The 143525-nt window shown below is 46.4% G+C and overlaps 2 protein-coding genes and 1 non-coding gene across 4 annotated transcripts; 2 read left to right on the top strand and 1 right to left on the bottom strand.

Moving 5' to 3' along the window:
- Positions 1 to 6912: 6912 nt before the first annotated feature.
- BATF (basic leucine zipper ATF-like transcription factor) lies at positions 6913 to 28914 on the top strand. The gene is made up of 3 exons (XM_061156587.1): positions 6913 to 7219; positions 9528 to 9632; positions 28334 to 28914. The coding sequence occupies exons 1-3, from the start codon at positions 7157 to 7159 to the stop codon at positions 28541 to 28543; spliced, it is 378 nt and encodes a 125-aa protein (XP_061012570.1). The 5' UTR covers positions 6913 to 7156; the 3' UTR covers positions 28544 to 28914.
- Positions 28915 to 58597: 29683 nt separating this feature from the next.
- Positions 58598 to 117598, top strand: FLVCR2 (FLVCR choline and putative heme transporter 2). Of its 2 annotated transcripts, XM_061156585.1 has the most exons (10): positions 58599 to 59751; positions 86828 to 86969; positions 89431 to 89571; positions 102542 to 102609; positions 103849 to 103952; positions 109590 to 109700; positions 110485 to 110590; positions 110745 to 110856; positions 111442 to 111497; positions 115567 to 117598. In XM_061156585.1, the coding sequence occupies exons 1-10, from the start codon at positions 59011 to 59013 to the stop codon at positions 115642 to 115644; spliced, it is 1659 nt and encodes a 552-aa protein (XP_061012568.1). In that variant the 5' UTR covers positions 58599 to 59010; the 3' UTR covers positions 115645 to 117598. The 2 variants fall into 2 exon arrangements, with proteins under 2 accessions (XP_061012569.1, XP_061012568.1); XM_061156586.1 differs by lacking the exon at positions 109590 to 109700 and having other exon boundaries at positions 58598 to 59751.
- Positions 85999 to 86104, bottom strand: LOC133067489 (U6 spliceosomal RNA). The gene has a single exon (XR_009695281.1). It is a non-coding gene; the product is annotated as a U6 spliceosomal RNA (small nuclear RNA).
- Positions 117599 to 143525: the final 25927 nt, after the last annotated feature.

Raw genomic sequence — 143525 nt, 5'->3', positions numbered from 1 at the left:
AGAAGATTCTTCTCTCCTCTTCCTGGGTTTCGTCTTTACTAAATAGACAGGGGGCTATCAGGGAATGTGAGGCAGAGAGCTCTAGGAACATGAAACTCCTCTAGAGGAAAAGGCACAGGGGCCTGAAAGTGCAGCCAGGTGCTCACTGATGGCCCTTGAGCGCCTGCAAGGGGAGGAAAGAAAGTGAAGTCGCTCAGTCATGTCCAACTCTCTGCGACCCCATGGACTGTAGCCTACCAGGCTCCTCCATCCATGGGATTTTCCAGGCAAGAGTATTGGAGTGGGTTGCCATTTCCTTCTCCAAGGGATCTTCCTGACCCAGGGGTCGAACCCAGGTCTCCTGCATTGTGGGTAGATGCTTTACCCTCTGAGCCATGAGGGGAGGGGAGCTCTCCTAACCATCCCTGACTCTCATCCCACTTCAGGGCCAACGACCCCCCCCCACCCCGAAACTCCTCAGCCTAGCCTGCTTCAGTGGACTGGATCCTGGGGTTCACACATACAGGCCCCGTGTCAGCTCAAATCAGGTGAGGAAAGTGGATTTGGAGCTGGTTAACCCCAGGGCATGGAGGCCTTTGTGTCCAGGGCAGGTGAGAGAGGATGAATAGAGATGAAAGAACTGGGAGAAGCTTAACTGGACTCTGAGGCCATGATGGAACCCCTCCTGGAGAAATGGGCTCCACAATTTCCTCTCCATTCAATGGCTTCATGTTAGAACCACCTGGGGAGCTTTTTAAAAAATACCCGAGCTCAGACCACTTATATCGGAATAACCGAGGGGGGTCCCAAACAAGTATTTCCTTCCTTTTTTTTGACTTTGGGAGATTTTGTACCTCCTCCCAGGTAGGGAAGCTTGATTTCTGAAATGACTATCCTGAAGGAAAAGTACCTAGTTCTTTCATCAGCCCCCGACTCCCACCCCCAACCCCTGGGGGGCACCCCACCGACAGGCAGGAAGCTTCTGCTTTGCTAGGTTCCACAGTTTCAACCCATTTTCTCAACAACTGGGTCAGAGCATCTCAGCTTTCGAAAAACAGGGGTTCTGGAAATGAACTGATTCAGTAGGAGTTGGACTGATGTCTATATTTGTGCTGGCACTGGAAACAGCAAGGGAATAGGAGAACTAGACTGGTGTGAATATAGCAAGCTTACGGCACTTAAAAAATATCTATTTTCAATTACCGTAAGAAGCCCATTTGCTTACAACATATCCTGCTAATTTTAAACAAGGCTGATCTGATAGGCACATGCGTTATGATTCTAATAATTTAAACACTGAAATAAATACATATTGGCAAATGGCTGCTGCCCTAAATTCTCAGAGTTGCCTCTCTTCCCACTTCTTCCATCCCCTCCCTCAGAACCACCCCCTCTCCTGCCTCTGTGATCCCACTACTCAAAAGTTATTTGCTTTCAAAAAGTACACTACTTTATAGTATGCCTCTCTCTCAGAAGTAACTGGAGAAGTGGCCAATCAACCTATCAACATAGGTTTAAAAAAGTAACAATGTTTCTCATACTGTGTTATAAATATAACTGTAATACAGTATGCCTTAAAAATTTTGTAACCATTCACTCACTCATTAGCATATAAGCTAGGCTATCATAAAACAGTCATATTGCTTGATTGTTCATTATCTGTGCATGAATCATTATACCTGTGATAAATATGAATTTCTTTTTCACATGGTCTTTCCATTTTTGATGTCTAGTGTTAGTTACATGTATAACATCTTTGTATCACATAAAGCGATACTGAGGTAGGTACTGACAGACGATTCATCTTATAAACAGATGATGTAAACTGACAGTATTGATAAATGAAATACAGTCCTGTAAATGAATTTTCTCTTCCTTATGATTTTCTTAATAACATTTTCTTTCTTCTAGCTTACTTTATTAGAAGAATACAGTATATAACACATATTGCATTCAAAAAATGTGTTAGTCATCTGTTTAGGTTATCAGTAAGTTTTCCAGTCAACAGTAGGCTATTAAGTCAAAGATTCGGGAGAGTCAAAAGTTATATGTGGATTTTTGACTATGCAGGGGTCAGCACCCCTGACCCCTGAGTTGTTCAAAGGTCAACTCGACTTAGCTTCTATGTCTGTTGTGAAGGTTAAATGAGTCATTTTATGTGCCTGACACATAGGAAGTGAGACATAGCAAGGGTACTGGACTGTTCACTGCTCTAGAGTCCTGACCGTAAGAGTCAAACAGGGTTTCACCAGTCCGTGCCTTTTGGCCTGGGATTGCCTACCAAGAGATGGCACTGTTCTCTAATTTGTTCCAGGACCTCGCAAGAGCCAACAACTGTTCTGACAGCTGTTAGTTGTCAGCATACGGGATTTAAGTGTCTAGCAAATGCTTTGTTGTTCAGTCACTAAATCATGTCCAAGTCTTCTGTGACCCCATGGACTGTAGCCTGCCAGGCCTCTCTGCCCACAGGATTTCCCAGGCAAAATACTGGAGTGGGTTGCCATTTCCTTCTTCAGCGGATCATCCCGACCCAGGGATTGAACCTGCGTCGCCTGCATTGCAGGCAGATTCTTTACCACTGAGCCAGCAGGAAAGCTACCTTTTAGCATTACCCTTAGGTTCTGGGCTGATGCTGACTGAACTGTTTTACATCAGTCACTTGGTGGCTTTGTAGCGTTCTCCAGAAAAACCTCAGTGGGAATGCCAGTATTCCAAGTCTTGCTGTGACCATTCAGATACTGTGTAATAAAAACTAGAAATTAAATGTAGAAATATTGACAATGTAAGAAGTTAAAAATAATGCTTGGCAGCACTATGTATTACTTAGGTATACAAACAGATATGGTTCAAATAAAGAGAAACATGTAAGAATGATAAGAACGATATTCTGGATAACCGTTACCTGGGTGGAGAGGGAACAGGACTAGGGAAGGATTTATAGGGGCCTTCAGTTCTATTCATCTTATTTATTACTAAGCTTAATGGTGGATATGCAAATGTTTATTATTCTTTCATCTTAAATATTTAAAAATAATTTATAATCATTACTATTGATGGAGACCATCTTTCTACATGAGAGCTAATTTTTCATTTCTGCCCTCATTAGCCTCTGTTGAATATTAAAGCAGTGTATTGATTTGGAACCACAGAATAAGCAGTCATTCATACAAGAAGTGTTTACTGTTGAATGGTAGAAAGTTCATAGAGTTAAGAGCTTCACCTGAACATTATTACAGTTATTACATTATTATTACACTTCTGATAGACTTTTTGGTTATTGGACTTCTTTCCCTTCTTACTATGGGGGTGGGGGTGTCTGCCTTACTCAGACTTACAATTTCTGTCCTATAATAGGCATTGTGTGTATGCTTAGTCACTCAGGCCTGTCTGACTCTTTGCGACCCCATGGACTGTAGTCCACCAGGCTGTTCTATCCATGGGGATTCTCCATGCAAGAATACTGGAGTGGGTTGCTGTACCTTCCTCCAGGGGATCTTCTAAACCCAGGGATAGAACCCTGTCTTCTGCATTGCAGGTGGATTCTTTACCATCTGAGTCACCAGGGAAGCCCCATAATTGGCATTAATCAGTGTTAAATTAAACTGAATGAAACACAAACATGACAGCTTTTATCCTTACAGAGCTTTCAGTACACTAAGGGTGAGAAAAGATACAGGACAAGGTGGCCATGACAAGAGCCATAAGTTATAGGCAAAGTTCTCTGGGAATTTATTCAGACATTAATTTCATTGACAGCTATTTCTTAGGCATCTACTACGCCCTGAGTATGGGCTTCCCAGTTGGCACAGTGGTGAAGAATCCATTGGCCAATGCAGGAGATGCGGGTTCAGTCCCTGAGTCGGGAAGATCCCCTGGAGAAGGAAATGGCAACCCACTCCTGTATTCTTGCTGGGAAATCCCATGGACAGAGGAGCCCGGTGGGCTACAGCCCATGGGGTCACGAAAGAGTTGGACAAGGCTGAGCGACACCCTGGGTATATAATTGTAAATAAGAGAGACACAGTCCTCGGTTATTACGTGGCCCACTTCTCACCACCTTCATCACTACTTCACTGGCACTGTCACCAATATTTTTTATTTGGATTCTTGCAATAATCCAATGCTGGAATCCTACCTGGCCTCCCTACTTCCCATTTGTTCCTCTACACTAAATCTCAACTGCTTCCAGAGAAATCCTGTTAAAACCCAAATTAGGGACTTCCCTGGTGGTTCAGTGGTTAAGAATCCACCTGCTAATGCAGGGGTCAAGGGTTCAATCCCTGGTCTGGGAAGATCCCACATGCCTCGGGGCAACTAATCCCATGTGCCACAAATACTGAGCCTGCATTCTACAGCCCATGAGCTACAACTAGAGGAAGCCTGTGCACAGCAACGAAGACCCAATGCAGCCAAAACTAAATAAATAAATTAAAAAAACTAAAAACCCTAAATTAGAGCTCATCACTCCTGCTCTAAAACCTCATCTGTGGGAGACCACAGACATGGCCACAATTCTTTAAATTCCTCCCATCAAGAGATGAAGTCTCTTTCTCAACCCAGAACATCTGACCTGGCCTTGTAACTGTCTTTGTCCAATAGCATGTGGCAGAAGGACCATGATGGGAAATCTGGGCCCCAGGAGGCTTTGAATGCTTCCAGCCTTCCTCTTGGAATCCAAACGGCTGTGTTAACAAGCCTGGGAAAGCCTGTTGAGGGATGAGAAGCCACGTGGAGCAGAACTATCCTTGACAAGGTTGTCCTGGACCAGCTGATGATCAGCCAACCTACTGGGTATATGAGGGCACAGGACGTGTAACTGTTCTGGGCAAGATTGTCCTAAAACAGTCGATGATCAGCCATCCTACAGGTATATGAGGACACATAATGAGGTCTGCTGAGAACCACCCCCAGCTCCCCAGGGGGAATATTCCAGATGATCCTCTCACTTGAAAGCTGACTAAATGGCTGTTGTTTTAAACCACTGAGATTTCTCTCTTTCTTCTTCTTCTTCTTCTTTTTTTTTTTTTTTTTTGTGTGGTTTGTCATGCAGCAAAACAAATGGATTCATCATCTCATTCAGAGAAACAGTCAAAATACTAACTGTATCCTTGGTACTTAGAACTGGGAGCAACGTAGGTGCTCAATAAACACTTGTTGAGTAAAACTCACAAATGGCGCTCACCTTCCACAGAGGGAACACCCGGAGAAAACAAAGTGTAATTACTAAGTTCGATGAGTGCTGGGGACAGACAGTGGCTGAGGTAGAGAATCACAGCATCCAAGTGGGAGGGCAGGTCCTCTGGGAGCTCCCCATCTCCTTCAGAACAAAAGCCAAAATCCTTACAGTGGCCTCCAAGGCCAACATAAATGCCTGGTAGCTTGCTGACTTCATCTCCTACCACTCACAGCTTTTCACTCCAGCTCCACTGGCCTCCTTGCTGTTCCTCTGACAACCAAACATACTCTCACCTCAGGTCCTTGCTGGAATGTTCTTCCCCTAGACACCCACACCATTCACTCCCTCCTTCCCTTCAGATCTCTGCTCATTTGTCTTCCTTTCAGGAAGGCCTTTCCCAACCACCCTGCAGAAAGAGTAACCCACTGACCCCCAGAATTCCCTACCTCTTACCCGCTTTATTTTCTTCCATGCCCCTTGTCACCTTCTGCTGTGTTAAATATTAACTCCTTCGTTTACTGTCTGCTTCCCCCACTCAAATACAACTTCCACGGGGGAAGGGATTTTGTTTTTCTCAGTTTACCTCCAGGACAGTATTGTCTTGGGGCAGGAATTCGGCCAGTGGACACAACATCCCTCAGGGCCATACTTCTTTCAGTGAGGGCTAAGCAAGGCAAATATTTAGCTGGGAGCCATACGGGGAATAAGACAAGGCATTTTTTGAAAGCCCGAATGCCTAGGTGTGTGGGGGATTGCTTATTGAGAACTTATCAAACATGCATGTAACAGGACAAGTGGCACTACATCTAACAATTGTCTTTATGGCATAGTTTACAGTCTGCTGGGGCTTTGTAATCCACTTTTATTTGCTTCTCGAAACAGCCCTGAGAGGTAGGCAGAGAAGATTTTATCATCCTTCATTTACAGATAAATGAGTGAGCTATCCAAGGCCACAGACATACTAAGGGATAGAGGGAGATTTCAAATCCTGATTATTTCGACTCCCAAGTACAGCGCTCATTTCTGTGTCCGTGTGTGAGTTCAACTGTTCCTCCACTCTGGGCTCTGACCTTGGGACCTTCATGAATCATTAAGATTCCAGGCTGACCCTGATCCCCTGAAAGACCTTCAACACAGGAGGCATCTTTTCTCTAGAGAGAGCACCTGCCAAGAGGCATAGGCAATGAATAAATGCTTAGAACATCGATTCCAGGCTAGCCCCTGTGGCTTTCAGACCTACCATCGCCCCTTCGGTCTGTCTGGAAAGGTCTGAGCCCTTGGGTCCCTTCACCCCCGGCCCACCCCAAGGCAGGACAGAGAGAGAGAGAGCCCCCCACCCCCACCCCCGGACGCCACAACACAGGACAGGCAGCCACTTTGGAGAAAAACCAGAAAGAAATCCCAGCCCGTTGCTTTCCTTTCGGTTTAAAATTCAAGTCGGGTGACAGTGGAAACTCTTCCCTTGCTGTCCTCTCCTTTCTGCCCATGTTGACAGAAGACGGACTTGCTAATTCTGGCTGGGGTTTTTCCCTCTCTGGGCTGTTTTTCTCTTTTTATCTTCATCAATTGAAGTGAGCTGTTCTGCCTTTCAAACTGTCGGAAGGTATCTGGGGTTTTGTGTATCTTTTTTTTTTTTTTCTATCTTTTCTTTCTTTCACATAATTCAGTGGGTCTTTTCCCAGATATGTATTTTCTCTCAATTTAACTTCTAACTTAAGTTTCCGCCCATGTGACTTTCAGCGCGAGTTACCAGAAACCACAAGAGTGAGAGAGGGCGCGAGCCCCAAGGCAAGCGACATGTCCCTGTGGGGAGCAGAGCCTCTGCACCCCAGAGCGAGGAGGACGCCGGGGTCAGAGGCAGCGGCAAGGCGGGCAGAGGAGGGCCCTGCGGAGGGGGGTGGGCTGCTGGCCCGGGGGGAGCAGTCAGGAAGGGAGGCCGGCTGGTGACAGGAGAGCCCCGAGGCGCCTGGGGCTGCGTGGAGAGCCCGGAAGACCGCGGCCATGCCTCACAGCTCCGACAGCAGCGACTCCAGCTTCAGCCGCTCTCCACCCCCCAGCAAACAGGTAGGGTCCTGCCTTTCCCTCCTCTTCCCTCCTGATTCTCCGGGGCAGAGCGGAGAGGGCCAGGCTTCCTGGGCCTCTGCCCAGGGACGCTGAGGGGCCAGGAGATGGCTGGTGGCCGGGGCATCCTGTTAGACTCAAGGGCTGCGGGGAAGCTGTGCATCTCGGGCGGAGACCCTCATCCTCCCGCCCCTCCTGCCCGAGGATACTCTCCGCGTCCCCTGATGGTACCCATCGCCTTCACCTCACCTGGGGTCCCATCCCAGGAAGCTTTCTAGGAAGCCGAGAGGGGAATGGGCACCAAAGAACTCTGGTCTCTCAGAAGAGAGCGTCTACCTCTCTCCAAGGCGGTAGCAGAGTGAGTGGGGAGGAGCGTTGGTGCCGGCTGAGGGCACGCACACCCGGAAAGCTAGATGGTTGCCCAGGAGACAGCCGGCAGAAGAGGCTAGGAAAGGGATGGGGTCGGGGGAGGCAAGTTAGAAGGAGGAGGACCCCAGGCCAGCTCGGAAGGATCTATCTTACCTCCCAGCACGGAACCTGTTGCTGGCACAGGAGGGGGTTAGGAGAGCTGAAGGAGGAAGGAAATGAATCAGGAGATGGTTCTGGGCACTTGAAATTATTCCCTTGCAGCTCAGCTCTGGGGAAACTAGAGAAAGGAGGGTTGAGATTCTGGGTGTCTAAGATTGTGACTTCCAACTCAAAAGTTTTCAGCTTGAGGATTGCCAAAAGAAAAGAAAGAAAGAAGGAAAAAAACCAAAACACCACGAGCGTCCTGGCTGCTTCCCATCTCCCAGGGCTTTCTCCTCATCACATTCCTTGACAGCCCTCTCCACAGAAAGTCTCTCCCTGCTCATCCAGTACAACGGTGCAGGACAATGTCTTCTCCAAATCTAGGGTTTAAAAACTGCCTTCTTTCCTTGGTACGGATGTCTGAGAGGGCCTTCAAAATGCTGCAGCCCGAATAAAAGTATACAAACATATGCTACAGCTTCTGTCATCAATACCTGACAGAAGAGAGGAAGGTAGGAAGGAGTCCTAGTGGAGACCTCTAGAGGACAAACAACCCAGTCCTCCGCTCGAGACCGTATCAGAGCCGTTCAGACCACCTGGAAGCCTGTGCTCTTCTTAGGAAGGAAATTACTCATGGCTTTCATGGTAACCCAGCTCCCCAATCCCCTGAGAGGAAGAGCACTTCCTTCCTATCTAACCCACTGCCCTCTGACTGCAGTGGCCTGGAAGTACCAGGCCATTGGTGAGACGTATGCTTGGGCAGGCAGACTCTTGTCCTGGGAACCGTGTCCCTCTAGCCTGCAGGGATATGAGATGGGGCAGAGCTGGGGGTGCAGGAGGGTTTTGGTCAAACTTCTACACTTACCCTGTAGCGTCTGGGCAAAGCCAGAGCTAACCTCTCTGCTCAAGTGGAGCACACGCCCATCTGTGGGAGGCACTCAGATGACACCCAAGGTCCCCGGGTCCTCCTAAGGACCTGGCTCCGACCTGCCAGAGCCAGGTTACCTCCATCATTAAAACTGTTCCTGGTCTCCACTTTGAACTAGGCCTTGTGCTCAGGGCACCCTGGGGGATGTCAGGGTCACTGAGCATAAAGAAGGGAATGCAGGGGACAAAGAGGCAGATCTGGAATGGGGACCTCAGTCCGGGGCGGGGGCAACAGAAGCCCCAAGGGGTCACGCTAGGGAAGAAGTAGTTGGTAGTGGGTGAGGGAGTGGCTTGGAGAGGCATCAGACTCAGCACTGGAGGATGCAACTTTCCAGAGTACTGTGAGCTCCTGGGCAAGCTCTTTGAGCCTTCGTTCCCCCATGTAAGATGCAAATACTCATATCACTTCTTCAAATCAGGGGGTTCAACAAGAGCACCTCAGGGAAAAACACTTGCACAGAAGCAAGCACATAGTGAGTGCTCAACAACATTTTAGAAAAAAAAAAAAATGGCAAGAAGGTTCTAGGCCAGAAGTGGCAGGGTTAGGGTGGAACAGCCCTGAGCAAGAGAGGTGATGAAACACACTTCATCACCTTAACCATCTTTTTCCAAATACAGCTCTCCTGAGGCCTCAAGCTCTTTTGCCCTCTTCCTGTATCTTCTGGCCAAAGCTACAGAGACACAAGCAAGTGTAACAGAGTGTGGGGAAGAGTTCCCTTTGGGGTTCAGCCTTTTGGTCACTAGGGCGTGGACGGGCAAATAACGATGAAGAAATGGAAGAGTGGACATTTCTCATGACAAACGCCATGAGAGGAGGCTTTGGCTCAGAAGAGAGGAGTAGACTCCCTTAATTCTCCTCATCTCTGCTCCCCAGGACTCATCTGATGATGTGAGAAAGGTTCAGAGAAGGGAGAAAAACCGCATCGCCGCCCAGAAGAGCCGGCAGAGGCAGACACAGAAAGCCGACACCCTCCACCTGGTGAGTGTTGAGTCCTCTCTTCATCCTCTCGGACTGTAGGCTTTGCTCCCCACCAACCTGTGGACACCCAGACAGAGTTTTGAGTCTGCCTGTGTGGAGATGTGTATGTGGGGATGTCAGTGGAGGGGTGAGGGATACAGGTGGGGTGGGTGCGTGGAGAAGATTCTGTCGCAGGAAATGGGCCAGGAGGCTGAAAGAGAAATGAGCCCCAGGATGGCATGTGCAGGAAAGCTGAGTGTGGGCAGCCCAGAGGCTGGTGGAACGCAGATCCACCTGCTAAGAGATGGGATAACCTCAGAGAGCTCCATCCCACGTGAACCCAGAGAGCAGAAGTCACGACTGCCTTTGGGAGCAATTCAGAAGGCGTTATATGCTTTGGGGAAGCCTGTCATCTCACAGTGCTAGGAACACATATAGTCCCATCCCCTGGGAGGCCAGCAGAGTGGCCACTCTGGGCCCTGCATTTGGGACAACGAGGTCCACAGGGTGCTGCACCCCACAACTTCTTTTCTGGACATTATTAAGGTTTGATTTCAAAATTTCTATTTTGGTGATATGCCAAGAGGTCTGTGAATGATACAGTTGCAAGGGCACGTATCTGGCAGTCATCATCCTGGTTGAGTTGCCTCCAGCCTTGCACTTTCTAGGGAAGCCCTGACCCCTGGCTTGAGCAGGGGCTTTGGGTGATCAGAACTGCATTTCCTCCAGTAGCGCAAGATCCTGGTCAGTGCTTACAAATCGTGGCTGTGTGCTTCTTACAGAAAAGTCTTCTCCTCACCTCCCTCACCTTACCACCTCGCCTCTCTTCACCCTGCCCTTTAATTTGCTCCCTTTTCAATCAACTCTTATTTCACTAGCTCCTTTCTCTTCTATCCCTTCAGCCCTTCCTCTAGCAACACTGTCCTTTCTTATCCTACCCCGCCCTCCCCCTGACCCTGAACCATTCCCAGACCCCTAGCACCCCAGGAATTCACTCCAGTGATAAAAAGGGGAATTGGCACCAAAAGTGAATATGCTTATGTTTATTTGAAAGATTAGCCTGGTAACTGGCCAGTTAGAGAAAAGCTGTATTAATCCCATCAAGGAAAAGCAAGATGCAGTTTTAGGTAAAAAGATATCATTTTTAACTTTGTAAGGAAGCAGAGAGCAGGCAATGTGAAGACCTCTGACTGTTTGCTTGTGTTTTATTTGAAATGTATTCAACATGTTTTCCAATGCATACTAACGTAATTTTATACTCATGAATATCTGTTGACTCAAAAGAAAGAATGAATGAACATTAAGTCTGTTCTCTTTGGTAATTGTGATCAGTAGTCTAAATGTTAAGCTGGTGGTGGACCTGCTGCTTATATGTTCTCCGTGATTTTACCATGGCTTAGGGGCTCATGACCCTCAAATTTACTATTTTAGGCTTGAAAAATCTATGATTGCTAACTTTGCCTTCATCAGCATCTGATTCTTATTCAATATTCTTTAGAACAAGCAAATGAACAAATAAATAAAATTAGTAAGGATAAAGTCTACTTTTTGGTATAAGTAGACAATGTTCTGAAACTGGAAATCTGCTTAGTTGCAGTTCCCTTATCAGGAAAATGGGACAATGACTACCTCATAGATAAAGTGCATATAAACAGCTCAAGCTCAGTCCTCCTAGGCATATCATACATATTCAAAAATTTTAAGTATAATAAGAGTAATATTAATGATAGTTATCATTATAAGAAATAAGATGATTACAACTAAGGTTTTATGCACCTGAATTTATATTTATATATAAATCACAGGATCTCAGTCAGGGCTGAAAGATTTCTTAAAGGCTGGAAAGTTCGGACACACTTTTGATGCTCAAGACTCTCTCCAGCACCCTCTGGACATGGTCCCTAAAGTATGCCTGTCACTCCTAGCAATGGAGAGCCCCCTGCCTCCCAACAAGAGCAGAGGAGCCTTCCCTAACTCGAGCTGTGCCACTGTCTCCCTGGGAACTCAACCCCCTGGTCTTTCTTAAACTTGTTGGGGACATATCAGTGAGGGTGACACGCATGCTTCCTTGCTATGGCAAGATTTTCAACACTGACTCTGCTGTCTCTCTCTGCAAGAAGAGAGTTTGAGCCAGAAGATGTAGTCCATCTGATTATACTAGTCAAGACTATACTAGGATAATCTCTGGGGTTTGGGGGTCCATGGAGACCCAAGTCATGTAGTCACCACGTCCACACTCAAACCCTTGGCCTCAGTCTCTAGAATGTTCTCATCTTTGCCATACCTGGACACAGACTCCTCCCCACTCCTTTCTCTGAGCACCGTGGCACTCACCTTCACTTTTTGACCAGTGAGTAGGACTCCTGAGTGTTTATACAGTAAGCCTGAGTGTTGCAACCAATGTGACTTATATTTCTTGACTTTGGGTAGAAGCTTTTGGTAGCAACATATAAATCTGCCACCATCTCAAGCAGAGGGTTTGGCTGTGATCTGAAATTTGACAGCAACAAACAAACCTGCCACCATCAAACAGAGAGCTTGACTGTGATCTGAAATGTTCATTTCCTCTCAGACAATAATCACCCATCTTCTACATCCATTATCCTGTTAATCATGTTTGTGATTCAGGTAGAAAACCTTCTATTTACCACCAGCATTCTTAGGGTTGGGTGCTTGGTTTGCCCTTGATTCCTTTCCACGCTTGTCTCCACAAGCATTGAGGCTCTGGAACCATTCTCTGGCCCGAAGACACAGCCATAGGACTCACCTAACAAGATGTAAAAGACCAGGGTTTAGAAAGTACTGTGGTCCTAAATAAGGACTATATTTGTATTAGTATGCTAGCCTCTTATATGCTGGGATAACGATTGATTTCTTGGTTTCAACTTTGTCACTATTATTTCTCTTAAAATAGCAAAAAAATTATTCTGTTTCTCTAGTGAGAGCATGGAATACCTATTATGTAGCATTTTCAGTATCTATCCTATACCTGGTTTGCATCAACACCGTGTGTAGATTGCTTTTAAAATAGCAGAGTAGGGAAGCTGGTGCTTTCAACAAGTGGTTTAACCTCATGCCAATGTGATAACATCTCTGGCCTTGACTACCACTCACATAAACCAAATCAGGAGGGGCTCCTTTTCATAAACGTAATAGCAACACTGTCCACATGCTGTCTTTTTGTTTATTTTTGCCGCACCTCGTGGCATGAAGGATTCCGGTTCCCTGACCAAGGGTTGAACCTGTGCCCCCTGCAGTGGAAGCTCGGAGTTCTAACCCCTGGACCACCAAGGAATTCGCCCACATTCTGTTTTAATTCTCACTTGGTTGGTGTCTCACCCAGCACTCAGCATGCTGTTACTTTTCTCCCTCGGTCAAGTGTAGAGTCCGTTAGGCAGAGTGAAGGAATTGATTAAAAAGGAGAAAGTCAGATCTTGAGCCATTCATTTTCAAAAGGTATTAGTCACTAATAAGTGAATCCAAGATAATCAGCTAAAAACTATTAAAAATAATAAGAACCCAGTCAGCTTTCAAAGTTAACACAAAAAGTAATAACTTTTCTTACGCAAACTAAATTAAAAAATTTAATAGGAAGAAAGAGTCTGTTTATAATACCAAGAACAGCAAATGGAAAGAAGGAATAAATTTAACCAAAAAATACAGGGTTTAGTTGTTTTAAGCTTCAAAATTATTCTAGGTGATTTTTAAAATTTCAAATAATTGAAAAAATTATGTTTTATGTAAAGATAGCAATTCTCCTTAAGTTGATTTAGAAATTTATCTAATTTAATGTGATCTCAATAAAATAGGATTTTCTGGGTATTGGAGGAAATTAAATTAGATATTCTAAATACCTTGTGAAAAATAACCATATGAGAATTTCTAAGAAAATTCTAAAAAAGGAGGGTAATTATAGGAAATTAGCTTAATAAGATATTAAACTGAATTATAAATATAAAAATCAAAACAATGTGGAAAAGATAGAATATTGGACAGAATAGAACATAGAAGTAGACCTCCAAACAAACTCAAATTTGAGACCCAAATACAAATAGACCCGAATACAAATAGACTCAAATGTGTGTTAGTTCCTAAGACACAAGTAAAAATGCAAAATGTCTAAGATGGCATTTCAAACAAGAGAAAGATGAAGTACTCAATAAATTGTGTTGGGGAAACTGGTTAGTCGTTTGAAAAAAAAAAAAAAGCTAGAGTCTTCACTTCTTTTACAATGCATATAGATGAAATACAGAAAAAATTAAAGAAATTTTAAAAATTAGCATTAAAAATATTTATCTTGGAATGAAGTCTTCCAGATAAAATGAAAAACCCTGAAGCCATAAGGGAAAGATTGATACACATTTATCAATAAAAAGTGTATTTATACATAAGTGAAAATGTCTATACAGTTCAAAGAACCTAATAAGTAAAATCAAAAGCAAGTGAAGACTGGGAAAAATACCCGCAACGCATATGACCAAAAAAGGGCATATTTGCTTAATATATGAGAGCCCTTATGAATAAGAAAATGATCTACAAACAAAAGAAAAAATGAGTGATAATAAGAATAGGCAATTTATAGAAAGAGAAAAATAAATGGCAAATAAATACAGAAAAGCTGCTAGACCTCAGTTAGGAAAATGACAGTTAAAGCAACAGTTACATTCTCTGCCAGACTGACAAAGACAGAAAATGTTGCTAAAAGACCATGTTGCCAAGATGATGGTCAAGCAGGTACCACCACGTACTGCTGCTGGAAGTATAAGTCGGTGCAACTCCATTAGGGAGAAATTTGACCATGTCCAAAGTTACTAGTGTGCATACACGGTAACTTGGCGATTTTACACCTAGGAATCTGTTTACAAATGTATTCACAGATTACACAATTATGTACATGTAGATATAATCCTCGCTGCATTGCTTGTCATAGCAAAGACTGGAAACAAGCTAAATTGTCATCAGTAAGAGAATCATTCAATAAACTAGAGTTGGTTTATTCAGTGGAATACCACAAATGTATTAAAATAACAAGTTAAATCTGAATGTGCTACTCTGAAAAGATTATCAAGCTTCTATACTCTTAAGTGAATAAGTATGAGTCTGGAGTATAGTTTTCTTCCATGCATATTTTTAACAAAAATAAAAACATATATGTGCATATGCATATAAGCTTAAAAATTTTCAAGTAGGTTTTCCCCCAAAATTGCTAACGATATATATTTCTGAAAGTAGGACAAAAGGTCTAAAGCAGAAGAGAGATACTTTTTGTACCTTTTGATATAGTTTGGATGTTTTTATTATGTGCTTTTATTTATATAATATAGATATTAAATTCCAAATATAGATCATTATTACATGTGCATTAGAATGATTTCTTTTCTAATTTGATCTCAAACATTGAATAGTCTTCCACTGTGATGTTTTATCCCTTGAACATCGTGCATAAATATCTCAGTCCTTTGGGACAACAGTCAATTGGGATTTCTAATGAGTAATCTTATGGTCTCTAGCACTAAACAAGCCACTGTAAGGGACAGAGAATCAGTTTCATTTGTGTGATTATTTTGGTAATTGTAGGATACTCTGGTGCCCTGTAGCAGGAAGGATTTTGAGTCTGTGTCCCAGGTCAGTGGGAAAGAGAATTGAGATCAATTGAGAAGCTGTGTTCATGAAAAAGCTAAAAGTAGAGGAGGTGATGGAGAGGCAGTAATAGTAGCCCAGAGCTATGATGTTGACAAGTCAGATCTGGCCTTGGGGGTGGAACTGGAAGCGAAGCAGAGTTACAGGGTCAGATCTGGAAGCTGGAACTTCAGATACTTAGACTGGAGGAGGGATGTGTGTTTCCCTGCGACTGCCTCTAGTGTGAAAGATCTCATACTAGTTTAAAAAATAGAGAGAAAGATTTACAGGTTCAGGGTAGATCTTTAATGTCGTATATAGCAAATATCAGGAGGGTAAATTATGTCTGAAATTAAGCTGATGCTGTGAGAAATAAAGTTTTTATAACTGGAGGAAAATTGAGTAATGGAAGAATCAGAGCTCAGCAAAGGTGCTCGCTTCCCAGGCCTCCTTAGGAGAGTGTTCTTGGTCTTCTGGTAAGGCCTGGGCAAGAAGGCTGTATATGGTTCTTTTTCATTCTATAATTTTTTTTCTCCCTCTAGGAGATTATACCATAAGTTTTATTGGTATGGAGAAGTCATAGGTAAAAAAAAATAAAGTAAAATGAAAACCACAGAAAGAATGTTCTTGCTAGTTCCAGCCTAAAGAAGTTCAGTGTAAAATCAGTGAACTGCCCATGGAATAGACATTTCTCTTGTGCCTCTACTGCTCTGAACTTCTTTTTATTGAAAACGTATTAATTGAACACACAACTATATACCAGGCACTGTGCATTATGTTCTCTACCTGCAGTTATCTCATTTAATCTGCACAAAAACCTTATTTTGTCATTGCTGTATTAGGTTAAGTAACTTGTCCAAGGTCACACATTTTGTAACTAGGTCTGTCTGACTTCAGAACCCATCTTTTTAACCACTAGGCAACACAGCCTCTTCCTTTGGACTTTTGTGAAAACTGATCCTCTTTGAACCCCTTCCTGAATTTTTTCCTTTTGTTCTTTAAGCAGCATCCTCCAAAGTTGACACTTTTCCTCCTCCACCATTAGGCTTAGCTGAGAAAGTAAGCATTAGATCAAAGCCATTGAAACCATTTTTAAAGAAAGCTGAGTACCAATAAATATTAACATCCTGCTCTTTGGTGGAGCAATTCCACCTACAGGAGTTTGAAGAAACAATGATGCACAAAGATGACCAATTTGTCATTATTTGTGAATAGTATACACTTTATCAATACTCTAAAACTGGACATATGCCCAGCTATGGGGATAAGTATATTATGACACATTCATACACTAGAATTCTATGCTAGCACTAAAAATGACTAAGTGGATCCGTATTTATCAACACAGAAAGATGTTAATGACATGGCATTGAGTGACAAAGCAAGTGACAAAGAATATGCAGAGTATAATCCTCTTGATGTAAAATTTGTGGTTTGGGGGCATGTTTGCATGCATAAAGAGGTGTCTGGAAGAATAGTCTTCAAAATGCTAACCGTGGCTACTTCTATGTGGTTGAGATTTGAATAAGTCACCTTACTCCTAGTACTTTTCTGTAATTCTTTTTTATTATAATAAACATGTACCATTTTAAAAATCAGAATAAAAATTTGACAATTCTCATTTGGAAAGGAAAAATACACCGAGGAATTCACCACCCCTAACTGCTTGTCTTACTAATGAGGGGTCAGTGTGGTTTATGGTCAGCAGGCGTATTCAGCACTGTAAGGAATTTCTGTCTGAATGTGATTACTTGTCGAGGCCAGAAATTGGCGGCACCTACTCAGCTGAAGTCTTCATGAAGCTGTTTTCAGTGGCTACCAGCCTACTTTCTCTTGGAAAGGATGAGGGAGTCTCACCAAACCCCAAGCTGCTCTGGGGTTTTCTCAGTTTCCTCTGTAGGACTTGGTCAGGCCCCCCCGAGTCCTAGGGGGATTCCATAGATTGGTTCCACAGGACCAAGTCCCCTCCAGACTGCGGAGCACCTGTAGGGGACCCTGCCATGGGTCCATATGGGAGTTTGCAGAGGGAATAACCATAACTGGTCATGCCCCCTTCTTGATGGAATCGCAGAATTAAGAAGAAACTCAGAGATGCTCCAGGCCACCCTGCTGTATGTATTACTGGTGAGGACACTGCTGTCTTCCTCCAGGACACCCAAGAAACGAAACCTCTTACCTTCCCACCACTTGCTTTTGTTTCTGTGCCATTTTGCTGAGCAGGACTTTGCCCTGCAGATGGTGTTGCCCTCACACGCCCTTTGCAAAGGGTGAGTTAAGAAGTAGGCCATTAACCAGGACATGTGAACCGTCCAGACACTGTTCAGAAACAGAGCCCAAGCATATAGTAAGAGACCAGAAAGGCAGAGAGTCCCAGGTTGAAAGGGGCTAAATTTAGAAGTTCCTTTATTTTATTTATCTATTTGGCTGTGCTAGGTCTTAGGGATCTAGTTCCCAGACCAGGGAATGGACCCGGGTCTCCTGCATTGGGAGCTCAGAGTCTTAGCCACTCGACCACAAGGGAAGTCAAAGTTCCTTTATTTTAAAAAAGATCTTAAAGGTGTAATCCGAAATCAAAAGGACAATGACATATTAGGGGAAATATTTCTGTCAAATTAAATAAATTCAGGTTTAATACTTATAGTATAGAAAGAACAGCCTTTTTAAGAAAAACCTCAAGATGCCAATAGGTAAGTGGGCAAAGGCTATGAACAAAAAGCTTACGTAACATTTTTTCCTACTGAAATGAACATAACCCAATTTTCTATTCTGATTGTGAAAACAATACACACCATGGGTTTCCCAGCCTCGGCAATATTGACATTTTGAGTTGGACAATTCTTTGTTGTGTGTGTGGGAGGGGGTTGGTCTCCAGCATTGTAAAATCTAAAATCTACCCACTTAGATGCCAGTAGCACCACCTCATCCCTCTGGTTATGAAAATCAGAAATATTCCTGAATCTTCCCAAATGTTCCCTGGGAGATCAAAATTGTCCTTGGTTGAGAATGCTGTACTAGGAAATACATATATAGAAATGTATTTCTTCTTAGTAATCAATAACTTGTAACATTAAAATGAAATGAAGAAACTTCCCAAACGTTTGTTAGCAAAATAAATTATTTGAAATTACAACACCTGGGACTTTCTTGGCAGTCCAGTGGTTAGGATTCTGAGCTTTCACTGCAGGGGGCATGGGTTTGATCCCTGATTGGGGAGCTAAGATCCTCAGTGCCACGCAGCAAGGCCAAAAAAAAAAAAAGAAAAATCACCTAAAATTACAACACCTAAATCCCAACAAGGTTGTTGTAATAATTAATGTATACATTCATGGCTGGTGACTCTGTATATCTTACACAACCTTTTATAAAAATACTAACCAAGGACTGGAAGATGTTCACTACACCGTTATTTATAACAGCAACCAAAATGTCTAGTATTAGAAAGCCACATAAGGTAAACTGTGGATCATCTGTTTGTTGATGTAGCCATTAAAATAATAATTATGGTGATTTTGTAGGTGTACTCTAAGTATATATACAAATTTGTATTTTCTTTTCTGTCATAATTTTGTCACACTTACAAAAATCACCATAATTATTATTTTAATGGTTGCAACAACAAACAGATGATCAACTGTTTGCCTTACATGGCTTTCTAATGCTGGACATTTTGGCTGCTATTATTTGTTAAAAAGAACAAGATGGCAACACGTATAAATGAAAAGGGTTGTGTTTAGAGGACTAGAATCATGGGTGGGTATACTTTTTAAAAAATATTTTTAATGTATTTATATTGTATGTTTTTTATTAAAAAACATAAGAAAATGATCAAATTGACCCTGAGTGAATTCTGGTAGAAACTGAGGATGAGAACAGTTGAGGGCATCCCTGAGTTAGAATTTAGGAGAAAGGCTTTGGTAGAAGATCTTATCATTTATCCTCCAAACAGGGACATTTTTGAGAGTGAAAAGAGGCAATGGTAAAAAATTACACGAGGACAATACTATGAACTGGGAGTGTCCCAGTAAACATCTGGTCACACTAGATTGAGGGGAACCAAGGAGGATGACATAAGGCTCTTAGGAAATTCACGAGTAAATATTAAGTTCAGAGCCAACTAGAGGGGGCTAGATTCCTGGTGCTAGAAGGCAATTTCCTGCACGAGATGACCCTGTTACTAAAATATTTTCCAGTTACTCAGCTGGCGCAAAAGTATGCCTTTTGCTAAGAGGGTGTGGTAGTCCAGAAAATGACAAAAGCAAAGGCCATATTCCTAGTATTAGAGCTCATGTCAACAGAAATGATTCTTTCTGCCGTACAAGTATATATGAAATGCCTCCTGTGGGCTTTTTTCTTTTTTTTTTTTTAGGTGCTGAGAGTTCAGCAGGGACAAGACAGGCTAAGTCTCTGATTTCAGGGACCTTACATTCAATCAGAAGTCACACTGGAAAATCAACTGACCAATTGTTATTTACTATTTCACTAATTACACAAAGTGAGGAGGGCTTCAAAGGAAACCAAATGGTGCAATGTTAACAGTGACTTGAGGACAGGGCTGGGAATGGTGATCAAGGAAGGCCCTTCTGAGGCCCTGACATCTGAAATCAAAATGAGTCATGGGAAGGAGCCTGGGAAGATCCCAGGAGAGGGTGCTGTCTGCAGAGCCTTCAGGCCAAACTCTGTCAAGGGTCAGAAAGATGCCTTGTGGGGCCCAGGACTGTGAGCTCAAGAAGAGGAACTCAGGAAAAAAGGCCATTGTGCCCCAGGGAGCAGGAACCAGATGGGGTGGGGGTGGGGGCCGCAGTAAAATGAATTCAAATCCAGTGGGGACAGGGAGAGGGCAGATATATCTGAACCTAAATTCTGATCTACAAAATGTAAAGCAATTACACCTCACTGGGCTGTTTGTGAAATAATGCGAGAGCAAATGTCAAAAGAAACAATAGGGCATTTGTCAGTTTTGCATTGGAGAGATTTTATTTGTTTAATGCAGAGAGGCCAGCATTTTCCTATAAGTCAATCACATGAAGATATCAGAAGTATTATCATATATGAAAATGTATGCCCTTCTTTCCAGTTGTTCATACAAACTTTAAGAACACTGTTTCCCTGGCTGGGTTTTTCACTACAGCTGGTCAAGTCTCCTTTGCTTTGGTTGGTTGGGACAGGTCAAGTTGAGGCCAGGGAAATTGCATGCAGGGTTCTGACAGTGCTGTAATTCAGCTGCTTCCACTCCACAGCTTCAGTCTGGGGAACAAAAGTGGTCTGCTTTAAAAAAGCAGGTCTTTAAAAAAAAAAAAGAATCTCTTACACTCATTTGTGGGCTTCCCTGATGGCTCAGTTGGTAAAGAATCTGCTTGCAATGCAGGATACCCGAGTTCGATCCCTGGGTCGGAAAGATTCCCTGGAGAAGGACATGGCAACCCACTCCAGCATTCTTGCCTGGGAAATCCAATGGACAGAGGAGCCTGGTGGGCTACAGTCCATGGGGTCACAAGAGTCAGAAATAACTTAGCGACTAAACCACCACACTCATTTGTAACTCTTCTAGAGTTAAAAGTAGAAGCAATAAAAGTACTTAAATACTTGGTTAAACACTCCCTGAGAAATTTCATGGATATCACAAATTTAGCAGACTCTTCAAATGCAGGTCTCAGATTTTGGTAAATTATTACAGACTCCAAGTTGGCAGTCAAGAAACATGATTTTACTGGTCACTTCACTGTGTGCCAGGCACAGTCCCAGGACAAAACTCTGTCTTTCACTCCAGACAGTGTTTTGTCCTTCACTGAGGACGAAAACAGTGAAGACAAGGATAGCTCCTGTCCTCATAGAGCTTGACAATCCATAGGACAAATAATTTGATGAAGTTATCATTAATGAGATTCTGATAAGTCCTCTACCTCTTGCCTTTCTATGAGAGTGAACTATTCTGGGCCACTTGAAATTTTCACCAATTGTAAGACTCTTTGCCTTAAATAGCCATTTACTTTTAGAAAAAAGTTTTGATTTAGAAATGTCCTCTTCCTTCTTTAAAGTTCTTTATATTTATATTATTTATGCTATGTTACACAATAAATACATTTAATAAAGCAAAATATAAATAAATATATAAATATGATACCATAAATTTAACAAAGTCAAACTGTATATATTTATATTGTTTTATTATTTTCAAGAGGAATCTACTATGAACATACTTCTCAAGCTCATTGTTCATTAAGCTCACCTAGGAAGTACTTTTTTAATCTTCATGCCTGAACCCAGTCTGGAACAATTAAATTGGAACCTCTCAGTGGTAAAATCCAGGAATCAAAATTAAAAAAAAAAAAAAAACAACTCTCCAGGAAACTGCAGTGTGTAGCTAGGACTGAGAAGCGGGGAGTGATGACATTTAGAAGCCTGTCCGATGCATGTGGTAGAATGTGTGGAGTTAATCTGGGGCAATTTTGCAGGTATATACCAAGATACTCTGTCCCAAAGACCTGCAGCTTAAAACAAAACCAAAGAAAACAGTTCAGACCTTGTTGTTGACGGAAATTATTAGTTTGTTTTTCAAAACTGGGTGATATCCTTTATAACTTGAGGTATCAGTCAGGAGTTATAGAAAAACTATCCAACAGAGGCATCAACAAGTCACCATTTGTATTTTAGATTTTTCTCAAATAAGAAGTTCAGAAGTAGACAGACCAGAGATAGTACAAGAATGTCAACAAAGAACCAAGCTCCTTCTTCTCTTGGGCAGCCATTCTCAGGATGGGGTTTTAATCCTCAAGGCTGCAAGATGGCTACTGAATCTCCAGGCATCAATCTGTGTCCAGAGAGGGTAGCCTTTGTCTGGTGAGGCTTTCCTTTTTCCCCCCAGGGAAGCGAAGCTTCATTCTCTCCTTCCCTGTATTTCTGCTTATGTCTCATTGGTCAGAATCTGTTACATGGTCCTTATCTAGCTGCAGGGGAAGCTGGGTAATTGAGGAATTCTTTTCGTAGCTTCTCTAGAGGAAAGCAAGCGTAAGGAGTTTGGGATAGACGTTGAGTGAGCCATCTTATAGTGTTTCTCATATATGGGGCCAATGAAGTCATGGTCCTGAAAGCCAAGGAACAGAAGAAAGGGCCCCAGGCAGGGCCCTGAGGGGCGTGGCTGATGTGGTTAAATATCAGTGGATGACCAGCTGCTGATAGTCCTGGACCTTCAGCTTTAAGGCTCAAAAGTGTAGATTTCTCCAGAATTCAGTGCAAAGACCTGTGGTTTGGTGGTTCTTCTCTCCTCCTCAGGTGAGGAACAGGAGTGGGGGCGATTTTCCCAGGATTGGTGGGGGACATAGCACAGATCCCACGATGGCCTGGGACGTGCCCTACTCTCGGCTCGCAGACTTCTCGGGGAATGGTGGGCTCCACCCTAGTCCTGCCTGGGGAGGGCCGGGGAGGGAGTGGGTTGCAGACTGCTGGGGACTGAACCAAGAGCTGCGTGTGAGCTTCACACAGTACTCTCGTATTGAAGTGTGGGTGGGAGCTGAAAGGTCACCCTACCAATAACTGCAAGTTCTGTTGAGGAGAAAAACACAGGGACTATTTTCACCCTTCTGGAAAGTGTGATTAGAAAACTCAAGGAGAAGGTCAAGGCACTAAACTAGAACTGGCAGGAAGATGCTCCAAGCCCTGCTCAGAAGGCCTGGAGAGTCCCTGCTAGAGCCTTGGGTTAGAGTTTGTCCTCAGCCTTGGTCCCAACTGGCTTCCCTGTGGGGAAGGGACCTGCCTGGGGATTCCCCATCATTCAAGCGCTCTACAGTGACCCCCTGCTTGGCCCCTCCACTAGGGAATTTCCCAGAATGTTCCCACACCCCCGAGAAGCCTCCTGCTTAGCCACCCCCAAGCTGCTTGTGGTTCATGGTAAGGCTGGCATCAAGTAACCTCACAGGTAAGGGTGAATTGTGAACATTAGCATCTCAATTTGCATGAGGCGGGAAGAGAGGGAAGATGAAATAGGAAAGTCAGCCAGGTTGAGGCCTCACAGGAGATAATTACCAGATATTATAAGATTTAAACAGACTTCAAAGGCAAGAAAGGATGGTGGGCACGGGCTCTGAAGGCAGACAGTCTCAGTTCAAGGACTGGTGCTACAACTGACAAGCTATGTGACCTTGAGCAAGTTACTTAACTTCTCTCTACCTTAGATTTTCCTCTTCTGTACAAGGTGGCTAGTAATATTATCTACCACATAGGGTTGTTGCAAAGATTAAATGTAATGGTAACTGCAATGTACTTGACACATTGTATCGCCCAAGAAATGTTAGTCATTATTAATTTAAACGAGATTACTCTTTTAAATTTTTGGTTTCTACTATCTATCTCATATACATTGAGTCTACATACCTCTGCTTCCAACACACAACTACCCTTTCCAAACAGAGGTTCTAGTTGGCTAATACACACAGGTAGTCAATTTAAAATCTAAAATATTTTAGAGTTAGAGAGGGCTTGGACTTCTAATCCTGTGGTTTTCAACATTCACTGCACATTAGACTCCCCCTGGGGAGCCCTTAACAACTCAATGCCCAGGTGCACCCCAGCCTGATTAAATCAGAATCAGGCATCAGTAAAACTTTCCAGGGATCCCACTGATCCTAGTGTGTGATCAAGGTTGAGAATCACTGTGTTGGCCCAGTCTTCCTGGTTTAAAGTGAGGCAACGGCAGCTCAGAGAGGAAAAGGATGTCACCGAGGGTCACCCAGCCAGAGCCAAGACCAAGACCCCTGTCCACTGTTACCTGAGGGAGCCCCCCCACCCCCTACCCCTGGTGCCATGGATTCCAGACCATGCTGTGGTCTGGGGATGGTCTGGCCCCAAGTCAGCCCTCTCACAGAGTAGCTGCACATTAGACTCCATCCCAACTCAGGGCAGGAGGTGATGATTAGCTCTGTGTTTGGAAGAGTGTGACCGACTCAGGGTTCTTGTGTTGTCTTGAAGGATCACCAAACCAAGACCCAGTTTTCTCTTAGAAGGCTAGTGATCTTAGTGACTCCAGAGACCCTGAGTCGTCAAGTCTCTCAAGAGAAGCAGTGGGTGGGCTAAAAGGAGCTCAGGACTGAAGATGGAGAAGCCGAGAGCCCAGCCCTGCTCTGTATCTAACTGGTTCTGGGGCTTTGGATCAGTCACCCACTCCGAATTTCTGGGCCTCCGAGAAAATGTGTCCTTTTATTTTTTTTCACTTTTTATTTTGCACTGGATTAGAGCTGATAAATATTGTCTAGTTGATAGCTTCAGGTGGACAGCAGAGGGACTCAGACATAGGTATACATGGATCCATTCTCCCCCAGACTCTCCTCCCATCCAGACTGCCTCATCACACTGAGAGTTCCTTGTGCTATATGGTAGGGCCTTGTTGGTTATCCATTTTAAATACAGCAGTGTGTACATGTTGATGATATGAATGAACTTATTTACAAAACAGAAACAGATTCACAGAGAACGAATTTATGAATGTGGGGGGGTCGGGGATGGGGTGGGGGAAGGGATAGTTAGAAAATAAGTGTCTCTAGGTGAGTCTATAGCCCTTTGTTTCAGCAGCTGCCGCCGCCAGCCTGTAATCCTTTAGGGATGGGAGTGAGGGGTTTGCACAATAGGTTTGTCCCAGGGTCTCAGTTGGCCTCATCTGTAAAATGGAGACAATGATAAGGGCTGGCCTTACATAGCCACCTCAGAGGGTTATTGCAAGGAGCTTGAAGGATCTAAAGGAATTCCAAAAAGTAAAAAGCAGGTTACATGGAAGCCCAAGGGCAGGCGACCCCACCCCCACCTTAAGAGAAGACACACACGTTAGAAGCCAAAATTTACTTTCTAAATGTTACTTTCCTTTTCCCCTCCTGAGTTCTCAGTTTCCAGGCCCTATTGGGAATTCAGGGGGAAGTTAGGGGGGCTGTGATCATGGTACCTCTGGGTAGAGAGCGGCTCCCAGGTGGCCCTAAGCCAGGTGTCCCTGTGTGAACCCTTTGCAGGGCATGCCGGGCCCCAGGGAGGGTCAGAATGGACCTGGGCCGGGCAGGGGCAGGTGGGGATGAGAGCCCTAGATCGGCCGCTTCCTTCTGCGAGGGAAGTCAGGCTCTTCCTCTGCAAAATGTCTGGCCGGCTGCAGGGCCCCTGGGCTGGCAGTGCTGGTTTCTCTGGGGCCCTGGCAGGAAGCAGTCTTGCTTCCCAAGGTAAAGACAAGTTTCTTGTCGCAGCTGGTTGTTTTCTAGTTAGAGGCCATGGTGGTTTTGAACGCTGTTCTAGAGCTCTGGGATCTCCCAGCGGGCAGGCAGAGGGAGAGGACAAAGCCGGAGCTCAGCAGAGCTGGCTTAGGGAGGAAGAGCCTGCTGTCACTTCCTGAAAGCCGGCCGGTCTCCGGGCGGAGAGAAGGTCAGAGCGGTTGGTCCCTGCGGCCCGCCTACCCCGCCCCTCCCTTCTGCCTAGGGGTTTGCCCAGGCTCTTCGGAGCACAGAACTTACAGTAAATGTTGTCACCAGTGGAAACTCTCAGAGGGGGCGAGGAAAAGGGCTAGAGAAAGGGGCCAGGACTCCCGGCCCCCAGTTCCCGTCTTGCCAACACCCCCCAGTCTCATGTGTTGCTTTATCTTACCTTTTGGTAAAGAGAGGGGATGCCCTCTCTCTGGGATGTGCCCGGAAACAACCGAATGGTGAGATGAATGAGCTGGTCACACCTTGCAGAAGCAGCAGCCAGTGCCCCTGTCTCTACCATCGTGGCTCTTGGTATCCCAACTCCCCACCCTGTTTTAGAGATAGGGTTTTCCTTTGTATCGACCTGGACATATTTTCTAGCCCCCTGCCACACACAGGAAATGCCGGGCTGAGGTTGAGCACGCAAGCGTCTGTCCTGTACAAACCGACGGAAGCTGCCTTGTTGGATAAGGCCACGTTCTCCTTACCACTTCAAAAGAACTCCCATTTGCAGGGGTTAGGGCAGTCGGCAGTGTAACTAACTCTCTCATTAACCTGAAGCTGGTTTTCTAAAGCAAATTTTAAATGTCAAGTTATCACACATCTGCTCACTGCCTACTGTAATTCTGAGTCAACTTCTGATCCATCAGTCGATGTCATCAGGTGGCCAATCAACAAGCACTTGAGTTCATACTCCATGCCAGGCACTTAAGTGCTTGGATAGTTAGAACACATTTATTATCACATTTAACATTACTAGCTATTGTTTTCAAACTTGTCTGGTGATTAGAATAATCTGGGGCACTTGTTAAAAATTCAGATTCCCAGAATTCAAATCCCAAATCCCAAACTCACTGAGTTCAAACCTCTAGATTTCAGGAAGTGCCTGGAACTATATTTTTACCAGGCCCTCAGATTAGTTCTAATGTCACGGCAAGCTTGGAAAACACTAACCTAAGCGAAACAGAACAGGAAAAATAAGACCTGGAGTCCAAATATTAGGTCACTTTTTGAACAGAAATGTAATTTATTTGCATCTCCAGTGCCATTTTTCCTTCCTCTGTGGGTACCAATGATTAGCAAAGATGATCTATCTGAGTCAAGGAATGTGAACATTAAAATCACATTGGAAATGCATTTCCCTTGGTTTTCTGAAGGTGGGATTGTTTTCCAGTATATGCTAGCTGAAAGTGAAGTCAATCAGTCGTGTCCAACTCTTTGCGCCCCCATGGACTGTAGCCTACTAGGCTCCTCCATCCATGGGATTCTCCAGGCAAGAATACTGGAGTGGATTGCCATTTCCTTCTCCAGGGGATCTTCCCGACCCAGGGATCGAACCTGGGTCTCCCACATTGGAGGCAGACGCTTTAACCTCTGAGCCACCTGGGGAGCCAAATGCTAATTACCAGGGTGTAATTGTTGATTAATTAATGATGTGATTGGTAATCATCCCTGTTTACCCTGAGTCTTTCTTTCTTTTTAAAATTTCTTTGTCTGCACTGAGTCTTTATTTCAGCACATGTGGGCTTCTCTCTAGTTGCAGTGCACAGGCTTCTCTGGTTGTGGCATGCAGACTTAGCAATTCTGCAGCATCTTAGTTTTCCAACCAGGGATTGAATTGACATCCCCTGTATTGGAAGGCAGATTCTTAACCACTGGACCACCAGGGATGTCCTGAGTTTTTCTGATTAGCATGTATCTGATGGTTCCCTGAGGCAAGGGGTAAAGGTGTTTCTGAAAGAAAGCACAGGTGCTGGGCCACACCCAGAGTTCTACAGGACAAGCTGCTGGGAGACAGCATTCTGCTGGAATTTGACCATTTATCATTTAGAGGACCCTAAACGTTCTAGAATTTGGGTGAAGTAGACAGTTAACCAAGGACTCCATTCATAAGACTAAATGCAAATGCTGGGAACGTTAGGCGAACACACCAGTGTAACAGAGCAGAAAAGAGTGAAATTAGTATAAGTCAGTCTCACAAACTCTTTTCTATTTTTCCGGCTCTAGCTGGTCATGCACTGGCCTGGACATGCACTTGCCACTCTCAACTCTCATATACACTTATGGAGACCTATGCATGTACCTGCATGCAAAAGAGCACACTCATGCAATTCACACATGCCTTCACACACACGCATATCTGTTAGTTGGGACCGGATGCAACTGCCATTTTTCTAGGTCAAGATAAATATCAGCAATTTCATATGGTTTGATCTAAGAAGCTATGCATATACATGTACAAATATACATTTGTTTATGCAGATGCACGGGCTTCCCTGGTGGCCCAGATGGTAAAAAATCTGCCTGCAACGCGGGAGACCTGGGTTCGATGCCTGGGTTGGGAAGATCCCCTGGAGCAGGGCATGGTAACCCACTCCAGTATTCTCGCCTGGAGAATCTCCATGGACAGAGGAGCTTGGCAGGCTGCAGTCCAAGGGTCGCCAAGAGTCGGGCGCGACTGAGCACAGCACACAGCACCGCACCCATCCACACACATGACACGTACAAATACACACGCACGCGTGCACACACTCGAATATGCAGAAAAAGTCACCGATTCCCTGCTTGGCCATGCTAGTCGAAAACTAATGCGGAACTCCCACTGCCTCCTCCACGCCCCCCAGTCTTCCCCTGCGCCCTGAGAGTAACCTGAATGTCCATCCTTTCCGCTCACAGGAGAGTGAAGACTTGGAGAAGCAGAACGCGGCTCTGCGGAAGGAGATCAAGCAACTCACAGAAGAGATGAAGTACTTCACGTCGGTGCTGAGCAGCCACGAGCCCCTGTGCTCCGTGCTGGTCCCCAGCACCCCCTCGCCCCCCGAGGTGGTGTACAGCCCCCACCCCTTCCACCAGCCTCACGTCAGCTCCCCGCGCTTCCAGCCCTGAGCTCCCCCGAAGGAGGGCGAGCAGAGAATAGAGCCTCCATCTCCAGCTGCTCCCGGGGCCTCGGGAAGGGGCGCACAGACTGTAGCGGGGCAGCCCTCCTCCCTCAGCGCCCTCTCTCCACCCAGAAAGCCGGAGGCTGAGGCCGGACCCCAGGATCGAGAACCCGGGGACGGGAACGGGAGGCAGCTGGCAGTGTGTGCGGCCACCCGCAGCGTGGCTGCCCGCCGCCGGGGGCTGGGTGGCCTGGACCTTCAACTGGGTGGGATACCTGACCCAGAGCTAGGTTAAGCATGACGCCCAAGTCCGGTGACTCAGAGGGAGGAGGGTAGGGCAGGGCTATTTTTCTAAATAAACGTCTTAAGACAAACCAATCTGGCAAGGGCTTGAAACCTAAAGTTTTGTGGGGTTGGGGTCATTTTTTTGGTCCTTGGGCTTAGGAGCCCTTAAAGGTCTGGAGACTCTGCTCATAGGGCTCTTTCCCACGGCTTGTTCATCTACTTGGGAAGCTGGGTTTTCTCAAAGTATCTTCAATTTTCCCTCTAGGCATCTCCATCGTTTCCCTCCCCAAATCACCTTGCTGTGACCTCCCACTTTCCATGCCTCATTGCCTGATGCTTTCTAGGTTGTCAGCTCTAGACGGTTCTAGGGTCATTCTCTGCACGAGAGAAGGATTGGTGCCAGATGCGGTGGAGTGGGGTGGTCATTCAGGCTGGTACTCACCTCTCACAGGACTGCGCTGACTCAGCCCCATCCAGATGGCCAGCCCTGGGGGCTGCTGCATGCCTGGCCCCACGCCAGGAGCACTAGTAACTCAAGGAGCCCCTCACATGAAGGCAAGGCTTTCCTCTCTGAGGGGGGCAACCCGTGGTTCAGAGACACAGGCACTAGTATCCTGCTGAGGACTCCGCCTCCCCTGGGAAGCTGGGATAAAGCACACACAGCTTTGTCATCTCCGCAAGGCTCCACAGTCCGAGGGCTGCAGTGGCTCAGATCAGTTCAGTCGCTCAGTTGTGTCCAACTGTTTGCGGCCCCATGGACTGCAGCACGCCAGGCTTCCCTGTCCATCACCAACTCCCGGAGCTCACTCAAACTCATGTCCATTGAGTCAGTGATGCCATCCAACCATCTCATCCTCTGTCATCCCCTTCTCCTCCTGCCTTCAATCTTTCCCAGCATCAGGGTCTTTTCTAATGAGTTGGTTCTTTGCATCAGGTGGCCAAACTATTAGCTTCAGCATCAGTCCTGTTATGTGGCTCAGATAACATAGGATTAGCTTCAGGGCTTCCAACCCACAAGTCTGGGCAGAGCTGAAACCAGCGTGCTCTGGTTTCCCTGCTCGTATGTCCACCTGCTCCTCAGAAATCCCCATGCCAAGCGCCCCTCTGGCCTTACCCACACCACTGCCCAAGAGCCACGGCAGGGCCTGTCCCCTTGTCTCCACAGACACACACATGGCCCCTGATGAGCCAGCTGGGGCCTGAAGTGCCAGGGACTGGCATGGAAGGTGTCAGATGCAGCCCCTTGGCAGCCTCTGAAGCTCACCCTGGGGTCCTTCAGAGCCACTACCTGTGGCCCCCCTGCTGGTGGCCGTCTTGGGATGCGGCGAGCAAGGGGGAAAGGGAGGAACAAGCTTGTTCCCCTGTGCCAGCATCTCCTGGGCCTGCCCGCTGATGGCTCTGGTTGACTTAAGGCAAGGTTTCAAGGACCTCCCCTGCCCAAGTCTCTCCTACCCCCTGGGATTATGCCAGTGCTGGACTAGTGTAACTACTAAACTCTGCAGAGGCCTGCAAGTGCTGCCTCCTAGCATGTGGCCACCTGACCTCCTTGTGGCCTAACTATGGGAGATGTGCAGCCCAAGGGCCTCTGAAGGCGCATTGCCACCATCGAGCTCTCACCCCCGAAGTCGATTCCACACGGAAGCCCAGCATGTGGGAAGGGGGCTTGGAGCTTGTTGGAGACAGGCCGGAAGACCTCTCCCAAGGATCAGCATTGCTTGCAGAATCCTGCGTTTTAACCTTTGGTGTCCCAACAGAACTTGGTAAATGAGACTTCCCTTCCAGTGCACGAACTTGGTGTAGCCTGGGATGAGGGGCTATGGCAAGAAGGAGCTCTCCCTCCATTTCCTTCAGGGCCTGGTTTCTGGTAGCTGATGCTCTGGGTAGCTCCTTCCCACACCTGTGTTAACAGGCAAAGCAAAGTCGCTAATGGCCACTTGAGATATGGCCTGCGTTGACTAGAATTCAGTTTTTCTCTCTCAGTCTCAGGAAGCAGAACTTTCCAGCTAGCCCTTCCTGGACCAGACCTCTCTTGGGCTTCCCTCCAATCAGAGATGTTGTCCCCACCCCTGCTCTAGCTCTGTGATTTCCCCCCAGAAACCCCCTGCAGAAGGCACATGACCAGTGCCGGGCACCTTCCGAATGATACTCAGAGCCATAACCAGAAATGCAGGGCTCACGTGTGCCACTCCTGTCTCTCAGCAAGGACTTCTCTTCCCCTTTCATTCGCTACTTTCTAATGAGCCTGGGAAGTTCCACTTCTCCTTTCTGATCAGTCTGACAGAGATGGCAAAAGGCTAGGCTGAGTGCCAAAGCTGACTTCATTGCCACACAGGGAAATTGGAGGGGCAGCTACAGAGAGGTCTTAACTTCCAGTGCCTTCACTTCAGATGTCCCACCATCCAGACTCTGTCTCAGCCTCCTACCCATGACAGAGATAGTCCCTCAGGTGGGTGGACCAGTCACATAAATCCCTCCAGGGCCCAGGGAGGCACTGTAAATACCATGAACCTCACTGGACACTGGACAGTTGGGAATGGCTGGGAATGTGGCAAATTGAACAATGAGCACTTACCTGCTGAGAGCAAACCGCTGCCCCTTGGTTCTATTCCACGCTGCCCTGGAATTCAGGACCAGTGTGGCCAGGGCCTCCAGTTTTCCAAGAAAAGCCCCAAACCAGAATTTCTACATGAATTCCCCCAGTTTTTTTTTTTTTTTTTTTGAGATTGTCACAGTGAATTTATTTATTTATTTATTTTTTCAATTATTTTTATTAGTTGGAGGCTAATTACTTCGCAACATTGCAGTGGGTTTTGTCATACATTGACATGAATCAGCCATGGAGTTACATGTATTCCCCATCCCGATCCCCCCTCCCCCACCCGATTCCCCTGGGTCCTCCCAGTGCACCTGGCCCCAGTTTTTAAAACCCTCTGCAGACCAAACAAAATGTGTGTGTGGAGGAGGTTTGCCTCTCATATCTGCAGGGCTTGCAGCAAGCATACACACAGAGGCCACGCACCCTACGGCTAAATACCCATATCAAACATAAAATATGTTAACCATGTTAGACGAAATATGCTCTTTTCTCTTGCCTTGATAAATAGACCTTTCTCACAACCTGGGAGGTGGGGTTTGAATATAAAGTCCTTCGATGCTTCAGAAATTTGTATTAGCACAAGGCAGCACAGGGAGAAACAGCCCTCCGACTGCAACCTGTTCTCTTCTCGTCTCTCCTCCCGCTCCTCCACAGAGGCCTCATGTGGATGTCGGTGGATATAACCAGCCTACAAGACCGGTCCACCCACACCCCTCCTCCACAGAAGCCATCCCCGGGCCACTCCTTCAGGTCCAGGGGGGCACCTACCAGGGTCTGAGCTACTCTGGTGAAGAGTTATCAGGGGAAGAAGGTTTCAGCTGCTGGAAGACAGCTAGGGGCACTGACAGGGGATTCCAACGTGCTGGGAATATGGAGCATGGTCTAAAGGGACAGAGGGCTCTGGGTAGGCATGTCCCTTCTGTCCTCAGGACTCGGCCCCGTGAGAAGGGGTATAGCAGGCGGAGGGGAATTCCCATAATGTGGGGAGTCCAGAGCAGGGACCTCTTTTGCCCGGGTCTGAGGGTGGCCCTGCAGAGGCCTGCCAGAGTGTCTCTCTGATCTGGGTTAACCATGTCTCTGCAGAACGCCCAGCAAGGTGAATGTCCTATGCAGCAAGAAATGGGCACATCATTATCTGTCATTTTGACGGAGGGTTCCTGTTGGCCTCAGTGTTGGCCTCTTACTTGCGGCGTTCTTCCCTGAGATAGTGTCAAGACAAATTACAGGAAAGCCAGAATTTTGGTCTTTGGGCTGAGAAGCGTGGGTGGGGAGAGAGAGGGAGGTAAAGTCAGCTCAGAGGTCACGGGGTTGCCGTCTGCTGGACCCAAACTTCCCAGCAGTGGTTATTCATACCTCCAGTCAATGCCCCAGCTGCAGCTGCAGCTTCGCATGCAGCTTCCCCAGGCGGCTGGGGACCCCATTCTCTCTGGGACAGACAGGCCGGCCCTCTGTGCTGCCCCGGCCTCCTCCTTCTCCCTCACGGGAGTCGGTGCTCCTGAGGGGCCCAGGAATTCCAAGGGGGAAAACGATGGCTACGTGAACTAAAACCAACACTAAGGTGGGACGGATGAAATCATCTTTGCCTCTGTCACAGGGGATTGGCATTTTAAGAGGTACCTGAGGTTCCTGGCCCGAAGGAATGATGCTCAGTGATGCATTTGAGACTTGGTGGCCAGTGTGTATGTAATGGAATCCTTGCCGTGTGGATGACTGGCTACTATTGTACGTACAAGGGGACTGGGGGCTGGAAAGGAATAGAGACATATTCCTCTTGAAAATCTTTTTTTTTTTTTTTTTAAATATTTTGCTGTGAACTCTTTTTAAAGTCTTTATTGAATGTGTTACTATATTGCTTCTGTTTTGTGTTTTGTTTTTTTGGCTGTGAGGCTGGTGGGACCTAAGCCCCCAACCAGGAATTGAACCCTCACCCTCTGCTTTGGAAGGCGAAGTCTTAACCAATGGACTGCCAGAGAAGTCCCTTCCTCCTGAAAATGTTGTTTCTCAACTGCTTGATATGTGATTTGAGTTAATCTACTTCCAGGAAGATGGAATAAAAAGTTGATCCTGGTTTAAAGAATCTACCAGCAGGCAGAGCTAAAAAGACCCCTCTTGAGAGGACAAATTTACAGACAAATTTCACTGGTGCTTAGGAGGTTTGTCTGGCTTCTTCTGGAGGATTCTTGATGAAAGACCAAGGTTAGGAACAGTGGCAGAGACTGATGATTGACCTCTCAAGGCCATTCTCCCCTTTTACCTAACTGCAGCACCCTCGTTTTGTCTAGGACAGCCTACCAACCTGCCCGGGCACTCTTGTCCACCTCTCGTCTCTTGGAAGCAAACCCTGTGAACTTCCTTGTTCACAGTCCTTGTTCACGTCCTTGACCACATCTCAAACTTTCCTTTCATCAAGCCTTTGCTCATCTAGCTATTATCTCCTCAGTAAGTCTGCAAGCGGGACCCAGGAATCCTCATTTTTACTAAGATTCCCTGTCATTTCTGATTTAAGTAGCATGAGGTTAATCTGATCTAAATGGCATAGATGCCTCACTTTATTATGCCACCTTATCTTTTTGAAATTCTACCCATTTTTCAAAGTTCCACTCAATCGCCACAGTGCCTGCCTAGAATGCAGGATGATTTTAGATGATACTCAAGTAAAACTTATTTAGTCAGTGTATATTTATTTCAATAAGTTTAGTGGTTTTTCCATCTTTTATGATGATATACATCATTCTTTACAAATAAATATACTTTCATAAAAAGTGAAATGATCTAAAGAAATATGCTAAAAACTATAGTCGATTAAGAAGCATCACTCATTAATGTACATGGTATGTATTAATGAATATTTGCTCTGTTTTCTATGTTGTTGCTTTTTAATATGCATTGAACACAAGAATAAAGGGGTAAAAGAGAGATGAATAAAATTTCTATGTTGGCCAAAACTGAATATATATATTTATGTGTGTGTGTGTGTGTGTGTGTATATATATATATATATATATAATGAATAGCCGATCTCCAAAGCTGATCACTGACTGCACATGGCAAGACAGTCCGGAACGTTTAGCGTCAGTATCTTAAAATGCCTCGAGATGGGGAAATGAGATATGTTGCTTTTCACTTTTCAGACTTGGATGTGTCTCTAGAGAAAGCAGAAAGGGAAAATTTCAGAGATGCTACTGGGCTTCTATATTGCTACTGGCAAATATAAATACTAAAGTTTAGAAGCCCAGTAGCATCTCTGAAATTTTCCCTTTCTGCTTTCTCTAGAGACACATCCAAGTCTGAAAAGTGAAAAGCAACATATCTCATTTCCCCATCTCGAGGCATTTTAAGATACTGACGCTAAACGTTCCGGACTGTCTTGCCATGTGCAGTCAGTGATCAGCTTTGGAGATCGGCTGTTCACAGCTGCGCTGCTGGGACAGTGAAATTAGGCTGTCTCATCAGCAGCAGGTCCTGCCCATCCCTGTTGGTGCATCTTCTCTGAGCGAAGTCAGCATTATTCACATCAAATGCTGATCAACTGCCCGCTGGCACAGGGCAGATTATAGCGTAAAAGTTATTCCAGATGACTATTAAGGATGGGACCCTGGACACCTTACATCCTCTACCCCTCAGCTCACAGAGTGCCTGCCTTTTAGGGGTGTATAATCCAAGACATTGAAGGCAGGAGGAGAAGGGGACGGCGGAGGATGAGATGGTTGGATGGCATCACCTACTAGATAGACATGAGTTTGAGTAAGCTCCGGGAGTTGGTGATGGACAGGGAGGCCTGGCATGCTGCCGTCCCTGGGGCCACAAAGAGTTGGACACGACTGAGTGACTGAACTGAACTGAATCCAAGACAATTCTTATTCTGACAATAGAATACAAGCAAAAAAATTTCATTCGGCCAACATATGGAGGGTGAGCATAAGTCAGATCTTTAAAGAAAAGCAATCAAGAGAAGGGACTCATTCCTATAGAGTCGGTAGAAACTGGGGACAGGAGCCCCAGATGGGGCCACAGGAAACACAGGTGAGCTGTGTCTCTTGAGTCACACCGTCGTCTAGCTTTTAGTCTTGTATTTAGATGTCATCCGTCAGACAGAGCCAAGGACCATGATCAAAGCAAAAGCAAGCTGGCATCCTGAACAGGACTCTCTAAAAGGACATTTGCCCCTGCCAACCCTCCTCAGTTTCTGCTTTACTCCTCAAAGTCCATGATAATATACAGTGGGAGTCGGGCTGCCTCCATGTTCAGCTGGCTCTCCACACCCTCACCCCCTACACAGACACACACACACACAGACACACACACACACACACCCTCTCTATAAACTACTCCTCTGACAGAAAGAAAGAGGACACACCCCTAAGAAGCATCTTCCATTGGAGACTAGAAAATGATAGCCATGTTGGTGTCTCCCGAGAGATAAACAATAAAGACAAGACATCCACCCATATCATGGACAAAGCCACCAGTGGTGACTAATGGTGGACAGTCAAGTGGCTGACTGAATAGGCCATTCATAGCCCATAAGCAAAATCAGAGACTGACTCTGTCTTAATTTCTTCTGTATCCCTAGTACCCAGCACAGGAGACCCTTATTATTTGTTTGATAAATGAAGGAAGGGAAAAAGGAAGGAGGGAAGGAAAGAAGGAGTTCTGACAGCCTTAAGGTTTGTCTACTTCAGGTAAAGGTTCCTTATGGTCCCCTCAGATGCTGGCCTATTATTTATCCCCAGGTGGGTAGGAAGAACAAGGCTGTAAGAACCCAAAATCCTGAGGAACCCAGGCTGATTGGCTTGATCTGGTGGCCTCTAGGAAGTTTAAAGTACCATTAGTATGGGGATCTAGTTCTGCCTGGATCTAACCCCTGGAAGCTGAAGACAGGGTGTCACTTGAACTGTGATCTAGAATTGAGATGCAGGTGATAAGCAGGGTCATTTTTCAACACCCAGAATCCATGCCTCCTTCCTTTGGTAAATTACCCTAATTTCCTTTTAAAGCATTGCTTCTTTCCCATGTGTAGAGCTATCAATCAGACGCCTTGCCTTATTTGGCCAAGGTGCAATGGTGTGACCCAGGCTGGGCCAATCAGACTGTGTCCTGGGAATGACTTTTGAGTAGAGCAAAGGAAGACCCAAAAGATAGTGAGTGGTTAGCCCTCCACTCCCACTGTGAACCCTGACTAGAGAATTCTGTGCTGGAGAACTGACCTGATTCCTGCCTTATTCTGAATCTTATCTTCAGCCTTCCTTGGGATTTTGTGAGCCATGCAATCTCCTTTCAGCAAATTCACTTTCTCCTAAAAATCAGCTAGTGCATGCATGCTAAGTCGCTTCAGTTGTGCCCAATTCTTTTGTGACCCTATGGACCGTAGCCCACCAGGCTCCTCTGTCTAAGGGATTCTCCAGGCAAGAATACAGGAGTGGGTAGCCATACCCTCCTCTAGGGAATATTTCCCACCCAGGAATCAAACCTGGGTCTCCTGAATTGCAGGTGAATTCTTTATCAACCAAGCCCCTAAGTCAGCTTCTATTAAGGAACCCTAAACTCAGGAATGATGACTCACACCTGGGTTTCCCAGGAAGGCAGCGAGTGTTGGATCCTAGTTCTTAGGGGCCGATAGGAATAGATTGTTTTCTGAGAGGGTTCTGGGATACCCCAGGCTCCATGAGAAATGGGCGTTTAGCCAGCACTGCCCCAGCCTCTGGTGTGCCTGACCTGAATTCAGGACCCTCACTGCCTCTGGCAAGAATCCCAGGCTCTGATTTTAAAATTATCACTGGGATGGGGCTTGGCAGCTCAGCCTCCAGGCTGCATTCTCCATCCTCTGCAGTTCATTCTGTGTGGAGTCCAACCAACCTGCTCAGGGGCAATATTCAAAATTCAGGCCAGGTGCTGGCCAATCAGCATGGATGTTGGTGCTGGAGCAGAGTGGGGCCTTCTCTGCACTGCAGCAAGGAACGGCATTAGGGCAGGGATTACTGACTTGCAACGATGTAAATATTTTAATAATTAGTTCAGCTGCTCTGGGTGCTCACCACCTAGCGATTGGTTCAGCGCCTACAGGACTGGGAACACTTCTGAAGGAGGACTCTGTCTTCAGTGTATATAATTCTGCTCCCATCTGGGACTTCCCTGGTGATCCAGTGGTTAGGACTCCATGCTTCCATGGCAGGGGGACATGGGTTTGATCCCCAGTAAGGGAACTAAGATCCTGCATGCTTTGAGAAGTAGTCCAAAAAAAAAAAAAATGTTGTCCTCTCTGCTACCTTTGTACACCCCACCCCTACCTGTCCCACCTAGCCCAGGGCTTTACAGTTGCCCCCCAAGTGGTTAACATATATTTGTAAGTAAAAAATAAAAATCCCAGGGTAGCAAAAAGATAATGAAGAGAAGGGGTAGAGGGAAGGAAGGGGGAAAGCTGGATCTGTTCTAGGAAAGTCACACTGGACCTTCCCCTGCCTTCCCCCAGCCCAGTGTTTATCTACATGCTCATTTGAAATAAGCATCACGGGTGCTCTTGAAAGTGGGGGGGGGGGGGGGGGGGCGGGGGGGAGGCACAAAATAAGAGTGATAAAAGAATAAGGGAACTATGCTGTTTAATCTTCTCACCGAAGGCAGGGACAGCAGTGTCTGCCACTTGAACATTTACCTTATTGTGGGGACTATAATTATCCCCATTTTACAGGTAAAGAAACAGACTCAAAAGAGGTGAAATGGTTTGCTCCAGGTCACATAGCTAAGGGCAGATATGGGACTCGAACTTGCCCTTGTTGGGCTCCGAAGCTGCAGCTGTTTACCAAGCTTGAGTGCCCAGGAGGGAATTTTATCAAGTCCCAGGTTACGGGATGGGGACAGCAGTCCTGTGTTGGTGCTGCCACCTAGGGACAAGACAGAGAACTGTGGTGACAACCCCCCCTCCTTCCTTCCCTTTCCTGAATCCATCTCCACTGCCCAGCTTAGGAGAGACCCAGACAGTTTGCATTCTACCTCTGGCAGCCAACCATTTGTGTTTCCGGGATAAGGAGAAGTAACCTCTAACTGTAAGCTGGTGCCTTGTTGGGCTTCAGCATAGCTCTGGGGAAACATCTGTTGAATAAATGAATGGTTAGGGATACAAATCTCTACAGATCTAGGGACCAACCTGGTCTCCGTAAGACAAGCTTTGAAGACACTTTCCTGTGAGGTGAACCAGGAAGATCGTATCCTGGTCTAGGGCCAAGACTTCTGCCTCAGTGTGAGTCCTGCACAATCCATCTCACTGAGCACCTTCCTCTTCCTGGGAAGTTCATGCAGCGTGTCTTGCATTATCTAGTTGCATCTGACAGCCAAAGAGATCAACGTGGCAGGCCCACCCAAGTTCACAGGGCAGGGGCTGGAACCCAGATCCTTGGACTCCAAGGGCAGTGATCTTCCTGCTCCACCACTCTGCCCTAATGCCCTGCTTCCCACCAATTCGACTCAGCCCCTGAAACCTTGTTTTTGTCAGCCTAGTCATCCAGACGTGATGACTCAAGAGCTGTGGGGTAGACTGCCAGGGGGAGGAAGCCTCTGTCAGCACAGCGGCTGTCCTGACCTTTAAGGTAGTGGAGAGTTACCTCAACCTGAAACGTGTGGCTGCTGAGCGATTTCGGTCTCAAACGTAGCAGGATATCATAGCTGGGCAGGTAAGCAGGAGCAGTTCCCACTTCCTGTACTTCCCATGGCACTTTCTGGGTCTTCTCCCAAACCCAAAGTCACCTGAAACATGGGAACCAGAATCCACATTTTCCTTTTAGACTTGGTTCTTGGAATCTTGGTACAAAATGGAGCAAGACTAAAAGGGTCACCTTCTAGAAGACAGGAATGGCTTCACGAAACATGTGCTCCACTCTGCCCAGAATTAATCCAGCTTAGTCCTTCTCTCTTTAATCCTCAAAGGTTACCTCCAAAGTGCCTCATTTGTGTTAAGAAATTCACTTAATATTTGGGCTACATGATCCGGTTGCCCATAGCGACGAAAAAAACCTAACCGAAGAGTGAGGCCTGAACACGGTGTATCTAGTCAGGGCAGATATTAGGTGGCATATTCAAAAGTTGACTGTTTTTGTTTTTTACCTGAAATATCTGAGTACCCATCTAAACTGGTGATTTTGATCTCAGAGAGACAGCGATGAATGGTCCTAAAGAGAGATCTTATTTCCCTGCCCAGGAATTGAATCTGGGTCAGTCCGTTAGTTCAGTCACTCAGTCGTGCCCAGCTCTTTGCGACCCCATGGACTGCAGCACGTCAGGCTTCCCTGTCCTTCTCCAACTCCCAGAGCTTGCTCAAACTCATGTCTGTCGAGTTGGTGATGCCATCTAACCATCTCATCCTGGATGAAGGGAATGGCAAACCACATCAGTATTCTTGCTTTGAGAACCCCATGAACAGTATGAATCTGGGTAGCCTGGGTGAAAACCAGGAATCCTAGCTACTAGATCAGCAGGTGCTAAAGTCTAGAAGCAAAGATCCCATGACCCTAACCCCCATTGAAAGCAAGAATGTTTCAAGGAGGCAAACACTGTAAAAGCAGGTACAAAGTTTACTATTAGAGATCCAGCATAACACGTGGGAGAGCAGAGAAGCAGTTTGTTTATTTAAGACAGAAGCAAAGCAGAAATGCGTACCCTGAGAGAAAGGGTCTGGGTGTCCTCTCCAATAAGGAGGTGGGTAATAAAGAGGTGATTACAATCACTTATATAGGACGGCTCTTCTGGGGCTTCATTTACCTTCGGCCAGTTACTTATTTCTTTTTTCACTCCCGACTGGTCCTAGGACCCTCCCCAAGATGCGTGTTCAACTTTTTGCTAAGATGGATCCCACCGTTGAGGTCTGTGAGGGTATGTCTATACTTATTATGCCTTGGCACCCCTCCCTTTTTGACCCCAAAGGAGCCTTCCTGCACATGTGCAAACAGGGAAGTCTTCCCCGACCTCAGGAGTGGGCACCTTATCTCTTTACTTCAACAGAGCTCAGCTTCTGCCACTGGCTTTGTCCTTGGAGTGTCTGGGTGAGAACAAAGCTTCAGTTTTACTCCACTTGACAAATACCAGCTGTCCAGCCCACGGGCCCATCTCTCTCCTAATTTCTCACATTTGGTAGCCATTGGATTGCTTTGCTTCCCTTTGTATTTATGTACTCACCAAATCTAGATTATATGATTTCAGGGATTCATAGACTCTTGAAACCTATTTGTGGACCCTCTCCAAGGTAAAAAACAACTCATCAGTTGGCACAGCAAGCACCCAAGCCTTAAGAAAAGGCTACCAGTAGACAGGATGGTCAAGGGCAGGGAGCATCCCGTTGGCAGCCACAAGTTCTCATCAGTCATCACCATGTAGTGAGCCAGAACAGCCTCATACTTGCAAGAAGTCAACCAACTTGACGTAAAGCGGAATGTTTGACTCAAGGGCCATTTTGACCTGGCAAGTCTGATATAATGGATCATAAATGGAGTGAAGGAAAGAGTGGGGGATGAGGATGGGATGAGGTTCAAGGGTGCAATGAAGATGCACATTAAGTTTTTAACTTGAGAATTTTAAAACAGAAGTTTAATGGGTTTTAAAGTAATATATAAAAAATATCCTTTTGGAAAAAAATATCCCTTTGACAAAATGCTCTTGTACCTAAACAGTCATGTCAAGTATCTTCCAACTATGGTGAATGAAAGATTAGGACAACTTTTGTGAGACAGAAAGAGTTGTTGATAGAATATAATCACAAGGGCAGAAGAACACCAGACTTTGTTCCTGTGGCTTAAGGCGTTTATTACATCCAAAGTGCAGATGTTCCCAGTATGAGCTATACTTTGCCTTACCAGTCATTTACACTGCAGACAGAATTTTTGCCTCTTCCTTCTCTGAAGATCTTTTTTGATTGACAAGAGGGTAGGGAGGGATAAGAAAACTAGACATTGCAGAAGGGTTATGGCAGGTGCTAGAGGCATTGAAACCAAATTGAACACTCCATGCTACCTATCAGGATTGATTCTGGTTTCAACTGTTGCTCTTAAGATTGCGTTGATTGAATCATTTGCCTCAAGAGCAAATTGTGGCCATTTAAACATTAGTCTCTGTTTTTGCTCCAATTTGAGTAAATGTCCTGAGTGGAGACTTTATATTATCAATGTATCTTTAGGCTTCATAGCAAAAGACACTGCTGTTACTGCTGTGTGTCTGTGCGTATATATCTGTGTGTGTGTGTGTGTGTGTATGTGTGTGTGTGTGTGTGTGTGTGTGTGTGTGTGTGTGTGTATGTGGGCTTCCCTGGTGCCTCAGAGGTTAAAGTGGCTGCCTGCAATGCAGGAGACCCAGGTTTGATCCCCGGGTTGGGAAGATCCCCTAGAGAAGGAAATATGTGTGTGTGTGTATATGGGCATGTGTCTATATGTTTATGTGTGTGTGTATATGTATGTGTGTGTATATGTGTGTGTGTATATGGGTGTGTATCTATATGTTTATCTGTGTGTGTGTGTGTATGTGTGTATATGTATGTGTGTGTATATATGTGTGTGTGTATGTGTGTGTGTATATGGGTGTGTATCTATATGTTTATGTGTGTGTGTATGGGTGTGTGTCTATATGTTTGTGTGTGTGTGTGTATATATGTGTGTATGTGTATATATGTGTGTGTGTATATCTGTATGTGTATGTGTGTGTGTGTATATGTGTGTGTGTGTGTGTATATCTGTATGTGTATGTGTGTGTGTATATGTGTGTGTATGTGTGTGTGTATGGGTGTGTGTGTGTGTATGGGTGTGTGTCTATATGTTTATGTGTGTGTGTGTATGGTGTGTGTCTATATGTTTATGTGTGTGTGTGTGTCTATATGTTTGTGTGTGTGTGTGTATCTGTGTGTATGTCTGTATATGTGTGTGTGTATATATCTGTGTGTGTATGTGTGTGTGTATATGTGTGTGTCTATATAGGTATGTGTCTACATGTTTGTGTGTGTGTGTATGTGTGTGTGTATGGGTGTGTGTCTATATGTTTATGTGTGTGTGTATATCTGTGTGGGTATGGGTGTGTGTCTATGTTTATGTGTGTGTGTACATGTGTGTGTGTATAGGTGTATGTCTACATGTTTATGTGTGTGTGTGTATATCTGTGTGTATGTGTGTATATGTGTGTGTATATCTGTGTGTGTATGTGTGTGTATATAGGTGTGTGTCTACATGTTTGTGTGTGTGTGTATGTGTGTATATGTGTGTGTGTATATATCTGTGTGTGTATGTGTGTGTGTGTGTGTGGCTTGAGACACCCAAATAACCGAAGACGTGACTGTTCTGTGCTGAGTTACATGTTCACAGAGGGATGCCCCATTTTGACAGATGGTGCCATGACCCACCCAGCCCACCATCAAGACCTCTTACCCCAAAGCATATATATCTACCTGCCTCATTCATCCCTTGCCAGGGTTCCCCAGCTGCTCTGTTGCTTCTACCTTTGGCTCCCTGACTACTCAACACTGCAGCCAGAGTGATCCTTTTACAGTGCAAGTCAACCACATCGCTCCTCCACTTAAAACCCTCTCTAGCTTCTTACCTCAACCAAAGCCCAAGTCCTCACCAGAACCCATAAGACTCCATGCAAGGCGGCCCCTGCCTACATAGCTGAACATCTGTCCCCCACTCTCTCTTTTCTCTGCTTCAGCCACACGACCTCCTTGCTGTGCCTTGCACATACCAACCATGTTCCCACCACAGGGCCTTTGCACCTGCCAATTCCAGTGTCTGAGTTTGCTCGATACAGATATCGAGCTTGTGGCTTGTTTCCTCACTTCTGCTGAAACATCACCTCCTCAGAGAGGCCTTCCCTACCCTCCACCTCACTCTGTCTCGCTGCCTTACATAATGTTATGGTCATTGTTTATCCACTGAGCATCTTCCCCACAGGACTGAAAATTTCAGCAGTTTGGAGAACTTGTCAGTGTGTTCCCCATCACTTCCCCTGTGCTTGGACCAGTCTTTGGCACATAGTCAGGTTTCTAAATGCACTCGTTGAAGGAAGAAATGAGTGAGTGGATATCACCACTCCCAGACCACCCTCTATCCCTGCCTCCCCCCACCTCTCACTGGCTTTCACAAAGAGGAGGAAAGGATTCCTGGATCTCTAGACCCCACAGATTCCTTGTGATGTCTCAGACTTTTCCAGGACTCTGGCTGGGTGCTGGGTTTTGATGACTGTGGAGATGCTGGGGACATGTCAGCTTCCAAGGGAGTGTGTCTGGGAGACAGAGGGAAGCAAGCTCCGTGATGGGACATGAGGCCAGGCTCTGAAGGGACACTGAGTCCTGGCTCATAGGCCACGGAGGCTGTGGGGGATGGAAACAGGGTGTGTCAGTCGTTTCGTGTGTGGTTACCTGATTCACAGAGAGGAGGTGTGCCGACACTGAAATGACACAACGCGGCGTTGTCACTGTATGCGCCGCCTGGATGTTCTCCATCGGAGTGTGTACCCACTCCTCTCACTCGGCAGTTCCCACCCTGCAGTCACCCATGTCACTGTATGCGTCCCCTGGATGTTCTCCATCTGAGTGTGTACCCACTCCTCTCACTCGGCATTTCCCACACTGCAGTCACCCATGTCACTGTATGTGCCGCCTGGATGTTCTCCATCTGAGTGTGTACCTGTTATGCCCAATGTCCGAATCCCCGAGTGGGAGGAGAGAAGGCTTCCAAGACAATGCAACTCGCAGGAAGGGAAGTTTATTACTGACTCGAGCCAGGACTCGAGCCAGGACTCTCCGCCCGCAACCAACGCAGTGGTGTGAGTCAGAGAGCCCAGAGCCCAAGCTGTTACACAGATTTATAGGGTGAGAAGCGGATTGGTTACACGTTTGCAAAGCAATTTCATTGGTCAATACTTTTGCGCGCGTGGGACTTTCCTGGGGGTTTCCACCCCGTTCTTAATTTCCTAATTGGCAAACATCGGTGAAAGCTAATTGGTCCTAATTGGCAAATAGTGGTCATTGTTAAGCGAAAGCTACCTGATAGTAGGAAGGCCTACTCCTAATCTAAGTTGCGTTATTTCTGCTTGCCTCACAGTACCCACTCCTCTCACTTGGGATTTCCCACACTGCAGTCACCCATGTCACTGTATGTGCCCCCTGGATGTTCTCCATCTGAGTGTGTACCCACTCCTCTCACTCGGCATTTCCCACCCTGCAGTCACCCATGTCACTGTATGCGCCCCCTGGATGTTCTCCATCTGAGTGTGTACCCACTCCTCTCACTTGGGATTTCCCACACTGCAGTCACCCATGTCACTGTATGCGTCCCCTGGATGTTCTCCATCTGAGTGTGTACCCACTCCTCTCACTCGGCATTTCCCACACTGCAGTCACCCATGTCACTGTATGCGTCCCCTGGATGTTCTCCATCTGAGTGTACCCACTCCTCTCACTCAGCATTTCCCACACTGCAGTCATCCAGGTATCACCGCCACCACGTTTGTAGCATCCATGAGCTATCTACCAGGAGGCGCTGGTGGTAAAGAACCTGCCTGCCAATGCGGGAGACAATGTAAGAGGTGCAGGTTCGATCCCTGGGTTAGGAAGGTCCTCTGGAGGAGGGCAAGGCAACCCATTCCAGTATTCCTGCCTGGAGAATCCCATGGATAGAGGAGACTGGAAGGCTACAGTCCATAATTCAGTTGGGCACAACTGAAGCTACTTAGCGTAGTTGATTTACAATGTTGTATTAATTTCTGCTGTTCAGCACACTGATTCAGTTTTACATATATATGTGTGTGCATATATATATGTTCTTTTAAATAATTTTTCATTATGGTTTATCATAGGATACTGAATATAGTTCTCGGTGGTATACAATAGGACCTTGCTGTTTATCTATTCTATATATAATACCTTACATCTGCTAGCCCCCGCCTCCCACTCCAGCCCTCCCCCAAACCCCTCTCCTTTGGCAACCACAAGTCTATTCTCTATGAGACTCTTTCTGTTTCATAGATGGGTTCATTTGTATCATATTTTAGATCCCACATATAAGAGATACAATATGGTATTTGTCTTTCTTTTTCTGACTTACTTTACTCAGTATGATAATCTCTAGTTGCATCCATGTTGCTGCAAATGGCGTTATTTCATTCCTTTTCATCACTGAGTAGTATTCCATGGTATGTATGTACCACATCTTCTCTATCCATCCTGCTGTTGATGGGCATTTAGGTTGTTCCCACGTCTTGGCTTCTGTGAATAGTGCTGCTATGAACAGAGAGGTGCATGTATCTTTCTGAATTAGAGTACAGTCTGGTTATATGTCCAGGATGGAACTGCCGGATCATATAGTAGTAGTTCTATTTTTAGTTTTCTGAGGAACCTCCATACTGTTTTCTATAGCAGCTGCACCAATTTACATTCCCACCAACAGTGTTAAAAGAGTTCCCTTTTTTCCACATCCTCTTCAGTATTTGTTATTTGCAGACGTTTATGATAGTCATTCTGATGTGAGGTGATACCTCACTGCAGTTTTCATTTGCATTTCTCTAATAATTAAGGATGTTGAGCGTCTTTTCATGTGCCTTTGCATTTCTTCTTTGGAGAAATGTTTAATTAGGTCTTCTGCTCATTTTTCAATTGGGTTGTCTGTTTTTTGTTGTTGTTGAGTTGTATAAGCTATTTATATGTTTTGGAAATTGAGCCCTTGTCTATTACACCGTTTGCAAATATTTTCTCCCATTCTGTAGGTTGTCTTTTCATTTTTGTCTATCATTTCCTTTACTGTGTGAAAGCTGGTATGTTTAATTGGGTACCATTTGTTTATTTTTGTTTTAATTTCAATTTTCTTTGGAGACTCACTTAAAAAAAAAAAAGGTATGATTTATGTCATGGGAATTCCCAGGTGGCTCAATGGTAAAGAATTTGCCTGGCGATGCAGGAGATGTAGGAAATTCGGGTCTGATCCCTGGGGGCTGGGGGGGTGGGGGTGGTGGTGGGGGGATTCCCTGGAGGAGGAAATGGCAATCCACTCCAGTATTCTCACCTGGAAAATTTCATGGACAGAAGAACCTGGCGGGCTCTTTATTGGTTTACGTGCAGGTGTCCAGCTATCCCAATACCACTTCCTGAAGAGACGGTGTGACTTCATTTTTAAAAATCTGCTTGCTTTCCTTGAATCCATGGATCTGAAAAGGAAACTCGAAGGCAAGGGAAGCCAACAGGAAAGGTGGGAGCAGCCTGCCGGCAGGAGGAATCATCTGCCCAGTGGAGGCAGAGGGGCCTTGGCACTGTAGACACGGAGGGGCTGGGGGTGGGCGACAGGTCCCAGGGGCTGAGCAGAGGGGGGAGGAGGTGGAAGGGGAGGGCCCAGGACCCTGGGAGGAGGGGCAGGAGGAGGGGGCGGCCTGGGACTGGGAGCTGGGCTGGGGAGGCCACAGGGGGTGGGAGGGAGCTGAGGGGCAGGGAGGTGGGGGCTGACTTTGAGGTGCTGTGCTTGTGGGGTTGGGGGGTGAGATGTGAGTGAGAGACAGGGCGGAAGGCTGCGGGGGGGGCCTGGGCAGGGTGTTGGGGTCGGGGAGCTGGTGGGGGAGGCTGAGACAAAAGCAGGCAGAGGAAGGGGCTGCGGGGAGGGGGGCACAGTGAGGGCCGCCCTAAGAATTAAGGGAGGAATGCAGAGGAGCAAGCTGCAGATAAGGGATCCCAGTGAGGTAGGCCGGAAAAGGGGCTAGAGGAAGGGCAGTGATGGGGAGAGACGGGGCTGGGTGCCCCTCTTCCCGGATGGGCCTGGCTGTCCTCCTGGGATTGGACAGGGAGCGTGCTGGCCTCGGCTGGGCAGCTGCCCTTGTGTGGCTCGTGTCTGAAATGGGCTCACTCACCCCTGGTACATGGTTCCTACTTGTCCCTTCCCTGGTGGCTCAGATGGTAAAGAATCTGCCTGCAATGCGGGAGACCTGGGTTCAATCCCTGGGTTGGAAAGATCCCTTGGAGAAGGAAAGGGAAAACCACTCCAGTATTCTTGTCTGGAAAATCCCATGGATGGAGGAGCCTGGCAGGCTACAGTCCACGGGGTGGTTAAGAGTCAGACACGACTGAGCGACTCCATTTTTACTTTCACTCTAAAGGAGATCAGTCAGCCAGTTTGTGGGCCAGAAAGCCATTTATGGTCTCCCGCTGGGCAGGTAAAGGAGCTCTTGGGAGCAATAGGGACTAAGAAGGACGTTAAGGAGTGAGAAAGGAGAGGGGGAGGGTCCAGGAAGGTGAATTGTCACAGGGACATCTGTAACAGCAGAGACACAGGGCTGTGCTTGGCTTCTGGAGGCGTCTGCAGCATCCACAGGTTATCATGCATGAGAAATTGACACAGGCAGCCTCCAACGTGGTTGTGGTCCCAATCATTACTCTGGAGTTTGTATGTAGTCAGAAAATCAGGGCAGCCTTTCTCAGGCAGCTGAAGAGGTTAAGAGGTGAAACAGCACAATGCAGAAAGCTAGTCTTCAGGAAGAGACAAAGAAAGCCGACATGCAGGATGCTATGAATTGTCTGTGTCCCCTAGATGTACATGCTGAAACCTAAACCACAATGTGATGGTGTTGGGAGCTGGGACCTTTAGTGGGGAACTGTGACATGAGGGTGGCACCCCCAGTAATGGGATTAGTGCCCTTATTTAAAAAAAAAAAAGACCCCAGAGAAACACAGCAAGAGAAGCCTTCTAGGAACAGGAATTAGGCCTCACCAGACATGGATTCTGCTGGCACCTAGAACCTGGGACCTCCCAGCCTGTAGAACTAATTGTAAGAAATAAATTTCTGCCATGTGTCAGGTATGTTGGTTACAGCAGCTCAGAGGGACTGAGACACAGGGAGACGGAGAGAAGGAAAGAGTCCTGAGCGCCATCCAGTGCTGGCTGGGGCCGTTCCCAGGGCATCAGTCATGTTCTGACCTTCCTACCACTTGCCTGGTCGCCTCCTCCTTGAAGTCTGTGATCTCCCCTATTGCAGCTGAAACACATTCTCCTTGGGCCTAAGCTGGTTCAAGTTGGGCATTTGCCACTTGCAGTCAATGTAACAGTAAGAGGAAAAGGTGACTGAAAAAAGTAAGGTGCAGTCAGCATTCTTGGTCTCCATGCTTGAGACACTAGGAGACACTTCCAAGGCTGCTAGGAGCTCAGGGCAGCTGGTGGCATTAACTGCAGGGACCTCACCCAGCTATCAACTTGGGAGAACTGCAGGGAATCCATAAATCCTTGGGTTTCATCTTGGACCTGATTGTTTCTTTCTAATTATTCATTTACTCACAGAATTAAAGTGAACCTGAGCCAAGCATCCCACCCTGAAGCCTCGAGGGTGTGTGACACTAAAGAGTGAAAAAGGAGAGGATTTACTTTCCATAAAACTTGATTATTGGCTTTTCATGGGACTCATACTCTGAACTTAAAGCAGCTGCAGGAAGGGGTGGGAGGCCTGGTAGGGAAGCCGGAGATACAGGAGGGGGGCGTGGTATAATGTAAGCGCTTTTCTTGTACAACTTGTCTCTGCAAGATTTCCAGGAGGAGGCCATTCCCCTCCCTCCAAGGGCATCATCCCGAGTCCTCCCTGTGCCGCCCCTTCCCCATCCAATCCCGTCCAGCCCTCACCCTCACCGCCCACTGCTCCCCATCCTCCTGCCATTGCCCGTGTTCCGTCCACAGGCTCCATTCTCACCTGGGTGACACGGCGGCCTCATGAGAGGTCTCTCTGTCCCCTCGCTCGCCCCCCACCCCAACTGGCTTCTCCAGGAAGCAGCCAGAGCAACCTCTCCCAGTGACAGATCTGACCCTCCTCTGCTTGAATCCTCTCGGTGGCTCCCCTCTGCTCTCAGGATAAAATGAAAAGCCTGTGATGGCTCCTGCACCACGAACTGCTGACTCTCTCTCCAGTCTTACCTTCACCCTCTCTCTGCTCCAGACACACAGACTTTGTTTAACTCCTTGAAAGGCCCTGCTCCTTCCTGCCTCTCCTTTGCATGTACTGTTCCCTCTGCTTGGAATGCCTTTCCTCTCTCTTTCTCTTACTTAGTTCCCACTCTTTCTTAAGACCTGCTTTAAGGTCAGGCTCACCCATTCTTTATAAATTCTTACAAATAACCCTCATAGTACTTATCCAAGTTTTACTTACAAGCGTGACTGTTTGACTGATGGCTGTCCTCCCAACTAAACCATCAACTGTGCAGGGAGGGAGGGAACACATGTGTTTTGCTCATCACTAAACCCCAACTCTGCTACAGAGTCTGGCCAAGTCCTACCTGCCCCTCGAGATTCTGCTGGAACATCTCTCTGAGAAGCCCCCTTCTGGCTCCCTGCTTTGTCAACTGTGAACCAGCATGGATCTCCACCACGCGTTCACTGCATTGCCCTGCAATGATGGGTTCACAGATCTGTCTTGTAAGTCTGTGGATTCCCCAAGGGTAAGTACCACAGTCTTTTTGTTTTTGTTCATTTGTTTTGTTTTATTTAAAGAGTTTTTTTCATGAGACCCATTTTTAAAGTCCTGTCTGACTCTGCAACCCCATAGAACTCCATAGTCCATGGAGTTCTCCAGGCCAGAATACTGGAATGGGTAGCTTTCTCCCTTCTCCAGCAGACCTTCCCAACCCCGGAGAAGGGATAGGCTGCCCACTCCAGTATTCTTGGGCTTCTGTTGTGGCTCAGCTAGTAAAGAATCTATCTACAATGCAGGAGACCTGGGTTTGATCGATCCCCTGGAGAAGGGAAAGGCTATCCACTCTGATATTCTGGCCTGGAGGGTCGCAAAGAACTGGACATGACTGAGTGACATAATCATCATTTTTAAAGTCTCTATTGAATTTATTACCATATTGCTTCTGTTTTATGTTTTAGTTTCTTAGCTGTGAGGCATATGGGATCTTAACTCCCTGACCAGGGATTGAACCCGCACCCCCTGCATTGGAAGGCGAAGTCTTAACCACTGGGCCCCCTGGGAAGTCCCCTAGAACCATGGTCTTTGTTGTGCCGGTTTCCCTGACACCCAGCGCAGCACTGGGTCTGTGGAGATGACTGTGAAAATGAATGAATGACTGTGAAGACAGCTCCACAAGCCCGAGAGGATCTCTATACAGCACGGGGCTGGACCAGATGATTCTATCTCTTGTCTACACTGCAGTTCCAACATCACATAACCCTGCTGGGTCAGCACCCCTCTGCTTCATCACCCACGGGCTGTTAGCTGTTGCCCAGGCAGCAACAACTCTCACTGCTAATACAGTTCCTCTATTTCATTATGCAAAGAAAGCTTCACACCTCTGGGCTTTCTATAGATTATGCAAAAAAAAAAAAAAAAAAAGAAGCCATTTTAATATCTCCTTCCTCTTTGACTCATGTTTTTTTAGTTAGGGCTTTCCATGTTTGTGGAGTATCTTTTTGTTTTTTTTGGATTTCTAATTATTAAGAAACACTCAAGACATAAAGAGGTATGAAGAACAACACCGTGGATACCCATGGACACAGCCCAGTTGGTACAGCTGAAAATAAAATGGGCACAAGGGCCCTTCCTTAAAGAAGGGCTGATACCATTTGCAGTCCCTCTAGGTGCAGCTTTGTGTTTCCAAGGAACTGAAAAATCGATTTCGAACCTTGCGCCCAGGGCAGAGCCCGGCATCTCCACATCCAGACACAAAGCTCTCATGCCGTCCTCTTCTAAGGAGAAGGATCTCCCTCCTGCCTTGGGCCTCAGCAGGCTCTGCCTATGTCCCCTTCAAGGATGGACTTGGAGACTCTCTGAATGGAAGGAAGAGGAGAAGGAATTCAGATTCCCCATCGGCGTAGGCGTACCCCCCAATCATCCTGACCATGGGCTCCATGAGATTTGGGGTGGGAGGGCGCGGGATGGACAACACCCATGGAGGAGGTGCTTTAGGAAAGAAATGGGCAAACGAAGTGAACAGATGAGATGGGACGATTCAGAACAACCTGGACCTGCTTTCATTCATGCCAAGGCCTCCAGAGGGGGATTCGTCAGGAACTGCCTCTCAGAAGTCACTTCAGTTATGCCGTCATGTCCCTTCTAGGTCAGGACAGCAAGTGAGAGGTTGTGGTTTGAACATGAACAGGCAAGATTCCTATTGAGGGACTTGAGGGACTCAAGTAAGTGGATGACTTACTGAAGAAAATAAACATTCATGCTACAGTAAGACATGAGCTATCATAAAGGGGAACATACAGGATGTAAGGGAAGCCTCTGAATCACACTTGGGTGCTGAGGAAGGCTTCCTGGAGGAGGTGATGCTTGTCCTGCAGTGAGGCAAGTCACATGCTAGGCATGATGAGTTCATAATCATGTAGCTCACTGGGAACTACAAGTGGGCCCACCCTCCTGGAGTGAAAGGTGGGAGTGGGCGGTGGTGGGAGAGGTGGCCAGAGCAACATCACAAAGACCTGTGTGCTAAGCCAAGGAGTGAGAACCTTCTGCAAGCTAGGGGAAGCCACTGGAGGACTCAAGGCAGGATAGAGGCCTGGAGAGAGGTGCAGAGCCCGGTGGAGCTGCGGGATGGGAACTGGGAGGCATAAGAACAATGAGGAGGGCATCGCAGGACCAAGGTGAGAAGCCATGAGAACCTGGACTAAGATGGTGAGGTCAGCACCCAGTGGACAGAGTGATGGTGCTTCTCAGAGTTTGGGTTTGGCTGTGACTGCGAGCTGGCAGAGTGACTCACTGACACACAGGATTCAGGGGAGATGCAGGCCTGGGCCAGCCTTTGGATGCTGGGGCAGCAGGTGATCATAAATATTGTAGAAGGCATCAGACCCCCAGAGAGTCTACAAGCCTGACAGTCACTAGAAGCAGACGGAAGGTCAGAGAAGGGTCAAGACTTGAGTGCAGGTAACAGGGCCTCTGATCACACACCTGCTTTTCTGAGGTGACACCCAGCACAGGCTTCCCTGAGTCTCCAAGGCTGCAGCCTAGGTATTCATTTTAGCTCCAACATTATAAAGTCCAGGATGGAATTGACCTCACCCCTGGACACATCTATGGGCCTCAGTGAAGCAGCTCAATCTCTATTTAATTTGGTTCTATCTTTAAATTCTGTAGTTGTTTGGTTTTTTTTTAACCAAAGTTATACATGGTTTAAAAATCAGTTATGTATCAAAACTATCACTATTTACCCTGCTTTCCTGGTCCTCTGAGTCAACTATTTTCAGCCATTAGCAGATGATTTTTTTTTTTTCTTTTTTTTTTGGTATTTACCTTCCTAGCTCTAAACAACATGGGTATATAGATACTTCCTGATTTTGTCCACGTTAGGCATCATCCATTGACTTTCCAATATGGCACACAGGGATTCAGCTCTATTCACCCCACCCTCACCTCCACCACATACATGTGTCCACTTCCCGTTCCTCCATCCTCCCAATACTGTTGTCATATTTGGTTATATCAATTTTTAGTCTTTACATTAATATGATTGTGTTCATGCTGTTCACAACTGAGTCACTTAAAGTAACCATGACTTTGTTCCTCCATAGATTTTTATATTCCACCGGAGTTCAAAGCTGTGGCACTTATACAGCCTCCTCCAACTATTACTTGGGGCCCCTGGATCAGAGACCTTCAATATGAGGGTTAGGAGAATATGTTCCCTCAACAATTTAGGGACCACGCCCCCAACAGCAGGAAGTTGTTATGGAATGAAAACGATGCCCCTTTCCCTTGGCAACATAATTCTCCTAAAAGAAAAGGGGGGAATGAGAGAGTCAATTCCTAGGCAGGTTGATAAGAAGTCTAGGGGTCCCCAAGGAGAGAGGGGTGTGGAATTCTAAAGGGGGAAGAAAGGACAAACTTTTTTTTCTTTCCTCTATATTCCTTAGGATTATGTAACAATAATGTATCCTGCCTGAGGATAGTCTCTGGATTAAACCTTCTGGCTAATCCTGTTATCTTAAAATATAAATTATGGGAGTAGATCTGGTCTTTACAAGGATTATATAACAGTAAGGTATCCTGCCTGAGGACAGTCTCTGGATTAAACCTTCTGGCCAATCTTGTTATCTTAAAATGTAAATTATGGGAGCAGGTCTGGTGAGGTCTTTACAACCTCCAGATGTTCTTTGGATTCATTGGAGAGTATATAACTCCATTGCTAACACTAACAAGGGGGTACTCTTTCTACCCCCTTCTGATGTCTCTGTCAGAAGCTTTCTTTAATCTCTTTTATACTTTAATAAACTTTATTACACAAAAACAAAAAGAAGAAGAAGAAGAAGACAAAATTGTGGCACTTAATTTGTGCTTATCCCTACTCCAACCCCCCAGTTTTCTCCCAATTCTGCAAACCCTTCTCAATATTTTCAGACACCGTCCTATCAGTGTCATCTTTTTAACCAATCTTTCCTGGAGTTTTTGATCAGCTTCCATCAGAACAGGCTGTTTCTCTGACTGGCTCATAGCTGTCCACCCGGGATGTTCTTTTACCACAATCTTGGTGATTCCCATCACTTGCCATCATGTCCCAGTTTCCTAGATCTTATGTCTTACTCTCTCTAGGTTTCCCCCGTTGTTTTGGTGGAGCACTTCCTTTAGCAGCTTCCTGAGAAAGAGGATATGCAACTACCTTTTAAAAAAACTATTCATGTGTGAAAACGTTTGATTCTTTTCCAATACTTTTTTTTTGGATAGCTTTGAGTATAGGACTCTAGGCAGGAAATGATTCTCCAGAAGGCATTGTTCTACTGACCTCTAGTTTTCCAGGCTTGAGAATAATCTGATGACATTCTACACCTGTTTTCTTTAAAATGTTTTAAGACACAGAAATACAGAACAGACTTTTGATATGGAATTTAGAAAGGTGATAACGATAACCCTATATGCAAAACAGAAAAAGAGACACAGAAATAAAATGTTTTAAGAAACTTGTTCTTATTGCTCTGAAAACTCATTGGATCTCCTCTTTGTCCCAGTTTTCTGAATTCTGTGGTGATGTGGAATTCAACTCAACTCCACACACAGATATCAAGACAGTCCTGTTCAGTGGAGCTTCCCTCACTCAGGGTTTCAGGCTGAACAGAGACGTGCCCAAGGGTTTAGAGCTGGAATATACGGGTACTGAGACAGGTGAGGCAGACAGGGTGTGGGAGAGTGTGTTGTGTCACACACACACACACACGTTACTCATACAAGATGCGTAAGGGCACCATTTTTACAAATTCCACGTGTCAGCACTTTTTAAGGGAGATTCATCCAGGGTCGACTTTGCCCTTGTGGCACAGTGGCAAAAAATCTGCCTACATGCAGGAGGCCTGGGTTCGATCCCTGGGTCGGGAAGATTGCCTGGAGAAGGGCATGGCAACCCACTCCAGTATTCTTGCCTGGAGAATTCCAGGGACACAGGAGCCTGGCGAACTACAGTCCATGGGGTCGCAGAGTCAGACACGACTGAGTGACTAACACTGTCACTTTCATCCAGGATCACAACCTGATTCGTTAGCCATTTAGTTTTCTCATGCACTCTGCATGCTCCACGCTCCCACATCTACAGCTCCAGTGGAGATGCTGGTAAGCTATCAAAACAGATGCCACAGCTTGACTTCAAGTCCAGGAGTAGTTGTTGGCCTACAGGGAGCAGGTTTCCCAGGTGGAACCTGTCTGCCAAAGCAGAAGACAAAGAGATGCAGGTTCGATCCTTGGGTTGGGAAAATCCCCTGGAGAAAGGGCATGGAAACCCACTCCAGCATTCTTGCCTGGAGAATCCCATGGACAGAGGATCCTGGTGGGCTACAGTCCATGGGGTCACAAAGAGTTGGATACGACTGAAGCGACTTAGCACGCACACAGAGGGATCAGACACTGCTAATTTTCTGTAGAGAGCCAGGAAGGCTTGAGTTCCAGGTCAGTGGGTCCCAAAGCTCCCGGGGGTGTCAGCTGAAATAGAACCAGGAACCAGGCCCCTTTTCAGGAAGCAATCCCTAAAATGAACTTCTCCTTCACCCTGAAGGTGTACCTATTGATACTGATAGGTAGATATACTGATAAATAAATGGAATATATGGTAAACTGCTCAGTAAATGTCTTCCCAATGGATACATACAGAATAGTTCAAAGTAAAATCTACCTGACATTTGTATACCTGTCCTCTCCCTGGTGGGAATCAGCACTACCCTGGAGGCTGCCATAATATCATTATTGAAAACCAATGATACATTATCTTAATTAAATCTCATAACAACCCTACGAGGCAAGTGGTTTAATCCTCATTTTACACATTCAGACACTTAAGGCTAAAGAGGTAAAATAACTTGCCCAGGATCCCAAAGCTCATTGTTGTTATTCAGTCACTCAGTCATGTCTGATTCTTTGCGACCCCCAAGGACTGTGGCACAGCAGGCTTCCCTGTCCTTCACCATCTCCTGGAGCTTGTTCAAACTCATTGTCCATTGAGTTGGTGATGCTATCTAGCCATCTCGTCCTCTGCTGTCCCCTGCTCCTCCTGCCTTCACTCTTTTCCAGCATCAGGGTCTTTTCTAATGAGTCGGCTCTTTGCATGTTTCAGCTTCAGCATCAGTCTGTCCAATGAGCATTCAGGGTTCATTTCATTTAGGATTGACTAGTTTGATCTTCTTGCAGGCCAAGGGACTTTCAAGAGTAACTTGATAATAACAACTCTCAAATTGTTATTCTCCAACACCACAGTTCAAAAGCATCGATTCTTCAGCACCCAACCCTTTTTATGATCCAACTCTCACATCCACGTGTGACTATTGGAAAAAACATAGCTTTGACTATATGAACCTTTATTGGAAAAGTAATGTCTCTGCTTTTTAATATGCTCTCTAGTTTGGCCATAGCTTTTCTTCCAAGGAGAAAGCATCTTTTAAAGCTCATAACGCAGAACAAATCTTGAGTACACTGAATCCAGAGCTCACACTAGATCTGACTACCTCCACACAAAAAGCAACCTCACTTGAATCCCAGGTGAGATCCCCTGGGAATTCTCAGCAAACTGAAGCATTGCCCCAAGGAGCATGTGGGAGAGACATGTGGAAATGAACACAAGAAACTTATCTCATTATTACTGGTTCTGATGCTAATCAGCTGTGGGACTGTGACAACACTTTCTGACTCTGGGCTTCAGTTTCCAGATCTGTTAAATGAAGTTAAGAATGTATCTGTGGAGTTTGGGGAAAGGACCATGATAACCTGGGGCAAGGAACAGAGATCTCAGAAGACTTTCCAAGAGAACGGAAGTTCTGTGTTCCCTGGAGAAAGATGGGAAACACTATTGGAAAACTGAGAATAGTGAAAGTGAGTTTAATGTATTAATACAAATTCTTAAATGGGTATTAATTCTCCTTTCAAATACTCCATTATAACCCAAGACTCCATGATTTCTACCCCCAAAATTGGGTGCCTCCAATGAGAACCAGTGGTTCTAAAACTACAAGGGTGCTCAAACTTGGCTGCATGTTGAGATCACCTGGGCATCTTCAATCACATGGATGCTTAGGTTCCCTCTCATAGATCCTATGGAGAAGGAAATGGCAACCCACTCCAGTATTTTTGCCTGGAGAATCTCAGGGACAGGGGACCCTGGTGGGCTGCCATCTATGGGGTTACAGAGAGTCAGACACGACTGAAGTGACTTAGCAGCAGCAGCAGCACAGATCCTAATCTGAGATGTGTTTCAGGCTTTGAGAATGTGGAGAGTTCCCCATGGGATTTTAATGTGCAGACCAAGCTGGGAATCTCAGCCCCAGAGCTTTAAATTGTTCACTTTGGGGGTGAAGATTAAAAGAGAAAATAGGAAGCACAGGCACCCAATGGCTTTTTAATGTGCAAACAAATCACCTAGATGTCTTTTAAAATGCAGCCTCTAATTCAGGAGGTCCAGGGTGAGCCTGGGCTTTGTAACAAGCTCCTAGGGCATGCCCACACTGCTGTACCCAGACTCTGTCTGAGGAGCTAGGCTGTAGCTTGGATGAATATGAGATGAGAATTATGGCTCTTTAGGTAAACTGAGACTTTACTTCTATGAGGGTCAATTTTCTGATCTATAAAATGCCGTCAAGCAGTAGCACTTACATCACAGAATTCTTGGATGCTTAAATGAGGTAACATAATATACATTTCTAGCACAATAGAAATGTTCAATTTTTAATTGTTAGGATATCTGACACTCCGGGAAGGCTTATCATCTGCCAGGAATATTTCAAGTGCTTTCAAGCCTTAACTCGTCCAGGCCTCAAAACAACACTGTGAGGTAGGTACTATTATTTCATCATCCCTGTTTTACTGATTTTCCAAGCTACTGAGGCACAGAGAGGTGGGGTGTCTTAGTCTACTAAGCAGGCCTGGGAGCAGCTAAGTCGGTGTTTGAACCCAGGGAAGATCTGGGCTCTTATTCCTTCGAGGGCTGCAATCACCGCAGGCCTGACCTTCTAGAGGCCCTGACTTGAAGGCTCCTCTGCAGAACCGGCTGTGCACCAGCAGGGGGCAGCGTAGGGCCACATGCGTGCAGAGACCACTTAACTTCGTGCGCTGTGCTGGGCACCTCACCACAAAACCTGCGCTGGGTCTATATCGTCTTAGAACTCCCTTCTCTTTTCCGCCCTCAAGTTGTCGCCTAGGAGGCCTCCCCGAGGATCAATCGAGGAAGAAGTGTCCTACTGAACAGGTTCAAATCTGAGTTCCCCGATGTAAGACCAGGTTCGCAGGGAAAGTAAAGAGGGGAAGTGAGTCTGCGCTTCTCGCCTTTACCCCAGGAGCGCAACCAGCCGGGAGAAATCTACAAATCTGTCTTTATTCCGAAAGTCCAGCAAGGGCTGGGGAGCCCAGTCAAGTGGGCAAAAGTCGAGAATCCCTCTTGGATACCACAGAGCCGTTTGGAGGCGCCGGGCATCCGTGTGGGCGCGCAGGGAATGCGGACTGAAGGGGAGGAGACTCTTCAGAGGATTACCTTCGCAAAGGCGGAGGGCATTTTCTTGCAGAGTGCCCCGGGAGGGGGCAAATGAATTTGAGAAAGCAGTGCCAGGGTGGGAGGTTTAACCGGGCGGTTTCCATGGTGCCTGGGGCGTGGGGGGGAGGAATGCACCCGCAAGCGGTGGCCAGCGGCTAGAGAAGGCTGGAGGCTGTGGGGGCGGGGTGGGGTGGGGTGGGGTGGGGGTGGGGGTGGGGGGGTCGTGGGTGGGGAAGCCGCGCGCGGCGGGGGCGGGGCGGTCACGTGTGCGGAGGGGGCGAGGCCGCAAGCCGCCGAGGAGCAATTGGAGTTCCAGCCGAGTGGCTGTGCAGCCGGGAGAAAACTGTGACCAGGACCGAGGGGCTGAAGGTGGGCAGGACGCCTCCGAGGCACTCAAGGCACCAGCGGCCGGGACCTGGATCAGGCCGGTCTGCAGCCGGTCAGGAGGACAGCTGTCAGGGACGGAGGACGGCAAGGAAGAGTGAGAACCGAAGCTTGGGGCTGAGCGAAAGTGCCCCACTTGCGGCTTTTACTCAGCCTGGGGACTCAGTTTATGCCTCCGGGGCAGCCTGGGCAAGTGCTGGGCATCAGCTCTAGCTGACCAGCCGACACCACTGTCCTTTAAGTCGCCTCGAGTTGTCAGCACCTGCTTAGGGCGCCAGGAGAGGCTGCGGTCATGGTGAATGAAGACCCTAACCAACAGGACCACGATGGCACCCCTTCGCAAACTTCGGCGCTCCAGGAGCACCCCAATCTCTCAATCCACCCCAGCCTCTCGGCCCACCCCAGCGTCTCGATCCACCCCAGTGTCTCCGCCCACCCCAGCGTCTCGGCTCACCCCAGCGTCTCGGCCCACCCCAGTGTCTCGATCCACCCCAGTGTCTCTGTATACCCTAGTAGTTCGGCCCACCCAAGTACCTTGGCTCAACCCAGTGGCTTGATCCAACCCAGTAGCTCGGGCCCTGAAGATCTTAGCGTGATCAAGGTGAGCAAGCGCCGGTGGGCGGTGGTCCTGGTGTTCAGCTGCTACTCCATGTGCAACGCCTTCCAGTGGATCCAGTACGGCTCCATCAATAACATCTTCATGAACTTCTACGGAGTCAGTGCCTTTGCCATCGACTGGCTGTCCATGTGCTACATGCTGACCTACATCCCTCTGCTCCTGCCGGTGGCCTGGCTCTTGGAGAAGTTCGGCCTGCGGACCATCGCCCTCGCTGGCTCCGCTCTCAACTGCCTGGGGGCCTGGGTGAAGCTGGGCAGCCTGAAACCACATCTCTTCCCAGTCACCGTGCTGGGCCAGGTCATCTGCTCCGTGGCCCAGGTCTTCATCCTGGGTATGCCCTCCCGCATTGCTTCCGTCTGGTTCGGGGCTAACGAGGTGTCAACCGCCTGCTCCATAGCTGTCTTTGGCAATCAGGTGGGTAGAGGAGTGGCTGGTGGTCACTGTGGGACTGAGGGTGTTCATTGTACCGAACTGCTTCACTGTGTGAAGACTAGCTTTCTGACTTCAATAGTGTTTGTGACTCTGGCTGACTGTAGCTGGGTGTGACTGAGTGCGTGCGTGAGTGATTGTGACTGAGTGAGTATGTAAGAGAAGTGGGGAAACAAAAGGAAGGGCCTTTGCTGTCATCCACAGTTTCTCTTCCTCCAGCAGAAAGCGTGCTTCTGGAACACATGTTGTCTTTATGATCTCATTCCCGAACTTACTTCACCAGCTTGAACAGGAAAGCTCTTCTTTCTCGGGGAATAGCCCCTGGGCGTCGGACTATTCTGTGTCATGGGAGGTTGGTTGGGTATTTTTTGCCTGTCCAACCAGCTTTCCCAGAGCGCAGCATCTCCTACACCACATGGAAAGGCAGAACAATGTTGGCGCTGCGCTCACCTTCTTTATCCACAGCTGGAGCCAGGACAGTGTGAGCAGTGCTTGGTGTCAAATGCCTACCCTGAGGGTTAAAGTCAAGTCCAGGAGGATGGAATCAAATTCTTGCTCTGAGTTTCCAAGGCTTAGAAGCCATCAGAATGCCTGGAAAGTTCATATCTTAATCCTTTGTCTTTCCTCCTTTTGGGAAGGAGAATATCAAATTATTTGCATCTCTGTCAATGACCCAGAAAGGTGGGCTTGTTGTGAGTCTGATTGCTGTGTCTGAAAGGCTGAGACAGCTATTTACGGGTTCCTTCTTTATCTGGACCACTGCCTGGGGGTGGGGGGTCCTCACTTCTTCCAAAGCACGTGCAGTTGTGGTTACACATCTAACAAATGACCAGGAACCCTTAGTTCTTGAAGGCTTGTTTTCTCTTCCCTGTTTATTACATTTAGAACAGGGGTCCCCTACTTTTGGGCCATGGACAGGTACCTCCTGTCAGATCAGCAGCGGCATTAGATGAGAAATAAAGTGCACAATAAATGTAATGTGCTTGAATCATCCCCAAACCATCCACCCCTTCCCAGTCTGTGCAAAAATTGTCTTTCACGAAACCTGTCCTTGGTGCCAAAAGGTTGGGAACCGCTGATTTAGAACGTTTAAGCTTTCATTTAGAAAGTTCTTATTTGGGTCAGAAATTTCCAAACTTCTCTAGAGGTAAATTGTCATTCTGTTCATCTTTACCACCAGAAAGGTAACTTGAGCTAAATTTTTTCAGGCCAGTAAGTCCTGCCACTTGGGTAATAGTGTAAACAATCAGTGAAAGCAACAGACAGGCCTTCTCAGCACAAGCAGGCAACATAAAACCTCTACCCAGTTTTCTTTAATCTGTGGGTTTGACCATTCAGAAGATTGAGTGGATTTGAGGGCTGGGGAAGAAGCCAGTTGGATCTTTTTGTTCAGGGCAATTAAAAAATAGGTACTGAGGGTGACATTTACAACCCCCTATTCTCGAAGGTGGTGTGGCCACAGATTTGAAAATCTCCATTGCAGTGTTATTGGTGGGGTTGACGTTACTGGATGTTTTCTGTATCCGAGGGTGAAGCTGCGGGCAGGAGTCAGGGGGCAGAGGGTTAAAACTGTCAATTTGCAGCCCCAACAGGATTCAGATAAGGTCACTGCAGTCCCAATCTCATTGTTTGGGGAGGGCAGGAGAGAGATGCACCCTCAGGTGGCTTGGTGAGATCAGAGAACCCAACACCCTTTTTGTTAACTATGGAGCAAAAGCAAATTGGTTTTCAGACTTCTCCACACACACCTGTGAGGGAAAAGTTTAAGTGTTAGTCACTAAGTTGTGTCTGACTCTTTGCAACCCCATGGACTGTAGCCCACCAGGCTCCTCTGTCCATGGGATTCTCTAGGCAAGAACACTGGAGTGGGTAGCCATTCCCTTCTCCAGGGGATCGTCCAGACCCAGGGATCAAACCCAGGTCTCCTGCATTGCAGGCAGATTCTTTACAATCTGAGCCACCAGGGAAGCCCTAACTTAAAGCCAAATATATCTTTAAAATTTAGTATGAATAGTTAGCCATTCCTTACGCCTACTCCCCACCAAGGTCAGAAAATGCTAAGAATTTCACATTGAAAAACACCCTAACAGCATATATTCTTGTCATGGAGTCATCAATTTAGTGTGTTCTTTTAGGCTTAACCCACCATGCTAAGTTAAAAAAAAATTATGAAAAGCTGAATTGCTTATGCTTCGTCATGTAGAGGTGACTTTGTTTGGCTCTTGGCATGTGTTTTAACCTTTTTTCCTCAGTAAATCATGATGGAATGGTGGAGAAATATTAATAGACTACCTTGAGCTCTTTTTTTAGGGAATAAAAAAAGATTTCACGAAACTGCCTAAACAGACTATAAGCGTCTTTTCAGAGAGTTACTCTTCGTGGCCGCAGACGAAGATCAGCCAAACTCCTATTCCTCGGTAATTCTGACCTCATTCATTCCTTGATTCAGTAAGTATTTACCCAGAACCTGCAGTGGCTCAGTCAGTAACGAATCTGCCTGCAGTGCAGCAGACCTGAGTGGGGATCCCTGAAGATCCCCTGGAGGAGGAAATGGCAACCGACTCCAATATTCTTGCCTAGAAATCCTATGGACAGAGGAGCCTGGTGGGCTACAGTCTTTGGGACCGCAAGAGTTGGAAACCTAGCAACTAAATCACTACCACCGCAGTTGGTGTATTAGAATAGAAATGGATGCCTTGGCCAGGTGCTGTGCTGGGGCTACAGAGAATCCCTTGCCTTCAGAGTTCTCCTCCCAGGCTTTTAAATTGTACCAGGCACCAACATCCAGATATTTTTAAAAAGCACACCAGAAGCAACCAGATGAGAGTATAGAGGATTTGTTTTCAATTCTTCGCGAGGTTTTTATTATCTTCTTGTCATTGCTAAGGGAAGATTGAAGGAGAAAGAAGCTAATATCTATCAAACATCTATGATAATACAAGGCACTTTTTCACCCATATGCTTTCTTTTTTTTTTTTTTCAGCCTCTGAGGTGGGTGGGATTGTCTTTGTTGTTACAGGTGAGAAACTTCAGACGCAAATAAATGGAGCAAACTTTTCCAGGGTCCTGCAGGCCCTGAGTGATAAAAAGGAGGTTTGAAGCCTGTTCCACTTCCACAGCCCCTGTCAGTGGGCCATTATTGGGTCTTCATGGGGACAAAGTGTATATTTAAAAATAAAAAAGGCAAGATTCCGAGTTTCAAGTTTTGGCCCTGTGTCTCAAGGTTTGTTGGTGGCGACACAGTGTCTAGCAGTTTGTCTAGAATTTGTGAGCCAGCTCCTGCCTTCTGTTCTGACATTCCAGGCATGATCATTGCCTCCTCACCTGATGGATTTCCCAGGTGGCTCAGTGGTAAAAGAATCCGCCTGCCCATGCAGAAGACACAGGAGACGTGGGTTCAGTCCCTGGGTTGGGAAGATCCCCTGGAGAAGGGAATGGCAGCCCACTCCAGTATTCTTGCCTGGAAAATTCATGGACAGAGGAGCCCAGCGGGCTACAGTCTATGGGGTCTCAAAGAGTTGGACGTGACTGAGCAGGTACAGTTCACCTGCTGCCTGCAGAAGGGTTGTTTCTGCCTGCCTGAGCCTCAGGAAGGTGGGGCTCCAGGCTCCGGGGCGAAGAAACCAGTGGATCTGAGCCGGGGTGAGAGTGGGCAGGGAGTCGGGGACCGCAGCTGAGGCACTTGCCTGTGACCCTCGCACAGGTGGTAGCAGTCCCGCAGTGTTCGTGACACTGGTCCCATTGTTTCCAGGGAGAACCATCTGTGTGGGGTTTTGAGTGATGTGGACACATTGTTATTGAGCCAGGCTGGGAGGAAAGGCTTGTGTGAGATCTGGTGACCCCTTGGTGGCATGGGGGTGAGGGAGATGTGGGAGCAGCATTAGATCTTCAAGGCGGCTGCAGCCCCGATGAGGAGCCTCCAGTGCCGAGACCAAAAGGGATTTCCTCCCGGGCCCCGGGGCAGCTCCCAACCCAGAAAAAGACTAGAGAGAATCAGTTTGCTTTTCAACGTGAAGAAAATACAGTCACCTTAGAGTTCTACAGAAGCCTTGGCTGTGGGCTATGGAGAATAGCCCTGTCCAATAGAAATACAATGAAAGCCACAATCACAAGCCACATACATGACCAAATTTTCTAGGAGCCACATGAAAAACAGGTAAAATGTAAATTTGTTTACAAAAATAAACAGAACAGTGAAGTTAGTTTTAGAACTATATTTTATTTAACTCGGTATATCCAACATAGCATTTTGACATGTAATCAATATAATAAAATTACTGAGAGGCTGTTTTACATTCTTTTTCCATGGTGAGTCTTTAGAAGCTGGCATGTATTTTAGACCTACAGACTAGCAACATTTTCCACTATGTCTGGAATGGTGATGCTAAGTGTAGGGGAGGAAAAAGTTTTCCTTGACTGTCTTAGAGTCCCCAGTTAAAAATTAAATAGACAAAGTCAGGTTAATAAAAGCAAATTATCATAATTATTTATTATAACTATTAGGTGACACAGGAGTGTTTGTGAGGAAATGAAGCAATAGTTAGACCTATGCACTTCTTTTTTTTTTTTTTTTTAATGATTTTATTTATTTTTGGTTGTGCTGGGTCTTCGTTGTTGCGTGGACTTTTCTCTAGTTGCAGCAAGCAGGGGCTACTCTAGTTGTGTGCGGGCTTCTCATTGCAGAGGTTTCTCTTATTGCAGAGCACATGCACTGGAGTGTGTGGGCTTTGGCAGTTGTGGCTCCAAGGCTCTAGAACACAGGCTTAGTTGCTCTGCTGTATGTGGGATCTTCCTGGATCAGGGATTGAACTTGTATCTCCTGCACTGGCAGGTTAATTCTTTACCACTGAATCACCAGGGAAGTCCAGCCTTGTGCACTTCTGTGCCAGGTTTGATAAGAGTGGACACTCAGAGGAGTGTGATAGGATAGGTCTGAGATCATTGTAGATTGGGAGCACTGTCAAGGCCTGTTTGTTGGGATTCTTTTCTGCAGCGTCCCTTTATCTTCCGAGACAAGGATGCTCCCTTCCTCTGGGTGCCAGGAGGGTACCTCCCACAGGAGGGTTTTAAGGCTTGTTTTGGGGAAGAATGGGTAGGAGGGTGGAGGAGGTCAGAGGAGGTCAGAGTGACCTTCCTGCTTTGCAGTTCTCAAACTCTGTCAGCTTAAAATGTTCAACTATGCCAAGGTCCCATATTTGGGGGCATTGGGTCCTGAATCTCATCATATTTCAAGCATTTGGAAATCAGGCTCTCGCGGATAAATCCGGACTCTAGGAAAGTGAGTCCAGTCTTGAGGAGGTGGTGTTTGCTGGACTGGCTGGTCATCAGTTGCCCAGGGAGACTGGGTGTTCCCGAGGCTGACTCAGGAGTCAAGGTCAGGAGAGGCGGCTGGCCAGCCTCATCTTGTTCCAGACTCCCGAGCACGTGGGAGGGTGAAAGTGCAGGCTTATCAGTCTGGCTGTTGCCATGTCAGAGAAACTCTCAAGGTCTGAGTGATGCCTGGGGGGAGGTGAAGGCCAGCACCTGTGTGCTTTTGTTTGTGGTCATTGTCAAGGCATGTGAAGCACCTGCCCACGTGGCTGGCTACTTGCTGACCTCCCCTTCTGGCTGGGACAGAGGACCAGGCCGGGGCTGGAAGAGCCAGGGCAAGGCTGGTGGAGACTGACATGAGAAGGGGTAGGGCCAGGACCGACCCTCTAATGCTCATGGGGCAGCCAGGTCGTGGAAGGAGAAGTGACACGGGAGGGGGGTCACGGCATCGTGAGAGCATGCGTCCCAGCTGAACTGGCAGCTGCTTCAGCCTCCACCAACCGTTCGTATACACAGCATGACCATCTCATGTTATCAGACCATCTCACTTGTTGTTGCCTTTAAAGAAGCCAGAAACCAGATTTTTACTTAAACATTTTTTTTAATTGTGGTAAAATTATAACTTATTCATAATTTTAACTATTTATAAGTATACAGTTCAATGGCATTAAGTAGTTTCACAATGTTATTTAAGAATTACCAGTATCTATACCCAAATATTTTTTTTTATCATTCCCAACAACTCTGTACTCATTAAACAGTAACTCCTCTATAATCTCTATTCTATCGCTACTCTATTCTACTTTCTGTCTCCATTAATTTGCCTATTCTAGGTACTGCATATAACCAAAATCATGCAATATTTTGTCTTTGGAGTCTAGCTTATGAAATCTGTTTTTTTTTTTTTTAAATTCTGATGAAACTCAAAAATTATGCTATTGTTGTTATTGTCCATGTTTTGAGATTGTGGGTCATATAAGACTTCTAGGGTGAGACTTCTAGGGAAGGTAAAGAAGAACTGAATGCCAGTTCTGGTTTCTCCTTCATGCAAAGCTCTCACCAAAGATACAGGCAGGTGGGTGAGCTCAGAGGCCACTCCGGGAAGGAAACTAGACCAATGCTCCCTCAAATGGTGCCCATTTACCTCACCTCTGGCTCCAGGACAAGCTGCAGATGCCTGGGCCCTCACCTGGACTGCCAAATCAGATCCTCTAGGGAAGAGGCCAGGCGCCTGTGTTTCCACCTGGCTTCCCAGGCGAGGTTTGTGATCAGACGTGTGATCACCAGGAGAGAGGAGCACGGTGCCCTGGGAAGGCGCCCTCCTACCTGGAGCCGGGTTCCTGTCAGGGCTGGGGTGTCTGTGCTGCGGTAGGATGGGCCGGTTCCCAGGTGGAGGAGCTGGGATCTCAGTCACTCTCCAGGTTGAGACGGGAGGGTGGGCTTGGGTGGGGCTCATAATTCTGATTCACTTAAGGTTCTGAAAATATCCTGGAACCCTGGGGAGTGCGGGGCAGGGTGGCAGAGGCCCTGCAGGCCTGTGAGGTGCAACCACAGCAGAAGCTTCTAATCCTGTTTCTTTGACCTTCAGCTCAGTGCACTGCATGGGAGGAGGCTCTGGGAGCCTGGCCTGACTTCTGTCCTGGCCGTGTTGCCTTGGCAGGCAGTCTTGAGGGTCTGATGATTCTGTGAAATCAAGTCTACGTCTCCAGTTTAGCATCCAGGGCCCCTCCTCCCTTGACTTTCCTAGCCAGCCTGTCTCTTGTTCCCTCCCAGTTTTCCCCCTGCGCTGACCAGTCTGGCTTCTTAGCTCTGTCCTTGAAGATACACTACTTAGAGATTAAGCCTAAAGCCTTGGAGAGTGACATCAGTAGCTGGTGGACCAGGAAGCTCCACACTCTTGTTCTCCCACAAAAACATTAAATAAGTGAGAAACTGGCTCAACTAACCTTCCCTATGGGATTTCTGTACATCAAAGATCTACAGCACCCAAGCAAACACCCAACTGAGGAAAAAGTCACATGCAAAATGGTAGAAAGTTTCATGGCCGTTTTGCTCAAGCTCGCCCCACCCCTCTCCCCTCTCAGGTGCCTCCCTGCAAACTTGAGCGGGCAAAGGGGACCAAACTTGCAACATTTTACATCAGTTGTTTCTATACAGGAACAATGAACAATCCCCAAAGGAGAGTCAGAGAACTGTTCCAATTACAGTAGCATTGAAGAAAACACTTGAGTCATTTAAGGAACAAAGTGAGAGACTTGTGCACTGAAAACTGTAAGGTGTTACTGAAAAAATTAAAGAAGCCATACATAAATGTAAAGGCATCCTGTGTTCATGGATTGGAAGACCTTAATATTGTTAAGATGTCAATACTACACAAAGCAGTAGTATAAATCTATAAATTCAGCACAATCACTATCAAAATCCTGATTTTTTTTACAGATGAAGGGAAAAAAATGCATCCTAAAATTCCTTTGCGGAAGTTTAAGGGACACCGAGTAGTCAAAGCAATCTTGGAGAAGAATCACAAAGTTGGAGATCTGACACTTCTCGATGTGTCTAATAAAACTAATGAAACTAATAACAAAGCTATAGTAGTCATGATGGTGTAGTATCAGCGTAAAGACAGACTTACAGACCAAAGGAGTCCAGAGTCCAGAAACAAACCTTCACATATATATGGTCAAATGATTTTCAACAAGAGTGTCAAGACCATTTAAGAGGAAAAGGACAGCATTTTTTTAAGTAGACTTTGTTTTCTAGAGCCGTTCTAGGTTCACAGCGAAATTAAGAGAAAGAGAGAGCTTTCCCATATATTCCCCACATCTGCTTCTTTGTAGCCTTTCACATTGTCAACAACCGCCACTAGAGTGGTGCATTGGTTACAACTGATGAACCTACAAGGACACATGACCATCACCAGTCTTTTCAACAAATGGTATTGTGAAAAGCTATAAAACTCTTAGAAGAAAACGTAGGGGAAAATCTTCATGATACTGAATTTGGTAATGATGGCAGTGATTTCTTGGATGTGACACTAAAAGCGTCTATAACAACAATAGCATAAATTGGACTACATCAAAATGAAAAACTTTCATGTAAAAAGGACTCAACAGAATGAAAAGGCAAACTGTGAAATGGAAGAAAATATCTGCAAATCAAGTATCTGATATGCGGTTCATAGCCAGCATGCATAAAGAACTCCTGCAGTTGAACAACATCGAACACACAACCCAATTTAAAAATGAGCCAAAGACTTAAAGAGAAATTTCTCTCCCCAGAAAGATGCATGGATGGTCAATAAGTATATGAAAAAAGCTCAACGTTAGGGAAATACAAATCAAAACTGCAATGAGATGCCACTTCATTACCCCTTAAAATGATTGTCAAAAAGAAAAAAGTAGTAAATGTAGGCAAAAATGTAGAGAAATTGGAACCCTTGTGCATTGCTGATGGAAATGTAAAATGATGCGGTCACATGGAAGACAGTATGGCACTTCCTCAAAAAATTAGAAATAGAATTACCGTATGATTTAGCAATTCTACTTCCGGGTATATACCCAAAAGAATTCAAAGCAGGAACTTGAACAGATATTTCTACCCATGTTTATAGCAGCATTCTTCACAATCACTAAAAGGTGGAAGCAATCCAAGTATTCATCTATGGCTGATTGTTAAAATATGAAATATACATATGATGGAATATTATTCATTCTTAAAAAGAAAGGAAATCCTGACATGCTACCCATGGATGGACCTTAAAGACATTGTGTTGAGTTAAATACAGTAGTCATAAAAATAGATATTCTGGAATTCTACTTGTGTGAGGTATTGAGCTGTCTTTTTTCTTCTGACACCAACCAATTCTGACTTTCTCTGATACCAACTGGGTGTCCCACAGTTCAGTTCAACTCTGACACTAACTACTTGGAGTTAGTGCAGACCGCAGAAGTTAAGGGCTTGGACCCACAATACTGTCTCCATTTGCAAGTCCTAGGGACCTTCTATATTTCTGACTGACTAGCTATAAGGTGGGATTCCTATGAGCCCTGCTCAGGATCTGTAATTTGCTAGAATGGTTCAGGGAACTCAGATAAACAGTTTACTTAACTGTTTTTCCTGGTTTATTATAAAGGATACAAGTCAGGGACAGCCAAGTGGAGGAGATTCAAGAGCCTCTGCGGGGTGCCGCCCTCTTAGCACTTTGATGTCACGTGTTCACCAGCCTCACGGAACTTTCCTGGTTCCAGAGTTTTTCTAGAACTCAATTCCCAGCTGCCCTCCTGTTCTCAGGGAGGGGGAGGGGGGTTTGCTGAAAGTTCCCAAACTCTAATCACTTGAGCTTCTGGAGACCAGCTCCATCCCAAGGCTCTAGAGGGGCCTCAGTCTGAGTTACCTCATAGCATGAGCTCCGGTGTGATGGAAACAGGATCCTTATGAATCACAAAGGACACTCCTATCACTCAGAAAAGTCCGGAGTTTAGAGCTCTGTGCCAGGAGCCAGGGACAAAGACTAAATACATTTTTTTATACCACAGGTACTGTGAACAATCAAATTCATAGAGACAAAATGTAGAATGGTGGTTTTGGTGGGGCTGGGGCAGAAGGGTGTGAGGAGCTCATGTTTAATGGATACAGAGATTCAGTTTGGGAAGATGAAAAGTATTGGCGATGGATGGAGGCGATGGTTGCACAATAATACGAATGTGTTTAATGCCGCTGAACTATACAGTTAGGAACAATGAAAATAGTAAAGGTTAGGCCATATATGTGTGTGTATATACATGTATGTATTCTACTACAAAGAAACAAGCTACACACTGCTGGTGTCTGGAAACTTCTAGAAAGGCCATCACCTTGTCAGTCTCTGCTGGAGGAAGGCAGTCCTTGCCCTTCTGTGTAATGGCTGAGTTTCTGTGGATACTGGCCTCTGTTTCCCCATGGTTTGTGTTTCTCCGCTTCCTTAACTTTTCTCCTGTCCTCTTCCCCTGTTCCTCCACCTCCTCTAAATGGGAAGCTTGCCAAAGGACTGGAACCTTGACTAATACATCTTCCCCGTGTCTCAGGGCTCTGGGCATAACAGGCGCTTACGAATGGTCAGACTTACTAGTAAACAAGTGTTCCTTTCCTGACGGGAAGTAAGGTGACCAGTCAGGTAGCTGAGAGCTCAGGTGGTTGTCGAAAGGGACTCTCATGCCCAGATTGTCTTGCTGACATGACTCAATCTTATTCCTTCAGTGGAAAAATCTATTCAGTCCTTACAGGGCGCCTTGAACTCTGCTGGGCCCACGATGGTTAGAACACCATCTTTAGCCCTGCTGTGTACTCTTGGGCAGGACCTTAACGTTTCTAACTTTTGGCTTCTTTTTTTGTAAGATGGAGATAATATTGAAAGAAAGCATTAGTCGCTCAATTGTATCCGACTCTTTGTTACCCCGTGGACTGTAGCCCACCAAGCTCCATCCATAGAATTCTCCAGGCAAGAATACTAGAGTGGGTTGCCAATCTCTTATCTGGGGATCTCCCCGACCCAGGGATCAAACCCAGGTCTCCTACAGTGCAGGCAGATTCTTTACCATCTGAGCCATCTGGGAAGCCTGCAGGAGATAATATTGGCTAATGGCCATGAACTTGGGAAAACTTGGGGGAGATGTGAGAGACGGGGGAGGCCTGGCGTGCTGTAGTCCATGGGGTCACAAAGAGACACGACTGGACAACTGAACAGCAACTGCAAAAGGTGGATGAGAGGAGTAAGGAGGTCATTTAGTGAGCAGAGTTTATCTGCTAAATGAAGAACAGATGCTGTCACTACTCAACACAGATAATTGGCTGCTGATCTGGAAAGAGAGACCAACACTTAAATGTTCATTATACCGTGTGGCAGGCTTAAGGGTCCACGCCTACAGGACATTCAGGGCTCACTCTGTGGGAGGACACGCTCCAGAGTGAATGTCCGGGGGACCCAGCCGGACAGCGTTCCCAAGGAGGTGACAGTTATGAGCCGATTCTCCATGAATGAAGTGACCAGGAATTGGGTGAACAGGGAAGAGTGGGCCTTTCTAGAAGTTTCCAGGCAGTGTCCTGATGGGGACTTGTTCCTCTTGAGAACTACTTAGACTAAAAGCTGTGCTGGTGCTGGGAGACGGTGTTACCTTCCCAGTGTGTGGTTGATGGAACCTGTCATTTGTGGTGAAGATTTTAGAGTCTCGGGGAGCGGGGTGGGGGGGGGATACATGTACGGGGCCAGCTCCCATGCATCAGACTTCAGTCTTACAAACCTAAGACCCTACTGAAGTGGGGATGGTGCCCAGGCTTATCAGGTGGACACAGCCGCTTTCCACTGCCTGATTCTTGATGTTTATCCAACAAAGCTGTTAACAGGATGTCCTTCCCTTGCCTTCACCTCCCCCTACCCCCGACATCAAACAGCCCTGTGTGAGTTGGTTGGATCCCTAGCAGAGATCCCTATCAGGGCTTTTCCCCCAGTGGCTCAAACAGTAAAGAATCTGCCTGCAATGCAGGAGACCCCGGTTCAATCTCTGGATTGGGAAGACCCCCTGGAGAAGGAAATGAAAACCCATTCCAGTATTCTTGCCTGGAGAATTCCATGGACAGAGGAGCCTGGTGGGCTATACAGTCCATGGGGTCACAAAGAGTCGGACACAACTCAGCGACTAACACTGTCAGAGATGATAAAGAGCTATGGGGTTAAGGTGCAAGTGGGTGTTTGCTCTCCTTTCTTTCTTTTCCGTCTCTTGACTTCTGTCTAGCACCATCCCAAACTTAACCCAGGGGAGCATCTCCCTTCTCTTGTTTGTTCCGGACTAAGGGCCTTTGTCTTTGCTGAGTCATTCAGGGGTGGGAAGTATCCTGCAGGGTCTGGCGGCCCATCAGGACTCCTCTGCCTCTTCCCCCTTTTTCAAGCATCTCTCTTTTTCTCTGCTGTTGAAATCTGTAGCTTGACCTCTGAGCCACACATGGTTGGAGATGAGGGCTTGCCCCAGCATGAGGACAGAGTGTACCAGGGCACTGTGCATTTGCAGGAGGGTATTGGGAGTAGGGCTGGCTTTCCGTTGCTCATCAACTTCTCGGGATTAGACAGAGTGTCCCGGAACCATGAGTGGAGTGGTGTTTGCTTTGGCTCCCATCTGAGTCTTTCTCTAGAGAGGAGGTGAACACAAATCCCTTTCGTTACCAGGTGATCACTCTTGATTGGACAACTCTGCTGACTCCAGGAGGAAGGGGGATAGAAGCTGGAGCAAGATTGGGGAGTTACTTTTCTTCCTCTTCCTCTCCCCTGGACATTCCTGATCTCTACTCCCACGGTGCTGTGTTGGCCTGGCTGCGTCTGCCCTGCTGGCTCTGGACGCAGCTGTCTCTGCTCAGGGCCATTTGCTGTGCCCACCAACTCAGAAATGTAGGAAGTGAGGTGCCATGAGTCATGGCCTTAAAGCAGGGTCTGTCGCACCTAGCTGTTTGTTTGGGGTGGCAGCTCCCCCTTGAGCAATCCTCGCCTCCTCAGACCTTTGACCTGGGCTTCCTGTTTGGCGCTCGACATGTTTGTGGAGCCACTCAGTGAACTCAGAGGCCCATTTGTTTTCTGTCAAGGAGCTAGGCAGGAGCACGCCATGGTCCCACCATCTGCTCCTGCCTGGGACTCCAAGGGAGGCAGCAGCTGAGAATTAGCTCTTGATTTCTGTCCTTGGGGGGTGCTAAGTCACTTCAATCATATTCAGCTCTGTGTAACCCTATGGGCCGTAGCCCATCAAGCTTATCTGTCTTTGGGGTTTCCCAGGCAAGGATACTGGAGTGGGTTGCCATGCCCTCCTCCAGGGGATCTTCCCGACCCAAGGATCGAACCCTCATCTCCTCTGTCTCCTGCATTGGCAGGCGGGTTCTTTACCACTAGTGCCACCTGGGGAGTCCTCAGAGCAGTGAAGGGCCATTGTTTCTCAATGAGCTCCATGAATCTCCAGCATCAGCATCCTCCAGAGGGGGAAGGGGAGGATGTTTGTTAGATATGCAGATTGCCAGGCCTAGGGGGCCAGATCCAAGGAATTACCCTCTCCAGGATGAGACTTTAGAATCTGTGGTTTTAATTCTCCACCGGGGACTGTGATACGCCCTGAAATTTGAGAACTCCTGATATGGGAGCCATGGGACCCTGGCCCGGTTCTGCCAGCCCCTGTCTTTGGGGCCTCTGGTTGGACACCTGCCCTCTTGGGGCATCAGTTTCCTTATCTGTAAGGAGGAAGCCAGCCTCACAGGTGGACACCCAAGTTCAACAAGGTGTGAAAGCTCCTGATCCCGAGGAGCCTCCACAGACAGTCACTGAGTACACATCCGTCTTCTCCCTGCCCACCAAACTCAGGTTTGCAGCACTCCTTCAGGTGCCTCTGGGTCTAGGCCTTTCTTTCAGCTCAGCTGCTGTCCTAGGAATACTGCTCACTGATCCTCCTCCCTGACGCCATAGGTCAGGAAGGAACTTAAGCAGACCTGCCTGTCCACTCCCTCCACTAATGCATTAGGTTGGTGCTGGCATCACCAACCACCCTTCTAGAAATAGGCCACCCCCCACAAGACCTTGTTTATAGAAAACAGGCCAGAAGAGGCCCTGGTGGGCATGCGGTGGGGACTGAGAACATGCAGATGGAAAAATAGACAACTGGTGTTCTGGTTTTACCCTTTATCTTTGGGGCATTGTCTTCTCATTGCTGAAGGGAGATTCCAGAGCATATATTTGCCATCGAGCAACATGTCACCCAGGGCCTCAGGAGCATGGGCGTGGTGGGTGGAGGAAAAATGCAGCTTGGCCCAGCCCTCCTACTAATCTTTTCCACTTTTTATGTGTCAGTGGGCCTCCTGAGAAAATCCCCTCCACCTGCTTCCTCAGCAGCCCTGGAAGCTGGTCCTGGGAAGAGTGGCAGGTGGAGAAGCTCCTCCTTCTTTGAGACTGGCTGACTTGGGGGGTGAGACCTGGGAAGACCTGACTGCCAAGAGGCATTCTCAGCCTCTAGCCTTGGGACAGGCATCTTGATAATGCCTTGCTTTATTTGTGGAGTAAAGACAGCCCTAGGGCTTCCCTGTGTCTCAGTGGTAAAGAATCTGCCTGCCAAGCAGGAGATGCAGGTTTGATCCCTGGGTCAGGAAGATCCCCTGGAGCAGGGAATGGCAACCCACTCCAGTATTCTCGCCCAGAGAATTCCACGGACAGAGGGGCCTGCTGGGTTACAGACTATGGGATCGAAAAAGAGGGAGCAACTATACAACGACAATGACAGTCCTCCTTGGAAATGTTTGGTTCTCTCAAGGCTACTGTGAGGGAAAGGAAGTTGTGTTTGCAGGGGTCAGACCACTGTGGTAATTTTGTTGAGAGACACCCAGAAATATTGACATTGTCTCCAGTTACTGTACTGCCTCTTTACTCACTGTCCTCTGTATGCCCTGGATGGCTCCTGTCTTCAATGTAGGCAGTAGCAGCTGTGGCAGAACACAGAGCTGACTTAGTCCTCACTCTCAGGAGACGGGTCCTGGGGATAAGATGTCTTCTCCTCAAGGCCTAGTGGTCCTGGGGTTACCACATTTTCTCCCAGGCCCCTTACAGTTGGGCTTTCCTGGTGGCTCAGTCGGTAAAGAATCTGCCTGCAATGCAGAAGACCAGAGTTTGATCCCTGGGTCAGGAAGATCCCCTGGAAAAGGAAATGGCAACCTACTCTGGTGTTCTTACCTGGGAAATCCCATGGACAGAGAAGCCTGGTGGACTACAGTCTATGGGGTCACAAAGAGTCAGACACGACTGAATGACCAAACCACCACCACCAACCACCTAAGGGTGATGCTGATCCATGGTAACAAGTGGGGACTGGTGGGGCTCAGACCATCTTTGTGGCTGTGATAATTGACTTTTCTCTCTCTAAAATTCTTCTGTCTCTCCTTGGGGAACAGAGGACCCCATCATCTGTCCCAGGAGTGCTAACCTTGTATTCTCATGCTATTCCACAAAAATCTACATCCTTTACTAGGGCGTCCCCACTGTGGGCCAGATCTCTGTCCCTTGCGAGTAACTGACACAGGCCCCTGGCCATCAGTCCTTGTTTCTTTTTGAATTCTGTTTATACTGGATTGCATCCATTCCAGCCAGCCTCTGGGTGTTTCCCCAGTTGAGAGACCACAGGTAATGTGACAAATGAGAGTCAGTGAATGAAAGCTCTAACCCCCTTGGCTGTCTGTCTTATGTGGTACAACCTTGGATGAAGGGTTACATTGGCTGGTTGGTTTGTTGTTAAGTTATGTCTGACTCTTTGTGACCCTATGGACTGTAGCGTGCCAGGCACCTCCATCCATGGAATTTCCCGAACAAGAATACTAGAACAGGTTGCCATTTCCTTCTCCAGGAGATCTTCCCAACCTGGGGACTGAACTCATGTCTCCTTCTTGGCAGGCAGATTCTTTACCACTGAGCCACCTGGGAAGCCATTAAGGCCTTTGTGTATGTGTGCTAAGTCTCTTCGGTGGTGTCTGACTCTTTGAAACCCTATAAATTGTAGCCCACCAGGCTCCTCTGTCCATGGGATTCTCCAGGCAACGATACTGAAGTAAATTGCCATGCCCTCCTCCAGGGGATCTTCCTGACCCAGGAATCGAACCCACATCTCTTACATCTCCTACATTAGCAGGCGGGTTCTTTACCACTAGCGCCACCCAGGAAGCCCATTAAGGGCTATACTCTCCATTTATAGGGCCAAGCACTCTGACCTTTATGTCAGTTCTTGGGAGCTATGGTTTCTTTGAGACAATGCACCACAGCCTTTATTTACTGACTGAACAAATATTTCTTGAATGTCTACTCTGTGCCAACCCACATTCTGAGCTCTGAGGAAAGAGTTGTTGTTGTTCAGTCACTCAGTTGTGTCCGACTCTTTGGGACCCCATGGACTTTAGCAATAGAAAAGAAAAGTTCCTGAATTCACATCTGAGAGAAGAGGGATTAGACTCTAAGCTTGATGGAGTGACTGGTGGTGGAAGCATTGGGCCAAGTAGGAGGGGAGCTGGGTAACTCCCTAAATCCCAGGCCAGAACTCATGGCATTGCTTTCCAGGGATGGTGGTAGATATGGGTAATTAATAGTTTTTCTGGTGCAAGGTTTAGATTTCTTTTTCTTTCCAGATCTCTCTGGCACCATGAGGCAGGGCTTAATGAAGTTGGCATCTTAGGGAAAAACTACCTAGGGCCCAGCCTGTCTCTTTCTGGAGGCTCAACCTGAAATGGGAGGAACTGGGTCTGGTTCGTGGCAGCCTTTTAAGAAACCACTCTTCCAGGGCCTGCCTGTGAGTAAGCCCTCTGATCTGAGTTTCACCTCTGAAAGTCAGAAGTGGGGGTCTTTCAACCAAGAAAGCCCAATCAGACTCGGAAGAAAACTTGGGAGTATTAGAAACATGTATGGTCACATGAGGGGCTTCCCTGGCAGCTCAGCTGGTGAAGAATCTGTCTGCCGTGCAGAAGACCCAGGTTTGATCCCTGGGAAGATCCCCTGGAGGAGGGTATGGCAACCCACTCCAGGATTCTTGCCAAGAGAATTCCATAGACAGAGGAGCCTGGCGGGCTAATGGGGTTGCAGAGTCAGACACGACTGAGCGACTAAGCATGCACACATGGTCACATGAGCTGCTTTCAGGAATGACCGCAAGTGACATATCAGACAAAGGAAACAGTTCTTCTGCTTTGAGCTATTTCACCATCTGTCGCCAGGCAGGGAGTGGTGAGGTTGAGCATGGGAACAGCACACAAGACATGTGAGTTCAACTGTTGGCTGCTGCGGGCTGGCATCTGGTTGGGGGTTGGTGGAAGTGCCAGAGCATCTCAATGGAGCTTTTTATTTTATTCAAGAGTTGGAGAAAGTGAGGTCTGCATCTGCGCCTTTCCTGGCCTGGTGGTTAGAAAGATGTCCCTTTTCTTTCCTCTTCCCCAACTGAGTCACTGGGGAAGTTCTAGGAGCCTGTGGTCATTGGCTGTCTGCTCTGTCATGAGAGGGACCTTTGGGTGGAGAAGTCAGCCATGAGTCAGGCACTTGGGGAAAGGGGAGCAGAGGCTGGAAAGTGGGGGCAAAGGCTGCTCTCATCTAGACCAGGACTGAGCCTTTGCTGATGTCACCACAAGCACAATTTCAGGAGGAACACCTACCCTTAAAAGGAGGCGTGTGTGCCCCAGGAGCCTTCCGAGGTGATGACTGAAAGCAGCACAAATATGAAGCAGAGCTAAAAAAAAAAAAAAAAAAATCAAGCCCTTTGTCAAAAAAATTAATCAGAATTTCCCTGTAGAACTCAGACCCCTCCCCTAAACTTAGCACCTTCCCTGTTTAGAGCCCAGGGTACCTCTGCTACCTGCCCTCTGCCAATAATGAGGAGGAAACCCATCCCCAAGGCTGTAGGACAAGACCAAGGTGCGTTGGCTACTTAGAAGCTTGGTAGTACTCTTCGTCTTGCATTTATCTCCTCCCTTACCTTTTAGTGTGGTGCTTCATATCAGTGGGTGTTCAGTAAATCTTAAGTGTAGGTTTGAGGGTGGGTGGTTGATCAGCCTACATTCCAGGGACCCCCCCCCCCCCCGTGTCTGATCTTGGGGAGCTCCAAATTGGGGGTCTTCCCTGTGTCTTTCCACCCTGCATCTGCTTTCTTTTGGTGGTCAACTCTTGCAGTTCAGCAAATTGCTACTCTGCCCAGCTTCTTTGCTATAGCAGAGACTGGCAATACTTGATTTAGGCTTGAGTTCTGGAGTTCTGAAAGTCTTCTCTGTTCAGAAGATATTTCCTGAGCCTCGTCTCTGTTCTTGGCAGAGTACTGGGCGTAGTATGGGGAGGGGGTCACACAAGGAAAGGTTTGTCAATGTCCCTGTCCTCATGGTGCTAAAATCTAGCTGGAGAGATGACAAATAGCCTACATGGAAGACAATCAGAAGTCAAGCATATAAGAACAAGAAACCCCATAGGGGTTGACTAAGTGGTCAACAGTCAGACTGTAGCTGGAACCATATCTCCTGATTGCTTCCTCCAATAGCTAGACTCATGGGAGGTGCTTGAATGATAGCATTGCACCTGTAAGACTGGAGATGTTATCAGGTCTCTGAGGAAGTGACTTCCATGAAATTTGCCCAGTTCGTCAAGGGACTTGGTTTCAGATTGCCATGGGCTTGCATCTCAGTTCTGCCTTTAAAAGCTTGGGCAAGTTACAGTGTTCTCCTCTATAAAAACCAAACCAGAGATAATCTTGCCAATTTTAGGGAGTTTTTGTAAGGAATTAAATGAAATAGCATGAAAAATCCTTTAGCAACTGGCTAGCACACAGTGGGTGCTCATTATGTGTTTGTTTATTTCCTTCCGTCTGCTTTGAGTTAACAGCTAGGACTGGAATGTTCAGCCAAATGGTTAAGGCTACGGACTCTAGTAGCCATGACCTGAACTTGAAGCCTAGCATAGAACACTTGCTGTTGTTTGACCTTGGACAAGCTACTTAAATGCTAGTTTTCTCAATTTTAAAAAAGAGATTTGGGGACTTCCTTGGTGGTTGAGTGGTTAAGAATCCGCCTTCCACTACAAGGAACACATTCGATCCCTGGTCAGGAAACTAGGATCCCACATGCCATGGGGCAACTAAGCCTACGCACCACAACGAAAACCCAGCCCAGCCAAAACAGCATAAAAAGCAAAACAACAACAAAAAGGGATTAAAAGAGGGTGTGTGTGCATACATGTACAGTATTTAGTGGCACCTAGGCCGGCAGCTGTGGCGTGGAGAGCACAGTGAGTCAGCCTTGATGGAGTTTCTGACCTTCCCTGGGAGGCAAGTCTTCAGGCCGTCCTGGTTTCCCTGGTGCTCCTCCTGCCTTCACCTAACCTCTTTTCCTCAAGTGCCTGCTAAGTTGCTTTAGTCGTGTCTGACTCTTTGCCTGCTAGGCTCCTCTGTCCATGGGATTCTCCAGATAAGAATACTGGAGTAAGTTACCATGCCCTCCTCCAGGGGATCTTCCTGACCCAGGGATCAAACCCATATCTCTTACTTCTCCTACATTGGCAGGTGGGTTCTTTATCACTAGTGCCACCTGAGGGACTGAGGAAATCCAAGAGTGTCCAGGTTATGTAAGCCACCAGCGCAATCACAGATTTGAAGACAGACCCTGTGATGAGGGGAGGGGACTCTAAGGGAGTCTAGAGTCTGACCAGCTGTGACACTGCTTCCCAAGTTCTTAGGGGCCTAAGCTTAGCCTTTTAAATCCATAAACCTCTTTCATGGGTGATTTGTCCCCGAATCAATGAGACTGTTTTCGTTCCTGAAGGTCTGCTCCATCCTTAATCCCGAGTTGGCTTTTGCAAAAGAAGCCAGGGGCTTGGATTTGGGAATTTCAAAAATACATTCATGTGAACAGGCTTTGCTTGCACATTATTGCTGACTGTGATATGTTCCTAGGAGCTGCCAGCTGGTCCTGGGTGGCTTGTCCTCACGATTAAACCGTTGTTCGAGTTCAGGATTTCAGTGCCCAGCAGCCGCCTCGCTCCTTTCTGGGGCATCCAAGACTCAGTCCCAGGACTGCCTCTGAGCCTGCTCACATTCAAAGGTGGCTTTCCTGCAGTGTGCCGTCCCGCCCTGCGGACCCGGAGCCTTTTCTGTGCGTCATTTTGCCCAGATTAGTTATGCCTTGATCACTGAGGTGCAGTGTTTTCACTAAGGTGTAAACAATGGTCTAAGTGACCCTGGCCAGGGGGAGAGAGAGGTATTAATAGTAGCAGAATTTTGTATTAAGTGTGCCGACTTGCCTCAGCAGCACCACTTTCTGGTGTTTAAATGCACGCAGCAGTGTGTAGGGATGGACCTTGAGTGTTGAAGTCACTTCTGGGTTTTGCCCAGACAGGGTGTAGTGGTGGCCTCCCTGCGGGTGGCCCTGCTGTCCATGTCTGCGGTACCAGAGTCCAGATATGCAGCCCAGGAGTGGGTGGGTCTGTGCATATGGGATGGAAATTTGACATACTGCTTTTTGAAGCACCTTTTGGTGCTTCCCTGGTGGCTCAGACGGTAAAGAATCTGCCTGCAGTGTGGGAGGCCTGGGTTCAATCTCCAGGAAGATCCCCTGGAGAAAGAAATGGCAGCCCACTCCAGTATTCTTGCCTGGAAAATTCCATGGATAGAGGAGTCTGGCGGGCTACAGTCCATAGGGTGGCAAAGAGTCGGACACAACTGAACAGCTAACACTTTCACTTTAGTGCCCCTAAACTCTGTATGGACTGAAATGACCCTTTATGAAAGAACATTTTCGTATGTTTGTCTATGTATGTTCTTCTCAACTGTTGTTCTCCGTGATCTTTAGTTTCTGATTAATCTGTAATGATTAATACATCATTAAGATCATCGCTAATGTATATAGACATGTGTAGATACACACCTGTTCATGGTCACCCATCGCATAAAAACAGCCTTGTGGGAATGACATCGTGCTGTGTGCTTTAAGATTGCTCGTAGGGGCGGATCAGCTTTAAGCAAACCTGGTGTATGGAAATCTAGATTGAACACAGATTTATCTTTCATGTGGTGCTAGTTTAAAAGAAACCTTCAACTATGTTCTTTTTAAAACCACACTTTCTCTAAGAGCCTTGTCTAGACAGTTTTAAGTTTCCAGCCACATCATTCCCCAGGTCTGGGTTCACAGCTAGTCTGGAAAGGAAGTGATGTTTTCTGACATTCCAGTAAACTGTAGGCCTTTCGTTTAATGCCCATTTATCGAATAAACCCCTGTCCTGTTTACCAGGCAGCAGACTAATGTCAGAAGAAAGAGTGAAATTTAAAGGACTCAAGGAGTTAGGTCAAGGAAGTCAGGCCTCCCTGAAATAATCAAGGACTCAGAGAAGGAGCTGAGGGTAAGATGGGCTCTAAAAGGTTCGAGGAGGGAGACCCTTGCAAGCAATGAATCTGCTGGGATAGAGATGATGAAGGGTTGGACCTGTGAATCATCCAATCGGGGGACATCCAGAGAAGCAGATGGAAATGAGACTGGAGGTGAAGAAAGACAAGAATATCAGGCTGAGGGGTATGTGGACGTGGTCCTCCCTGGGAGAGGGCTGGCTCCTTGAGGGTCCTTGAGCTGGACCCCGTGATCAGAACAGTGCTGAGAAAGGTCTCCCTGAACACACAGTGCAGGCTGGTGGGGGAGAGGTCACATCACCTAAAAGGGACACAGAGGCCAAGTGGGCATCCCAGGGAGGCTGGGGAGGGTCTGGACAGCGTGGATGTGAGAAGGTAGAGGCCAGGGCAACCGTGAGATGAGAGAGGCAGAGAGAAGGAGCAGAGAAGGATGAGGAGGAGAACCAGGGCAGGTGGCTGAGGGGCTGCATCGGTCAACCGAGCACGTCTCATTTGTCCAGGTGTCCTCTCCTCCCAGGCCTGTCACCCGTGCTGTGGGAGAGCGTGGCAGGTGGGAAGGGAGTGAAGCCTCCTGACATACAGCATCCTGTTGGGAAGTCCATTCAGATGGGCCCACTAGTCCTCAGAGCAACCCCCTGAGCTCGAGGGTATGAACTAGGCAGTACAGTACCTTCCTGTGGGCTAGGAAACAGGCAAAATGAAGGGAAATAACATGTCAACATCAGCCTTCTAGTGACTGGCAGAGCTGGGGTGTGAACTCAGACCTTTCTGACCCCAGAGCCTAAGCCCTTAACCGCTGTATAGAGTGATGACAAGTCAGAGGGATACTGGGGTAGAAAGGAGGAATGGGGAGAGGTTTGCTTTGAAATGAACAATGTTCACTCTTAAAATGAACCTCATGGGTGTGAGCTCCTTGAGGAGCAAGGTGATTCCTGGTGAGGACATAAGGAGACCAAGTTGGATGGGAGCCTTCAAGCCTGGGGCTTCTGCTTCAGGGAAACTGCTGACCCAGTAAGGGGACATTTCTGATCCTTGGTCCTAGGGAGCCCTGAAATCCAAGAGATATGTTGTCCTTATCTGGTGACTGTGGCCAAAGGGAAGGAATGAGGCAGTGGGGGCCTAGCCGTGGGGCTGAGAGTGGGCCCAGCTTTCTCTGATCAGCCGATCTGCCTGGGGGAAGAATGGGCTGAGGAGGAATGAGGTTCGGTGGGTGAGAACCTGCTTGCTGACGCGGTTGCCTCCTACCAAGAGGAGCGGCTCCCTCTTGGCCAGTACCTGGGTCTGGAGGATGAGGTGCCTGCGACCCTGGCAGAGGGTTCAGATGGGGACCAGTGGTCTGTCCTGGTTCCGGTAGGACTGAGCCCTCACCATGGTGTTGACACAGAGCCCCCTGCCTTTTGCAAAAGCCCCAGGGTCTTCCTCGGATGGTCTGGGCATGTTCATGACCAGGTAGCTTTGGGGGGGCGGCTTTGTGCCTGGGTTCTGATTCAGTCTGACTTGGGACTTTTCTGAGTGCCCCGTGTGGATGGTGATGGGGACAGTGGTTCTGTGGGTCTCAGAGCAAACATAACACGTGTTGTGCTGTGCTGTGTAGTGGGTTAAGTGTGGACATCTTACCCCAGATGCAGCCTCGCGGTTTCTGGATTAATTTTTGCTCTGCCAAGTGTGTGAGCCAGAATGACAAGTGATGCATGACGCAAGTATGGCTTCCTCCTGTCACCCGAAGCCCTCAGGCTGCACAGGCGTGCTTAACTGGGACATGTGCTCTGCAAATGCTCGTGATCGCAGCTCTTGCAACAGTGTTTAGATGTCATCCTTGCGTTTGCAGAAAGGGCGAAATCAAATCAAAGATAAAAATAGAGTATCTTCCCAGTCTGCATTCCACCCTTCATTCACCCCATTTGGATTATATGTCTTCTTTTGGTTCAAAGTGCACCATTGTATTTAGGCTCCTGGGCTCTGAAGGGTGGAGACTGTGACTGGGTTTGTCTGTGTGTTGTGTACTTTGCCCATGACTATTTGGTTGAGGAGGATAAAACTAGAACAAATGCTGGGGCAAAGGGCAAGTCAGAACCAGTTAGCAGTGATTTTTTTTTTTTTTTTTTTAAGCAGTGACTTTTAATCCTTTACATTCATAGTGTGAGCTTTGCTTTCTTTGTGAGCGTGGAAAGGATGAGGCTCCTACCCTTGGGAGCAGCGTTCTCTCAACTCTTCACATTTTTCTTGACCTCACTTGGGCTGCAGGTCTCTGGTTTTTACCCTGGTGGTGTCCTATCGAATGTGTGACAGAACTCAAAGGAGTGAAAATATAGGCTTCTGTGTCGACTGATGTCACACCAGCAACATTTCCTGGGAGGCAGGAGGTGAGCTGGGGCCCAGAGTCAGACAGAACAGATTTGGGAGCCCAACTCTTATGCTACCAGCCAGTGTGACATTGGCTGGCTACTGACCAGTTTTTCTCATTTTTGTCTTTGTTGTAAGAGCTCGTGGACTAAGTGAAAAATAAGCTGTATTACATGCCCCATGCCTAGTAGATGCTCAAAAGCTAGTTGGCATCCTATCCTCTTCCCAACCCCTGAATCCCGCACCCATTTTCTTCCCTTACCTGGAAGAAACAGCATGGTTTGTAGAAAGAACATGGTCATTAGTGGGCAGACCTGTGTGATTCTACCAGCTCTGTATAGATAAGACCTTCTACCAATATCCATTTGTCCATCCACGCAGCCAGCCAACATGACTGAGTTCCTGCTAAGGGACAGACTCGGGATCTAGGAGCTGGGTGTAGAGCTCTGCACACTCACTGAGCACAGCTTTCAAGAAGCTGGAAAAAGTACGTTCTGAAAAACAGAAGTGGCAGCAGCTTGCAGTGCAATCCCTGTGTTTTAATTTTCATGCAGGGCATGAAAGTACCGCCAAAGCCAACATCCTCCTGGAGAAAGGTCCCTGTGGGACAGCCTTGCCACCTGGCCAGGGCTGCCTCAGGCCTTTAAGCTGATTGCCCCATCCTGAGGCTGGAAATGCACTCATTCAGGCTTAGAGTGTGGACGGAGTGTGGACAGAGGCTGGAGTGGGGCCTCTGAGGGTTCAAGTGTGCAGCGTGGACCCGGCTGGGAGGACCTCCCTCTCGAGGTAGAAGATCACTGGGCATTAGATCCCCCTCCATCAGGGTCCTTTGAGAATGACAGAATCCCAGAACCTTGAGTGATGTCCCATATCTTCCCTCATTCGTGCAAAAGGAACCCTCTGGCATCCTGTTTAACCGCTAGATCTGCAACTTCAAAGTGCTTAGGAAACCAGAGAGGATGTGCAGTGGCCCACCTTCCCAGCTGTGAAGGGTACATTGCCCCTCTATCTTTGGCTGGTTTTTACCCTCAACGTCTTGGAGACCAGCAGTTAAGAAGCGGGACTCAATTCTGATAGATTAATGTAAGTGAGGATCAGATAAAGCTCTAAGGACATGAAATACCTTCTCTCATGGAGGAGCCTGCTCGCTTGGACTTTTCTCTGACTTTTAGCCCTGAAGGGCAATCTAGGCCCCATGAAGGAGGCACTTCTTAGAGACACCAGGAGATCTGGTTTCTTGACTCTGTGTGACCCTGAACAAGTCGCTAAACCTCTATTTGGTCCTCTAATAATGGGTTTCTAAGAGAGGATGATAAAGGCACTCTGAAACTATTGTTCAATCATTTCAACCCACAAATATCTCCATTTGTGTTACCTTTTGTATCTTTCTTTTAATTCTCCCTGCCCCCATTAGATTATAAAGCTCCTTGAAGTACTCTGCCATATACATCTCTGTACTCCCTGCGAAATCTAGCAGAATACATTTCAAAAAGCAGATGTTTTAAAGATCAGTTTGACTTGTTGATTGTATACAGTATACACTGGAAGAATGCTACTCTGAACCTGTTGATGGTGACTTTTGAGACTATTTCAGAGCTAAGAATCACTAGTGACTACCTTGAGTGGCTGTAATTGACCGGCTAGAAAACCAATTGGGATGATGAGCGCATTGGCAGCTAATGATGTTATAATTGTCCTGAAAGCAAATTGCTTCTCTACCTGCTGTTGCTGTCAATTTCAATAACCTTAACACAAAAGAGTTAGCTTCTCTCAATTCTAGAATTTGAATCTTGCATGAGTTTTCAGGCTATGTTCCAGTTTCCACCTTGGTATTTCATGTGGCAGAAGGGTTTGGGGCGTTGTATCACAGCTGGTCACTCCTGAATAATGGTGTTTCTGCTGTCAGAAATACCCAACTGTTAGGTCCCTGAAGTTAGAACTGCAGTGCTCATATGAGATGTTTCAATTTGTTGGCGTATGTGAGTGTGTGTGTGTGTGTGTGTGTGTGTGTGTGTGTGTATTTATAGCCAGTTTGCGTGTGCCTATGTCCTGTGTATATAAATTTACGCAGTTGTGTGAATTCACACCACAGATGCTTTCTTGTTTTTTTTTTCCCTTTTATTTTTATTAGTTGGAGGCTAATTACTTTACACTATTGTAGTGGTTTTTGCCATACATTGACATGAATCAGCCATGAATTTACATGTGTTCCCCATCCTGAACCCCCCTCCCACCTCCCTCCCCATCCATCCCTCTGGGTCTTCCCAGTGCACCAGCCCCAAGCACTTGTCTCATGTATCCAACCTGGACTGGCGATCTGTTTCACATTTGATAATATACATGTTTTGATGCTGTTCTCTCAGGTCATCCCACCCTTGCCTTCTCCCATAGAGTCCAAAAGTCTATTCTATACATCTGTGTCTCTTTTTCTGTCTTGTGTATAGGGTTATTGTTACCATCTTTCTAAATTCCATATATATGTGTTAGTATACTGTATTGGTGTTTGTCTTTCTGGCTTACTTCACTCTGTATAATGGGCTCCAGTTTTATCCACCTCATTAGAACTGATTCAAATGTATTCTTTTTAATGGCCGAGTAATATCCTTTGTGTATATATGTACCACAGCTTTCTTATCCATTCGTCTGCTGATGGGCATCTAGGTCGCTTCCATGTCCTAAAAATATGGAACGCTTCACGAATTTGCGTATCATCCTTGTGCAGGGCCATGCTAATCTTCTCTGTATCATTCCAATTTTAGTATATGTGCTGCCGAAGCAAGCACCACAGATGCTTTCTAAATGACAAAGTTACAGAGTGAACTTAAGCATTTACGTTTGTCAGTGTGGTCACAATGTTTGGCTTCCATCCCTCACTGAATACAAGTTCTTGGGGTTGTAGTGTATAGAATTTATCCCTCAACTGGCCTTTTAGCCACAGGTTAACAGATTCAGTGAAATCAAGAATTTAACAGGAACCAAAAGCAAAACTAGCATTGTTTTACTTTACCATAGAGATGGGAGTATAAAAAATTCTTCTTCATTAATTTGTTGTTAGAAAAAAAAAATGGCCTACAATGAGAGCCCAGCTATAATCTTTTTCAGTGGTTCCCTCATAGCTCAGTCAGTAAAGAATCTGCCTGCAATGCAGGAGACCCAAGTTCGATTCCTGGGCCAAGAAGTTCCCCTGGAGAGGGAAAAGGCAACCCACTCCAGTATTCTTGCTTGGAGAATCCCATGGACAAAGGAGCCTGGCAGGTTACAGTCCATGAGATTCCAAGAGTTGGACACGACTTGGCAACTAAACCACCATTGATAATGATAGTGGTCAAGGGTATGTATGAGTTGAGCTGTCAATCAAAAGAAAGATCTCTGGTGTCTTGAGTGGGGAAACCACCCCTGTTTGGGTTTTAAGGACTGGAAGTTGAGGATTGTTTCTTATTAGGAGTCTCTTAAATGTGTGCCTCTTGGCTACTGATACTACAGTTGATTGTCTCTGTCTTCTATAGCTTGGAATTGCCATTGGGTTCTTGGTCCCTCCTGTCTTGGTACCCAACATCAAAGACCAGGACAAGCTTGCCTACCACATCAGCATCATGTTCTACATAATAGCAGGTGTGGCCACTCTGCTTTTCATCCTTGTCATCATCGGTAAGGTCATTAATAGACCCATGGTGGGTGGGGAGGCAGGGAGGTCCTGCTGACTTGGGTGAGAACCTTGTGAATATGGCCCTGGAACACCATTCTAGGTATCACGTATTTTATAAAACATGTCTATAGAAACTGGAAGCCAAGCTTCCAATGGTCTTCAAATGTTTTAGCCAGAGTAGTTGCTGCCCATACAATGTTAACTGGTCCTGGGTGCTTTGTCAGCCGCTCAGTCAAAGTTAGTTCTAATTACCAGTTTCTCAGTATGACCTTATTAGAATTAATGGGCAGCCTTGATCCGCTTGATGGAACTCTGCTGAGCACTTATGATATCACAGGCCTTGTGCTGAGTGTACCTGATCTCATTGACTCCAGTGGGGGAGTTCCTAGTATCAGTGTCTCTTAACCAAGAGAAATCAGTGACTTAAGAGGAGATAAGGAAATTATTCAAGATTAGATAGTGAATGGCAGAGACTGAATTCTAGCCCAAGCTTCTAACTCCATAATCTACACTTCTGAAATAAAACAGGATTGACCCACAAACACTAAAACTCTCATATATTCACCTGAGAACACCTGGGGCCCACATTTTTAAAATGTTTTGAAAAAATGTGTATAGGATAATGCTCATTATGAAGAAACCTAGAAGATACAAGATAGCATATACAAAAGGATGAGCATTAACCTAGCCTAGAATTAGTTAATCCCAAGCACCAATCCCAGAGAACTACTATTACTCCATGTATACATATTTAATCATTGAGATGTTTGGTTAATATAATTTATATCATCTTTTATTACTCAGATAATAAATAATATCAGATGGGCTGTGATAAAGAGTGTAAAAGAAGTTTTCATTTTCAGTGAGTCAATTGTCTTAAAGGTTAACCAGCTTTCATTTAATATTTGAAAGCTCCACCATACACGTTAAAGGTTTCCTTCCTGCCTGCCAGCCTCACCTCCAGAGTCAAACAGTTTTATGATCATGGACCTCATCCAACTGATCTCACTGTGTTATTCCCTCCCTGGGGTCCACACTGAAAGGAAAGGCTTTTCAGAGTTCACAGAAACTCTTGGACGGAGAACCTGGTGTTTCTGGAAAGGTGAGAAAGGTGTTCCTTTGAAGCTGTGGTTGAAAACAGGAAAGAACATCCTCAGACAGCCTTGAAGTTTCAAATTATAATGTGCTTGCTCAGCTCCAAATTCTTGTGTTTATAGCACGTGAGGGCCTGGTCCTTTGCAGAGATCCTGGAGGTGGGAACTTTCTTCGCTTTACATTTTACTAGTAAGCACTGACCATTGCTCACTGAATAAAGAACTGAAAAATCTTATCCAAATTGTGGTTTGTGGTTGCCCAATCCTTGAACAAACAGCTATTGTTGCCAAGATTAAAAAACAAAAAACAAAAAACACCTCTTGCGTTGATTTCTTTCCCCTGATAGAAGGGGAGGTGAACAGGTCAGACAATGATTGAGAGGTTCCCAGGGGGTGGGGGAAGTTGGCCAGGACTATTTCCGGAAAGGAAGAAGAAAGGCTCTGAAGTCTGGGCTGGAGATTTATCTGGGTGGAGCGGGAAGACCTTTGATGTTCAAGAGAGTAAACCTCATTTCCAAAGCTTCCTCTAACTGGAGACCATCTCCTGACCTTTCAGGAGCATTCTCATGGAGGCTGGGGGTAAAGATGGTGCTTTAGCTGGGGGATCGATTTAAGCGGGCCGCTGGTTAAACTGATGTGGCCCTCAGAGAACTGAACAGCCCTCAGTGCAGTGAAGTGGATTGTACCAGTTCTACTGAAACCAGAACATAAAGAAAATGGTTTTCCCACTGTCCCTCCCTGGTCCATCCTATCAGAGGTCCAGTCCTGCAGGAGCATGTGTTAGTCCTCTGGTTTCTCAGGAGGCAAATGTCTGATTCCCACTCTGAGAAACTAGGGATGGATTCAAGGTCTCTCCAATAGGAGCAGACCATTTCCCTTTTCAGGGAGTGTTTATTGGCAGCATGTGCCAGGTTCTGTGCTCAGCATGGGCAGCCCAGCCCTTTCCCTGGGAGGAGCTCTGGGGCTGAGTCCTCATCTGGGCTCACTAATCCCAGAGCCTCAGCTCTCACTTCCTTTCTGTCCACTGGTTACTTTGGGATTTTTCAGTGCTCTGCCATTTGGTATTTGCCATTTATTACAGGACTCCTTTATTCTTGAGCCCTGCCTAGAAAGTCCAATGATCGCAGCTGTCCAAAGGTCATTAAGAAAAAGTAATCAAAGGACCCGCCCCTCAGCCACAGACAGTGAGATGCAGCTTCAAGAAAGGAGATTATAAAGGATTTAATCAAAGAATTAATATTTCCTTTTGGCATCTGAGCCCCCTTCTCAGATGAGGGAGCCAACTCTCATCCATGTGTCAGCTCTGCAGGAGTAGGACCAAGGGATTTGCAATGATCTCTCTGTTTTTTTTTTTTTTTTTTCCTTTCAGTATTCAAAGAGAAGCCTAAACATCCCCCGAGCAGGGCCCAGTCCCTGAGCTATGCCTTGGCGTCCACTGATGCTTCGTACTTAAGTTCCATCATCCGACTCTTCAAAAACCTCAACTTCGTGCTGCTAGTCATCACCTATGGTAAGATGCACATGTGTCTAGTCATCACCTATGGTAAGATGCACATGTGCCTGGGGTGCGCTGAAGCTGGGCATGTGAGACAAGAGACCTGACGTTTCTGTGCATCTTGCTGTTTCCAGATCCCAAAGGTGTATGTAAAGTCGTCGTTTAGGGTTAAGCAGAAGAGCCAGCTGTGCCCCGGAGTCTTCCCTGTTCCTTTAAGTTCACCTAGGAAACCATTCCTTCCCCTGTCAAGTCACCCGGCAACATGCCGGCTGATCCTCCAAGTCTCATCCCAGTATGTCTGCTGTAAAGCAGTGTTAGGTGACTGTTACTGTGCTGTTCTTAGTACATCTTTGGAGAAGGAAATGGCAACCCTCTCCAGTACTCTTGCCTGGAAAATTCCATGGACGGAGGAGCCTGGTGGGCTACAGTCCGTGGGGTTGCAAAGAGTCAGACAGGACAAGTCATTTTCAGATCTCTTTTCCCGCAAACTAGGAACTCCCTGAGAGTAGGGATTGGTGTCTTTTTACCTGTATAATTCCTCAGCAGTAGGAGGAATTATAGCCTGGTATAGGTACTCCCAACAGTTGTTAGATGGGTGATTGAATGAATGTATGGATGGATGTTTACATGAGTCTTACTACGTGAATCACTCCCCAACCAATCCTTCATCTTCTAACTTGGCTCCCTTTTTGCCTGAATGCAAGACAACATCCACAGTTCATGTAATTTTCTTGGCTTTGGTAAGGTAAGTGTCAGTCTTTTTGCTGGTATATTGGCTTACCTTTCCCGCAAGGTGTTTGCAGCATCTTCTTTCAAATGATTGATGGTAATGTTGTCCCAGACCAGGGCAAGGACACAATCTCAGGGCATTCCATTAAAGGTGTCTTTACAGATCCACCCAGCTCTACCCTATTCACTCTGCCCATGTAACCCTCCAGGGCGGTGTGATTAAAATCATGAGAGTATATCATGCTCAATAACCAGAAGAAAAAAATATGTGAGATTGGTTTGACATGACTTATTCTTAGTGAAATCCCAGTTGGCTATTTGTTGTTCAGTTGCTCAGTCGTGTCTGACTCTTTACAACCCCACGAACTGCAGCTTGCCAGGCTTCTCTGTCCTTCACTGTCTCTTGGAGCCTGCTCAAACTTATGTCCATCGAGTCGGTGATGCCATCCAACCATCTCATCCTCTGTCATCCCCTTCTCCTCCTCTTTCCCAGCATCAGGGTCTTTTCCAATGACTTGGCTATAAGCTTAGGTTTTCTCTAGACTCCCTAACCATGTGTCTTTCAACAATAATAACATTTACTATATGCCAAGATTTTTTTATTTAACTCCCACCACACCAGTGTGCGGTAAGTGGTATCATTTTTCCCATTTTAACAGATGAGGAAACAAACTCAGAGAGGTTAAGTAATACCTCAAGAACACACAGCTTTTAAAGGGCAGAGCCAGGATTCAAACACAGATTTGTCAGACTCCAAAGCCTTAACCATGATTGTCTGTACTCCTTCCTTGAATTTTGCCAGGGCTTCATTTTAAGCTTATCGACGCCCTTTACTTGAATTAAAGTGCTTAGCTGCTGAGGTATTAGATAAGAGGTGGTATCACCCACATTAGAGAGGCACACCTGATTTTCAGACATATGAATGGGTTAGATGAAATAGCCCCAGGTATCTATGTTAGTCTTCAAGGTCTGTGGTCTCCAATCCTCCCTTTCTCCGCCTTCTCACTTCTGAATGTGTCTGCATTCATTCGCAAAACAAAGTTTCTAATTCTCAGGGTGGCCAACTAAAGATAAAAATGGTGATAAAGTGGAGTTGCTCACCACTGAGAGATATTCAAGTGTAGGTAGAACCAACCACTTAGTGGGGATATTGTGGAGAATATCAGGCTATAGATGGATAGTGAAGCATAGTGAAACTTTGGCCACCTGATGTGAAGAACTGGCTCATTAGAAAAGACCCTGATGCTGGGAGAGATTGAAGGCAGGAGGAGAAGGGGACGACAGAGGATGAGATGGTTGGATGGCATCACCGACTCAATGGACATGGGTTTGGGTGAACTCTGGGAGTTGGTGATGGACAGGGATACCTGGCGTGCTGCGGTCCATGGGGTCACAAAGAATCAGACATGACTGAGCGACTGAACTGAACTGTGATGATCTTTTGGTTCCCTTCCAGACTCAGGATTCCATGCTTCTAAGAACTTTCCCTTTTCCCTAGAATTAAACGTCTTGAGTGCATCAGCCTTTGACCACCATAAACCTTACTGCATTCGACGACAGGGCATTTGAGACCTACCATGGAATTCTAAGGCAGATAACTGCTTAATAAATATCTTCTGTGAGTGAGATTGGTGATGGTGGTATTAACCAGGCAGGGACCTCATTCCAGAGGTTTCGCTCTTCGGTGCTAGAGGCTGTTGATGGCAGGGTCAGGTCACTGACCCATGAAAGTAAGAAATAACAACATGTACGAGGAGCAGCACTGTTTGATATGGACTCGGCTCTGGGCCATGCTGGGGGGCAAAGCGGCTTCTTTTCCTTCCATCTTGCACAGCTGGTTGCATCTATGGCCTTCAGTCTGGCAGAATGGTGTTAATTCTGTAGTTCTGGATACTCTTCCTTATCTATCTGGTTAAGTGATAACACAGAGAATAAATGGGTTAACACTTCTGGGATGATGGAGTGAGGACTGTAGATCTTCTGATCCTCCATGAAAACAAAAACACTGGCAGACATTATCAGCATCAGTTATTTCAGGGTTCTTGACTAAAGGCTTAACCCAATGAGCATCTGTTCAAGACAAATGGCTAAATAATGGTAAAGTAGCGGTAAGGAGCAGTGGCTGCACTTTGCTGGAGCAGCCGTGAAGAGATACCCCCACGTCCAAGGTAAGAGAAACCCGATAGGTAGGTGCTGAGAGAGGGCATCAGAGGGCAGACACACTGAAACCATAATAGAAAACTAGCCAATCTGATCACAGGACCACAGCCTTGTCTAACTCAATGAGACTAAGCCATGCCGTGTGGGGCCACCCAAGAAGGACAGGTCATGGTGGAGAGGTCTGACAGAATGTGGTCCACTGGAGAAGGGAATGGCAAACCACTTCAGTATTCTTGCCTGGAGAACCCCATGAACAGTATGAAAAGGCAAAATGATAGGACACTGAAAGAGGAACTCCCCAGGTCGGTAGGTGCCCAATATGCTACTGGAGATCAGTGGAGAAATAACTCCAGAAAGGATGAAGGGATGGAGCCAAAGCAAAAACAATACCCACTTGTGGATGGGACTGGTGATGGAAGCAAGGTCCGATGCTGTAAAGAGCAATATTGCATAGGAACCTGGAATGTTAGGTCCATGAATCAAGGCAAATTGGAAGTGGTCAAACAGGAGATGGCAAGAGTGAACGTCGACTTTCTAGGAATCAGTGAACTAAGATGGACTGGAATGGGTGAATTTAACTCAAATGACCATTATATCTACTACTGTGGGCAGGAATCCCTTAGAAGAAATGGAGTAGCCATCATGGTCAACAAAAGAGTCTGAAATGCAGTACTTGGATGCAATCTCAAAAATGACAGAATGATCTCTGTTCATTTCCAAGGCAAACCATTCAATATCACGGTAATCCAAGCCTATGCCCCAACCAGTAATGCTGAGGAAGTTGAAGTTGAACGGTTCTATGAAGACCTACAAGACCTTTTAGAACTAACACCCAAAAAAGATGTCCTTTTTATTATAGGAGACTGGAATGCAAAAGTAGGAAGTCAGGAAACACCCGGAGTAACAGGCAAATTTGGCCTTGGAGTACAGAATGAAGCAGGGCAAAGGCTGATAGAGTTTTGCCAAGAGAATGCACTGGTCATAGCAATCACCCTCTTCCAACAACACAAAAGAAGACTCTACACATGGACATCACCAGATGGTCAACACCAAAGTCAGATTGATTATATTCTTTGCAGCCAAAGATGGAGAAGCTCTATACAGTCAGCAAAAACAAGACCAGGAGCTGACTGTGGCTCAGATCATGAACTCCTTATTGCCAAATTCAGACTTAAATTGAAGAAAGTAGGGAAAACCACTAGACCATTCAGGTATGACCTAAATCAAATCCCTTATGATTATACAGTGGAAGTGAGAAATAGATTTAAGGGACTAGATTTGATAAACAGAGTGCCTGAAGAACTATGGATGGAGGTTCATGACATTGTACAGGAGACAGGGATTAAGACCATCCCCATGGAAAAGAAATGCAAAAAAGCAAAATGGCTATCTGAGGAGGCCTTACAAATAGCTGTGAAAAGAAGGGAAGCAAAAAGCAAAGGAGAAAAGGAAAGATATTCCCATCTTAATGCAGAGTTCCAAGGAATAGCAAGGAGAGATTAAAAAAGCCTTACTCAGCGATCAATGCAAAGAAATAGAGGAAAACAACAAAATGGGAAAGACTAGAGATCTCTTCAAGAAAATTAGAGATACCAAGGAAACATTTCATGCAAAAATGGGCTCAATAAAGGGCAGAAATGGTATGGACCTAACAGAAGCAGAAGATATTAAGAAGAGGTGGCAAGAATACAAAGAAGAACTATACAAAAAAGATCTTCATGACTTATATAATCACGATGGTGTGATCCCTCACCTAGAGCCAGACATCCTGGACTGTGAAGTCAAGTGGGCCTTAGAAAGCATCACTACGAACAAAGCTAGTAGAGGTGATGGAATTCCAGTTGAGTTATTTCAAATCCTGAAAGATGATGCTGTGAAAGTGCTGCACTCAATATACCAGCAAATTTGGAAAACTCAGCAGTGGCCATAGGACTGGAGAAGGTCAGTTTTCATTCCAATCCCAAAGAAAGGCAATGCCAAAGAATGTTCAAACTGCTGCACAATTGCACTCATCTCAAACACGAGTAAAGTAATGCTCAAAATTCTCCAAGCCAGGCTACAGCAATACGTGAACCGTGAACTTCCAGATGTTCAAGCTGGTTTTAGAAAAGGCAGAGGAACCAGAGATCAAATTGCCAACATTCAGGATCATCAAAAAAACAAGAGAGTTCCAGAAAAACATCTATTTCTGTGTATTGACTATGCCAAAGCCTTTGACTGTGTGGATCACAATAAACTGTGGAAAATTCTGAAAGAGATGGGAATACCAGACCATCTGACCTGCCTCTTGAGAAACCTATATGCAGGTCAGGAAGCAACAGTTAGAACAGGACATGGAACAACAGACTGTTTCCAAATAGGAAAAGGAGTACATCAAGGCTGTATATTGTCACCCTGCTTGCTTAAGTTATATGTAGAGTACATCATGACAAACTCCGGGCTGGAAGAAGCACAAGCTAGAATCAAGATTGCCCGGAGAAATATCAATAACCTTAGACATGCAGATGACACCACCCTTATGGCAGAAAGTGAAGAGAAACTAAAAAGTATCTTGATGAAAGTGAAGGAGGAGAGTGAAAAAGTTGGTTTAAAGCTCAACATTCAGAAAACTAGAATCATGGCATCTGGTCCCATCACTTCATGGGAAATAGATGGGGAAACAGTGGAAGCAGTGTCAGACTTTATTTTTCCTGGCTCCAAAATCACTGTAGATGGTGATTGCAGCCATGATATTAAAAGACACTTACTCCTTGGAAGGAAAGTTATGACCAATCTAGATAGCATAGTTAAAAGCAGAGCCATTATTTTGCCAACAAAGGTCCATCTAGTCAAGGCTATGGTTTTTCCAGTAGTCATGTATGGATGTGAGAGTTGGACTGTGAAGAAAGCTGAGCACTGAAAAATTGATGCTTTTGAACTGTGGTGTTGGAGAAGACTCTTGAGAGTCCCTTGGACTGCAAGGAGATCCAACTAGTCTATCCTAAAGGAGATCAGTCCTGGGTGTTCATTGGAAGGACTGATGCTGAAGCTGAAACTCCAATACTTTGGCCCCCTGATGCAAAGAGTTGACTCATTGGAAAAGGCCCTAATGCTGGGAGGGATTGGGGGCAGGAGGAGAAGGGGACGACAGAGGATGAGATGGCTGGATGGCATCACCAACTCGATGGACATGGGTTTGGGTAGACTCCGGGAGTTGGTGATGGACAGGGAGGCCTGGCGTGCTGTGGTCATGGGGTCGCAAGGAGTCGGATACTACTGAGCGACTGAACTGAACTGAACTGAGCAAGCTTTGTGTTTTAACTTGTCCTATTCCAATCCTCCCTTCCAGACGCTGTGGTAGCCTTGAAAACCAGCAGCTTCCCAGACGTGATAGCTGTGAAAACTAGCAACCTCACAGCCACTGGAGGGGGCCAAACAATTTTGGAGCCCCCCCGCCCCCCAACAAAGTCCTATCCCTGGCTCACTGTTTATTTGACTTCCGTTTCCCTGGAAAGGCTCCATTCAGAGGATTTGCCTATATTTGACCTGACTCAGAGTTTTCCCAGTGGGAAATCACTATGTCCAGGGTATTTATTAAAAGCAGTCATTGTTTAACATCACAAATGCCTGAGGTTGCGATACCAGTTGGGGTCATCAAGAGGCTGGCCAAAGATCTTGAAAGGAAAATCTGGAGAATGAGACAACCAGGGGTCTTTGGAAACCTCTGACATATTCTCAGCAGTCTAGAAATCTGCATGCCCAGAGTTGTGCACATGCCTGGGAAAGACCCAGGGAAGTGCTAAAGTCTCACCTCTGGCTGCACATGAAGCTCTGGGTAAGGGGAAAGTGAAGGCTAGGGCAGAGTTGGCACCACCCTGCTGAAGCATCACAGGCGAATCCCAATGAATACATAGAGGTCCTCAGCAAAGTGGGCAGACTTATGGGCTTAAGATATTTAAGGAAATCTCTGTCTAATCATTAGCCCTAAACTAAGTTAGTAGAGCAGAAACCAGTGGTTGCACATGACAGAGGACACAGATGTTACAAAATGAGTCCAAGAAGGTTATTGAACAAAGAACAACAGCAACAAGTTTGGGGGAAGGAGAAGAATCTCATTTGTAGGGATGACATTATATTAAAAGTGTCCAGTTTCAAAAAATAGAATTTCTTAACATTTTCTCAAAAGCCTAGGGCAATCCCAGTGAGGAGGAATTGAACTAATCTGGTTGTTGGCACACATTTTGTTATAATCAGAAAAACACAAGCCTTTTCTCAATAGAGAGTTGGACTTAGTGACAGAGCTCTTTGCCAACTAGGAAATGATTCTTAGGCTTGATCACAGATTTGGGAAAAAATGTTATTGAGCCATTACTGTGTGTCAGGTACCGTGTAAAGTGCTTTATATACATCTTCAAAAGAAATCCATGACTTAGGTGCTTAACTGCTCCATTTTATACCTAAGGAAACTGAGGCTCTGATTTAATTCCTTGCCTGTGATTAAACAGTAGTAAGCAAGAGAGCTTAGTATAAACTTCTGTCTGTTTCTGAGACCAAAGCCTGTCTTCCTAACCACCACACCACTTTGTCTGCCCATGCAGAAGGGAGCCTCTTGGAGACAGAACCGGGGTTCTGTTTTCAGCCTCAGTTCCCTGAGTGGCTTCTGGATGTGTCTGATGGGGTGGTGGTGATGGATGTCCTTCCTCAGATTCAGTCCTCAGACCGTTTGCTTGGGGCTTGTTTTCTTTGAAGATGAGGATCTGGAGTTCCAGGGGTTAGAAGCAGGACCTACCTATACTGACCAGCCATCTTTGGGACATGGGGATGATGAGGTTTCAGTCTTAATGTGTCTTTCTAAGGGTTGTAGGTCATGTAAAGGCACTGTTTGACACTCAATCTGCCTGAGAATCCCTGCTTTCTTCTTCTATAATCTTTGCTCCAAATTGAAAAGACACACACAACCAAAAAAGAAAAGGCCCTCTACAAATTCGACTAAATGCTTTGAGACCTCAGAGAAATGGTTCATACTTTAATTATATACATGTATAACCATTTAGTGTAGGGCTTCCCAGGTGGCTCAGTGGTAAAGAATCTGCCTGCCAATATAGGAGATGCAGGAAACTCGGATTTGATCCCTGCGTTGGGAAGATCCCCTGGAGTACCCTGTGGTAAGAAATGGCAATGTACTCCAGTATTTTTGCCCGGAAAATTCCATGGACAGAGGAGCCTGGTGGGCTACAGTCCATGGGGTCGTAAAGAGTCGGACACAACTGAGCGACTGAGGACACACATAACCATATGATGCATAATGTTTATATTTTCTTCTGAATTATAAACACTTAAGACCATGTCGTTGGGAATCAAGCAGTTGATAGAATTTCACGGACAAATGTGCTGGATCTGGGTGGACATGTATTGGAGTAATAGCCTTGATTGATGGGCCAGTGAATTCAGAGTGGGTACGTAAGGAATATAAGGTCTGAGTTTTTGATGTCAGCTCTGCTAATTGCTGAGTATACCACTTTCACCCATCCTGGGCCCATCCTTTGTCTCTCTAAAAAAGAGTAATAACCTTTGCTTCCCATTTGAGTTCCCTGGAACTCAAGCTATGCTTATGAAGAGTCTGTGCAGGGTTGGGCATCTGAACTCCCAGTCTCAACCTGTGTCCTGAGGACACCTGTCCCTGGGGCTCTCAAGGCCTTTATACTGCCCTACATGGGCCTCAGAGGGGCTATGTGCCCCCTCAAGATGCCAGCAAGATGCTGGGTGGGTAGCAAATCCTTCCGGGATTCCCTGGAGCTTTGCTGAGGTCAGGCTGGCCCTTTAAACCAACAGTTTACTCCAGGTTCAGGAAGGACAAAGGGAAATGAGCACAGAGTACCGGAACCCAGAGATGAGATCTGGGACCAGAGTTTCCCACTCTGGCCTGAGAGTAGAGTCCCTGGGTTGTGGCTGGTGTGTGCCTGGATTCCCTGCCTCTCTTCTGCAAAGTCAGATTCAGAGAGTCTGGGAGGGCCTGGGAATCTGCCTTTGCAAGCATTCCAGGAGATTCTAGTTTGCAGCAGAGTTGAGAACCTGTAATGTGGGTGTGTAACAGGTGATTCTCAGGGTCTTGAAGCCCCTTCCCCTCCCAGCTGCCTCCACGTGAACCCAGCCTCTCAGAGCCTGGGCCTGCTCCGTGATCTTCCTGTGCCCAAGGCCATTTAGTCACCTTTCCAGTGAGTTTAAGAAATGCCCGGGGGGGGGGGGGGGGGGTTGGGGGGTGGTGGTTGTGGTTGTTAAAGTGCAAATTCCTAGCTTCATTCCAGGAGAATCAAATTAAGTGGGTCCCGGTAGAGCTCAGAAATCTGCATTTTAAAAATCTAAGGCCTTAACAAGCAGAGACATTACTTTGCCAAACAAAGGTCCATCTGGTCAAGGCTATGGTTTTTCCATTGGTCATGTACGGATGTGAGAGTTGGGCTGTGAAGAAAGCTGAGTGCCGAAAAATTGATGCTTTTGAACTGTGGTGTTGGAGAAGACTCTTGAGAGTCCCTTGGACTGCAAGGAGATCCAACCAGTCCATCCTAAAGGAGATCAGTCCTGGGTGTTCATTGGAAGGACTGATGCTGAAGCTGAAACTCCAGTACTTTGGCCACCTCATGCGAAGAGTTGACTCATTGGAAAAGACCTTGATGCTGGGAAGGATTGGGGGCAGGAGGAGAAGTGGACGACAGAGGATGAGATGGCTGGATGGCATCACCAACTCGATGGGCATGAGTTTGAGTAAACTCCGGGAGTTGGTGATGGACAGGGAGGCCTGGCGTGCTGCGATTCATGGGGTCGCAAAGAGTCGGACGCGACTTAGCGACTGAACAAACAAACAAACAAATGCCGGTGATCTCTAGATTGCCATTTGAATAATTTAGCCTTGACACAAGGGACTCAGAGTCTCTTCTGCCTTCCTAAAGCCCACCCCCTCAGGGACCTGCACCTCTCCCAGGTGGCTGATGCAAGAATGACCCGGCCTTTCAAGGGCAATCACATTTCCCCACAGGCACTTCACTGACCTGGCTAGGCTTACATTGTTGAGGGACAATCATACTTAATTATAACACAGTCACCTGCATTCCTGGGAGAGGTAGTCTCGCACAGGACAGAGCATGAATTTCATTCCTGCCTTTCAGTGTGGACACCAGACCCCTTGATTCGGTCAGTGGAGGGGAAAGAAACTGAAGTCGCTCAGTTGTGTCTTACTGTTTGTGACCCCATGGATTGTAGCCTACCAGGCTTCTGCATCCATGGGATTTTCCAGGCAAGAGTACTAGAGTGGGTTGCCATTTCCTTCTCCAGGGGATCTTCCTGACCCAGGGATTGAGCCCGGGTCCCCCGCATTGCAGGCAGACGCTTTTACTTTATGAGCCACCAGGGAAGTCAGTGAAGAGGACTCACGCCATTTAACTGTATCTGGCAACCTTTGGCAATATGGCGAGGGACGTCTAGATTCAAAAGGGATTTGAAATTTCTAATTCCTTTAGGGTTGGAGTGTAGAAAGAATTGGAAAGAACGGCAGCCTTCCAGAGTGAACCCCTGCTCCCCTCCACACCCTGGCCGCCTTAGCCCTGATTCCATATCCTCTCTGGGAGGTGGGGATGGTTATTGGTAGATCACACTAGTCTAGCTGAGCCAGTGGGTCTCAAACTGAGCTTTATCAGAATTACCTGGAGGGCTTGTTCACACAGACCGCCCAAAGCCCCACTCCCAGTTTCTACAGCAGGAGGTCCGGGTGGGGTCACAGTTTGCATCTCTAACGAGCTCCCAGGGGTTGTTGATCTGGAAGAGATTTTCCTAAACCTTTGAGCCTCACAAAGCTGCTCAACCTCCTGGATCAGCCCCCTCTGCACTACTTCTTTCTCTGCTTTTTGGGGTCACGAAAGTGCTGGTGTTTAGTTTTTTGCTCGCAGTCCTCTTGGATAATTTCTCAGTCGCCTGGGGATTCTGCCCTCCTTGTTCATCCCAGGTGGGCCCAAGCTGAACTTGATCTGGCATGTGCCCTGCCCCCTGGCCCTGTTAAACTGAGGGGCAGGAAGGGGGCTGGTTTCATTCTTCTTGCACACCATTTCAGAAATGTGTCTCCTTGTGGGTTCTCTTGGCCTGGGAATGGAATTTCCAAGTGGCTGGGTGTGTGGTAAGAAGGTGAGGTGTAGGTATGCTTGTTATCTGAGAAGTTGCTGGGAGCCTGAGTGTGGCAGCTGTAGTGATATTTGATGACACGTCTGGGGCACCGACTGTGGCCCTGTGCCCCTCGGGAGGTGGCACTGGGCTCAGCCTCGTTGCATCCCTGAGGTGACTTGCTCGGAGAGTCTGGGCATGAAATTACCAGTGAGCTGAGCTGGGGAAGTCTTTGAGGATCAGTTCAGTGAGGATATAAGATCGAGTGTTTAAGCTAGAGGACCCGGCACCCTTCAGTCTGGGTTCGAATGCAGCCTGCCTCTTACCACCCATGTGATGGTGTGGAGGGCAAACCAAACCCCCCCATTTTGCAGGAGAATTTGACCTTTTCTTAACTTTGTCTCTCATTCCTCTGGGAACCTGATAAAGAGTGGAAGTCAACTGCAGTTAGGTGACTTTACTTCCGATGGAAAGAACTGCAAGTGGGCTGGGCCATCTTCTCACCCCTGTTGGGAAGCCCTTCATTGTCCTTCTCTGAGCACAGTGACTCTTTCCACTGGCCTGTCCCTTATGGAGACCCTGGCAACCATGCCTCTGCATGAGTTACAAACTATCGTGGCTCCTGGGAGGGGTTAAGGCAGGGTGGGGGCCATGCCCACGTTTCCCTGCACTGAGCCATCAGCTTGGGGGCAAAAGAGAACGGCTTCTGAGTGTCTGTGGCCTGGGGTCCTGTGGACTGGCTCCAGTGAAGGGGGCGCCTGAGGCTGCCGTGCCTGGGCACCGTGTCCGGTCTTACATCCTTCTAAGTGACCCTAATGCCAGGTGTGCCCGTGGTAGTCCTGCGAGCCTCAAAATTAGCTGAAATTAAAAAGATCCCTGGTGTGTCTTCCAGAATGACCTCTGTATTTGTTTTTTAAATGTGTGTGCATTTTTCTTATCTATAAAATGGGAATGAGGATATATTAGCTACTTTCCGGGGTTGTTATGAGGACTGTAAGATGTTTAGAAAAGTGCCTAGTACATAAGCGTATGCTGTTGCCATGACTACCACCATCATCACCATCAACCGTCACCATCAACTCCTGAGGCTGCCCTGCCTGGGCACCGTGTCCTGTCTTACATCCTTTTTAGTGGACCTAATGCCACGTGTGCCAGTGGTGGTTGTGTGAGCCTCACCACCATCACCACCACTGCCATTTCACCATCACCATGTCCATCACCACCACCACTGTCTTCACCACGATCACCACCACTACCATCATCACCACCACTGTCACCACCACCATCGTCACCATCACTGTTGTTATGAAAGGAAGGGAGGAGGTCCTTCTCCTTTGGATTCATTTTGGTCTCACATTAGTTACGAAGTCATTGTGTGGCTTTGAACAAAATGACTTCATCCTCTAAGGAAATTGATTCTTACAGAATGTTCTAAGTGTTCCATTTATTTGTTGGATAAATGAATGAATTAGGAGAGTCATCTAAATGTTCTTTAGGGTCCTTTCTGGTTTCAAATGTAAGACTTTGTATGGTGTTGAGTCTGAGAAGAAAAGTTGGAGAGATGTGAAAACAGGTGAGAATGGGAGTGTTGTCAGGGGTCAGAGGTCTGGAGCATTCTGGAGAGGGCATAGGTCTTCAGGAGGAGGTGGAAAGGTGTCCAGTAGTTCAGTGAGTTCAGGCCAGTGCTTAGGAGGGATGTAGGTGGATCTGACCTAGGAGTAATGTGTACTTCCTGGAGCCTGTGTTTTTAGCACAGGATAAAGGGATGAGAGGGCAATGGTGTGTGGCTAAAAAGAGGTTAAAATGGTTACCTTGGGTTGTTCTGTAGTATTTCTTCTTCTCTGAGGTCACCACCTTCAGTGGCAACAAGGATGAGAACTTCCTCCCTCTCTCACCACTGAGGGGAGAGCCAGCAATGACCCCAGCAGGACAGTGACCCTAATGCTGTGTTTCCCCCTCCTTCCTTCAGGTCTGAATGCTGGTGCTTTTTATGCCTTGTCCACTCTGCTGACTCGCATGGTGATCTTCCACTATCCGGTAAGGGCATTCCCTAAGCTGACCAGTGCCAGAGGGAAGGAGATGTCTAGTGTCTGGGCAGGAGCTGGGGAGGCAGTGTGGTATGGTGTGCACTCCAGGATTTGGAGGGAGGCGGCCCTGGGTCTCAGCCCCAGGTCTGGTGGTTCTCAGCGGTGTGAGAGCTGGTTAGCCTCTGAGCTCTCATGCTCTTTTCTGCAAAATAAGTCTAGTTATTTATTGAAAGATTAATTTAATTTTATTTTTTTTTAAAAGACTAATTTTACAATTAGAAAGTAAATCATAAGATTTACATGTGTAAAGTACATAGCACGGTGCCTGGCAACATGGTAGGTAAACATATATACACATAGAATCATCTATGAAATCAATTAAGTTGTGAAATGTGGGCAAGATTTAATGTTAAAGTCTTAGTTGCTCAACGGAAAGCAGGTTGCAAATGTCTCCAGAACCAGGGAGGGTTAAATACTGGGAAATGGACACTGAGTATCCTGCAGTCGGGATGTCAGGCCCAACCCTCTTTCGGAAGGTCGAGGGTCTCAGCGTGGGAACGGTGGGCCACCATGGGTGAGTGAGTGTTCCAGTGTTGGAGGTTGACAGGTCTGAGTTCAAATCCTGCCTCTACACTTAATAAAGGCCTCATGACCTTCGGCTAGTAGGCTAATTTCAGTGTACCTTGATGTCTTCATCTGTAAAATGGGGAATATTGATTCTTAACCTCCTGGTGGGCAATCAGGAGAATTAAATACGATGATGATATAAAACCCTCAGCATGGTGTCTGGCTCTTAATAAACACGCAAACATATGTAATATCTTCCTACCTCTAAAACAGTGATAACTGGAAAAAAAAGCCTAAGTATGGAATGTTCGGATGTACATATTTCAGTTTTTCCATCTGTGAAATGGGAATAATGATAAAGGGTTCCTAAGGGGGTTATATTTTTGAAAAATCTACCTAAAAGTGGTTTCTAAAGATAGAATTTGTTTTCCCCCAGCATCCAGTATCATGCACCCACACCCAGGGTTATATTATATTATATTAGGAGGAGCAGTTATTCTAGGATTTCCTCCCCTAGAATTACTGGCAGCTTTTTACAGCTTGTCTTGTTCTGCTACTTTCTGAGAATTGGCTGTAATGGCACCCCAGTTACTTGCCTTTACCCCTTTGCCTCCTGGTGACCGTGCCCTGTCAGATGTCTTGTTCCATCCTTGAGTGATCCTTGGGGCTGTGGTTTCCCTAGGGGGAAGAGGTGAATGCTGGAAGAATCGGCCTGACCATCGTCCTTGCAGGAATGCTTGGGGCTGTGATCTCAGGCATCTGGCTGGATAGGACCAAAACCTACAAGTAAGTGACTCTCCCGCTTGGACTGAATTGGAGACCATGTTTTGAAATGACATGTTCTTAGGAGCATGGCTCCAAGGATGTGATTGCAGCAGCCGGGGTCTGAGTGGTCAAGGGGGAGGTTCAGATGTATCTTCTCCGGGGATGAGGAGGTGGTTCCATTGCCAGGTTCCCAAGTCTTGCTCGTGGACCTCCTGGGGCTAACCAGGGTGCTCTGTGCTTCCAACAGTTTTCAGTGTATTACCTTGCAATTGCTTCCACGTTGGTAAATATTGCTTCCACTGATAAATATTGTGATACGGTTTAGTCCTGATTGCCCAGTGCATTTCTAAGAGCCACGAAGATTTTAGTGGATTGCAGGCTAAACCAGGATGCTTACTAAAAACACAGATCCCTGGGTTCCACCCCTCATGGATGTCAATTCAGTAGGGGAGTCTGCATTTAGAAATCAACCCGGATGCCTTGATTCAGTAGCCAGCCTTGGAGAAAGTGCTCTGAAAACAGAGGCTCAGCTTAAGTGCGTCCTGTGCTCTGCGTCCACTGGGTGCTCAGTTAATGCGGCTCAGTGGGGCAGCTGCCTGGGCTGTCCTGCGCTGGGCAGGGCAGTATATTCTGGGCTGCTTTGTCAAGGCCTCCAAAGTTCCCAGTGTCTGGAGGCGACAGACAGCGGCAGACCTGTTCTCTGCATACAAACCCGCTTCTGTGAGGCTCTGGTCAGACCAGGGCTCCCTCTGGCTGCCCTCATCAAAGGCCAATTGAGGCCCTCCCTGGCGATGTGGCTGCCTGGCCGGACACAAGGAGGAGCCCGGCTGGACCTAATTCCTGCTGGTGGAGCTGCGCTACTGCCTCGTTTCTGCCATATGCTGGTTGCTGGTTTCAGGCAGTGAGGACTGGCCTCCCTTGAACTGGGGAATAGCAGCATCTCTTTTCTGGGCTTGCTCTGTGGCAACAGAAAGCAGGGATTGGAATGCTTGCTGGGCCAGGATGTGGGCAGCCAGATGATTCAGATGAACCAGAAAAGAGAGTGAAAAGACAGTGAAAGGGCTGGGAGGACACTGCAGAGTCTAGCTGACACTGGTTCCTAGTGTCATTTGATGTCTGCATCCTGCAGTCAGCATGGACATTCTTTCTGATCCACTACTTGGGCAGAGAAAGGGTGGGGGAGCTCTGTCATCTGGGCATTTTGGTCCCTGTTCCTTCTCCCTGAGGCTCCCAGGTGTGTCTCCTTTGGTTTGGAGATGGAAATTGGATGGTCAGGTCCATTTATGTCTGGCTGAGGCTACAGATAGTTTTGCAGACAGGATAGTGGTTTAAGAAGAAGCTGTGTGTAAAGAAATATGGCAAAGGGTGAGCTTGTGGGGTCAGCAAGGGAGATGGGTGTCCGTGGAGCTGGGTTCTGCAGCGGGAGGGCCTGTATGCGGGGGGTAGGGGGAGGAGAGATGAAGGCCCTCTGACCTCAGCAGCTGCTTTGAAGACCCAGAAGGGAGGAGTGTCCTTCAGAGGCTGTTGCTCTTTTCCAAAGATGTAGCCCCATCGTGTGTTAGTATTCCTGTGTGTGGGAGTGGATAGAGCGTGGGTTTCTAATCCTACTCTGCATTTACCTAGTAGGTGACTTTGGACAAGTAACTTGACTGGTCCGAGCTCGGTTTCCACATTTGTCATATTGGAGATAGTCATATGTTTCTTTTTCCTACCAGTTTTATTGAGATATAATGGACTTAAACTGTATCTATAAACAGCATATGGTTTAATTTACATACATCATGAAATCAACATCACAAATAGTTTAGTGAACATCCATCATCATGTATGGATACAAAATTAAAGAAATAGAAAAAATATCATGATGAGGACCTTTAGGACTTCTTTTCTTAACAACTTGCATATATAACATATACCATGTTGATTATGTTTATCGTGTTGTACATTACATACTTGTGTGTGTGTGCTGATCGCTCAGTTGTGTCCGACTCTTTGCGACCCCACAGTCTGTCCGTGGAATTCCCCAGGCGACAATACTGGATTGGGTTGCCATTCCCTCCTCCAGGGCATCTTCCTGACCCAGGGATGGAATCCAGGTCTCCTACATTGCTGGCAGATTCTTTACCATCTGAGCTACCAGGGAAGCCCACATTACCTACTTAGTCCTTACTTATTTTACACCTGGAAGTTTTTAACCTTTTGATTGCCTTCTTCCTATTTCCCCTTCTCCTACCCCATCCTTACCTTTGGTAAGCAAAAATCTGATCTCTCTTTCTGTGAGTTTGCATGCTTGTTTGGTTTTTGAAGTATTATTGACCTACGACACCATGTTAGTTCCTTGCACTACATAATGATTCAATATTTCTAGAAATTTCAAAATGACCCCTAAGTTAAGTCTGGTTGTGGTCTGTTACCATACCATGATATTATTACTCATTGGCTGTATTCCCCACCCTGTACATTTCATCCCTTTGATTCATCTATTTTCCATCTGGAAGTTTGTACCTCTTAATCTCTTTCACCTGTTTCTTTCCTCCCTCCGCCCCCCCCCCCCCCACCCCCTTCTGGCAGCCATCTGTGTGTTCTCTGTATCTATGAGTCTGTTTCTGACTTAACGTCTGTTCATTTATTTTGTTTTTTAGATTCTGCATAGCAATGAAATAATATAGTATTTGTATTTCTCTAACTTATTTCACTTAGCATAAAATCATTTGGGTCCATACATGTCACTGCAAATGGCAAGATTTCATTCCTTTTTATGGCTGAAATACATATGTGTGCATACCACATCTTTTTAATCCACTTATCTATTGATGGGCACTTAGATTGCCTCTCTATCTTGGCTTTTGTACATGATACTACAGTGAACATTGGGGTACATATGTTGTTTTGAATTAGTGTATTCATTTTCTTGGGATAAATGCTCAGGAGTGGAATTGCTGGATCATCTGAGTGTTCTGGGTTTTCATATATATACATATAATTTTATTTATTTTTGGCTGTGCTGGATCTTTGTTGTTTTGCAGGCTTTTCTCTAGTTGTGGTGCATGGACTTCTCACTGCAGTGGTTTCTCTTGTGGTGGAGCACAGTCTCTAGAGTGCCTGGGCTTCAGTAGTTGCACTTCTAGAGTTCAGGCTCAATAGATGTGGTGCACAGGCTCACTTTCTCTGCCCCATGTGGGATCTTCCCAGACCAGGGATCAAACCCATGTCTCCTGCATTAGCACGTAGATTCTTTACCACTGAGCCACCAGGGAAGGCCCCTGGGTGTTCTGTTTTGAAACTTTTTTTTAGAAATCTCCATATTGTTTTCTATAGTGGCCACACCAATTTACAGTACCCTCCAGCAGTTCACAAGGGTTCCCTTTTGCACTGCTTCTTGGCCATCTGTACGTCTTCTTTGGAAGAATCTCTGTTCAGATCCTCTGCCCACTTTTCAATTGGGTTTTTTTTTCTTTTGATGTTGAGTTGTATTAAATCTTTGTATATCTTGGATATTAACTCCTTATAGATATATCTTCTTCCATTCAATAGATGGCCTTTTAATTTTGTTGGTAGTTTGCTTTACTGTGCTAAAGCTTTCCAGTTTGAAGTAGTCCTATTTGTTTTTGCTTCTGGTTCTCTTGCCTGAGGAGACATTTCTGCCCACCCCCCCGAAATTACTAACACTGATGTCAGTGTACTGCCTATAAATTTATTCTAGAATTTTTGTGGTTTCAGTCTTTAAGTCTTTAATCCATTTTGAGTTTGTTTTTCTGCATAGCGTGAGAGAGCAGTTGAGTTTGATTCTTTTTTGTATAGCTGTCCAATTTTCCCAACACCATTTATTGAAGAGTCTGTCTTCTCCCCATTGTATATTGTTGCCTCTTTCATCATTTTGGGCTGCTCTTCAGATCCATTCATCTGCGCCTGTTTTGTACCAGTACCATACTGGTTTGATTACAATAGCTTTGGAGTACAGTTTGAAATCTGGAAGAACTGATACCTCTAGTTTTATACTTTCTCAAGATTGCTTTGGCTATATGTGGTCTTTTGTATGTCCATACACATTTTAGAATTATTTGTTCTAATTCTGCAGAGTTTCCGTTAGTGTTCTGACAGGAATTGCTTTGATTATGCTGACTGCCTTGCATTACACTGTTTAAAGATTTTTCTTAAGTCCTGAGATTGGCTTGTGTCACTAAAACTTGCCTCTTGGAACTACTTTTCCTGTACCCCATATAATCCGTAGTGTATTTTTTGTCAATTTGTTTCCAGGTGTTCTTTTTTTTTTTTTTTAATTTCTACTTTGATTTCTTCAGTGACCTGGTGGTTGCTTGGTGGATAATTATTTAGCCTTCATGTGTTTGTGGGTTTTGTAGTTCTTTTCTCATTGTTGATTTTTTTTTAACTTTAAAAAAATTTTTTTACATTAAAAAAAATTTGCTTATTTTTTAATTGAAGGATAATTGCTTTACAGAATTTTATTGTTTTCTGTCAAACATTAACATGAATCCACTACACTCGTAGTTGATTTCTAATCTCACTTTTGTGATTAGAAAAGATGCTTGATATGATTTCAGTTTTCTTAAATCAGTCATTCTTTTCCTGCAGGGCTTTGGTAAGGGTTAAATGAAATACTAAATATATGTAAAGTGCTTAAGAGAATCTCTGGCCTCCAATCACTGCAGTATCAGTTTGACATAAGCACAGTATGCACCTGCCAGCCCCACTGTGTTTCTGGCTTCAGCAGAGATGAGGGAAGGCTCTGAGCTTTCATGGTCTGAGTCCTGATGCTCGTGGCCACAGCGCCCAAGGAGGTGCCGAGCCCCTGACCTCAGTCAGGAGGACGGGGAGAGGGTGGGGTCCCAGTGCAGAAGTGAGGGCCACAGCGGTCCTGGGTGGGCCACCTGGGGGGCGAGGTGCGTGCAGGGGCACGAGCAGGGTGAGCCCGGAAGAGAAACCAGGCCTGCTGGGCCTTCTGAGGGGCCAGAGGAGGGACACGCGCCGGGAGTGGGCGCAGCTTTCTCCCTCGGGCTTTGGAGTCAAGGGCTCGTTCAGGGCTGGAGAATGTTCTCTCCGCTGCACTGTCAGGAGCGGAGCAGTTCAGATTCAGCGGGGAGAGCTGGGCTGCACGTGTGGTAACAGGAAGGACCCGGAGACGACAGAGACTCTCAGTCAGGTCCCTGCCCAGCATTGTCCGGGGGGCGGGGGGCGATGCAGACAAGCAAAACGGGCTTCTGGGGTTGCCTGCGTGCCACCGCCCCCTGACCACAGCTGATGTGTGTCCCTGTTTTTTTGTTTTTGTTTTTTCTGGTGGAAGGAGAAAAGGAAAGGGCTGTGTCCCTGCTTGTGGGTGGGATGTACCCAATCCAGGTGCAGTGTTGACTTGCTGAGAGGTTTCTACAGGAGAACACACGTGCTACAAGATGGCTTCATACTGTCCTGGTCTCACCCTTTGTAACTGTGAGCTACAGTGTGATCATTGGTCCAGTGTCCATCAACCTCATGGACAGAAAATTCTTTGAGAGTAAATAGCACACAGACCTGGGCTTGCTCAGCACTCGGCAGCTGCCCAAAAGATAGGAAGTGGGGTGGAGGAAAAGAGGAAGGAAGGAAGGGAAAATATCCTGTTAAAGTCTGCAGTTTATGACTCAACTTCACTGCCTCTGCTTGTAGGGAGACAACTTTGGTGGTCTATATCATGACTCTGGTGGGCATGGTGGTTTACACATACACCCTGAACCTGGGACACCTGTGGGTAGTGTTCATCACGGCTGGCGCAATGGGGTAAGTTGTACTTCGAACCTGCTTAACTAGAAAGCGCCATCCATGGTTCCAGGACCTACTGACATCCTAGGATGCGATAGGGATCTGCCACCTCTCATTGACTTCTGCAAACGTGGAAATGGCCAGAGGTCATGTTCACTCATAAAGGCTTCAAAATGCTGCCTGGGGCACCCAGGCCCATCCATGCTGTTGGGATGGACTATGTCCTTCATAAATCTCTGGGAAGCTAGGAAATGTTTAGCGTCTTTATGAGTTCTGCCTGGGACAACATGGGGTCACAGGAAGTACACAGGCCTGGGGATCAGAAAGGGTGGGTCCTGAGCTCACTGTTGCTGACTGTTTATTAGATCATAGGCACCTCCCTACCCACTCTGAGGCTCAGTGTCTTTAGCTGTAATTGCAGATGAGTGGCCTCCCTTGTGGAGTTGTAGGAAAGAAGGAGAGAAATAACAGGTGTGAAAGCACCAGGAAGTGTGGTGCAGTTGAAAGAGATCAGAGCTGGAATTTTCTAGACCTGTTGTATGAGAAAGTATAGGAAATGGCGCCCTTTCCACAGGGATCTCTGCTCAGCTTCATCTCTTGCCTATTTTCCTATGGACAGTACATGAGAGGGTGTGTGAGCGTATGTGTGTAATGACCACCTAGAGGGTGGCCTGATTTTCAAGGGCCTGGCATGTCTTGATGGGAAGAAACAGAAAAAGGAGTTGTAGGGCAGGAGACGGGCACCCTTTTTTCCTTTTTCCGGATGTTCTCCATCATCTTGTTTCTGTGATCTGGGCTTTAGCTTCTTTATGACTGGCTACCTCCCACTGGGATTTGAATTTGCCGTGGAGCTGACATACCCAGAATCAGAAGGCATGTCATCTGGCCTCCTCAACGTGTCTGCCCAGGTAGGCCACTCGTTGGGTGGTGGCCTTGAAGCCATGGGTCCTTGTTCCCTCCCGGGCTCGGCGGGAGCAGGCGCCCCCTGCATACGGGCAGCTCAGCTCCCCTGTGGGCTGGTTGCCTGGGCCTCTGTTTCCAGTCTTCTCCGTGCCTTTACAGGTATTCGGGATCATCTTCACCATCTCCCAGGGCCAGATTATCGACAACTATGGAACCATGCCTGGAAACATCTTCCTGTGCGTCTTTCTGACCCTTGGAGCAGTGCTCACTGGTGAGTCGGGGCCTCAGGAAAAAGTGATGCTTTGACTGTGCCTGAGTTTAGACTGTTGGCAGTTTGGCAGCTAATGTCTTGACTGATCATACAGCTAAGGGGCTCACGTGCAGCAGGGCAGACGAGAGGGCTCATGAGGAAGTATCTTTGGCAGGCAGTAGCATATTTTGTTAGAATGAGCTTCAGTTTTGGTCTCAAAAGACCCTTGTTGGAACCCTGCACTGTGACACTGACCTCCACAGCTCTTTGACCTTGAGCAAGTGGACCGACCTCTGGGAGCCCCACTTTCCTAATCTGTAGAATGGAAATTGCTGTGAGGATTGGAGCACTATGTGCAAGCTCCCTGCAAATATCAGGGGTCTGTGCATGGAGGCCAGCGTCATCACTAGCTTCTTCCTGGCACAGCAGTGGTCCCACAGGCTCTGTCAAGGTGGCTGATGGAACCTCCAGATCCCTGGAAGATCTGAAGGAGGTGGGATACTCATGACCCTTAGGAGAGTTAAGGGCTCCCTCTTGTGGATGAGCTTGACCATTGCTCTGCTTGATAACTTTCTGTTGCCCTTCTTCTGTGTCCCTGAACCTCAGCGTTCATCAAGGCAGATCTCCGGAGGCAGGATGCAAACAAAGAAATTCCTGAAAATGTGAGTATGTGGGAGCTGCCGGGCAGAGATGTGGGCACAGACTTTGCTGAGGCTGTGGCCTTGGGGGGAGGCGGGGGGAGCGCCCGGGGGACCGGTGGCTGTGAGAGCAGCTCAGCGTCACACACGTGGAGACAAAGGGCTTCCTCCGTGGGGCTCAGCCCCGCTTTCCTGCTGCCCTCTCCGGGTTTTTCTCCCACTTCCTTCCCTGCTCCTGGCCTCCCTGCTCTGGTCCCCAGAGCTGGTCCCTGTGTCACAGTCTGCCGAGCAACACCCACCCCGGGGTCCTGAGACAAGTCCCGAGGCCCCGGCTCCTCTCCTTTCAGCCTGGGGTTCTTGAATGGAGAGGAGATGTGGGGGGCTGGCTCCTTCATCCTGTCATAGCGGTTGTGGCCCCGAGGCAGGGGCTCTCCTGGCATGTGGCAGGCCCTCAGGAGGTGCCAGGGAGGGACCAGAACCAGTGGGCTGCCAGCTGGGCTCTCAAAGTACACGTCAGGAAGCAGGGGTGGGTCATGGTGGAAGGGGAGAGGACCTGGAATTATTAGATCGAGAACAGAAAAGTATTTCCCATCTTTTCTAATTGGCTGGGAACTATTTTAACCATCGTGCTGTGCTGGGCTCAGTCGTGTCCGACTCTTTGTGACTCCATGGACTATAGCCCACCAGGCTCCTCTGTCCATGGGGATTCTCCAGGCAAGGATACTGGAGTGGGTTGCCATGCTCTTCTCCAGGGGCGAAGGGATCAAACCCAGGTCTCCCGCATCGTGGGAGGATTCTTTACCGTCTGAGCCACCAGGGAAGCCCAAGAATACTGGAGTGGGTAGCCTATCGCTTCTCCAGGGGATCTTTCCAACACAGGGATAGAACCCAGGTCTCCCACACTGCATGCAGATTCTTTACCAGCTGAGCCACAAGGGAAGCCCAAGAATACTGGAGTGGGTAACCTATCCCTTCTCCAGGGGATCTTCCCGACCCAGGAATCGAACTGGGGTCTCCTGCATTGCAGGTGAAGCTACCAGGGAATCTTTTAACCAATGTGTTAGATATCAAATCTGAATCAGGATGAAAGGAATTTCAGCTCTCAGGAGCAGTGGGATATTGCTTAAAAGAACAAAACACCCAAAACCTGTTACAGAGGTAATACACATTCTTTGCAGAAAAAAATTTTAAATATAGCAAAGTGTACACATTTTTTAATTTTTTGTTTGTTTTAAAGTGTACAAAATTTAAAAGTCATCCTGTAATAGCATCACCTAGAGATGAGGTCCTGTCTTTTTGCATTTGCTCACACATGTCTGTGTACACATATAATATATATGTGTGGGTATATGTATGTATTTTTTAAACAAAAATAGAGTCTTGTGCTTTTGTTGTTCTGTAAGCTTTCTTGTTCTAAGTGCTTTTGTACTTTCTGCAAGCGCTTTGTCAGGTCATTAGTCTTTTACAACATGCTTGACGTCACAGTGTTCTAATAACTGCACATGGATAGACATGATTTGATTGACAATTTTCCTGTCCAGGAACACTAAGATTGTTTCTAATTGTTGTTAGAGATGATACTGTGTTCTGGAGTTGACTCTTTGGGCATGTTCTTAAGCACTGTATTTTCTTGAGAAACAGATCACTGGTTGTGCTGTTGTTAAGACTTTGATATGTGTTATCAGACTGTCCTGTAGAAAGAAGGTGCTATCAATACTACTAATGTACATTGCTCTAGCAGTGTATGAGGCCAACCGTGAGTATTTATCATTTTGAAAATCTTTGCCAATTATCTAAGGCAAAAATGGTATCTGAAAGAGGTACGTTTAGTGCTTTAAGGATATGCGCTGAGAGATGGATGCTAATCTCTGTTCCCTTCTTGTTTGTCCTCTGATCTCATGCTCTGGAGTTGGCAGGTGGTAGCAGGTAGCAGGTGAAGGGGGCGATGCCTGGGACAGGACATTGAGTGGGGCCAGAGGGAACGTCTGAGACAGGAGTGGTCTTCTCAGGAGCCTGTAGAAGTGTGGCATCAGCCCTGCGGAGATGGGCTTGTCCCTGTGCCATAGACGAGGAAGCGTGATTTGGGACACTTTGGTGACTATTAGTGTGAGCCTATGAAAAGGTGCCTATGATAACAGGATGGATTTCTTGTGAAAAGATTTCAATTTGAAATGTGATGCATTGTGTCAAGCGATATGAGATTCTGCTGTGTTTACTTTGTAATCTGTGTTTCCCTGGGCAAAAGCAAACAGAAGAAAGTAAAGGTTGCTTGTAGTCCCAGTGCCCAGAGATAACCTAGTAACATTTAGTCATTTTCCAGTGTTTTCTGTGGATGTAGAAATGTGCTTGTGCATGCTGGGCTTTCTACCCTGCTTGTTTCCTTTTGAGAGTCTGACAAGCTTTCTACACCACTGGCCCCCCAGCCCCACATCTCCATGTACACATTTTCATTTCCTCCTGTTACTACTTAGGTCGGCCCACACTTCCCTGACTTACAGGCAGATCCTTGTCCCCGGGGACCAGGTTTGTTACCCGGTAGGCGGTGAGCGCTCAGTCTGTCCGTGAGGACTGTGGGAAGCAGCACGGGTCGGACCAGGAGGCCAGCGGGTGCAGGCGCTCACGGGGCTGTCCTGGATACTCCCCAGGCGTCCGCACCTCCCTCGCTCCTGGGGGGCCTGGTGGGACGGGGGTCAGAGTCACGAGGGGCTGGTCCCAGGGAAGTCAGGGCTGTCAGGGGCGTTGTGAAGGAGCCGTCATTTCCCCCACCAAGGTGGTGGGTGAGTGGGACCTGCAGGCCATCCCAGGACTTCAGTCTCAGCACCAGGGGACAACAGGGCAGGGAGTGCATTGGGCCAGAGCTGCACTTTCTGATCAGTGAGGTGGGTCATTGGCTGAAAGAGCCAGAACTTTCAGTGGGTCAGGACTGATGCTGATGATGACAATCTATGTTTGGATTTCCATTTTTCTTCCAGTTGGTAGTTCTCGGCCACAGAGACATAAGCCTTGTTTGGTTGTGAGTTCAAGGTGATGGCGCTGAAGGAGGCGGGTGTGTGTGCATGAGTGTGTCAGAGACAGGAGGTGGCCTGACTGATTGAAGTCAGCTGCTGGTTCTGAGTGAGGGCTTCTCAGGGCTGAGGCTGAGCTGGTGCCAACAAGTTAGCAAGATGGAGAACCGGGCGCTGGATCTCCCGCTGTTGCCTCTGCCATGGGCTGCCCTGGGGGTCGTGGCGGGTGAAATGCTGTTTGTCCAGCTGATGTGGCCTGCATGTGCTCCGCCAGCCTCGATGGTCAGAGCTGTGTGGGGCTCAGCCTGTGCTGGAGGCCTTGTTGGGAACAAGATGAGCCCCTGAGGGAAGAAGCAAAGTGCTCCTAAAAAGCAGACAAACGCCCAAGGTGGCAGTCAGCACCTAGGAACCTCAGAGCATAATCTCCAGGGCATGTTTAAATCCCACCCAGCTAACAAGTGTGACCCTGAATGCCTTCTAATTCTGTGCCATCGTCCCCAAGAAATCTGATGACAAATTGACCCAGAGTCTCTTTTTCTATGGGGAAAAGATATTCACATGTAAAGTCTCTTTTTCTGTGGGGAAACTATATTAATATATACATATTTTGAGCCATAATACATCCTGTCTTTGTAACAGTTCGCTGTGCATCTGTTTCACACACATGGTAACCATGTTCATCATCCTAGGGGCTGCCCCTGACCGGGGGCAGTCAGCACTCCTGAGGAGGGTGCAGACCTGGCCCTTCCACAGGCATGCGGGGGTCCATCCAGGTGGGGTGAGGCTGTCAGAAGGGGAGGAGGGTGACGGGAGCTCAGTGGCACTCACAGTGAGATGGTCCCTGGAGGCTGTGGTGTCCCGGAAGGCTGGCCTTTTCACTCCTCCTTCACTCTGTCGTGATGGTGTGTGTCTGGGGAGCTCTGTGCGTGAGCGGAGCCCCTGTCCTCGTCCTTGTTCACTGTCGGGGATGCTGAGTGCCTGGGTCTCTGGTCTTCCCCCGGATTCCAGACACATGGGCAGGCAGATACTCAGCAGGGTAGAGTCCCTGCCGCCTCACCCCAAGGGCCGTCCCCTTGTCTGTCTTGTAGAAACCCCAGGAGGGGGAGGAGGAGGAGGACAGCAAGAGCAGCAAAGCCCCCACCACTGTCCGGGAGGAGCGTTTCTGAGAGAGGGTGGAGGAATGATTCGGGGGACTCGGACCACCCCCACCTCTTCAGCCAGCCCACCTCTGCCTGCCAGCCCCACCGCCTTCACCCGAGCAGCTTCTGGGGGAACTGGGAGGAACATCTGTGTCTTGGAGGAAAGAGCCTCTGCCTCCTGGAACCCACTCCAGAGCTTGCCCGGTCTCCGTGGGGGAGATGCACTTTCCACCACACAGGTGGGGGCCCTGCCTTCCCCCTGCAGGTTCTGGGAGCTGGGGAGGCAGAGAGAAGCCTGGAGTCAGTCCTGGCTGCTACCTCACCTTCCTGTTCCAGCCCATCCCTCGGGACAAAGCCTGCACATGATCCTGAAAGAAAGCTTATTCAGGAGATTAATTTTTCTAGTGTCTGACGACCCTTAGGAGCCCAGTTCTCAGGAGCAGCAGCTGCTCTGGACGAGGGTCATTATTGGGCCCCAGACTGACCACTGACCTTCTGTGGGAGAGAAAACACCCTCAGGACACCCCTCAGGACACTGGGACCAGGTTCTTCCAGCTCGTGCTGGCGTCTGTCTGCAAACCCTCTCTCCTCAGAGCTGATCACACCAAACACCAATAAACTTGACAAAAACATTAATGTGGCCGAGAAGAAGAAGCCTATTCAGGGCGTTGACCTCCTTGGGATGTGATGGTGCTTATGAATCTGGGGAGTCTGGTAGCCTGATTTGGGAACAGAAAGGTTCTTTTCTGCAGGAGATGTCCTGGCCCAGGGCCTTCTGTGCTCACTGTCACCTCTGCTGCCTTCCTCCGAACGCCACTCAGGGGCTCGTGTTCTCCTACCTGTAACCCTCACTGCAAACTCACCTGGGTCCTTCCCCCCTGAGAACTCCAAAGGTCCCTGAGAGATGAGGGGAAGGGGCAGAAGGAGAGGTGGCCCGTGAATGGGACTCGGGTCTGCTGGGTTAGGTAAGCGCGTCCTCCTCAGGTGGGAACAGAGTTTGCAGCCCCAGCCCCTCTCCCCACCCCTTCTATAATAGTAATAATTCTTTCTCAGATATTCTGAATTTAAAGGGACTCCCTTTCAACCAGGAGCTTCTCAGGTGTTGCCAGTGGTAAAGAATCTGCCACTGGAGACGCAAGAGACAGAGGTCCGATCCCTGGGGCGGGAAGATCTCCTGGAGCAGGAAATGTCAACTCACTCCAGCATTCTTGCCTGGGGAATTCCAAGGACAGAGGAGCCTGGCGGGCTGCAGTCCATGGGGTCCCAGAGGCAGACACTTCTGAGCGCGCACAGACGCACATGTCCTTCTTGTAACCCGCGCACAGACGCACATGTCCTTGTAACCCGCGCACAGACGCACATGTCCTTGTAACCCGCGCACAGACGCACATGTCCTTGTGACCCGCGCACAGACGCACATGTCCTTGTGACCCGCGCACAGACGCACATGTCCTTCCAACCAGCCCAAGCTGCCCCCTCCTGCCTTGCCTGCTGTCTGGCTGTACTCACGGGCTTGGGGAGAATCTCCTCAAAATAAGACATTTTGGTTGTTTCTCATGTCCTTGAGCTCTGTGATCACAAACCCTGTGCTGTTTTGTTGTGGCCACTGCCCTGGGCTCAGAATATTGGAGCTGCCAGCGTAGAAGTGGTGCTGGGTGCTTGGGCCACTGCCCAAGGGCAGCTGGCGTGTGTGTGTGTGTGTGTGTGTGTGTGTGTGTGTGTGTGTGTGCGCGCGCGCGCGCATGTGTATACAGTACTCTGTACATAAAAGAAGTTCACACTTCTGGTGCAAGGACTGAGTTAGTGGTAGAAAGGAGGTGGAAATGGAAGGTGCCTTACTTTTTAATAAAGAGAAAGTGTTTACTCTTGAGCCTCTTAATTTTATAAACAAAATGTTTACTGAAACCATCGTTTTATTTGAAATCATAATTCATATTTTCTATTTGTAACACCAGATATATTAAAGCAATAAAATATCCTCCATGTGGTCTGCCTTGTCACTTATTGGGACAGAGATGGCTTTGGCGGTGGGAACAGGCTGGAGGGCTGGGGCTTGGGGTAGAGGGGGTGTTCCTCCACACTGTGGAAGGTGGTCCTCTGTAGACATAGATGTTACCATGCTCGTGGGTTATTTTTTAAAGATGAGGCTGCAGATGTTACTGTCTGTCCATGTGGAGAGTGCAACTCAAGGCCGAATCTGTGGTTCCAACAACTTTCCATTCAGCGTGATCTTTTTACAGTGCATGTCAACCACATCAGTCTTCCACTTAAAACCCTCTTTTAGCTTCTTACTGCAACCAAGGCCCAGACCTCATCAAAGCCCACAAGACCCCATGCACTATGGCCCCCACCTTCCTATCTGACCGTCTGTCCTCCACTGTTCTGTTCAGTCTCTCTGCTCCAGCTACACGACCTCCCTGCCTTGCCTTGAATGTACCAAGCATATTCCCACCACAGGGCCATTGCACCGGCCAGTCCCCGTGTCTGGGGTTCACTGGCGGCAGGTGTCCATATGACTTGTTTCTCACTTCAGCTCAAATGTACTATCTGTGTATGTATATATGTACCCGAATCACCCTGCTATGTGCCTAAAACATTGCAAGTCAACTATACGTCAATAAAATATATATATTAAGAAAAAAATTCCATGGACAGAGGAACCTGGTAGGTTAACATCCACAGCATCACAAAGAATTGGACAAAACTGAGTGATTGAGCTTCATCATCAGCCTACAAAGGACCATCCAGTGATCTCTCAAAATTGCTTGATTTGTACTAAAAATAACCCAAAGACTGCTGTCAGATCTCCCCGGATAGGGATCCAACACAGAGGAGCCTGCGCCACCGAGGACTGGTAAATAGACTTGACTTAAATGCCTTGAGCCGCAGGAAATTTCAGATTCCTGCTAGTATTGGTGGTCCTTTTCAGGACTGGTGGAGGCACCAGGACTGAAAAAGCCTCCAAAGTGGTGAAAGCCATGCTTAAGGAAAATTTCCCCCAATTTGGATAGTCTGCTGCTGCTGCTGCTGCTGCTAAGTCGCTTCAGTCGTGTCCGACTCTGTGCAACCCCATAGACGGCAGCCCACCAGGCTCCCCCATCACTGGGATTCTCCAGGCAAGAACACTGGAGTGGCTTGCCATTTCCTTCTCCAATGCAGGAAAGTGAAAAGCGAAAGTGAAGTCGCTCAATCGTGTCCGACTCTTAGCAACCCCATGGACTGCAGCCTACCAGGCTCCTCCATCCATGGGATTTTCTAGGCAAGAGTACTGGAGTGGGTTGCCATTGCCTTTGCTGTTGGATAGTCTGGCACCCTTCAAAGTAATAACCCTGCTTTTCTCTCTAGCATAACCCAACAAATGTCTAAACCACTGCAGATTAATGGAAAGCTATATTCATCCTGGAGTGCACATTCAATAGGAATAACAGAGAAAATGAATTCTACATTAAATAACATTGCTAATATATGTTGAGTCTAATTTAACTTGAGGTCAGGACTTGACAGTTGCCCTACTATGGATCAGAGTGGCTTCCAGAAGCAGGCTTAAAATTAGCCTCTTTGAAATATTGTATGGTAGGCCATTCCATGTGTCTGCCCATGAGGGAGAATGTATAAATACTTTGAAAGATTTAGCAGTTGCCGATTATGTTAAAACTCTAGGTGCCATACAAACCTCTGTTCATGAGCTTGCTTCTAGCAAGCCTTCCTTACATCCTTTCCGGCCTGGACATTGCATCCTCTCAAAACGTGGAGAACAAGGGCCTGGGCACCAGCTGACTGCAAAGTGGACAGAACCACCTGTGGTATTACTTATCACACACTCATCTGTCAGGTTAGCTGGAGTAAAGCCAGAGATACATCACACTCAGGTCAAAGCAGCCTCACCATCATCAGAAAATGACCCAACTCCTGAGAGTCCTAGAGAGCAGTGTGTTTGTGAACCCTTGCAAGACTTAAGGTTGCTCTTCAGAAAGGATAAGTATTGAGAATAAAATTTCCTTGAAGAAGGAATTTCATCAGGTTCAAATAGTTCAAGAGAATTGTTTTACTTACTAAAATTATTAAGGAGTATTCTTGACCCAAAGCTGATCAATTCCACTTTATGATCACCCCCTCATTGCCTCTGTTCAGCAGGAAGTAGCCAAAACAATCATCACCCCTTATTCCCACAAGATTGTGGAATGGACATTGATAGATAGGAATTGCAATAGGGGTGGGGCAAGCACTTGGCTGTTAGTGAGTGACTGTTAGAGGTTCCGCCCAGCCATTGGTTAGAGTCAGAATGGGCCCCCTACTTCCTCCATTTAAAAGGAACTGAATTCAGACTGAAGGAAGTTGGGTTTTGTTTTTTTTTAATGAAACAAAGATGATTATTTTTAATGATAAAAGGTACAATTCACTGAGAAGATAGACATAAACAAAAAGCAAAAATCAGAAGAAATATAAGGGAAAAGAAAAAAATATATAATCATAAGTGAGACATATAAACATTTCTCTGAGAATATTTTATCAACTACATAAAAAATAAGAATAGGAGCATCTGGAATGATGTCATTAATAATTTAAATATAGTAGATCTGTTTATATTAATTTATATTAACCTGTTTATATTAATTTATATTAACCTGTGTAATACTACACAAATATATTTAAAATTTTATATCTCATAAGTTATTAGATGTCCAGAGGACATTCAGAAAAACTGACAAAAGATAAACATCACTGAATTTCAAAAAGTAGAATTCTTTTTTTGGTGATTCAGTTATACAAATAGATATATATTATTTTTGAAATTATTTTCCATCATAGGTTATTACAAGATATTGACTATCGTTCCCTATGCTATACAGTAAACCTTTGTTGCTTGTTGCCTGTCTATTTTTTTTTAAATTAGAAATCTAGCATTCTATTCATGCTAAGTCAAACAAGTAGAATCAAAATGTCATAGATTTTTTCAGTTAGGCAAAAATTCATAAGTTTCTAAAATATACATATTATACATATTATTTATATATATGTATAGAAGAATTTTTCTACTATACTTGATAAAGAACTATACTTCAAAAAAAAAAAAAAGAGATGGAAAAACCAGAAAGCATAAACTAAATGAAATGGGAGCACTGAATATGAAGTAGAAAAAGTGAAACAAACTAAATAAAAGTAAAATATCATCATAGAGTCCAGTTATTTTTAAACAGGGCTGCTCATTAGAAACATATCTGGAGCTCTGGTGAAAAAAAGCAATACCTGGGCATTTGTATTTTTCAAAAGCTCCAAGATAATTCTGATATGCATCTGGATTTAAAAAGTGATTACAGGGTTTTTCTATTAAATTATAATATAGAATTTGTTATTTTCTGAAAACCAATCATAATAAAATGGTGTTAAGTAATAGTTTTTATAATTGAAAGGTTGCAGCTGCAAGCCATGTGCTATGCTGGGACTCATGACCTCTAGCAGAGAGGATTTTGATCCAGGGCCAGAGTCAAGGCTTGATCACTTGGACATTTTGTGTAGCAAAAGTTTTGTTGTAGGAAGTGGGGGGCCCTCTCTAGGGCCCTGAGAGAGGTCTCTTGTCTAACACTCAGAAAAGAATAGTCTGAGGAAACACGTGCTGACAAAGCAAGAGATTTTATTGGGAAAGGAGCGCCCGGGCGGAGAGCAGCAGGGTCAGGGAACCCAGGAGGACTGCTCTGCCACGTGGCTCGTGGCTCGCAGTCTAGGGTTTTATGGTGATGGGATTAGTTTCCGAGTTGTCCTTAGCCAATCATTCTGACTCAGAGTCCATCCTGGTGGCGCACACACCCATGCATCACTCGGCCAATATGGATGCCAGCGAGAGGGATTCTGGGAGGTGGACGGACGCGCGGTGTCTCCTTTTGACCTTTCCTGAACTCTTCCGGTTGGAGGTGGCTTATTAGTTCCGTGTTCCTTATCAGGACCTCCTGTCCTAAAACAACTCATGCAAATGGTTACTAGAGAGCCTGGCCAGGGTGGGTGGTTTCAGTCAGTGTGCTTCCCCTAACAGTTTTATTCAAGTATAAAAGGGATAGAGAAAGCTTCTGACATAGACATCAGAATGGGACAGAAAGAGTGCCCCCTTGCTAGTTTTTAGCCAGGAGTTATGCATCTGTTAGCAAGTTGCTAATCAGATAAAAGAAACACTTCAAAACTGAGAGAGTTGCACCAGGCCCCTCTCCTACCACATGCATTTTTGATAGCTTTGGCACAACATGAGTCATCCTGGGCCATAAAACAATTGGCATGAAGCTTGAAAAAAGGCAGATTTCCAAGCAAATACATAGTTTCATTAGCATGGCTTAAGAAAACTTTTCCACGAGTAAGATGTACTAGTTTGTTGAGCCATTACCAGTTCAAGATTTGAGAAAAAGCTTAGTCTTAGGCAGAACCAATTTGAAGAAAGGCAGATTCCAAGGTAAATACATAGTTTCATTAACATAGCTTAAGAAAAAGTTTTCCATAAGAGAAACACATTGGTTAGCTTAAGGTTTGAGAAAAGTTAAGTTCAGACAAATAGATGGGGAAATAGTGGAAACAGTGGCTGACCTTATTTTTCTGGGCTCCAAAATCACTGCAGATGGTGACTGCAGCCTTGAAATTAAAAGATGCTTACTCCTTGGAAGGAAAGTTATGACCAACCTAGACAGCATATTAAAAAGCAGAGACATTACTTTGCCAACAAAGGTCCATCTAGTCAAGGCTATGGTTTTTCCAGTAGTCATGTATGGATGTGAGAGTTGGACTGTGAAGAAAGCTGAGTGCCAAAGAATTGATGCTTTTGAACTGTGGTGTTGGAGAAGACTCTTGAGAGTCCCTTGGATTGCAAGGAGATCCAAGCAGTCCATCCTAAAGGAGATCAGTCCTGGGTGTTCATTGGAAGGACTGATGCTGAAGCTGAAACTCCAATACTTTGGCCACCTGATGCGAAGAGCTGACTCATTTGAAAAGACCTGGATGCTAGGAAAGATTGAGGGCAGGAGGAGAAGGGGATGACAGAGGATGAGATGGTTGGATGGCATCACCGACTCAATGGACATGGGTTTGGGTAGACTCCGGGAGTTGGTGATGGACAGGGAGGCCAGGCGTGCTGTGGTTCATGGGGTTGCAAAGAGTCAGACATGACTGAGCGACTGACTGAACTGAACTGAAGTTTATGCAGAACCAGGTGTCGTCATGACAACACAGCATTAGAAAAGAAAAAAAAATCTGCCACTTGCAGTTTATTTCATCCTGCCTCTTGGGGACCCCTAGCCTTCCTACCTGTTACCCTTTCATAATCACAATAATGAAAGATGTTTATCAATTTTCACAATCAATAGCCAGACAAAAAATAAAAGATAATTACAATTGCAAGCCATAATGGGAACATGATTAACCTAACCTGTATTGTGGAACTTGATAACCTAACCCAGAGCAAGCTTGGGCTGGTTAACAGCCGGATATGCTTTCATGTTGACTCCTCTGGAGGGCAATACATCAGGAATTGCTTCTCAGAAGTCACTTCAATCACACTTTCCTGTGCCTTCTGGGGCCAGTCAGCAAGCTGAGAGGTCGGGAGTTTAATATGAAAGAAATGATTCATAACCTTGAAGAAACCATGGTAAATGGAGGACTTAAAGAAGCAAATACTCATGCTACAGTGAGACAGGAGCTACCAGAAACAGACAGGCAGGATGTGAGGGGAGCCCCTGAATCACACTTGGGCTCTAAGGAAGGCTTCCTGGAGGAGGTGATGCTTGTCCTGCAGTGAGACAGGACACTAGGCATGATGTGTTCATAGTGATGCCTGGGAGCTGCAGGCGGGTGCAGCGTGTGGAGGGAAAGCTGGGAGTGGGCGGTGGTGGGAGAGGCGGCCAGAGCGACATCACAACTTCCTATGTGCTAAGCCAAGGAGTGAGAACCTTCTGGAAGATAGGGGCAGCCACTGGAGGACTCAAGGCAGGACAGAGGCCGGGACAGAAGGGTGAAGAGGTGAAGTGAAGAGCCCTGTGGAGAGTGTGATGGGGAACAAGAGGCGTAAGAACATTGAAGACGGTGTCGCAGAGTCAAGGTAAGAAGCCATGAGAATCTGAACTAGAGTGGTGTCCATGGGAAGGTGGTGAGGAGGCCAGCACCCGGTGGACAGAGTGATGGTGCGTCTCAGGGCTTGGGTTTGGCTGACTGGGATCTGACAGGGCTACTCATTGACACACAGGATTCAGGGGAGAAGCAGACCTGGGCTTGGCCTTTGGATGCTGGGGCAGCAGATGAGCTATAAATAGAAAAGTTTAAACCTCCACAGAGTCTACAAGCCTGAAAGTCACTAGAAGCAGGTGGAAGGTCAGAAAGGGTGAAGACAGAGGTAACAGGGCGTCTGACCACACACCTGCTTTTCTGAGGAGACACCCAGCATGACTTGGGAGGACACAGCTCAACTGAAGAGGCTTCCCTGCAGCTCCAGGGTTGGAGGTTTGCTGTTCATTTTAGCTCCAACATTATAAAGTCCAGGATGGAACTGACCTCACCCCTGGACATCACCTGTGGGCTTCAGTGAAGCAGCACAGTCTTCGTTCAACTTGTTCCATTTTAAAATTTTACAGCTTTTGTTTTTTTTTTAACCAAAGCTTTATATAGTTTAAAAAATCAAATAGTCATGTGTCAAAAATGTCACTGCTTACCCTGCTTTCCTGGTCCCCTGAGGTAACTACTTTCAGTTATTAGTAGGTGATTTTTTGGTATTTATCTCCATAGCTCTAAATAACATGGGTATATAGATACTTCCAGGCTTCCCCGGTGGCTCAGCTGGTAAAGAATCTGCCTGCAATACAGGAGACCCTGGTTCAATCCCTGGGTTGGGAAGATCCCCTGGAGATGGGAAAGGCTACCCACTCCAGTATTCTGGCCTGGAGAATTCCATGGACTGTATAGTCCATGGGGTCGCAAAGAGTCAGACACAACTGAGCCACTTCCACTTTCACTATAGATACTTCCTGATTTTGTCACATTAGGCATTGTCTGTTGATTTTCCAATGTGGTAGACAAGGATTTAGCTCTGCTCATTCTACCCTCATCTCCACCACATACATGTGCTCACTTCCCATTCCCCCATCCTCCCAATACAGTTATGCCATTTTTTATTATATCAACTTTGTTTTCACAATATTAGTTGTGTTCACATTGTTCACAACTGAAGTCACTTCAAGTAACCACCGCTTTGTTCCCCTTTCCTGCATAGCGTTTTATATTCCACTGAAGTTTTAAATTGACTTCCTTCCCCATTTACTTGGATATATTGGTGGTACTTATCACTAGTCCAGCCCCTAATTCTCTCCAAGTTCTGTTTACCCCACTCTATATTTTCAAATACAACCCCCTCAGTGTCATCTTATTGATAGAGTCTTTCCTAGAGTCTTTGATCAGCTTCCATCCAAACGGGCTGTTTTCCTGCCTGACCCATAGTTGTCCACCTGGGAAGTTCCTTTTCCACAGTCTCAGTGATTCCCACCCCCTGCCCTCATGACCTCGTTTCCTGAATCTTACCTCTTACTCTCTCTAGGTTTCCTCCTTGTTTTGGTGGCGCATATCCTTTAGCAGCTTCTGGACATAGAGGGAGACAGTTCATTTTCAGAAGTTTGGAGTGTGAAGATACCTGACTCACACTTTTCTTCGGTGGTTTGAGTATAGGATTCTAGGCAGGAAAGGATTCTCCTTCAGAAGGCATCGTTCTACTAAGCTCCAGTTTCCCAGCTTGAAGACAACCTGCTGAGATTCTGCACCTGTTTTCTTGAAAGTGTTTTATGAACCTGTTCTTATCTCTCTGAAAACTCATTGGATCTCCTCTTTGTCCCAGTTTTCTGAAATTTCGTGGTGATGTGGAATTCAACTCAACTCTATGGACAGGTATCCAGATAGGCACGTGCAGTGAAATTTCTCTAGTTCAGGATTCCAGTCTGTATGGAGATGTTCACAAGAACTTGGAGCTAAAATATAAGGAAAATGAGGGAGGTGAGGCAGACAGTGGGTGAGTGTGCAGTATTACACATGTAAATTACAAATACAAGATGTCCAAGGGCACCATTTTTACAAATTCCAAGTGTCAATACTTTCTAAGAGGGACTCATCCAGGGTCTCAGCCTGATGCGTTAGCCATTTAGCCTTCCCATTCCCTCCTCACGCTCCATGCTCCCCCATCTACAGCCCCAGTGGAGGTGATGGTAAACCAGTGTATGATATCTGGACTTCAAGTTTAATTCCTGTTGCCATGAGTAGTTGTTGGCCTCTAGGGGGCAGACTGTGCTACCTTTCTGTAGAGAACCAGGAGCTGGTTCTCTCCACAGGGATGCTCAAACCTGGCTGCAAGTTGACATCACCAGGGGAGTTTTGAACATGCAGATTCTGGGGCCACTCTCAGAGATCTTGACCTGAGATGCAGGTCAGGTTTTGGGAATGTGAAGAGTTCCCCAGGTGATTTTAATGTGCAGCTCAAGTTGAGGTGGCTCAGATGGTAAAGTATCTGCCTGCAATGCGGGAGACCCGGGTTCAATCCCTGGGTCGGGAAGATCCCCTGAAGAAGGAAATGGCAACCCACTCCAGTACTCTTGCCTGGAAAGTTCCATGGATGGAGGAGCCTGGTAGGCTACAGTCCATGGGGTCGCAAAGAGTCGGACACGACTGAGTCACTTTCACTTTCAAGTTGAGAACCATAGCCCCAGAGCTTTAAATTCTTCATTTTGGGGGTGAAGATTAAAAAATAAAGCAAGAAAGCACAGGCACCCAATGACTATTTAATGTGCAAACCAACAAATCACCTAGATGTCTTTTAAAATGCAGCCTCTAATTCAGTAGGTCCAGGGTGAGCCTGGGCTTTGTAACAAGCTCCCAGGGCATGCCCACGCTGCTGTCCCCAGACTCTGCCTGTGGAGCTAGGCTGTAGCTTGGATGAATATGAGATGAAACTTATGGCTCTTTAGGTCAATTGAGACTTTATTTCTATGAGGGTCAGTTTTCTGATCTATAAAATGGAGACAAACAGTAGCGCTTACATCACAGAATTCTTGGATGCTTAAGTGGGGTACATAGTATATATTTCTAGCACAATAGAAATGCTCAATTTTTTTATTGTTAGGATATCTGACACTCTTGGAATGCTTACTGTCTGCCAGGAATGTTCCAAGTGCTTTCAAACCTTAACTCATTCAAGTCTCAGAACAACACTGTGAGGTAGGTATTATTATTTAATCATCCCTGTTTTGCTGATTTTCCAAGCTACTGAGGCACAGAGAGGTGGGGTGTCTTAGTCTACTAAGCAGGCCTGGGAGCAGCTAAGTCGGTGTTTGAACCCAGGGAAGATCTGGGCTCTTATTCCTTCCCAGGGCTGCAATCACCGCAGGCCTGACCTTCTAGAGGCCCTGACTTGAAGGCTCCTCTGCAGAACCGGCTGTGCACCAGCAGGGGGCAGCGTAGGGCCACATGCGTGCAGAGACCACTTAACTTCGTGCGCTGTGCTGGGCACCTCACCACAAAACCTGCGCTGGGTCTATATCGTCTTAGAACTCCCTTCTCTTTTCCGCCCTCAAGTTGTCGCCTAGTAGGCCGCCCCGAGGATCAATCGAGGAAGAAGTGTCCTACTGAACAGGTTCAAATCTGAGTTCCCCGATGTAAGACCAGGTTCGCAGGGAAAGCAAGGGGCAAAGTGAGTTTTCTGCATCTCTTCTTTACCCCAGAAGTGTAACCAGCCCAGGAAATCTACAAATCTGTCTTTATACTGAAAGTCCACAAAGACTGGGGAGGTAAATTAGGTAAATTATTTAAAAAAAAAAAAAAGTAGGTAATTATAAAAAAAAAAAAGAAAAAGGTAAATTATTAAAAAAAAAATTAGGGTTAGGGTTAGGCAGGTAAATTTGGGAATTCCTCCTGAGTATCACAGAGCAGTCTGGAGTTTCCAGGCATCCATGTGGGCACACAGGGCATTCCCACAGGCCCCTAGGAGACTCTATTTAGAGGATTACCTTGGAATGATGGAGGGTATTTCTTGTGGAGTCACCGGGAAGGGACAAGTGAATGTGAGGTGCAGTGCGTGGATGGGAGTTCAGCGGCCTGTGTGTAAGGCATTCTGAGCTTGGAGCAGGAATGCACCCACAAGCAGTGGCAGAACTGCAGTTCTGTGGTGCCAGTGACTGTGGAAGGTAGGAGGCAGAGTGGGTGGAGCTGGCTGGGTTGGGGGAAGCCGTGCGGGGAGGCGGGTTGGCAGTGGCAGCCGCTGGGCAAGGCCCCAAGCCCACCCTGGAGGTATCGTAGTCCTGCAACGTGGCTGCACAAGGAGATAACTGTCTCCAGGATGGAGGTGCTGACCTTTGCCAGAATGCTTTGGGAGGCCTCCAGTCACCAAGCACCTGCGGCCATGACTGGCCTGAGGCATGTCTCACCAACCTCGGAGACAGTGGTCTGGGACAGAGGTCATCAAGGCAAAGTAGGAGCAGGAGCTTGGGGGTTAGCGCAGGGAGCCCCACTCAGGGCTTTTAGGTGGGTGCTGGGGATTCTGTTTATTCTGGAGTGGGTCTGGGGCACGAGCCCTGAAGGCTTTAGAGGACCATCTGAGACCACTCTCACTTAAGGCTGCAGGAGTCTGGAGCACCTGCCCAGGGTTCCAGTAGAGGCTGTGGTCATGGAGAATGAAGAGCCCAACCAATGGGGGCATAATGGTACCCCCTCGAAGACACCCTCACTCAGGACAGAGGCCAGAGACTCAGCTCAAGTCAGGAACTTAGGCAGAGAGGTTGTGATCAAGGTGAGCAAGCGCCGGTGGGTGGTGGTCCTGGTGTTCGGCTGCTACTCCACGTGCAACGCCTTCCAGTGGATCCAGTACGGCTCCATCAATAACATCTTCATGTACTTCTACGGGGTCAGTGCCTTTACCATCGACTGGCTGTCCATGTGCAACATGCTGGTCTACATCCCTCTGCTCCTGCCGGTGGCCTGGCTCTTGAAGAAGTTTGGCCTGCGGACCATCGCCCTCGCTGGCTCTGCTCTCAACTGCCTGGGGGCCTGGGTGAAGCTGGGCAGCCTGAAGCCACATCTCTTCCCAGTCACCGTGCTGGGCCAGGTCATCTGCTCCGTGGCCCAGGTCTTCATCCTGGGTATGCCCTCCCGCATTGCTTCCGTCTGGTTCGGGGCTAACGAGGTGTCAACCGCCTGCTCCATAGCTGTCTTTGGCAATCAGATGGGTAGAGGAGTGGGCTGGACCTGTGATTTCTGAAAAGCTGTTTGTGTCAGACTATTCTGTGTCACTAGAATTTGGCAGATGTTTTTTGCCTGTCCAACCAGCTTTCTTTCTTTTTTTTTAAATTAATTTATTTATTTTAATTGGAGGCCAACCAGCTTTCTTAAAGTGTAGCATCTCCCATACCACATGGAAAGGCAGACCAGGGCCCTGGTGACACTCACCTGTTTGCTCACCTTCTTTATACACAGCTGAAGCCAGGACAGCGGGAGCAGAGCTTGGTGTCTAACTCCTTCCCTGGGGATTAGAGTTAGGTCCAAGAGGATGGAGTGGAATTCTTACGCTTAATATCCAAGGCCTAGAAACCATGGAAAGGCCTGGCAAGCTCATATCTTAATCCTTTGTCTTCCCTTCTGTTTTGGAAGAAAACCTCAAATTCTTTACATTTCAGTGTACTTACAGCCCAGACAGACAGGCATGTTATGAATCTCATCTTTTAAAATTTAAGTAAAACAGATATAACATATTTATAATTTAAGCCTGTGTTAAATGTACAAGTTTACCAGTTATACATCTACAATTCAATGGCATTAGTTTCACAATTTTGTCTATTAGCACTATATGTACCCAAGACTTTTTTTTAATCACCCCCAACAACTCTGTACCCATTAAATAACTCGTCATTTCCCCCTCCTGACAGCCTCTGTAAGCTCTTCTACTTTCTGTCTCTATGGATTTACCTTTTCTAGGTACTACATGTAACCAGAATCATGCAATATTTGTCTTCTGAATCTGGTTTATAAAATCTGCGTTTATTTTTTTTAATTCTAAAAACACTCAAAAATTTGTGATTATCTTACATTTTTCAATATCGTGGGTCAGATGAGCTTTCTAGTTTGAGACTTCTGGGGAAAGTTAAGTGCAACTGAATTACAATTCTGCTTTCTCCCTCATCCCAAAGCCCTCACCAAAGATACAGGCAGGTGGATGAGCTCAGAGGATGGTGATTCTGGGAAGGAATCTAGACCAGTGCTCCCTCAGTGGTGACCATTTACCTCACTTGTGGGGCCAGGACAAACTACAGATGTCTGGGCCCCCAGGTGGACTTCCTAATCAGATCCTCTAGGGAGGGGCCCAGGCGCCTGTGTTCTCACCTGGCTTCCCAGGTGAGGGTCATGATCAGACTTAGAAGCAGTAGGACCGAGGAGCAGCGTGCCCTGGGACGGCGCCCTCCTGCCTGGAGCCGGGTTTGTGTCAGGGCTGGTGTGTCTGTGCTACTGTTTGATGGTCCAGTTCCCAGGTGGAGGAGCTGGGAGGTCAGTCACTCTCCAGATTGAGGGGTGAGGATGGGTTTAGGGTGGGCCTAGTAATTCTGATTCATTTAAGGTTTCAAAAATATACTCAAAGCACTAGGGGGCAGGGTGGGGGAGGCCCTGAAGACCTGTGAGTGGAACCATAGCATAAGTGCTCGCTAAATGGTAGCCTGCCAGGCCCCTCTGTCCACGGGATTCTCCAGGCAGAATACTGGAGTAGGTTGCCATGCCCTCCTCCAGGGGATCTTCCCAACCCAGGGATCGAACCCAGTTTCTTATGTCTCCAGCACTGGCAGGTGGGTTCTTTACCACTAGTGCCACCTGGGAAACCCCAGGAGCCATAGCAGAAACCCATAATCTCTGTTTCTTTGACCTTCAACTCAGTGCAGCACGCAGGAGGAGGCTCTGGCTGGCTGGGGTTGACTTCTATCCTGGCCGTGTTGCCTTGGCAGGCAGTCTTGAGGGCCTGACAATTCTGTGAAATCAAGTCTATATCTTCAGTTTGGCATCCAGGGCCCCTCCTCCCTCGCCCTTCCCATCCAGCCTGTTTCTTGTTCTCTCCCAGTCTTTTCTCTGTTATGACCAGTCTGGCCCCCTAATTCTCTCCTTGAAAATACACTGCTTAGAGTTTAAGCCTAAAGCCTTGGAGAGTGACCTCAGTAGATGGTGGACCAAAAAGCTCCCTTTTTCTCCCATAGAAACATTAAGTAAACTAGAAACTGCCTGAAATAACCTTCCCTATGGGGTTTGTGGAAATCAGCCCAAGATCTATAGCAACCTAGCAAATACCAAACCAAGAAAAAGCCACATTCAAAATAGTAGATAATTTCATGGCTGTTTTATTCACCCATGCCCTGACCCCAACCCACCTGCTGTGCTTCCCAATACCTGGTTCCTTTCTGCAAACCTAAGAGTGCAAACAGACCAAATTTACAGTGTTTCAATCCAACTGTATTCTATATAGTAACAATGAGCAATTCAAGAAGGAAATTAAAAAAACAATTTCATTTACAGTGGCATGGAAAAAAATTATTTAGGAATAAGTTTAACCAAGGAGAGGAAAAACTTGTACACTGAAAACTAGAAAATGTTACTGAAAGGATTAAAGTCATAAATAAATGGAAAGACATCCTATGTTCATGAATTGGAAGGTTTAATATTGTTAAGATGTCAATAGTATCCAAACAAGTCTATAAATTCAATGTAATCACTATCAAAATCCCAAGGATGTTCTTCACAGATGAAGAAAAATGCATCCAAAAATTCATGTGGAAGCTTGAAGAACACAGAGTATCCACAACAATCTTGGCAATGAATCACAAAGTTGGAGGTCTCATGCCACGAGTGGACTTGAAGGGCAGTCCTTGCCCTTCTGTGTAATTGCTGAGTTTCCATGGATACTGGCCTTTGTTTTCCCATGGTTTGTGTTTCCCTGTCTTCCTTAACTTTTCTCCTGTCCTCGTTCTTTCTTCCCCGCCTTCTCTTCCAACTAAATGGGAAACTTGTCAAAGGACTGGAACTGTGACTAATACATCTTTCCCATATCTTAGGGCTCTGGGCATAGTAGCCACTTACAAATGAATGGACAGTTTAATAAATGGGCATTGCAAGCTGCTGGCGCCATGGGACCCCCACCCAGCTCTGCAGGCAGCTGTGTGTGGAGCCTCTAACAGGAGACCTGCTCCCTTAGCGCATCAGCTTGCTTATCTGTAACAAGAAATCCAGCTTTACAGGGTGGACACCCAAGTTCAACCAAGTGTGAAAGCCTCTGAACCAGATAAGCCTCCACATGCCTTCACTGAGTTCACATTCATTGTAGTCTCCATGGTTAGGAGTTGGGCCCTGGGACTGAGCAGTCTTCTCCTAAGAGCCTGGTGGTTTTAGTTTGGTAGCAGGTGGCATTGATCAGTGGTAGCAGATGGGAGCTGGTAGGGCTCTGATAGCCCTTGTAACCGAACTGCCTTTTCTCTCTCTGAACATCTCTTTCTCCTTAAAGAAGAGATACCTTATTATTTGTCCCAGGATTGCTAGCAGAGTATTCTCATGCTACTCCGTAAGAATCCACATCATTTTCTAGAGTGTCCCAACCCTGGCCCACATCTCTGTCCCTTGCAAGTAACCCGCAAGCTCCCTGTCCATCCAGTCTTTGTTTCTCCTTGAATTCTACTTGTCTTGGATTGCGACCCTTCCGTCAGCCCCGTGTCTTTCCGGTTGACAGCAGGAAATGCAGCAAATGAGACGGAATGAAGGCTCTCAGCGCCTTGGTCTATCTCATAAAGTGCAACCTCAGATTGAGGTCTATACTCTCCATTTCAAGGGCATGGCCTCTAACCACTATAGTCAGTTTTGGAAACTATGGTTTCATTAAAACGATGTACCACAGCCTTTACTTATTGATTGAAAAAAAATTGTTTTTGAGCATCTACTCTGCGCCAACCCACATTCTGAGCTCTAAGGATACAATCGGGAATGGGAAAGAAAAGGTTCTTGAGTTCTCGCTTAAGGGAGAAGAATTAGACCATAAGGCATCACTTATGGAGTGCCCAGTGGTAGAAGTGTCAGTCCACATAGGAGGGCAGGTGACCTCATGTAAGTAGGTCTTGAAACTCCCTAAATCCCAGGCCAGAGCTGATGGTGTGGCTGGGGACAGTATTCCTGTAGATCTCTGAGCAATATAACACGGCTGGGCTCTGCTGTTCTGCGTTGTGTAGTGAGTTGGGTGGACATCTTACCCCAGATGCAGCCTAGTGGCTTCTGGGTTTATTTTTGCTCTGCCAAGTGTGTGAGCCAGAATGACAAGTGATGCATGATGCAAGTATGGCTTCCTCCTGTCACCCGAAGCCCTCAGGCTGCACAGGGATGCATTTAACTGGGACGTTGATCTGTAAGTGCTCATGACCACTGCTCTTGAAACAGTGTTTGGATATCACCCCTGAGTTTGCAGAAAGGGCAAAAATCAAATCAAAAATAAATATTGAGTATCCTCGTCTGCATCTCCATCCTTCATTCACCCCATTTTTTTAGATAAGAGAGTAACAAAGCTAAGTACTTTAATAAGAATCTTTACCTGTGTATATAAATATTGACACTTTAACTTATTCAACTCAGAATCTGAAATTAGCACTTGATCAAAGTAGCTGGACAACAGTTTTTCATCATCATTCACTTTGTTTTGGTTAAACACTTTCTTTTGAGGAAAATAAACCATACTGATTAGCGTCACAGGCTCTGGATTCAGAACTACAGTATGTTTTAAACTCAAGCCCTATAGCTATGTGACCCTGGATGAGTCATCTTTCTGCACCTCAGTTTCAACATCTCTGAAACTGGGACAGTGTTAAGTCCCTCCTTCTGGGGTTGCTGTGAGGATTGTGATACTTCATGGAAAGCTCCAGACATTTAACTGATTAGCATGCTTTTGCAGTAGACTCTAGAGGTAAGTGTGAGACCTGCCCTCATGGGGTTGATAGTCTAGTTGGGGAGATAGATGCTAATTGAATAAGCATACAGATATAAAAGCACCTATGTGGGGACCCAACCTGAGCTGGGGGACCAGAGGAAGCTTCCCTGAGGAAGTGGGGCTTGAGCTCAGGCCTGAAGGATGTTTACATTTATGATGAAACAGAGCTGTGAGGGCCTGCTAGTGTGAGCAGAGAAGCTGGTGCAAAAATCCTTGAGGTCCCCAGGCACAGAGGAGCCCTTTGGGTGTTTGAAACACAGAAAGGAGGCCTGTGTGACAGAGTCCAGGGACAAAGTAGTTGACTAAGGGCAGATGACTCCACATGTAGAAATGTGTGCATGTGTTTAGGATTTTGGGGTTTCTCTGATAGCTCAGTTGGTAAAGAATCCACCTGCAAGGCAGGAGACCCTGGTTTGACTCCTGAGTCGGGAAGATCCACTAGAGAAGGGATAGGCTACCCACTCCAATATTCTCGGGCTTCCCTTGTGGCTCAGCTGGTAAAGAATCCGCCTGCAATGTGGGAGACCTGGGTTTGATCCCTGGGTTGGGAAGACCCCCTAGAGAAGGGAAAGGCTACCCACTCCAGTGTTTTGGTCTGGAGAATTCCATGGACTGTATAGTCCATGGGGTCACAAAGAGTCGGATATGGCTGAGAGGTTTCACTTAGGATTTTTATCCCTGATTGAAAAACCCAAGGAAGCCACTGGAGTGTTTTAAGCAGGAGAGGTACATAATCTGACCACATTTTCCAAATCTCACTGGCTAGAGAGAGGAGAGAGGCTGGGAGTAGGGCCACACTGAAGACATAGGAAGGCCCATGCCAACCTTTTCTGAGGCCATAGTCCCCTAGATTCCCTTGACATGTGTTATGGATTCCCTGCAGCTGAAAATATAGGTACTCAGGACCCATCCTAGATCTGAGGGTTCATAGTGGGGTTGGAACTGGTGACCTTTGTCACCAGGCCAGGTTGGGAAACATTGCTCTGGGTGGTGTAAAAATGAGGAAAAATTAACACCACTTTAAAGAAATTTATACAAAGTAAGTTCCCGAGGAACTGAGAATGCAACTTGGTTGTCTGAGTACTTGTGTATTTTGCCTACAACTATATTTTGTTGGCTCAGAAGGTTAAAAAATCCGCCTGCAACTTGTGAGACCTGGTTTCAACCCCTGGGTTGAGAAGATCCCCTGGAGCAGGGAATGGCTACCACCCCAGTATTCTTGCCACTTCAGAATTCCATGGACAGAGGACCCTGGCAGGCTACAGTCCGTGGGGTTGCAGAGTCAGACATGGCTAAGCGACTAAGCACAGCCCTTACATCCATACATGAGTACTGGAAAAACCATAGCTTTGACTATGTGGACCTTTCTTGGCAATGTGATGAGTGCCTAGTAGATACTCAAAACTAGCCAGCCATCCTACCCTCTTTCCACTCCCACTGCACCCATCTTCTGCCCTTACCACTGGGAGTACAAGGTGATTTGTAGAAAGAATTTGGTCCCTAATGGGCAGACCTATGTGATTCTGCCAGCTTTCTGTAGACAAGGCCTGCCACCAACATCTGTTCGTCCATCTGTCCAGCCAGCCAACGTGACTGAGTTCCTGCTAAGGGACAGGCTTAGGAATTAGGATCTGGGTATAGAGCTCTGCACACTCACTGACCACATCTCTCAAGAAGCAGGGGAAAAATATGTCAAGTGCAATCCCTATGTTTTGATTTCCACACTGGGCATCAAGGTACCGCCAAAGCTGACTTCCTCCTGGATAAAGGTCACAGTGGGACAGCACTGCTACCTGTCTCTGTCCAGGGCTACCTCGGGCCCCTGTGCTGGCTGCTGCAGCTTGTGGCTGCCGGAAAGGGACCCACCCAGGCTTAGAGTGTGGACGGAGGATGGAGTGTGTCTCTGGGGGTTCAGGCGTGTAGTGTGGAACCAGCTGGGGAAACGTACCTGTCGAGGCAGAAGATCACTGGGAAATAGGGTCCCCAATATCAGGGTCCCTTTGAGAATGACAGAATCCCAGAACCGTGAGTGATGTCCCATATCTTCCCTCATTCTTGCAAAAGGGACCCTCTGGGATCCCATTTAACTTCTAGATCTGCAACTTCAGAGTGCTTAGGAAACCAGAGAGGATGTGCAGTGGCCCAGCTTCCCAGCTGTGAAGGGTATATTTGCTCCCCTGTCTTTGGCTAGTTTTTATGCTCAGTGTCTTGGGGATCAGCAGTTAAGAAGCAGGACTCAGCTCTGACAGATTGATGTAAGTGAGGATCAGATAAAGTGCTAAGGATATGAAATACCTTCTCTCCTGGAGGATCCTGCTCACTCACACCTTTCTCATGACTCTTAGCCCTGAAGGGCAATCCGGGTCTCATGGAGGAGTCATTTCCTGGAGATGCCAGGAGATCTGCTTTCTCAACTCTGTGTAACTCCAACCAAGTCATGAAACCTCTAGATGTTAACCTCACTTAGCCTCCATTTGGTCCTCTAATAATGGGATTATAGTAGAGGATGACAAAGGAACTCTGAAACTATTAACATTCAATCATTTCAACCCGCAAACATCTCCATTTGTGTTACCTTTCATATTTTTGTTTTAAATCTCCCTGCTCCCACTAGATTATATATTTCTCCCCATGAGGGCAGAAAAACTGTCATATACATTTCAGTACTCCCTAAGATATCTAGCATAATATATCTCACACAGTAGATACATAAAGGTCTGTTTGATTTGTTGACTGTATACTGTGTACATTAGAAGATCCCTACATTGAGGCTATTGATGATAACTTTGTGAATATCCCAGAGCTCAAATCAGTAGTTGCTATAATAGGCTGGAAACCCAATCATGATGATCAGCCCATTGGCAGCTGATGTGTGGTGTTATAGTTGCCCTGAAAGCCAATTTCTCCTCTACCTACAGTTGCTTTCAAGTTCTGTAAAGGAAAAGTGGGACCCTTACACAAAGACTTACTCAACTTCATTCACTCAGAATCTGAGACTTGCCTGAGTAGTCATGCTGTTTTCCAATTTCTGCCTTGTTATTTCACATGGCAGAAGGGAATGGGGAGTTGCATCACAGCTAATTCCTGAGTCAAGACATTTTTCATTTTGGAAACACCCAAGGCACGTTATCTGTCAGGTCACTGGAGTTTGAACTCCAGTGTAGATGTGAGATGTTTCAATTCGTTTGTATGTGTGTGTGTGCATATGTGTGTTTACAGCCAGTTTGCATGTCCCTTGTCCTGTGTGTATAAATTTTTGTGGCAGCCTGTAACTTCACACTATAGATTGTAAGTTACTAGGTTACTTACACAATGAACTTAAGCATCTTTGTCTGTAACTCTGTTAACAACTCTAGGCTTCCGTCTCTCACTGAATGCAAGGTCTTGGGGTTGTAGTGTGTAGAATTTTGCCCTCAACTGGTCTCTCAGCTCCAAGTTAACAGGTTCAGTGAAATCAAGAATTTAAATGGCAGGAAAAAAATCAACATTGTTTTATTATACCATAGAGATGGGAGTATAGGAACCATTTCTCAGTAGTTTGCAGCTAGAGAAAAGCCTGCACTGAGAAAAAACTTTTTCGATGGTTATTGATAAGGGAGGGTGATCAAGGATGTGTGAGTCGAGTTGTGAAGCAACAGAAAGCTCTCTGATGTCTTTTGTGGGGAAACAATCCCTGTTTGGGTTTTAAGAACTAAAAGTTGGGGATTATATTTCTCATTAGAAGTGTCTTAAATATATGCTATTACCTCTTGGTCATTCATATTACCATTGACTGTCTGTTATAGCTTGGAATTGCCCTTGGGTTCTTCATCCTTCCTGTCTTGGTACCCAACATTGACAACCCTGATGGGCTTGCCTACCACATGAGCATCTTGTTCTGCATAACAGCAGGCGTGGCCACTCTGCTTTTCATCCTTGTCATCATTGGTAAGGGCATTGATTGATTCATGGGAGGCAGGGAGGCGGGCAGGTTCTGGGGACTTGGGTGAGGACTGTGTGAACACGGCCCTAGAACACCATTCTGGGTGCCATGTAGTCTATAAAATATATCTGCAGAAACGGCAGGCCTGGCTTCCAATGGTCTTCAAGAGTTCTAGCCTGAGTAGCTGTTGCCGATACAGGGCTAGTTGGTCCTGTGCACTTTGCTAGCTGCTCAGTAAAGGTTTAATTGAAACTCACCAGTTCCCCAGTATTTCCTCATTAGAATTAATGGGAAGCCTGCTTATCCCCTTGACGAGACGCCAGTGAGCACTGATGATGTCACAGGCCCTGTGCTGAGTGCACTTGATCTCACTGACACCGATAGGGAGGTACTAGTATCGATCTTACTCAACCAAGAGCAAACAGTGACTTGAGTGGAGTTAAAGAAATTAGCTTTAATAATCTGCATTTCTGGAATAAAACAAAATAAAGCAGGATTGATCCACAAACACTAATACTCTCATAGATTCGTCTGAGAATGTCTGGGGCCCGTGTTTTTTAAATGCTTTTTAAAAATACACATCAGATATACTTAATATGGAAAGATCTAGAAAATACAAAAAAGCATAAAGAAGGACCATTTACTTAACCTTATACCAGTCAATCCGAACCACCAACCCCAGAGAACTGCTATTAATTTTATATGCATATATATTTAATCATTGAGATATTTGGTTGATGTAATTTATGTCCTCTTTTATCATCTGAGTGATATTACACAGACTATGGTAAATTCAGAAGGAGGGTAGTAAAACTTTTCCTTTTCAGGTTAGCTGTTTTCCTAATATCTGAAAGTACCTCCTCACACATTAAAGGTTCCAATCCTTCCTGCCAGCCCCATCTCCTGAATCAAACAGATTTATAATCATGTACTTCATCCAGCTGTTCACACTGTGTCATTCGCTTCCTGGGCTCCAAGGTGAGGAAGGGCTACCTGATGAGTTTTATATTCACTTTTGGCCACACTGCATGGAATGTGGGATCTTAGTTCTCCAAGCAGGGATCAACTTCTGCCCCATGAAGTGGCAGCACAGTGTCTTAATCAATGGACTGCCAGGGAAGTCCCCTGATGGTTTTTTAGAACTCACAGTATCTCTTGGACAGAGATATTGGTGTTCCTGAGAAGGTGACAAGCTTTGAGTCTATGGTTGAGAACAGGAAAGACCAATCTCTGAAAGGGACCGTCTTACTTGGTCAGACTTGAAGTTTCAAATTGCAATCTGCCCAGCTCCAATTTCTCATGTTTGTAGCAGATGAGGGCCAGGTTCTTTGCAGTTGAGATTCTAGAGATAGGACATTTCTGCTCTTTGGCATTTTACTCTTAAGCAAATATAGTAGCTGACTGAAAAGAATTGAAAAATCTTACCTGTACCGTTGGCTTGTGGTTGCCAAATCCCTGAGGAAATAGATGCTGTTGCAGAGGTTTAAAAATCCTCTTTCCTTGACTTCTTTCCCCTGATAGAAGGAGAGGTAAACAGGCAAGACCTTGGGTGAAAGTTTCATAATAGTGGGAAGTTACCCAGGACTATTTCCAGAGAAGAAAGAAGCAGAGCTCTGAAGTCTGGGCTGGAGGTCTTTCTGGGTGGAGTGAGGACTCCTTTCATGTTCAAGAGAGTAAGCCCTATTTCTAGGGGTTCCTCTAGCCGGAGACCAGCTCCTGACCTTTCAGGAGTGTTCTCATGAAGGCTAGATGAGGCAGTATGATGTGCCGGGGTCCAGCCTCGGCAGGATCCAGGGGTACCCTCAGGATGAACGGCGTCGGCAAGAGAAGACAGCCTTTGTGAAGCCAAGTCTGTCTTTTACTTTTTGACAAGAGTTTATATACCCTCACTCAGAATGTATCCAAGGTATGAGATGCTTACTCATGCTTACACAGGGTTAGTTTAACATTACATCAGTCTGTCCTTCAGGAAGAACAAGATGTTTTCTGCATTCTATTTCTATAGGAGATCTTTGCACATTATCTTCTGGCCTTGGGGCCTATAGACATTTTATGCAAGTCAGGTGAATATAAACCTATTTGCCGTTTCTGTGGTGACCTTAACTGAAAAGTTACAGTCTCATAGGGCAACAACACAGCATGTCACAACATAGTAGAAGTATAAACTTGTTAACACAAAGGTCTATTCTTCTGTAGAAGTTGTCAGTTGAATTTATCTAAGAGGTTTACCCCACACAGACTCTGGGGCTTTGGTGAAGCAGCCTCTGCCTAGCACTCCTGGCTAATAATTAACAACTGTCTCATTGTTATCACATTAGGGCTAAGCTCTTATTTTTCTAGATCTATAACTATATTAACAATGGTTTCCACTGCACAACCTTAGCACATTAAGAGCAAAAACACAGCAAGCAAACGTTAACCCAATAACCACTTTTAGAATAATTTTTCCTGTGTTTTCTAATAGGGCTTCCTCACTCCCCAAAGGGCTCTATGTCTATTAGGGCCTTTATATGATCAGGTTCTTTATGCTGTTTTATGATTAAGGTATTATGAGCAGTCATGCATATTAGTACCAAGGGCATAAACGCATTTGCCAAACAAACTAAAACGTCAGCAAAATAGTTTAAATTAAAACACTCCTTTCATCCTGGATAATCTCATAAGATACCTCCACCCGGGAGACATATTGATTAAAGTTCTAAATTGATTCTTATTTGGAAAGAGATCGGGGAAGGCCTTCTGCCTGTGTCACAGAAATTAGGGAGTAGTCTATTAAAGCAAGCATCAGAAAGACAGATATCATCTTTAAGGTGAGCACAGGGGGCAGCTTTTCGAAATCCCTGGGATCCTGATCCGCCTTGCTCATCAGGTTTTCTCCTCATGACCTTGACATGGGTGGGATCGCGTGTGCTGGCTCCCGGCAATGATGGTTACGTGGGCCCAATCAAACAACTAGTTAAACTGATCCGGACCCCAGAGAACTGAACAGCCGTCAGTGCAGTGAAATGGATTGTACCAGCTGTACTGAAATCAGAACATAAAGAGGATGGTTTTCCCACTGTCCCTCCCCGGTCCTTCCTATCAGAGGCCCAGTCCTGCAGGAGCATGTGTTAGTCCTCTGGCTTCTCAGGAAGCAGATGTCTGATTCCCGCTCTGAGAAATGATTCGAGGTCTCTCCAGTAGGAGCAGCTCCTTTCCCTTATTCAGGGCGTGTTTATCGGCAGCATGTGCCAGGCTCTGTGCTCAGCATGGGCAGCCCAGCCCTTCCCTGGAAGGAGCTCTGCTGCTGAGTCCTTACCTGGGTAAGGACTTAATTCAGTAATCCCAGAGGCTCGGCTCTCACTTCCTCTGTCCCTGTGTTACTCCTGAACTTCTTCAGTGTTCCATGGTATGTTATTCCCTGATTATTAAGGGACCCCTGATCCTTGAGCGCTTCCTGGGAGGTGCTGAGGCCTCATCTGGGCTCAGTAATCCCAGAGGCTCGGCTCTTACTTCCTTTCTGTCCACTGGTTACTATGGGATTTTTCAGTGCTCTACCACTTGGTATTTGCCATTTATTGCAGGACTCCTTTATCCTTGAGTACTGCGTGGTAAGCCCAATGATTGTAGGTATGCAACAGCCATTAAGAAAAAGTAAGCAGGAGACCAGTCACTCAACCACAGAGATGCAGTTTCAAGGGAGGAAGCTATAGAGGATTTAATCAAAGAATTTATATTTCCTTTTGGAGTCTAAGCTCCTTGTCATATGAGGGAGTCAGCTCTCATCCATGTGTCAGCTCTGCAGGAGTGGGACCAAGGGATTTTCAATGATCTCTTTCTTTCAGTATTCAAGGAGAAGCCTAAACATCCCCCCAGCAGGAACCAATGCCTGAGCTACGCCTTCGTGTCCCCTGATGCTTCGTACTTAAGTTCCATCATTCCGGTCTTCAAAAAGCAAAACTTTGTGCTGCTCTTCATCAGCTATGGTAAGATGCAGATGTGTCTAGGCATGTACTTCAGCTGGAAATGCGAAAGAAGGGATCTGATATATCTGGATTTGGGGCATTTTTATACTAACAAATTATTTTCCTGAAACTCAAGTTTGACTGGGTGTACTGCTTTGTTGTTTTTATGTTTTTTGTTTGTTTGGCCACATAGCATGTGGGATTTTAGTTCCCTGACCAGGGATCGAACCCACATCCCTCTTACATTGGAAGGCAGATTCTTAACCACTGGACCACCAAGGAAGTCCCTGTTGGGAGTTTTTAAGTCATTATTTTAATTTCAGTACTTGCAGTTGGTCTGATCATATTTTCTACTTCTTCCTAGTTCAGTCTTAGAAGGTTGTGTCTTTCTAAGAATTTGTCCATTTCTTCAAGGTTGTCCATTTATTGGCGTATAGTTTTTTTTTATAGTAGTCTCCTTATGAGACTTTGTATTTATGTGACATCAGTTTTAGCTTCTCCTCTTTCGTTTCTAATTTATGATTTTGAGTTCTTTCCCTTTTACTTGATGAATCTAAAGGTTTATCAATATTGTTTATTTTTTCAAAGAACCAGCTTAAAAGTCCCTACTATTATTGTGTTACTGTTGATTTCTCCTTTTATGGCTGTTAGCATTTGCCTTATATATTGAGGTTCTTCTATGTTGAGTGCATATATATAATTTTTATGTATCACTTGATCGTTATGTAGTGTCCTTCTTTGTATATTGTAATATTCTTTATTTTAAAGTCTATTTTGTCTGATACGAGTATTGCTGTAACTTTCTCTTGATTTCCATTTGCATGGAATATTTTTTTTCCCCATCTCCTCCATTTCAGTCTGTATGTGTCCCTAGATGTGAAGTGGGTTTCTTGTAGACAGCATATATATGGGTCTTGTTTTTGTATCCATTCAGTCAGTTTATGTCTTTTGGTTGAAGCATTTAATCTATTTACATTTAAGGTAGTTATCAATGTGAATGTTTTTATTGCCATTTTGTTAATTGTTTAGGATTTGTTTTTGAAAGTCTGTTTTCTTCCCTTCCTCTTTTATTCTCTTCTCTTGTGATTGGATGTCTATCTATAATGATGTGTTTGGGTTGCTGTTTTTGTTGCTGTGTATCTATCGCAGATTTTTGGTTTGTGGTTTTCCTATCTTTTGATATAGCAGTCTATACATATACAAGACTGTTTTAAGTTGCTGAGCTTCTGATTTCAAGTGCATTTCCAATATCTTGCATTTGTGCTCTCCTCACAATTGTTGGTTTTGATATCATATGTGTGTGTGGATTATTTCCTACCTTTGTGTTTGTCTTTTGTCTTTCCTAGGGAGCTTCCCCATTTGCAATTTTCTTGATTCTAGTTGCCTTATTTTTTTCCCCCTGCCTAGAGAATTCTTTTAGGATTTGTTATAACACTGGTTTGGTCGTGCTGAATTCTTTTAGCTTTTGCTTATCTGTAAAGCTTGATTTCTCCATCAAATCTGAATGACCTGTCTAGGTAGAGTATTCTTGGTTGTAGGTTATTCCTTTTCATTGCTTCAATTATATCATGCCAGTCTCTTCTGGCCAGCAAAGTTTCTGCTGAAAAATCAGCTGATAACCTTCTGGGAAAGATTGAGGGCAGGGGTGAAGGGGCGACAGAGGATGAGATGGTTGGATGGCATCACCAACTCAATGGACATGAGTTTGAACAAACTCCAGGAGATAGTGTAGGACAGGGGAGCCTGTCATGCCATAGTCCATGGGGTTGCAAAGAGTTGGATATGACTTAGCGACTGAACAATGACAACCTTATGGGAGTTCCCTTGTATGTTATTTGTTGCTTCTCTCTGGTTGCTTTTAGTAGTTTTTCTTTGTCTTTAATTTTTGTCAGTTTGATTAATAGGTGTCTCTGCATGTTCTCCTTGGGGTTCTCTTGTATGGGACTCTCTCTGCCTCCTGGACTTGAGTGAGAGTTTACTTTCTCATGTTAGGAAACTTTTTGACTATAATCTCTGGACGCTGGTACCCTATGAAGGGGCCAGGGATGAA

Source organism: Dama dama, chromosome 12 (assembly GCF_033118175.1).
Source record: "Dama dama isolate Ldn47 chromosome 12, ASM3311817v1, whole genome shotgun sequence".
In the NCBI taxonomy this organism is placed as follows: Eukaryota; Metazoa; Chordata; class Mammalia; order Artiodactyla; family Cervidae; genus Dama; species Dama dama.
The sequence above is the reverse complement of the archived record's forward strand: the minus strand, read 5'-3'. Positions and strand labels throughout refer to the sequence as shown.

Coding starts and splice junctions, on each gene's coding strand:
- BATF (XM_061156587.1), top strand. CDS start 7,157: ATGCCTCACAGCTCCGACAGCAGCGACTCCAGCTTCAGCCGCTCTCCA. Junction 7,220..9,527: donor CTCCACCCCCCAGCAAACAG/GTAGGGTCCTGC, acceptor TCTGCTCCCCAG/GACTCATCTGATGATGTGAG. Junction 9,633..28,333: donor AAGCCGACACCCTCCACCTG/GTGAGTGTTGAG, acceptor TTCCGCTCACAG/GAGAGTGAAGACTTGGAGAA.
- FLVCR2 (XM_061156585.1), top strand. CDS start 59,011: ATGGTGAATGAAGACCCTAACCAACAGGACCACGATGGCACCCCTTCG. Junction 89,572..102,541: donor GCTGCTAGTCATCACCTATG/GTAAGATGCACA, acceptor TCCTTCCTTCAG/GTCTGAATGCTGGTGCTTTT. Junction 110,857..111,441: donor CCTTGGAGCAGTGCTCACTG/GTGAGTCGGGGC, acceptor CCTGAACCTCAG/CGTTCATCAAGGCAGATCTC.